Source organism: Anabrus simplex, chromosome 9, assembly GCF_040414725.1.
Source record: "Anabrus simplex isolate iqAnaSimp1 chromosome 9, ASM4041472v1, whole genome shotgun sequence".
Lineage (NCBI taxonomy): Eukaryota > Metazoa > Arthropoda > Insecta > Orthoptera > Tettigoniidae > Anabrus > Anabrus simplex.
The window spans coordinates 68,611,290-68,742,932 of record NC_090273.1 but is presented as its reverse complement, the minus strand read 5'-3'; the positions used below and the strand labels follow the sequence as shown (position 1 = coordinate 68,742,932).

Here is a 131,643-nt window from a genome sequence, read left to right as displayed (position 1 = left end):
TCACGAATCGTATTGCCAGGCCTTGTTCTCTAGAAGGAGCTGCCTCATCCAATTGGTGGCGCTCCTGGCAGCTGCCTGTCTGAACTGCGACAATGAAGCCAATAGTTGAAGGGGACAAGAGAAAAACGGCCTTTGTAGACAAGGTCAAGATGGATGTGGAGTCTGATGCAAATTGGTGTTCATGGCAAAAAAGAGATGCCTGCAAGAGAAGATTTTGATCCAGGATAGAAACCATTATTGGTTTCATGATTGACAACCCGTATTCCTTAAATCGGCGCTAGCCGCAGTTATTTAATTTCTCTGGAGTTATTTATTTTTGGGCAAATCAGTTTTCGTACGTCCGTAGATGCAGAGTGGGTTTCGGCTCTTGAATTTCGTCCCTTAAGAGGCCACGGCTCATCCGTGGCCCAAAAGCTCTGTACTCTGACCGGGCAATCGAGCAGAGGAACGGTGGCCACGGCTCTACCGTGGCTCTACGCACAGGGCTGGACTTCACGTCTGGCCCCACCCTCGGCTATCCTGAAAATGGTTTTCCGTGGTTTTCCATTCTCCTGCACTAAGGCAAATGCCGGGATAGTTCGTAGTGTAGGCCACGGCCGCCCACCCCCTCTCCTTCTCTGCACATCTCCTTCACCGTAACAAATCTCCCGGCCTGAGGGACGGCGTAACCGTCTAAGAGGCCCGCCTCCCCCTTCAGGGGAGGAATGAAAACGTTTAGTAATAGTAGTAGTAGATTTCGTATGCCCATGTTGTAATGTAGTTTAATTCTATTATTTCAGTTTAACTAAGGAAGTATTGAGTTCTGAACCTCAAAGGTAAATACATAAAGCTTTTAGTGTGCTGTGAGTCAGAGTTGTGTGTAAGACTGGTCCCTGTGGCCATCCAATCGGCAGATAAACTATACTTGTAATTCATAAATTATTCTGTTGAATCCTTAAATACTGCTAAAATGATAACCTTATTTCGGTGAACATCTTTTCTAGTATGATTCAAAAGCTACATCATGGTTCTAATCCTTGGTTAAAGTTTATTCAAGGTATAATATGACCGTCTTATTTGTGAGATTAGGCCTAAAAAGTTATAACAACATTTCGACGCATTCTTCTCTAATGTAAACGAAACGAAAATTATTGGTGGCCGTGAGGATAGTTTTATGCACGCTATTTTGCCTTGCCTATTATTATGCCTTGTTGCCGGGTTACAACATATTTTTGATGATGATTTGTTTCTTTGCCCTCTCTGTTGTTAAGAAAGATGACTGTCTTCTAATGTTACTGATGGATGGAATGGTTGTCTGATGACCATAAAATCGATTCTGCTAACTTGTCATTTAAATGTGGATCCTATTCGGTGACTTGTTTATGCTAGTCATTCTATTATTTATTGCCAGTTGATTGTGCATGTTCAAGCAGTAAATTGAATTATATTTAACTATATTCCTTCCCTATTTAACCACGGCCTGTTGTGATTCTGAGATTCCGGATACGGTACTCTAACCCATTTTGGAATAATAAGTCATAGTTTAAGTAGTATTGAGGTACCTCACCTTTGGATTATTATTTATTTCTAAAAACATTTCAAGCTACAGATTTTTTTATTTCTACAAATATTATTTTAATTGCCAATATATTAAATTACTCATTTTCTTCATTTACCTTGGTATGATTTTTATTATTATCTGTAATTATGAATACATTTATTAAAACCATTTAAGTTTAATGGTGTGGCTCACCATACGTTCTCCGGTCGTGTTACCACAGTAGAAAGTGGAAACAAAAGCTTATTACGTCGGTGCTGAACTGTTCGGTCCGTTCTTTCCGCAGCGCTCAACAGTGCATTGTTATATTATTGTGTTATTGTTTTCTATTAAAATACGATGTGACTTCTCTTGTTAAAGTGTGAATTTATATTTAATTTATGTTATAATCGGCGTCATGTCAAGTCCTAAGCGGCCCCTTTGATCTTATACCGGTAATCAACTGACAAACTGGGGAAAATATCGTTCTGCGTGTGAACACTTCCCCTCTATCCCCACCTCTCAATCTCGGTTCTCGTCCTGAATCTGGCGGGTAATATAAGGGGCGTTTGTAACGTATATAACATCAAAGGGACGGTTTAGGACTTGAGTTGACCCCGAGTATAGGTAAGGATAGCCTATAGGACTGCACTACGTATTTAAACATTAAAGCGAGTGCTGTCACTTCCACCTCGAAAATAAGTGAGTTGGCGAGCCCAGAATGTTCATGTATTATACATGGAAATACACGCAAATTAAACGGAAATAAAATTTGCTTTCTTAACCTCGCCTTTAATTTCGCTGGTCATAAAAGTAGCTATGGCTTCAATAATGTCATTTGTATATCAGATGAAAGTCCTGAGAAAACTGTATACGTTTCTAAGTGGTGCCGAAATACGTCATCTTTACAGAAAGCTTAATGAACACGCCATTTTCGTTAAGAAATTTTGAAGAAAAAAATATAATAGAAAAAGGTAGACCCACGCCTACTCTTAAAAATTTATTCAAGGGATCGAAAAGAACAACAGTACGATATTTTCATGACTTCTGGTACAAAAATCTGGACTGGTTATGTGGTTGTGCAAAAATGAATAAACTGTACTAGTGGGCACGTATTCTATTTTCCTCAGAAAATAATGCTTGGAATAAAGACGGTGTGGACAATTTAGATAGTTTCAGAGTTTTAAAGAGACGCCATGAGGTGTCTCAAGCACACATCAACGCTGTTGTCGATATGATTCAGTTCGGAAGGTCCAGAACAGAGTTCTGTTTGAGTACAGCTTACAGAAAGAAAATTGACAAGCATAATGAGCTAGTGAAAATAACAGATATATTGTCAGCACTTTAATAGGTACTGAGTGTTTTCTTTCAAAGCAAGGATTACCTTTCAGGGGTCATCGAGAAACTGAAGAATCCGATAAAAGGGGCAATGACAGGGAGTTACTAGCATTAATGTCCGACTCTTTGGCTGAATGGTCAGCGTACTGGCCTTCGGTTCAGAGGGTCCCGGGTTCGTTTCCCGGCCTGGTCGGGGATTTTTACCTTCATTGGCTAATTCCAATGGCCCGGGGGCTGGGTGTTTGTGCTGCCCCCAACATCCCTGCAACTCACACACCACACATAACACTATCCTCCACCACAATAACACGCAGTTACCTACGCATGGCAGATACCGCCCACCCTCACGGGAGGGTCTGCCTTACAAAGGCTGCACTCGGCTAGAAATAGCCACACGAAATTATTATACTAGCATTAATTTCTAAGAAAGATGACGTATTTCGGCACCACTTAGAAACGTATACAGTTTTCTCAGGACTTTCATCTGATATACAAAATGATATGATTGAAGCCATAGCTACTTTTATGACCAGCGGAATTAAAGACGAGCTTAAGAAAGCCAACTTTATTTCCGTTAATTTGGATGAAAGTACGGACGTTTCTAACAGAGCACAACTTTCGACTGTATTTAGATATGTTAGTCCCGAAGGCGAAATTCAAGAGAGATTTTTGAAATTCAGTGATGTAAGCGGTGACCGTTCTGCTGTTTCTCTCTCTGAACATCTCTTTGGAGTGTTACAAGAATTTCAGTATGGTGAAAAGTTAGTAGCAGAAACATTTGATAGCACAGGAGTGAGGGCAGACAGCACAGTGGATTGCAGAAGTTATCAGGGATAAATATGACCAGACTACATTTGTTCTCTGCTATGGTCAACTATAGGCTCAACTCTGTATTATAGCAATCTGTTAACCACATCATGCAAAGTATTTTTTTCAGACCTTGTCGGGACTAGCAGGTTTTATTCGTCATCCTCTAAAAGGGCCGCTGCTGTTGACAAATAAATACAGAGACTTTCTTTGAGTGCGATTTAGAAGAGATTTCTGAGTGAATTAATGAAGAGCGCCTACCCGATGGATATATACTGGAAGGCTCGTTGAAGTTGCGTCCTCTCTATATACAGATCTCCTTGAATTCTTCAGAGAAATGAAAGATAACGCAGACGAATGGGACGGTGGAACGAGAATTCAAGCTCAGGGTTACTGTGTTACCCTGCAAGACTTTGATTTATATTTCCTATTAAATTCATTTGCCGAAGTGCCTCCTCAATCTGATGTTCTGTAACAGATCCTTCACCGAGCTCGATAGCTGCAGTCGCTTAAGTGCGGACAGTATCCAGTATTCGGGAGATAGTAGGTTCGAACCCCACTGTCGGCAGCCCTGAAAATGGTTTTCCGTGGTTTCCCATTTTCACACCAGGCAAATGCTGGGGCTTTACCTTAATTAAGGCCACGGCCGCTTCCTTCCCACTCCTAGCCCTTCCCTGTCCCACCGTCGCCATAAGACCTATCTGTGTCGGTGCGACGTAAAGCAAAAAAAAAAAAAACAAAAAAAAAACAGATCCTTCAGAAGAAAATATGTGATACTGCCTTCTGCATCAAAAGGATCAAGCAATTTAAAGCGTTTTTGCAGACAACCATAAATAATTTTGAAACTAAGTGGTCAATGAAGGGAGGCAAGATTACCCGTAAAAGCGGCAGAGAATTGATTTTATAGGAACTAAGAAAACATCGTATCTCCGATTGTATTTGGAAATAATTGACAACATATCCGTGCAACTATCAGATAGATTTTCTTATATTAACAAGCTGGAGTTCCTTCAGTTAATTAATATTGACCAGTTTAACAACTTCGCGAAGGAGTTCCCGAACAGTGCCTATCAGTCGTTAGTGAAGACCTATGGACGAAATTTTGACTGCATGAAACTTAAAAGTGAACTGTTTCTGCTCTACACGAAGCCGGACCTTGTGAAAAATAATGCATATGACCTCTACCAATATTTGCGCACCAGTAGTCTTAGAAACGCATATCCAGAAGCAACGAAACTGATCGACCTCATTCTCACCATCCCAGCAACTAGTGTTTCCGCTGAAGGAAGCTTCTTGGCCTTAAAAAGGATACACACCTTCCAAAGAAATTCACAAGTTCAGGACAGGCTATATGCACTTTCTTTGATTGCGATTGAGAATACATTTCTGGGTGACTTAAAGAAGAGGCCTAATTTATACGATGCTGTGATAAATATTTTTGATGCCACAACATGCCGTCGTATCGACCTGAAGTACAAATAGGAAATACTGAGATAAACCTTGAAGCTCCGTTAGAAATTAATTTTAAACTTATATGAGTGCATGAGTAGCCTGTCATACGTTTTTCATTATGTGAACTATTTTCAATTACTGCATGCTCGCGACTGCTAGTTTCCATGCCGGGCGAGTTGGCCGTGCGGTTAGGGGTGCTCCACTGTGATCTTTTATCCGGGAGATAGTGGGTTCGAGCCTCACTGTCGGCAGCCCTGAAGATGGTTTTCCATGGTTTCCCATTTTGACACCAGGCAAACGCTTGGGAATGTACCTTAATTAAGGCCACGGCCGATTCTTCTCACTCGTAAGTCTTTCCTATCCCATCGTCACCATGAGACCTATCTCTGTCGGTTCGACGTAAACAAATTGTTGCTAGTTTCTATGATGTTGATGCTCACTAGTGTTCAATATATTATGTGCCGTTTCATCATTTTCAAATGATGTTATCTTATACAAAAGTAATATCAATTATCAAGCTTTTCACTTTTATGAAATGACATCTATACTGCTCATAAAAATGCTGAGGTGCAAGCAGCAATATACACTCAGAAAGATTGTGGTAACACTTTTCGCCACTGCTGTATCTCAATTCCAAGCAAATTATAGGATATTATTTAACCAGAGATGCCATGTCAGGGCAGATCATTAATGATATGTTAATTAATTCATTAGTGAAAATTCAGGACACTGGACTACTACCCAAGACTGTAGTTTGAAATCAACGGGCAAATAATGTTAAAATGAGGAAAATTCTGGGGGTCAGTTCAGACAAACCATATATTGAAATAAATGGTGCAAAAATATACTTCTTTTATGATGCCTCTCGCTTGATTAAATCACTGAGAACCAATCTAAAGAAGTAAAGATGTACACTAGTGTCCAAAGGTTAAGCATAAGTTACAAGTAAGCAGGGCACCAGGAAATAGATCTCAAATCGCACGACATATGCACCTACCAACCTTACGTGTTCGCTCTGTATAGGAAAGGAATGTTCCCTGCTTTGATTAGCGGCGTAACCGCAAGGTAAACACAGCCAGTGCCTGCGCCTCATATTCCCTCAGTCGTGCTTGTCCTGTTATAGTGTGCGAAGTGTAGCCTCGTGGTGAACGTGACAACCTAACGGCACAACGACGCCATTTGGACCCCGTATTGCAGGGTAGAATACTCGGCCACCTGGAAGCAGGCCAGACACAGACCGAAGTCGCCGTATCCTTGAATGTGCCACAAAGTGTCATTTCCAGGCTTTGGAGACGATTTCGAAACACAGGAGATCTTAGTCGTAGGCCAGTACCAGGTCGACCAGGGGTAACCACCCCAAAGCAGGACCGATATCTGGCCTTAACCGCCCTACGAAATCGGAGTGCACCTGCAAGACAATTTTCGGCGGAGTTTGCAGCCGTCTCAGGGGTTGCCGTTTCCCGGCAACCTGTGTCCCGGAGGCTCAGAACAGCAGGGATGTTTGCCACTCACTCCAGCACAGAGACGGGCTCGTTTACTGTGGAGCCGTCAACATCGAAACTGGACCATGAATGAATGGAAGTATGTGCTCTTCACAGATGAATCCCACTTCAGTTTGCAGAATGATTCCCGTCGCACATTAATCTGGAGAGAACCGGGTAGTCGATACAACCACAGGAACATCGTGGAACTGGACCAGTATGGTGGTTGTGGTGGCGTCATGATGTGGGGCGGCATCATGTTTAATGGCCGTACGGACCTGCACATCTTCATGGGTGGTTAATGCTCGGAGATACAGCGATGAGGTACTGAGACCACATGTTCGACTCTTCAGAGGTGCGGTTGGTCCAGACTTCCTCTTAATGGACGATAATGCGTCCGACCGCACCGCGCTGCTCTGGTGGATGAATTTCTGGCTGGGGAAGACATGCATCGCATGGACTGGCCAGTGAGGTCTGCGGATCTGAATCCTATAGAACATGCCTGGGATGCATTGGAGAGGCAAATTGTATCCCGTCAGCCTCCATGAAGGACCCTCCAAGATCTTCGCATTGCCCTTTCGGAGGAATGGGATCGACTGCCACAAGAGCTCTTGGACCATCTGACAGAGATTATGCCACGTCGCTGCGAAGCATGTGTGGCCGTTAGGGGTAACCATACACCCTATTAACAGCATATTTTGTTGTGGAAGACATTGCCAAGTTTTGTTAGTTGTTGTCAACCTTTCTGACACTGTTTTTTGGACAGTTCTGTGACATACAGTATGGTGTGTGATTCAGCTTCCGTTTGTTCAGCAATCCGTCTGACATTCCTATCAGGCAGTATGGCCTCGTTTAGTGATTATGCTTAACTTTTGGACACTAGTGTATGATATCTTAATCTAATAGTTTCATTTCCGTACTGATATTATACACAATTACAATGAAAAGGAGGCTTCCACCTAATCAATACTTAATTATCACTCCATATGCATCTAAATTTAATTATTTAATTAAATAAATTATTGATTAGGTGGAAGCCTCCTTTTCATTGTAACTAGTGTATGATTTCAATGTAGGAAGGGAAATTTGTAGCTGGTTTCATATTGAAGAATTTTATAACAAATATTCAACCATTGTGCATAGACTAGCCTCAAAATTAACAAAACAATGTATTTCACTCCCCCTCTTTTCACCAATGAGAGTGTGTTTAGCTTGTCCGACTTTGAATCATTCTGTTGCTTGTGGCATAAAGGTGCGTGTTCAGTTTAATTCTCTACCACCCTCTGCAGCTATTACAGATTATTTCAATGAAATCTGTGACTTATTATTTGACATCTTCAATTCCTCAAAATGTAGCAGCCCTAAGCAGTGTATAAAATCCCTTTTTCAGTAATTCTAATAATTTAGAAAAATTGCTAGCAATTGAAAAATGTCTTAAGCATGTCATTGTGTTAAACAGAGGTGCTAATAGTAAACTTAATCCAATATGTATTCAAGGTTGGAGAGATAATATCACTGCTCTTAAGCTTTTGTGATCAGAATTGAAGGAACGATTTGATTTTCAATTTCTCTTCACTAGAAGACTGATACAAGATTGTCTGTAAAATGCATTTGCCATTGTCAGGTGTAAAGGGGGCAATAATATCACTCCGTATGCATCTAAATTTTGCAGTGCATTAAGAACTGTTATGATAAATAACTTACATTCCCATCACAAGATAGCAATTGTGCGGCTGATGCTGCATTATTCCTAATCCTAACCAAATACAATTATTTGAAAATGAGTTACACTGTGAATGTAAGATTAAATATTAGTGATAAGAGACCTAATTGTAATGAAGAAAATGAGATCATTGACAGTAATGTGCAAACTACACAGGCAAATTCAGACAATTATGTTATTGGTTGGGCAATCTCAAGACTGTCACACAATGAGTGTAAAAGTGTTTTAATGATACTTGAACTTAATCTCGATGACCCTGAAAACTTCCTCACATTACTGAAAAAATATAAATCAAGTAACATGATTTTCCCCAATGAATGTTCTCACATGTTGTGTTCGAAAATGCAGAATAACGTAAATAAATTGATGTGTGAAAGCACTCAAGGTGTTAAAGACAAGTTAGTGAAGACCTTAATGAATGCATATGTTAGTGTAGAAGGTATGTGTGACAATTGTTATTCCTTGCTGGCCCATAAATACTTTGCAGCCCTCAATAAAGCTTTTGTAAATAAAAACAAATGGTTCCTACACATCTCAGCAGAAAAAGAAAAATGCGAAATTACATAAAGTAACGCATATGTAATTTCACGTTCAAGTGCATTTTGATGTACATAATATCTTTTTCAAAGTAGTCCCCTCCTAATGAAATGCACTTTTTATAGCGTCTCTGCCAGTCCTTTAACGCATGCTGCAGACCATTCTTTGTCAGGTCCTTGAGAATTGCCTCACTTTTCTTGAGCACTACTTCAGAGTTCTCAAATCGAATGCCCCTAAGCTTTGCCTTTAGTGACGGGTATAAAAAAATCATAGGGTTCAAGATCAGGGCTATAAGGTGAATGAGGTACAGAGGTAATGTTGAATCGAACCAGAAACTGCATGACTTGATTTGCGACGTGAGGCCGTGCGTTGTCATGATGAAGTCGCCACCCAGTCCGAGAAAGCTCTGGTCGTTTCTTTGCAATGTGCTTCCTCAGTGTAGCCAATACTGACGTGTAGTAACAGTAGTGTGAGGGGGAACTGCATGCTGGTAAATCATTCCATTACAGTCAGAAAATGTGATCACCATCACTTTCCCTGCAGATGGAACAACTTTCCTTCAGGATCATAATGATGCTTCAGCTTTTTGTAAGTTTCAATTGCTGTGAGGTTTAAACGAAAACAGAATTTGGTTGCGCTGTACTGCTCCTCTCGCGTCACCTCCATTGTCTGGTATGCGAAATGCACGAAAGCGTCTACAAAATAGAGCATTACTACCAACCTACCGATACGAAAGTGCTGCCGCCTACGGACATTATACATAAAAACCCGCTCTTTTCAAATATTTATGTTACAGATATGAATCTATCACGGAAGCTACAGGAAAAAATCAGTCTCAGCCTTTGTTGATCAGCCCTCGTATATATTTATGGTATGTGCATGGTTAATACCAATATAATGGTCCGTTATTGGACATTATAAATTTTCCAGCTAACTCATTCTTGGTTGCCTGCGTTTCACCCACGTGTGCTAAGTTAGGCTCGTCAGTTGGGACTTAGCACACCACCCAAGACGCAAGGCTAGTCATTCAGGACAAAAATTTTAGGTTCCCTATGGGAATCAACATCCACATCATGTGCATGGTTGTCAGTACATATGGTTGCCTGGCTTGTCGTTGTATGCAAATTGTTACAGAAATTTGTAATAATAATAATAATAATAATAATAATAATAATAATAATAATAATAATAATAATAATAATAATTTGCATGACTATCTTTAATTTGTGGAAAATAGCATGTGTACAGTAGGCTAAGATATTTTTGAATGCATGTAGTTGTCACTCTTCATGACATAACGTGTGAAAATTCTAGACTGTAGGCTATCACATGCAAAATCCAGTAGCTGAGATGAAGGTGTGAGAAATGATATGGCGTTTCCCAGTTTCTTCCCAGAGCGTAAACTTTCGTTGCCTGAGTTGGCGTCTGGGTAACATCCTATGTTCTGTATCGACCTCAACTGACTGCATCAACGTTTCCCGGCCCAGTTCAACATACTTAAAACTGTTCACGTCACGTAGGGCTAGTAAGGTACTTCAATCATAGTTTCTCCTTGAAGATGGCGCTCTAGCCATCTGTGTTGTGATTGAGTCTGTCTCTCGCTTCCCGAATGTTAAGTTGGTCTGCTCGTGAAACCAACAATGGGGGGGGGGGTCGAAAATGATGAATAAACTGGGATTTAAAATGTGCTTCTTGATCTTTGAATTGCTCCTATCTTGGATTTACTTACGTCAACGCTCGGCTGTCTGCTGGGAGTCATTATTCAGATTGACGTACCTAAACATATTTCAGATTCCGGATGTGCTTCTCCCAGGTATTTTATTTCACGTGCCATAGTTACAAGAACGGTTCTACGTGATTTCATTTCCGTAGTCTGTTATTACCTGTATTTGCGGGCTCTTAGTTAATTTTGTGTGCACACGCGCGAGAGCGGAGAGTGGTATCTACCTATCTGTTTGTCTGGGTCTGTGTGTTCGTGGGTTTTGAGACCGCGCACTTCTGTTTTCCCGTCGTTTTGAATCATGGTTGAGCGTTGGTAGATTGTATGATTTGACGCTACGGGGTTTAATCCATGTTTGTCCACGTGAGGCAATTTGGATATCCCGGGTAGCGGGTCGACGAAAGTTATGACTGCTACGATTATATATGGATCAGCCTTGCCTGTTTTTGCGGAGATCCAGCATTGTATCTGTGGTGTTCGAACCAAGCTCGTGAGTCCATGACATCCGTCGCCATCCTGCGCGAACGTAGCCTATACGTCGCGTGCCTCGACACGACGACCTACAGTAGTCTGGGTCGATTGTTATGTTGGGTCTCTGTTCTTGTCCGTATGTATGTGTGCGTGCCTGTGCTGTCTGCCTGAGTGCGGTTTATAGTACTCTCCGTATATCGTAATTTTAATTTTTCTTTCTTTATCTTTTCTGGTTTTGTTTTACTTGGCCGGTTTGGGCCTGTGTGATGTGCTATTTTATGTTTCATGGACGTTATCTGCTCCATTGTCGGCGTTTGTGTTTTGTTTTTGTAACTGTGGCAACATCATCTTGAATATTGCTTCTGCTCCTTTGGGAGCCTATGCTTTTGCATTGTTATTGTGACGCGCTAGCATCGAGTTGACGCTCTTTTGGAGCACGGGAATACTAACTTTTGATACGTGTGCGGTTCGTATTTATACGATGATATTATCCCGTGGTTGTTACATTTTCTGATTCCTTTGGTAACGTGTTCTACGTCGGAGAAGGTCTGTTTTCGTATGGGGTCATACTGAATTGAAGTGAGCGACTGTGTGCACTCTCGCCGAGAAATATAGCAACCTACTATGTTATTGAATATCTATTTCATTTTGCCTGCAGTTATGTAAGTAACTATTTAAAGCAGCTTCCCATTTTCTTGTTTCCATTATAATATTGTGTGTTGATAATAAACCCCATTTTTGATCCATTCTTTTCTTGATGGGGGTCACGGGCTCTTGCCTTTCTGTCCTTCTTTCCCCTTTTTGTCTACGCGTGGGTCCAGCTCCGAAGTGTTTAAGTTCGTTCCAGTCCATCCACGACAATTTATGAAGAGAGGTAAGTGAGGTAGGTATTTGTGGTTACCGGTATGTCGTGTATCGTGATGTGTTATTGTAGCGGGTGGGGGTGTGTGAAGCCCTTTAAGTGCCATGACTTTGGAAAAACCTCCCCATTTTCCTTGTGTAGCTCATACATTGCAACTTGTTCTAAAAGTCGGACTTTTTAGTTTAAAGAATATGGGGAAGCTCATTGCGTTATGTAGAAAATTACGAGGAAGTTTCAAACATTCCTCATGGTCTACAAAGATTCTCAAAGCTGCGCAGAAATATCTTTCTCTACCACACCATAGCCTGATTCAGGATGAACCTACGATGGAATTCAAATATTCGTATGACAAATCTACTTCAAGAATAGAAGGGACTCACTGTATTCGCATCTCCAGGTCTTACCTTCCAGTAACTCGTAGAGTGTCGCAATTAGAACACAATGAATCCCATTATTTTCGAATTTGGCCATCTGAGGACAACGGAAATAGCCCTGTGCATTCACCTTGATCCTTCGTCTTTTTTATTTCCAATAGTTCTTCATCCTTTCTTGTGTCCAGATGTTATTACCTTTCCTGTTCTCCTCCTCGAAACCCTTGAAGTTTTGTATCAATCTTCTGAAATTCGTTCTGTATTGTGTTATATATTCTGTTATTCCAATTTCTCAGACACCTTCTCTTACTCCTTTAATCCAATGGTTGCCCTTTCTGCCATCGTATACATGTTTAAACACTCTTTTTGTCAATCTGCCGTTATCCATCCTCATTATGTGGTTGGACATTTTAAGTCTCCTGTTTCTGATCGTGACTGACATGCCTACATCTTCTTCGCCTTTGTATAGATCTTTATTTCCCCTATGTAAAAAAAACTCTCTTCGTCCGTTTCCAATGCCCCATAATTGTCCTCAATATTTTCCTATCCTTTTTCTCTATCTCTTCTATTTCACCAGTATTCTTAGAAAACATGCATTATGTGGCATATAGACCCTTTGGTTTGATTGCAGTATTGTAGTGTTTGATTTTAGTTTTCCTTGAAGGATTCTTCTTATTGTAGGCATCTTTAGTCAGATGGTCGGCTAGTTCCAGTATTCTTTCTCTTGATCTGCTTGCTTCCTTATCGAGTTCATTAATCTGAATACATAGATGCATTGATGAATAAATTAACATGTTTGATCAAGCAACACTCGCCCTAATTCTTCTACAGTGAAAGTATCTGAAAAAGTCCCCATTGTGAATAGTGTCATATCTACTCTTCAGAAGCCAAGACAGAGTGGATCAGGAATTGTGATCGTAAGACTGTCATTATCGCATGCATCTTTAGCGAAATTATAGGTTGCATTTGAATCCCGACCAGGAATAGTATAGTAAAGATGTTTTTAAAAGTTTCTTCGGATTCAGCAAAATTGCCAGGGTTGTATCGCTTGTACGGCAGCATTATAAAATAAATCGTAATGTCAGTTAACACTTCTGAATATAAAATCACCACAAACCTGAAAATTATTTTGTTACCCCCTTTCAAGTGTTTACGATTATTGGAAAAAGAAATTCAAAATTCATACATACCTGCCATCGCATGTTGTTACCGACGCGTGTCCTAGCCAGAGACTATCACCTCGTCATTCTCGTCCAACCCACCTCCATACACTACGTCACGACACCGACGTCCCTTTCTTCAAATAAACAGTTAACTATTAATAACTTAATAAACTATTAAGTATGCAAACTTACCACATACCAGGCAAATGGCGTTAAAAAAGAAAAACTACCCTCGAGCAGCATTGTCACTATCACATCTCCCACCGCGCCTCTGGCAAGTGAGCTATTCCGAGGCTTGACATGCAGTGGGCAGTTCCCAGCCTATTCAATTTGTGTTCATTGTGTGTGTGTGTGTGTGTGTGTGTGTGTGTGTGTGTGTGTGTGTGTGTGTGTGTGTGTGTGTGTGTGTGTGTGTGTGTGTGTGTGTGTGTGCACCTCCTGTTGTGTTCTTAGGGTCTGTGCTCGATTTAATGGTTTTTTCGTCGTACCCATAATGAATTAATAGAGGCGCTCACGACTCCTCCTGTCTTCTAGCCCATAACCACACATCTCTTTATATTACCCACGTTTTGGGAGAGGGACATATGTATTTGGGAATAGATGTAAACACGGCGCGATATATCAAACTAGATCGCAAGGGGTGGGAGTACCACGCGGTGTAGTACATTGGCTTCTAAATATTTTAAGTTTCTTCCTCCGTAAAATTAGTTTAGTAATAGCATAAAACCACGAACCTACTATGCTGGCGTAGCAGGGGGAGAGGTGATACCCCCACGTGGCGCGTCCCAGGTGGCGGATAGGGGGGTCCTAACCGGAATGCCGGCGGACTTGAGGGAAATCAAATACCTCTCGCGGATCAAACACACAACCCCCCTGTGGGTGGGGAACGCAGACGAAGAATACAACCACGGTATCCCCTGCCTGTCGTAAGAGGCGACTAAAAGGGGCCCCAAGGGCTCTCGACTTGGGAGAGTGGGTTGGTGACCATGGGGCCCTTAGCTGAGTCCTGGCATTGCTTCCACTTACTTGTGCCAGGCTCCTCACTTTCATCTGTCCTGTCCGACCTCCCTTGGTCAACTCGTGTTCTTTTCCGACTCCGACGGTATTAGAGCATTCGAGACCTAGGGAATCTTTCATTTTCACGCCCTTCGTGGCCCTTGCCTTTCTTTGTCCGTTACTTCATTTTTCGAAGTGACGGATCACTATTTTTTTCTTCTTTTTCCCTTTGTCTACCCCCTGTGGGTGGGGGACGCAGACGAAGAATACGCCCACGGTACCTCCTGCCTGTCGTAAGAGGCGACTAAAAGGGGCGACCAAAGGGACGATTGAATTAGAACCATGAAACTACTTTTGATTAGTACCATCACGCGGGGAACACCATGGGTTGCCTATACTTGCGAGTAGTACCACTATATTAGGTACGAAATAGGTTTGTGATTAGTAGCAGCAGAGAGTGTGTCACTGTGGGTTTCCAGTACCCGTGAGTCGTACCCTTGTGAGCAACACCACGGGTCTGGGCGTTGCCTGTGATTAGTACCACTATATGAGCGGCACCGTGGGTCTGCGTTGCCTGCGCTTAGTACCCACTATGTGAGGAACACCACGGGATTACCCTCGCCCGTGATTAGTACACCTAGGTGAGGAACACCATCGGTTTGCGTTTCCTATGTGTGGCGCCATTATGTGAGGAACACTGTGAGTCTTCGCTCCTTTTCATTCGTACCCCAACATGACACATACCATGGTTCTACTTGACTAGCGATACGTATCATTCTGAGGGGCCTTTGATCTGGATTTTGGACCCCTTTAGACATGAAGCATCCTCGATTCAGGATTGTGCTTTAGAAGTGGTCCCTTGGTCAGTAATACTATTATTTATGATAGTTTTTTGAGTCGGGTCCACTGATTGTTTTAAATTCATGTCCATCCATTCATTCTTCATGACATTTATATTTTGGTCAGTGGATGATTTTGAACTTTTACTTTGTCATTTCATTTCGTACCATTAGGAGCCGATGACCTCGATGTCAGGCTCCTTTAAACAACAAGAATCATCATCATCAATAGCATAAAAATTCCAAACTAGTGCCGTATCTTCCCTACCCGTACGATTCTGAGCGACCCACACAACGAAGGCTCGTGCCAGTGGGAGTATTCAACATGCAGGAGCTCGTATGCTGGAGCCAGGGTGTAAAGAAAAAGAGCTCCCGCTGATCCAGTACAAGAGGAGAGTCACAGAAACCCACGAGGAACTCTTCGCTCTTTATGGTTATAGTGGTTCCCCGACGACTGTGCAAAGTCTGAATAATTACTTTTGATGAAACACGAAGAGGACATTTTGAAACTGACACTGAGGATTAGGCAATAAAAGGACATTGCTTCGAGGGTAAATTGCAGAACGTTTGTATAATTTCGTCAAGACTTGAGAAAAACGTCTCATTCTTGGTGGAACTTAATGTGGATAGTAAAGAATAAACAAGTTTTAAAGGCGGACTAATTAAGAAAAACACTAAAAATATTAATATAACTCCCATATTGAAATACTCGAGTATAATTTACATCACAGTCCACTCAATCTCCTGCTGTCTACTATGAAGAAATCTCCATAAATCTTTATCACAATATACATCCATCAAACACCGAGGTTGTCCACTTTCCCGGGACACGAAAAGTCATTTCTCCAACTTCCATTAGCTCACGTTATATCCGCTATCTTTATGACAAATCAATTAATCATGGTTAATATTTCCTGTCTCTGTCCTTTGCATGATACTTGCTTGCTAATACCTTACGAAATGAAATACAATATTGAAATACCGCATGTTATGTAGGTACATACATAAATGTGTTACATTACACATGGCGTAATACAGTACAGTCTTTAATGAAACACAACATGGTTTATCACATTTTAGCTCTATATTTCACTCCAGTGGTACATCATATTAGTTATATTACGTTAATGCAACTCTCCATTTACAGGTACAAGTGATTTGTCTTGATTATATTTTCTTTACACAGGAAAAGAAAGGCTAATAAAATGCAACAAATGTGCTTTTAATTAAAGTGTTTTCCATTTCTGCTGGCTATACAACATTTGCATAAAAGTACGTGACAAGAAATTACAGTACAGATTACTGTTCACATAGACACGTATAAATATTCAATGCATGCATCTTACCTTAATCATTCCTAAGCAATAAACACAGACGCCATTTCTTTCAACCATAATGCGTAGGTTTTATAAAGGGTCCTCACACATGAAATAAAACTGCTCAAAATAACTGGCTGGAATGAATACAGAATTAATAGCGTTGTTTCTTTTTGGCTTTTTTGGTTTTTTTCATACAAGACGCATCCAGTCTCTCCTTGTGATATTTAACCAATAGTTGTCGTTGGTCGATAGATGTCGTACAATGAAGGTGGACCTAAGCGTTAGGTTGCTCTGCAGTGCCACGGGTACAATTTTTGAAACATCTTCAAGGTATAAGAATTCTAGGAATTGGGATAATGGATATCCCCGTAAATTGTGTACCATACAGTTCATTAGTCCAATAGGGATCTATTATCCCACTACGTAACTAAGAAGAGTATATAGTCAGAGACTATTACCAACACATTACTTCTGACATATGAACGAGCAACTAAATTAAGCTCATTCTATGTCTCGAAATAAAAAAAAAGGCACATGAAATATACTGGTAACAAGTTCTCAAACTCAGGACTTTAGCATTACAAAAATCACACGTTTCTAAAACTACGTTGGCACTTTACACAGTAAAAGCAGGGAGACACGAGAGAAACCTCCCAGTAGGGTGTATTTGCATGCGATATTGTTATACATCCGGGTGTCTCCTGGGCAACGGACTAGGACTCTTCCTAGACGGCTGATTCTCTCACACCAGAAGTAACAGAGTTATTTCTGACACGATAAATAAATAATAAATACAGTAAAAGCAAAGTAAAGCAAAGTCACCTCCGTACAGGCCATAAAGGCCCTTGGAGGAGTGGAAGGTAAAGGCTTCCACCATTGTTAACCTCGGCACGTGATGGGGTAGAGTGGTTAGCTCTACGCCCGGCCGCCTTTGCCCCCAGGAATTAACCTGGTACTCATTTTTGGTGTAGGCTGAGTGAACCTCAGGGCCATATGCACCTCCGGAAGTGGAAATCTCGTTTCTTAAATTCTACGACTTCCTGACGGGGATTCGAACCCACGTCCTTCCGGGCGAACCGAGCACGCCTTTACCGCCTCGGCCAGGCAGCCCCTCACTTTACACAGTAACAATACTTAAACCCAGACAACATAAAAAGAGCGCCGTACCGACGGATTTATCGGTACCGGTACTTAAAGAACTGCTGTGGGACAGGTTCCGGCACAATGATGTCTAGGAGAACTGTAAAAGTAGTTAGTGGGACGTAAGAAGTATTTATTAATATGTTATTATTATTATTATTATTGTTTTTGTTATTGCCAGCCCCATTTTCTTGGCGTGGCGTGCCTAATACTTACCAGCAGACTCTGGGTTCGATTCCCAGCCAGTTCAGTATCTGGGGGCTGGTTGCAGGTCCACTCAACCTACTTAAGAAAACTGAGGAGTTATTGATGATGAGATAGCGAACCCGGTCTACAAAACAAAGAATACCGGCCGAGAGTGTTCGTCGTGTTGACCACGAGTCACCTTGTAATCCGCAGATCTTAGGGCTATGCAGTGGTCGATTGGTAGGCGAGGGCCCATAATAGCTGCAAATTTGTATTTATTTATTTATTTATTTATTTATTTATTTATTTATTTATTTATTTATTTATTTATTTATTTATTTATTATTCGTTTCTATTTACTTATTATTTACATATTTTATTTATTTATTTATTTATTTATTTATTTATTTATTTATTTATTTATTTATTTATTTATTTATTTATTTATTTATTTATTTATTTATTTATTTATTTATTTATTTATAACTTTTAAGTTTCATTATCTATTTTTATTACCATTGTCTCGTTGAGGAATACAGCATTCACACCAGGAGGCTGTCTACTTTGATCGTGGGAGAACTGTGATTACAGCCGCGACGTCCATTGGACCCCCAGCCGGCAGCATTTCAATTGCAGCGGAACGCCTGCTTTCGTCCCACAGACCCTCAAAAGCCATTAACGGCGTGTGACTGAGCTTCTAACATCAAGCTGTTGCCACTTGACGGCGCATGTTCCAGCATTTCCTCTCAAAATGCTCCACAACAGACTTCGGCACTTTTACTTTGTGGAACAGTAGCCGATAGAAATTTGGCAACAACGCTTGTTTATTTCAGAAGCCCAGCTGCACCACTTTGAGGGTATGTCCTTATTTCAAAGACGTTCCGCTCACTTTGATGCCGGCTCGGGTTTCAATGATCGTAGCGACTATATATTGAGACTGCAGATTATCCATCCGAGACACTGGTTCTCGTGTTGGTCGGAATGCAGCCACAGTGATGGGAGTATGAAATCGGCGAGACGGGGGACGAACTAACCAATGTGAAGGACCCTGACAGCCTCATCGCACTTCCGAACGCGAGGGTACGCATCTTGTGGACGTAGCTATTATGGGTCGTACAGCTACTTCACAAACACTCTACCTACTACGAGTCCTACAGCTACTTCACAAACACTTTACCTACTACGAGTCCTACAGCTACTTCACAAACACTCTACCTACTACGAGTCCTACAGCTACTTCACAAACACTCTACCTACTACGAGTCCTACAGTTACATAACATACAGGTATTTACAAAGTTAAGTGAGACCGCTCTCACACTCCGACATAGTCTTCAGCATCGAGGTTTTTCTAATTTCAAGGCACTCGTCTCCAGCTAAAATTTACCTTGGAGGTGATCATAAGTATGAGAAGAAAATAAAGTAAAGAAGAGATGGAATTTTATTATTAACAAAAACAAATGTTGGGTCATCAGGAGAAGAAATAAAACGAAGATGCAACCTCAGGTGGCATTGAAAAAAAAAAACTGTTGAAGGATCAACATATTTTTAAGAATCCTAAATTAAGGCTGGCAGACTGATGAATATTTCCGAGAACAATGTATAGATACGAGTCGTGGACACTAAGAAAGAAGGAGATATAAAGATCGATTCAACAGAAGTGTTTGCTGAAGAAGGATGTTAAAACTTCCATGGACAGATCAACGCCCGGTAACTCCATCTTAAAAGAACTTAAAATTGAGAGGAGGATCTCAGGCCAGATTTGACTCCGTCAGCAAAACTACCTTGAGCATGTAATGAGGAGAGGACTAGAAAATATGAAGTTGATCATTCAGGGAGAAACTCAAGGATGGAGGCTACGAGGAAGAGTCCCAACCTGGACATTGGAAGAACAATGCATGATCTAATAGCGCAAGTCAGTGTCAATGAATCCTGGAGAAAAATTATGTAGGATATCACAACGACAACCACAGAAACAGAGATAGCAGAGAGGGTTAGGAGATGTTCAAGCATAAGACTGGCGAGAGCACAGACAAATTTATGTTGTGATTATTGGGATTTGATTATTTGGACTCGGAAGACGGCGATGAATTGTGTATGTAAAGTATTTATTCAATTGTTTGTTTTGGTTTCTCCTCTGTATGTAAATTTTGGAATTGTTTAATTTGCTTGAAGTCGATATGATTTTGAAATTATTTGATTGTCATTGTAATTCTGGTGCATCCTGTACCACACGCGCCACATCGGCGTGGGAGATTTCCGGTTTCGTAAAGTTGCATCAATTTCGTAATTTCTAGAGGCTTCCTAAATGTTCTTTGTCAGCACTATTTTTTCTGCGCTCCTATTGGAGAAAATAAAAGGAAATGTGATTGGTAGGTGAAGGAAAACATCGTACGCTCATTGGCCGTGGTAAGATTTCATAATTTCCGGGGAGAAGCGTTGTCGCTGGAGCCTTGCTCTGCGAGGGCGTCTTTTCTGTTTGACCACTGAAGGGAGCGGTCACCTTCCAAGGTACGGGTCTTCTTGGCCCCACCATCCGGTAAGCACCGATTATTTTCTTTTTTAACTTTTCAGGTATTCAGTTTCAGATGTAGTGTTTCATTTAATTTATCTTGCCGGAGCGTACCCGTGTTTCCTTCTGCTTCCAAATGTTATCATTATGACTTAGCCGTTTCGGTAAGTCACCTCACTTTGTTCAGAGATAGTTCCCGTTTGTTGTTTTGTAAATTAAATGTTATACGCCTTTCGAAGTAATCTTTATAAGTAATTTTTTTTTCTCGGGACTATCTCATTCATTCCGCTTCATCGTGGATTATTCATCTTTAGGTCGGGTACCCTTTCTCAGAAGTGTTTTTGAGAGGGCTACCCACCGAAGATGCTCTGCTCCATGATTATACGTAAATATTTTTCTCCTTAGATGTATCTTTTCACTTTAGTTTAACGTTACCTTCCTTTTTTATTTCAAACTGTTTTGGGTTTTTTAAGGTAACGCCACGACAGTGGAACGTCATGTGTGATGTTCCGGTGTAAAAGAAATTTAATAACTAAATGCTACCCTCATGTAAACTGTAAATTGTAATCGTTGTTGAAATTATGCCGTCAGAATTTTAATGATATATTGGCTATTGTTTTATATATGAAATTGAATCTAAATTGTTAAGTAAAGTTTAGGATTACATTGACTTCGCTTCTTCAGTATTACCAATACCTTCCACCGCCTGGATATGGTTCCCAGACGCTTCCCGGTTATCCTTTCTTAATAGTCATGTTGGTTAAACTGTTTGTTTATTTCCTGTGATTAATGTGCTTGCAAATTTAGTTTCGTACATGTTGACATGCCTAGTGTACAGTACTTTTAGTGAAAGCATTACGGTAGCAAACATTTTCTCTTCATTAAACCTATTAATTGTAACCTTACCCTTTGGAGAGGTTGCAGTATGAAGTTGATCATTCAGGGAGAAACTCAAGGATGGAGGCTACGAGGAAGAGTCCCAACCTGGACATTGGAAGAACAATGCATGATCTAATAGCGCAAGTCAGTGTCAATGAATCCTGGAGAAAAATTATGTAGGATATCACAACGACAACCACAGAAACAGAGATAGCAGAGAGGGTTAGGAGATGTTCAAGCATAAGACTGGCGAGAGCACAGACAAATTTAAATTGAAACAAACAGTAAAGGAATAGGGCAGATATTTAAATAAATTACACCAACATCATAAATAAGTTCTTGGAAGTAAGACAAGATATCCTAACCTTAATTTGAATATTGGGTGGTCAAGCTGGATGCAGGAAATGTAGCAACACGATAAACACAGTAATAAAGAACGTAAGAAAGGATTAATTGCAAAGTAAATGCAGGAAGCCAGAAGAAGACATAGTTAAAGATAATACGGAACCGAAATTAGAAGACAATTCTAGAGAAGGTCGAAGATGTTAGAGAGAATACGAGACAATAATGAGACAAAGGATCGGGAGGGAATTTTGAAACTACTGCAAGGAGATACAGAAAAACTGTACAAACGGAAAGTCGTTGTGGAAGCATTGTAGAAAATGAAAATAATGTTGAAGACAATGAGCCTACTGTATTTTAAGAGACTTAATTTAAATTATTGCAGCCGTACTCACCCAGGATATTCAGACAAGGAAAGCTAGAGAACAGAGAGCCTTGAGAAGAATAAAACCCCAATGCTGAAGGCTATGGCATCATGTAACACTGCGAATAGTGATTTAGGGGTGGCGAAATAAGACTCAAGGGTTTCCTGAGAGATTTTTGCTTGGAAAACTATTCTTTAACAATCCGATCAATGGTGATATTAAACTTTATTATTATTATTATTATTATTATTATTATTATTATTATTATTATTATTATTATTATTATTATTATTTTGAACGTCAATCGCTCTGAAATTTTTCAAATACCAACAGTATGTCGATAATATACTACCCCTTAAAACAGGATGCTATAGATGGAGTAAAAATTCGAATAAATTGAGAACTACAACATCTTAGTAACTGCTTAATTTAAAGTTTGTTATTAATCCCAAATAAAATAAAATAAAATATAAACATTGTTTTTATAGGTTTTAAAAGCAAGCAGCTACATACACTCTAGCGATGTGACACGGTCAGCATAATTTTAAACAGTAATTTAGTACCCAACTCGAATACCGTGAATAGCTGAGGAATTATTACGAATAAGACCTGCATTAGACTCAACAAGAAATAGGTTTACACAATAATGTTCATAAATGTTTGTACACAAACCAGCGGAACGAGTCTTACTTAGGAATGATTCCATCGATTTACTGAAAATGAATGAAATTAACTAGTGGATTTACAGTAATTACTTTATAGAAGTGTTCATTATGTACCATACTAAATAGACGGTTTATTATTATTATTATTATTATTATTATTATTATTATTATTATTATTCTAGCTGCTTTACGTCGCGCCAACACAGATAGGTCTTATGGCGACGATGGGACAGGGAAGGGCTGGGAGTGGAAAGGAAGCGGCCGTGGACTTAATTTACAGCCCCAGCATTCGCCTGGTGTGAAAATGGGAAACCACGGAAAACCATTTTCAGGGTTTCCGACAGTGGGGTTCGAACCTACTATCTCCCGAATACTGGATACTGGCCGCACTTAAGCGAATGCAGCTATCGAGCTCGGTATTATTATTATCATTATATAATTATTATCATCTATTACTGTACATGTATTCGTATGCCGCAGTCTTCTATTGTAAATTCGTTACGCGTAAAGGAGTGCCTTGTGTCTTAAACTCGCCACAAATAATAGCATAATTTCCCTATCTATGGAACTAGATTCCTATATAACTATTTAATTATCCATACGTTTATTGAATGGAGAAAAGTAAGATGACAGAAAACTCGACAATTTTGATGTGGGTGAATGTGGAAAGGAATTGGATGAAGGAGAAGAACTCCGTTAACATTCGAAGAATTTAAGACCGCAATGAAAGCGTTAAGAATAGAAAATCACTACGTGAATATGGGATTAAATTACAGTTATTAAAATATGGTGGAGTAAGAACTGAAGAAGCCACTTATGACCTAATAATTGAAGAAAAGAGAAAGGAGGAGATGCCCCAATCTTCAGAAACGAGACAAGGGAGTTTGTGGAAATTACCTACAGTTCGCTTCATACAGTGCAACATACAAAGTATTTTGAAGACATTACTTTCACGACTGGAGTTGTGGATGGATAGCACAGTATATCAAGGAAGTACCGAGCAGGGACATGAAACGAGATGTTTATACTACAAGCAGTGGAGCAATTTTACGAAAATGACAAACAGGTTTATCAGCTATATCTTCATTTTAAACAGTAAAATGACAATCACGACATACGACAACTATATGAGATTATGAAAGATTTTGGAATCCCAAAGGCATCGTTAGGGCTGACAGAAGAGATTAAGAAACCTCTGCTTGTAAAGTCGGAATAGAATAAGTTGTGTCAGATAGGTTTATAATGAAGAAGGCGCTAAGACGAGGAGATATAATCTCTACGCTATTTTTAAACTTAATGTTGTAAAAACGTATTTCACCAAGTGCCCATCAACCAAGAGGGAACAGTACTTAACAGACAAATGCACGTGGAGCATCAGAAGGCATTTGAAGAGACACCAGATTAGAAAACAAGGAACAGGATCTAGAGCTGGGACTAAATGTAAATATTATAATTACACGAAGTAGAAATATACTGAAGATAAAAGAGGAAATGCTCTAAGGCTGAATGGAAAGGAATACCAACGAGTTGAACTTTACAAATACTTAGGACCAGATAACGAAACATCAGTAGATATGCAGAAAGAATAGCAAGTGGAAACCGATCCTATTACGTCTTGCAAAACACGTATAAATCTAGAAAGGTCAGGAGCGACAACACTATTACTGTAAAATATGATGGGTGATGACCGCAGAGATGGTGGGAAAGAAGGATCTCGAGGAATATATTGGGAGTAGTGCGAGGTGAAAGTGACTAGAGAATGAGGATTATTATATGTAGAAATTTAATCAGCGGAAGATAAGTTCAGATGAGTTTGTATTGAGAATGGTTGATACTTGAACAGTCACGACGATCTTTACTGGCTAGCTGGACAGGAGAAAGAGAAGAGGTGGCCCATGGAAGAAGACCTGCAAAATTTTAACATTAGACTTCTGGAGAAAGAAAGGTGAAGATCAAGAAGTATAGGGACAGAAGACTAAGGAGGCGGTGCTCTGCATGGAATATAAAGTGTATGTATCAGCCTATCTATCTATGTACCTGTCTACATATCTACCTACCTGCGTACCCATTCACATGTCTATCTATTAATCTATATATCTATCTATCCAGATGTCGAGATATCTACCTATCTACGTATCTATTTATCCATCCATTAATCTATCTACATATCTATCAAGTTGTCTGTCTAGGTATCTACATAACTAAATATCCACGTATCTATCTATCTATCTATATATCTATCTATCTATCTATCTACATACATATCTATCTACTCATTTATCTCTCTATCAATCTACATACATATCTATCTATCTACCTACCTACATATCTATCTACTCATTTATTTATCTATCTATCTATCTATCTATCTATCTATCTATCTATCTAACAATAAGTGAGTGTGATGTAGCTGTAATACCCGTAACAGCCTCGCCTACAAGATGTGTATCCTCCCGTTCAGTTGTGCCTTAGCTGTCGGGATTTCTTCACGTCGGTCAGTTCGTCCAACCTCGACTCACGGATTCCACATTCACACCACTGTGGCCGTATTCCATCCAACATGGGAACCAGTATCTCGGATGGTTAATAATCCACAGTCTCGAAACGCCACAGTTTTCCTGCGATCAAAGGTGATAACCCTCTGGTGTGGCTGCTGTATTCCTCGACGAGATTCTTCCCTACTTTCGAATCCATGTCAAGATCAGTGTCCACCCCCCCCCCCCCCGCCCCCTAGTTTATAAAGCATGTAATTGCACTGAAACTACCCCGTGTAGAGGGGGGGTTCATTATCCCCTGCCTGTCGTAAGAGGCGAATAAAACGGATAAGCTCTGATTGTCTCCACTATGGAGCACTGTACTTCCTGATAAAACAATAATCACCAGCACAATCTGGAAGCTATACTGAACTATGGCGGCAGTGATACTAGAAAGAACCATTGGGTTCTGGTTTCTCTTTTAGCAGTAACATTTCATTAATAACAGTTCCTATATTTGTATGGGCACAAAGTCATAGTCAGAGGTTTAAACATGGTTTAGCATAAAGCTAAAGGGTGCCACCGATTCCTACCTATTCTAAGACATTCAACTATACGTGAAGTATGCTTTGGCATTTCTACAACTAGCAGGTGGTAGTGGTTACATAACCGGGGGGTTTTCAAACAATGAAGCATTAAATGATTCAGTTTTCACTGTTCCTCCTGTTTGTAGTATTATTTCATGTGTGCAGTTGGACCTCTCTCGTAAACAAAATGCTAGTTACTCGTTATGAAGAAAAGTCTGCGCTTATCGTCTAGAATTGATGAAGGTAGCTCACTGGATCACGTTAGACATTAAAGAAACAGTTGTTACTTCAAAAAGTGTTCAAATCATCGTACCTTTATGCAAAGTTCAGTAATTTCGAACCATTATCTGAGGAAATTTAGAAAAATAGCCTTTCCAAACCTTCTTTCATCATTTTGGTAGCAATTTTCCATATTCAGTACCAAATAAATCTCCATAGTCTTGTTGAGATAAGATTCTCGCCAGGATCAACACTTCTTCATTCTAAGACACAAATAAAATAAGCCAAAATAAGATAAATTTATTAAAGAGAAAACCAATATTAACATTAATGCAATAATAAGAACATAGGTATAGAGTATGAAAAACTAACTAAACATACTGGGTCTACAGTCCCTGTAAATTTGTGTTATGTCTGTGATATTAATAATTGATTTATGAATTACTGTTCAGTTACTCTAACAATAATGAGGTATGTACTCTGGAGAGGTATTTCTAGTTGACGCCTATCAGCGACCTGCGCGCCTGTGAGGATGGAGTGCTACCTAAGATGATTTCTAAAGTTGAAGGCGGCACATACAGGTTTTCCTCTAGCCCAGGGCATCTCAAACGCCCAAAATATCACGCGTGCAAACTGAGGCGCAGAGTTCGTGGGCGCAGTGCATCGGTCCCACTCGGTTCGGCTCGGACCAACGCTTCGTCTCTGGGCTACTCGGCTAAGCTCGGCTCAACTCGGGTCAGATTTTGAGTGCTACGGAGTAAGTGAGGAAGAGGGAAACAGGCGGAGCGAGCGAGACAGGCGTGGGAAAAAAGAGAGACTGCGCTATTGCTCCAAATCTGGTCAACCAAGCGAAGTCGTCTTTTGCACCGTGCACAGTGCGTGCAAAACCTGAGAGGCCCTGCCTAGCCAGAGGAGTTAAGCAACGGATATCGAAATGCCCAACCCGACCGAAAATCGAATCAAGTTCGCATTCGACCAAAGACCAGCAGCCTAAACAGCTAGTCATGGACGTTGACCATTAATTACTTTGGTCTAGACACGTCGAAGTAACCTTTCATTTAAAAATGATATTACCGGCATTTTGTTGGAGTAAAATGCAAGAAAGTTCAATATGACGTCATTTCTGAACCTTGCGCACCGTTCCAAATTGTAGGATATTGTAACACAGTTAATAGAATGTTGTTTTTCTGTGCAAACAGTTCATTTTCCCCCAGTATTTTATACTCTGAATTAGCTGATTTCCCAGTGGCATTATTGCTTTTTAATGATGTCCGGTCATTGCTAGTGACTACATATCAACAATTGATAAGCAGAATGAAAACTATTTGTGTCACGAAAAACAAGATGATTCAACTATTATTATAAGATTAAAATGTATGGAAGCACTATGAGGGTAGAGCCCTGATGAACCTCGGTCTAACAAGCGACCGCAGCTTGCAGATCACGAGGTGGCGGCTGGTCATCACCACGACATATTTTGAAGTTATTCTTGGCTTTCACGACCGGGGCCGCTATCTTGCCGTCAAATTGTTCTCACCTACGCTGAGTGGAGCCTGAACCGGATAAAAATACTTGACCTGCCGGGAATTGGCCTTTCTGTCAAATAGCAGACTCGCTAGCTTCAGAACCACAAATGCCTCACAAGTGGCTCCTTTTCTCCACACTTCTAGAAAGGAACTAGTTCATGAGATTTAGTTCAGTTCATTACCTTTATATGTTCCTGGTGATGCTCGCTAGTTAACTGCTGTCTTCGGAGAATCGGCTTCAGTCCTCGGTGGTATGTGGTTGGAGTATATCGGATGTGAATCTGGAAGGAACTTCACCACCTCGAGAGTGCCTACAATACGAATACGAATACGCTTTATGATCACCATTACGGTAGTCACTTAACTCTTCAATACCTGTTAACATCGTAAAGTCACTCTTGGTCTGAAACATTTTGCTTCGGAATTTCCAGTAAGATTACTCCCGTAAGTGTTTGGTTCAATGTCATTCATTGCTCGTAGTTAGGGGCGAAATTCTCTGGTCGTCAAGTTTTCTCATCTTGAACTCCCCCAGTCCGTAGACTCCGATCATTTCTCTTCTCGTGGGCTATTTCCATAAGTACATCTCTACATTAAACACATGAGAAAACACATGTATAGTTTCCTCTGTGACCACAAATGGTGTACTTTCAGGGTTTCCCGAAGTAGGTGCATCAGTGATGTGACCAAGTTTCCCTTGCTTCCACTTACTTGTGCCAGGCTTCGCACATTAACACTTCCTACATGATATCTCTTTGTCAATATGTTTTCCCTCATAACCTCAACAAAATTACGTTCTTCCAGATCCTAGTAGTTTTTCATTTTAACACCGTTCGTGAAACTTCTCTTTCGTTATCCCATACCTTCATCTAAAGGTTTGTTTTCTCTTCTGAATCGAATTAGGAGATGTCTCTTACAGTTCACTTCTTCATCTCTTTTCAAAACGCTTCCACTGCTACCACTCAAATATTGCAGTTTTAATAAACGCGAATGACTGTATTTTTGCCAATAACTTTCACGAGAAGTATGGATACAGCCAATATATGACATATTTTTTCAAGTAGGAATATTGAGTTTGAAGTTGGATTAGAGATAGTTAGGAATGAGTCAATATCACGCTGATCTTCTGCTCCCTTCGTTTAAGGTCTTCTTCTTTTCCTTTGATTTTTTCCGTTGCAAGAGAGTTCACTTGTATCATCCACGTGTCCTTATGTTCTCCACGCTACCCATATTAAGACTAAATAACGTACTCGTTAACTGCTAATATGACACGTAGTATGAACATTCCTCGATGCTTCTCATTCGTCCTCGGTGTCCTTTGGAAATCCTATAAGGATCTCAATGTGTTACACACCGTCTGTTGGAAGCCTTCTTTTCATATGTGGTTCAATTCAGAGTGAGATCCTGAAACGCCGTTGCACGATGTTCTGAGAGTCAGGTGATCTACACACCACATTTCTGACTTTACGTTTCTGGTGAATTCACGTTCGTCATAATGTATTCCCGCTGAGAATTTCATAATGAGTTAATGAACACATCCCGATCTGAAGAGTGGTTACCAAACAGAGAGTTTAGCAGTACACCGCACCACTTCTTGTCGTAGTCTCAGAACACTGCACCAGGCTGAAGTGAATAAACGTCAACCATCTGTAAAAAAAAAAAAAAAAAAAAAAAAAAAAAAAAAAAATTCAATACCTTCCGACAGGATTGATACAGAGATACAGAGATGAAAAAGCAAAGCAAAGTCATCTCCGTATAAACCATGAAGGCCCTGGGAATGGTGGAAGGTAAAGGCTTCCACTATTCGTAACCTCGGCACTTGATGAGATAGAGTGGTTAGCTCTACGCCCGGCCGCCTTTGCCCCCAGGAATTAACCTGGTACTCATTTTTGGTGTAGACTGAGTGAACCTCAGGGCCATATGCACCTCCGGAAGTGGAAATCTCATTTCTTAATTTTTACGACTTCCCGACGGGGATTCGAACCCACGTCCTTCCGGGCGAACCAAATACGCCTTTACCGCCTCGGCCAGGCATCCCCTACAGAGATGAACATGGTTGATTATTTTTGATCAGAATTATATAAAGTAAAAACTCCAAAATATGCATGAAAAGATGTACCATAAAATGCTCAAAACTGCACTAACAAATGCACTAAAAAAGAGTCTATAAGCTCTCTGTCGTGCAGAATAGAGCAAGAATAAAACATTAGTAACAGGTGGTGGTAGGCCCTAATATGGTCTGAGGTGCAGTGTTAAGAAATTCATATCACTGAAACCATGAAATCTAAGTTCAGAATATTTGCGAGTTTTTGGTGATTCACGAAGGTATAAACATTTTTTATTATTGTTTTAAGAGGAAGAACAACTGGGCAAACTAACACTAATCAGAGGGTAAACAATTGAAGGGATCCGATACTTACAATATCGGACAAAGAATGACAAGGTACACGAAGGACATGGAAATTAGAGGAGGACGCACAGTAAGTGCAAGCAATGACAATACCCACCTAAGGGCCCCGTGGTTACCAACACACGCTCCTAATTTTTCCTTTTAGTCACCCCTACCCACAGGGTAGTACTAGGTGGTAATGAAGCCACCTTGTTCGTTACTTGGTCAGCTGATTCACTCCCTACTATGCCATGTGGCTAAGAAGCCATGCGTAGGTGACTCTAGTGCCACTACTACACAATCTGTCAAGGAGGTTGTGGATCGGTTGCACTAATGGGTACTGGGCAACACGGCAAATACCTCAAATATTCGGCACCTTCGAGATATCGACGTCGTTCACTTGTGAAAACCTCAGAGCTTCTATAAAGGCGAATACGTTCACTGTATGCAGGCTGCAGGTAGTGAAATATTCACACTCCATCATCCGACATTTTCGCCAATCTTCGACCCGTCCGTACCACGTTTGAAATCTGGTGAGTGGTGGTGGTGATTATTATTTTAAGAGGAAGTACAACTAGGCAACCATCCTCTATATAACACTAATCAGAGAGAGAAAATGGAAGGGATCCGGCACTTCGAAAAATGAAGGTATCGGCCAAAGGAAGAGAAGAGCCGCGAAGGGCATAAAAGTGAAAGATTCCTTAGCCCTCGCAAACCTAATAGCGTCGGGGTATGAAAATAACAAGAGTTGACCAAGGGATGTCGGATAGAATAGATGAAAGTGAGAAGCCTGGCACAAGTAAGTGGAAGCAATGCCAGGACTCAGCTGAGGGCCCCACGGTCGCCAACCCACGCTCCAAAGTTCAGAGCCCCTGAGGCCCCTTTTAGTCGCCTCTTACGACAGGTAGGGGATGCCTGGGTGTTATTCTACCGCCCCCACCCACAGGGGGATGGAATCTGGTGAACGAAACTCGGGATGTGGATCCGGCAGAGGGAGGTTCAACCACTTGCAGGCAGTGTAATACTGTAGACTATATATAAGAGGTGCTGGTGGTACGGTTACGTGAACGCTACTGATCCACGAAATATCACTGTAATATTTGTCACATATGAAAGGTAATCATTGATTTACTCAAATAAAGTCTAAAATCCCAGGTAGATTAAGAAATAATGGAAATATTTAATTTTACAGAATACATACTTTACTGCCTTACAGCTATATACAATTTTTTCTGCGTCGCAGGGCTTCCGTGTTTTGTTTGTGTGTAACACAACACTTTCGTGTGTCATGTCTTTGCGCACGGTAATGCTTTGGTGTCGTGTCACTTCAACTGCCAATTGTCTAATAGTGCTGTTCCTTTAATAAAGTAATATATCTATTGGTCCAGGGATCATGCTATTTTCCGGTTGCTTCGGCACGAGATTTAGGTCTTGTAATTTCCTTATTACATGGTGATTTTTGTCGTCAAAAAAAGCGATAACATCCTTAATGTTGTTCACCTCCATTTTGCTTTTTGAACTGTCCGCGCTAGACAAATGCACAAAGATAATAAGAATTCACAGACATGGCACTCCCATTCATCGGTGCCAGCCCTGGACCTCAAGAAACAAACAAAAGACGGCGCGAGCAGCGGAATGCAACATGATGGACTCCTGTTTACAGCTCATAAGTACGTATCCATATTTCTTGCTAGTAACGTCGGTATTTCTTAATCTACCTCGGATTCGAGACTTTATTTGAGTAAATCAATGATTACCTTTCACATGTGACAAATATTACAGTGATATTTCGTGGATCAGTAGCGTTCATGTAACCGGTGGTACTTCCAACACTTCAGAAAATGAAGGTATGGGGCAAAGAAAGACGAGGACCGCGAAAAGATTTCAGATAAATCACTTCAAAATTATTGGACTGTAACTTAATTATTCGAAGATGCTAAAGGACAATATGAGGGTATGATGCGCAAAGGTATCACCCAAATATCACTATAAAATTTGTCACAAATGGAACATAATAATTGCTTTTACACATATCAAGTGAAAAATCCCTGGCAAATTAAGAAATACCGTCGTTATTTGAGAAATATGAAAACATACTTAAGGCTTGTAGACAGGACTGGTTTTTGTCGTACTACGCTGCTGGTGCCGTCTTTTGTTACTTTCTTCAGGTCCAGGGCTTAGCGATGGGCATTCCGAATGAAAACTATCGAATTATTCGATAGTCTCAAACTACCGTTTCATTCGATTGTTTTCAACAACATTCGATGTTTCATTCGGTCTATATGATACTGAATTCTCCTGCTGTAGTTACTCCCACTTCGCTCAAAACGATAGTACGTAAGTCGAATGTTACGGAAACGATAGGAACCAATGCAATAGTATTACGGTCTAGGAGAGCAACTATCGCGCGCGTATTTTAAACATTATCCAATGATGGTCCGTAAATATTATTCCCTCCATTACATGGGCAAAAAAAAGCAGTCCAGCAGAATTCTGGAAGAAACACAAATCTGCCATGGAACTCTTATACACATTGTCACAGAATTATTTCACAATTCCTGCAACATCTGTTCCAGCAGAAAGAATATTTTCGAAAGCTGGGCAGATGAGTGAAAGAAGAAACAGGCTGAAAGCAAAACATTTAGATCTTTTAATATTCCTGAACAAAAATTTTTGATTATAGGAAGACAGTGGTAGCCTAAGTGTCTGATTAATTATACTGCAAGTTTGATATGTTGTTTTCGTTATCCTAACCTGTTCTATGTGCACAGAATGAAAACATTTGATCTAGCTACTTTATGTACTTTTTACCACGACATATTATTAGTGACTGCACATATAAATGCTTATTGCTCTATTACATGTATGTTTCATTTAGTTCGCGGTTTGGTTGTATTTTTTCATGTTAAAATGCAATTTTTAAAATATAATGTAAGTATCTGAAAATCTATGACAGCATTGAAGAGAGCTATGTTTAACGGCTGTTTGCACATGTATATTGTTTGACATGATACCAGTTAAATAAATAAAAATGTATTTTACTGTACTTCCTCCTACGAAGAGAGATTGCCTAACCTAAAACTGACCAAGTGCACCATTAAATATTTCATATTAAAATAAGTAGGCCTACGTGGTCCCAGTGTCCATAATGTTAATAATGAGTATTCAATAAATTGTTCCTAATGATTAGCACAGATCTTGTGGGAGCCGAAATTGCAAGGATCAGAGTAAATTTAAGTCCGTACACTGTAACAAGCGTGCATATTGCAGTAATTAGTAACTACCGTAACGAATGTCAGCAATTCGGAAACCGAATGAAAACTATCGAATAAAAACATTCGGTTGTGCTCCTGGACTATCGTTTAACAATCGATAGCAGGAAACATTCGATATGCCCATCACTACCAGGGCTAGCACCGTGGAATGGGAGTGCTATGTCTGTAGATTCTCATTATCTTTGGCCAGTACAAACAGCAAAATGGAGGTCAAAAGAAAAATAGCATGATCCCTGGACCAATAAATATTTTTATTTCTGTTCGAACGAAAGTCACTAGTCCGCTGAATTTTTCTTATGTACATTGGCCATATCATTTTGTCGCCTATTAAATATTGCATATCGCGATACAATTCATGAAATGATGTCATTGACAAGTGAAGAATGAAACGAAAGCAAAGAACTTCAGTGAACACAGATATCACACACGAAATTGTTCAAAGTGTAAGACAAAAGACATACGTGTGTCACTGTGAGCGCAACACCAAATGTACTTGCAAAGTAGTAAAGTACGTGTTAATATTCTCCAAAAAACATATATTTCTTAATTTGCCAGGGATTTTTCACTTGATATGTGTAAAAGTAATTATTATGTTCCATTTGTGACAAATTTTATAGTGATATTTAGGTGATACCAATGCGCACTATACCCCAATATGAAATGGAAATAAGATTTGCCAGAAAACCTACAGACTCGATTAAATCAGGTTGTGTTTACGAAATTGGAAAGAGAATTATAAACTAGCACCTACCGTATTCTATTTGTTGGAACGATGAACTGTGAAAATATACCGTTTTCACTTTTCATGTATATAACGTACTAAAGAAACCACACTCATGTTATGAATGGTAAACATGTAACCAAATACAGCAATAAAGTTCTTTATAACCGTGCAATAACTTTAAAAGAACAAGAAAATAACATCTAGTAAGCAATGTTGTTGCCAACTACCCTACAAATTCCACTCAGTTTATTCTTTGCTAAATAGGCGTATATTCAAAGACCTGTGGCGAGCGGCCATGATTGTGTCCATCAAAACATGTCCAATGAAACGTCTCGCGGCATCACTGATATGCTACGATATTCTAAGAGAACAAAATTAAAACTTTATCGACTACTTGAAAAATAAATATTAAACTAACTAGATGGCTCTACAATAAATATCGCTTCGCGACAACGTATAAGAGTAAGAAATACCTTGGTAGATGAGTTGAACATCACACCTTAACTCTACAGAGGAGTTCATATTGCTTGCCCTGAACGGCCTGATCAGTTTTATTTCCGATGCCAGGTGAGTAATTTTGTTAAACGGGACAGATCGCTAATCGAATTCTGTCCAATTCAACTCAAAATATCGTGTTATGTAGCTCCGTGCGCCATATTCGGTATTAGGATACTGCTTCCTCCCTCTCAGTTAAATGGGCATTACCATAGTAATTAACATACCTATTGTTGGTTTATTATATCTCTCTAAACCATGGGTGTAAATTGAGCATTTTGATTGGGGGCCATGGCTCCTTTTGAGAGCAATTTGCGACCACAAAATTATGATAATTTCTTTTAATATTCCATGTTACTCCCTTTAATGTGCCTTTCTTGGTGAGACCTATGTCTTCTGGTATGGGCTAGAACCAATTTGTTACTTCCATTGATCTGCCTCAGTCTTATCCTTGGCTTTGACAATATGAAATTGACTGAGGTATGATTGGTACCTCTAACGCCATTCCGTATGGAGCCAGTCCCTGCTATGAATGGTGTGAAAATGTTGCTCTCATGTTCGTTTGATGCATGCATTTCAGTGGGCTTGGCGGACTTATACGTAATAGCAACTTCTGCCTCAGTGAGGAAACCAACGGGGAACGACCTCACTCGTCATTTCTCTAGTACGACTCTTCAGGAATGCATAGGCCATCTGAACAGCTAATGGTGGATCTTTTGTGGATCCACAGTGATGCATAGGCTATCTGTAACAGCTAATGGTGGAGCTTTTGTGGATCCAACCAGCCTTCGGACAGAGGACTGAATATACACACACATCCCTTAATAACCAAATATCTGTAAAGTAAAAAACATTCACACAGAATTACAAGGTAGACCTAATTTCAAATGTTTAAATGCAGATTGAACGTGATGTGGCATTCACCAAGGAGCCCCGTGGTCACTATTCCATGCCTTTGGCATCCCCATTCAATCGCGTCTTACTCCTGGCAGAGGATACCGAAAATATAACACATCACACCCAGGAGCAATGGGAATGTTCTTCCTCTGCTTCGCTTACCCTCCACAGCCAAGTCCATTATTCTTGTAGCTCTCGGTCCCTCTGCATTCGTCTCACGTGACTTCATCCAGAAACAATCAGTGTTCCCACTATTTGCACGGACAATTACTTTCGTAACTCTCATATCTGTCACTTCCAGCCTTTTATTATTATTATTATTATTATTATTATTATTATTATTATTATTATTATTATTATTATTATTATTATTATTATTTCCTATTTATTGGACTCTGCACTCAATGGTATTTTGACCCTTTTTTACGACTGGATGTCCTTCCCGACGGCAAGCACATGTGGAGGCAAGTTCTCCGTACTGTGTTAGTCTGTGTTAGTTGGTAGTCTGGTACATTGCAAATAGACTAAGATAAGTGCATTAAGAAGAATATAAGTACCCAGTCCCCGAGCCAGATGAATGAACCATCCCACGATCCTCTGAAGGCCAGCACGCTGACCATTCAGTTACTTCCTGCTTACAAACTTTGTATGAGTCAACATGGCTTTCACTCCCGTACAACGAAGTCGCGCTGAATTCAAAGCCATGTAGGGACAGTCAATTTCATTTTCCCTCGCACATGCGACTTGCCTGGATCTGTGAACAGGACATAGCGTGTATAATCACGTTATTTTTCTGATTTATAAATGTAGAACAAGACCTGAGTTTGATATAAATCTAGAAATTCTACCCACCGGGCAGTTCACCACAATCACAGGACTCATATGAGCAGGGCAGCAGTAAATGAGAGGGCACCACTACTGAGATACTGTCATCAATTTTGTAATTTTCTTGATGACTACTTCCATAATGACTAAGCCGATACTTTTTTTTTTTTTTTTTTTTTTTTTTTTGCTAGTTGCTTAACGTCGCACCGACACAGATAGGTCTTATGGCGACGATGGGACAGGGAAGGGCTAGGAGTGGGAAGGAAGCGGCCGTGGCCTTAATTAAGGTACAGCCCCAGCATTTGCCTGGTGTGAAAATGGGAAACCAAGGAAAACCATCTTCAGGGCAAGCTGATACGTCTCACAATAGACTACGCATTTGCAGACGTTACGTTTTCAAAAACTGTGAGGGGAAACTTGGAGAGTGCTACAGGTGAGATTCTAGCTGAGATGAAGGTGTAAGAAATAACATGGTGTTTCCAGATGGTTCCCAGAAGGAAAAATTTCGTTGACCGAGTTGGCTTCTGGGTGACATCATATGTTCTGCATCGACCTCAACTGAACAAAGATTTTCCGTCCCAGTTTAATAGACTTAGGCCCGGCTTCATCAAGGAGGCTTAAATATACTCTAACTCTGGCTTTATTAACTTCGGGTTAATATTTTAACTCGTTCTTGTCACCGAGCTATTTCGGCAAAAGGTTAGCTAACACCGAGTTAAACCTCGCTGGAAACAGCTACCTTACCAATCAAGAAGGCTGTGACTGAGAATTAGATGTCAGGAACAGACTTCTTGTGCGATTCTCTTGATTCTTTTCTGCGAGGTACCGTATTTTGTTTTCTTCCACGGTTCCGTAGTAGCTTGAATTGTTGTTTCGTAATAGGCCTGAGGGCAGTGATAAAAAAAAAAAAAGGAAGAGGTTCAGAAGAGAAACTGAAGCACAAATAGAACATTACTCATGGAGTTAGTCACTAAATATCAAATCATTATAGAATGCAAGAAGGCTGATAGTGCGAGATTAGAAAAAAGAGAGCCACACGGAAAGAAAGTACAGGGTAATTTAATAGCATTGCCCACTGGACAGTGTGAACTAGCAAACAACTTAAAACACTTCTACAAAATATTACTGATATAGCTGCAAACACTTTAGAGACCATTCTGCTGACGGTAGCTTTTGATACCCCAACTTTATATCAAATCAAATCAAATCAAAATCAAAATCAAAATCAAAATCAAAATCAAAATCAAAATCAAAATCAAAATCAAAATCAAAATCAAAATCAAAATCAAAATCAAAATCAAATCAAATCAAATCAAATATCAAATCAAATCAAATCAAATATCAAATCAAATCAAATATCAAATCAAATATCAAATCAAATCAAATCAAATCAAAATCAAATCAAAATCAAATCAAATCAAAATCAAATCAAATCAAAATCAAATCAAATCAAATCAAGTCAAGTCAAGTCAAGTCAAGTCAAGTCAAGTCAAGTCAAGTCAAGTCAAATCAAATCAAATCAAATCAAATCAAATCAAATCAATCAATCAATCAATGTCCGCCTACGTAGCGTACGGTTAGTGTTATTAGTTGCCGTCCTCACGGGCCCGGGTTCGATTCCCGGTACTGCCAAAAAAATTTAGAAAGGGAGGAGGGCTGGCATGTAGCTCACCTCTATTGGGGGTGTGTCTGAAAAGAGCTGCACCACCTCGGGATGAGGACACGGGTTTACTTATTCAGTCAATCAAACAATTACTCACTATTGATCTGCATTTAGGGCAGTCGCGCAGGTGGCAGATTCCCATCTGTTGCTTTCCTAGTCTTTTCTGAAATGATTAGCGAGACATTGGAAATGTATTGAACATCTCCCTTGGTAAGTTATTACAATCCCTAAATCCCTTTCCTATGAACGAATATTTGGCCCAATTTGTCCTCTTGAATTCCAACTTTATCTTCATATTGTGACCTTCTTGCTTTTAAAGACACCACTCATACGTATTCCTCTACTAATGTCAGTCCTCGCCATCTCTCCACTGAAAGCTCGGAACATACCACTTACAATTCATTAATCGAGCAGCTCGCCCCCTTTCTCCCAAGACTTCCCAGCCCAAAGTTTGCAACATTTTTGTAACGCTACTCTTTCGTCGGAAATCACGCCGAACAAATCGAGCTGCTTTTCTTTGGATTTATTTTTCAGTTCTTGAATCAAGTAATCCTGGTGAGAGTGCCATACACTGCAACCATACTCTAATTGAGGTCTTACCAGAGACGTATATTCCCTCTCCTTTACATCCATACTACAACCCTAAACACCCTCAAAACCATGTGCAGAAATCTGTACTCTTTATTTACAATCACATTTATGTGACTACCTCAATGAAGATATTTCCTTATATTAACTCCTAGGTACTTACAATGATCCCCCAAAACAACTTTCACCCCATCAAGGCAGTGATTAAAACTGATGTAACTTATTTATTACTCTATACAGAATAACATCATATGATAAAAGCCTTGTCTCTGAATATACTTCTGTACTCATATCATTTATATATAAGAAAATATAAAGGTCCAATAATACTTTCTTGAGGAGTCCCTTTTAATTATTACACGGTCAGATAAAGATTCGCCTATTCTAATTTTCTGAGTTCTATTTTCTAGAAATATAGCCACCAATTCAGTCACTCTTTTGTCTAGTCCAGTTGCACTCATTTTTGTCAGTAGCCTCCCACGACCTACCCTGTCAAGTGCCTTAGATAGGTTAATCGCGATGCAATCCATTTGACCTCCTTAATCCAGGAAATCTGCTATATCTTACTGGAAACCTACAAATTGAGCTTCGGTGGAATAACCTTTCCTAAACCCGAACTGCCTTCTATTGAACCAGTTATGAATTTCGCAAACAAGTCTAACATAATCAGAAATAATACTTTCCCAAAGCTTCTATGCTACGCATGTCAAACTGACTGGCCTGTAATTTTCAGCTTTATGTCTATCACCCTATATACACATATGGGCTACTATAGCAACTCTCCATTCATTTGGTAAATGAAATGAAATGAAATGGCATATGGCTTTTAGTGCCTGGTGTGCCCAAGAACAAGTTCAGCTAGCTAGATGCAGGTCTTTTAATTCGACGTCCGTAGTATTTATCGATACGACCACTAATAACACGAATATTTGAGAATTAAATTGTAGGTCTTCCCTAAACTAATATTTCACTCAGCGTGAATAAAATGATTTATAACATAGATTGTAGTGGCTCATTCGCCGACTATGCATACCAATTTTCATTGAAATAGGACCACTAATAACGTAAATATTTAAGAATTAAATGTTTGGCCTTCCCTAAACTATCATTTCACTCAGTGTGAATAAAATTATTTATAGCCTAGATTGTAGAGACTTATTTTCCGACTTTTTATACCAATTTTCATTAAGATAGGACCACTAATAACATAAATATTTGCAAATTAAATTTTAGGCCTTCCCCTAAACTACCATTTCTATCAGCGTGAATAAAATTATTTATATCTTAGATTGTAGCAACTTATTCCCCAACTTTTCATACCGATTTTCATGAAATTCTCTTCAGCCGTTTTCTAGTGATGCGTGTACATACGTACATACAGATAGACAGACAGAAATTACGGAAAAGTAAAAAGTGCATTTCCTTGTTACTGTGGACAGATACGAGTTTTGTCTGTACATTGCTCATGGTATTTCTGTATCGGTAAAGTCCACAGTAACAAGGAAATGCACTTTTTACTTTTCCGTAATTTCTGTCTGTCTGTCTGTCTGTCTGTATGTATGTATGTATGTATGTATGTATGTATGTATGTATGTATGTATGTATGTATGTATGTATGTATGTATGTATGTGCACGCATCACGAGAAAATGGATGAAGAGAATTCAATGAAAATCGGTAAGTAAATTCGGGGGATGAGCCACTACAATCTAGGCTATAAATAATTTTATTCACGCTCAGTGAAATGGTAGTTTAGGGGAAGGCCTAAAATTTAATTATCAAATATTTATATTATTAGTAGTCATATCGAAAATACTTCATAACTAAAGTTATATAGAATTAAATTTCCGATCTTATGCATTTTTACCGTACCGGCTATGATAACACAGATATTCATGAATTTGTATTTTTGTAGCCAAGTCCACATGAACGCCGAGCCACGAGAAAATGGGTTAACAGAATTTAATGAAAAGCGGTATGCAGAGTCGGGCAATAAGAAACTACAGTCTAAACTATAAACAATTTTATTCACCCTGGATGAAATTGTAGTTTAGGGAAAGGCGCCTAAAATTTAATTTTTAAATACCTATGTTATTGGTCCTATCGAAAAGTAGCCTACTGCATAACAAAAGTTATAGAGAATACAATTTCCCATCATTTATGTTTTATTCAGGTTTACCGTACCGACTAGGATAAGAGAGGTATTTCAGAGTCGGAAGAAAACTAAATGTCAAGGTCTACAATATCGAAAGCGCACAACATTGATCAACAATAATATTACACTGACCATTGTTTGTTGTGATGGTCCTTGTCTCTTAACTCAACTCCAATTAGTGATGGCAAAACTTTTCAAAATATCGATATATCGGGTTTTTCGATACATCGGTGTTAAAATATCGATGTCATTGAAATATCGGTCTTCAAAATATCAATATATCGCCGATATATCGGTTTTTAAAATATTAGTGCTATTATCCTTTATTGTAAGTCTAGTTTTACATTTAACACAATGATTAAAGGATTCGTTAGATTTAATACGTCTTGACACAGATCAGAAAACAAGCTTAAAACAATGACCAAGTAACATGACTTTTTCACTACAATGACACATTATTAAAAACGTTTACAGCCGAAATATGTTATGATACATAGAAAAACAGTATATAGGCCAAGAGGCGTCCAGTAACGAGCTAATAACTTACACCGGTAAACCATATGAAAAAAAAAAAACCTACACACGTATAATTTGTGTAGGAAGTACATCTGATGATTATCAGAGCTCTATAAAGTAATAAAACATTTTCTTCCCAACTTCATCCTCAGCACTGCAATTCCATTTGTTCGTGAAAATAAAAAAAACATGATGATGATCTCTTAGGTCAATTTCCAGTATCTCTTGGGTAAGTCATTTAGAAAAAGCAGCTTGGATAACATTTTGCCATTTAATCGGTTTCTCTTCCGTGATGGTATTACCGGCCTTTGAAAACAGTCTGCTCAAGTATTGCCTAGCTAACGTGTAAAGCTATGCATATAAGGTATGTACGATGAATAAGTTGTGATATTATCGCTGTGTTTACTGAAGCGAATTGACAAATGAAAATTCAATTTTCGTAACTGTAGCATGCAAATATTGAAAGGGTCTGAAAAAGAACCAAATCGTAGCCAAAAGTATTAAATTAGACATAAATATCGATATATTGGGCACAAAATATCGATATCGACAATATATCGGACCTCATAATATCGATATATCGATATTTCCATCTCAAAATATCGATATTTCCGATATATCGATATTCGTTTGACATCTCTAACTCCAATAGTGGGGATTACTGCTGCGTACCGAGTATAACAGCCTGGCAGAATACTGGCGGGAAATAGGTGGGGAATTATAAAACTTTCCTCTTTAGCATGCCATTGCTCTGGTTCATACATTTTCTGATAATGCTGGTATGTGACACACTGGTTCATCATATTATTCCAGCTATTCGATCCCTACTCTGACGCGCTGTTTTGAATGAGCAGTATGCACACTTAGGCCTAAGACTGAGGCTCACTTAGTAGTAGTACGACCCGGTCTAGAATTACAATTTAGGCCTATTCCAAATTATATCACCTCAATTCACTAAATAACTCAAAATTAAACTCTGAAAAGAGCCGTTTCTCAAGAAAAACTTTTCCTCTTCACTTTTATTAAATTCTACATTCATTTTATTCCAAATTATCAGAGAAGAGGGGGTTTCTCCTCTGGCTTGGAGGAAAAATTTGTCTCCAAGTCAAACAGATTTTTCCGCCGCCAGTGTAGTGAATTGACATTTTCCGACCCATCGGGTACTTCTAGGAAACAGATTAGTAAAAGGGCATAGTTTTTGCCCTGGGACTCTCCACTATTCAACAGCCCCCCCCCCCCACTCCCCCCCACAAAAGAAGACGAAGAGTGTTCACGGATCACGGCAGTCCTCTCTGTCCAATTCTGGGACATTGGAGTGTTAGATCGGCAGCATAGTACTGTTCGTTAAAAGTGAGGAAATGCGTGGTTTTTCATGTGATTAAGTATTTCATATGAAAGCATTGCTTCGAATTGCGCCTTTCCTACTGACGTCATTGTAATGACCTATGTTCATTTCAGTTGGGAAAAATACTAAGACAGGCTTTCTGAGGATGTAAAAAGGCAGGTGGAGAGTGAGTGTCTGCCATTATAATGAAAACTCCCCAATCTGATTGTGATTTATGGTAGGCAAGCGGGCCTACCATTACAATGAAAACTCCCTAACCCAGTCTTTATATGAGAAAAGACGTTTGGTGACTTCCCCGTCGTTTTTCTAGGGTAATGTTAAGAGCTATGCAATTTAATACAATCTTACTCACAACGTGTACACTACCTAATCTAGAATTCTGTACACAATGTAGAATTCCGTAGCGAAGCACGGGTACATCAGCTAGTTATATATATAATGGGTATTAACCATTACTTACCAATTTAAAGGTACAAACCTGTTTTCATATTCCTCAACAATTCCTTTAAACTCATCCTAGAGTCTGTTTACATTTTTAATTACCGTTTTTCACCGATCATAGTTACTTTTCTTAAACTCCTCCATGCCTGTTTTATGAGCCATGTGCTACCGTCTAATAGTCCTAATTTTAAGACCTTCCTTTCTATCACATTTATTTTTAACTACGACAAAAGCAGCTTCATGATCACTAATACCATCTATTAAACGGTGAGCCTTGTCCAGGTACCGTACTGTACGTTGAACATTTAAATTTGGACTGCTTTTTTTATTTTTATTTTTTAACTAGTGGTTTGACGTCGTACTAACACATCGAAGGATTTCGGCGGCGGAAGAATGGGAAAGTATAGGGCATGGCTTTAATAAAAGGTACAGCCCCAGAATTTGCGTGGTATGGAAATGAGATCAACCATGAAATGAATATCTACATATCATAGGCCTGTGTAAATTCAGCGAAGTAAAGACGTAATGCATCCCAGTATTAACAACGACCAAAGAAATTCCGTCGGCATCACTTCACTCTCATCTTGGGCATAGTAAGTGTTCGGATTGAAGCTACTTGGATTAGTAGTGGTTCGAGTGGAAGTGGGATTGGAAATTTTGAAAATATCCATTTTTCTGAGTTACACGAAAATCAGCTCCATGAGCTTGAAAGATCTCTCTCATCATTATACCTAAAGTACGTAACAAAAACGTATCTTTTCTTTTAGAAAATCAAATCATTAATGTGTATTCTGTTGAGAACATATGTTTCTGACGCATAATTTAGATTTAGTAAAGTTTATTAAGAATTATCGCATCTTTGTGCTTGCTACTCTACTAACTTGATACTCTCTATTCTTGTTCATCACCATCTGTATATCTGACTCACTGCCAAGCACTATTACAACCTTTACTACTTCCCCAAGTATTTAGCGTCGGCGAATGAGGGAAATGCTCCATCAACTGAGGATTCGTAATATGAAATTGAAAGTTTCTTTCCAGTGATAGTGTTAGTGATATTTGAGGAGAGATGGTGGTGATTATTGTTTTAAGAGGAAGTACAACTAGGCAACCATCCTCTATATAACACTAATCAGAGGGAAAAATGGAAGGGATCCGATACTTCGAAAAATGAAGATATCGGCCAAAGGAAGACAAGAGCCACGAAGGACGTGAAAGTGAAAGACTCCCTAGCCCTCGCAAACCTAATAGCGTCGGGGTCGGAAAAGAACAAGAGTTGACCAAGGGAGGTCGGATAGGACAGATGAAAGTGAGAAGCCTGACACAAGTAAGTGGAAGCAATGCTAGGACTCAGCTGAGGGCCCCGTGGTCGCCAACCCACGCTCCAAAGTTCAGAGCCCCGGGGCCCCTTTTAGTCGCCTCTTACGACAGGTAGGGGATACCGTGGGTGTTTGAGGAGAGAAGCACAAATTTCTTAGACAGTAAAAGTACCGCTGGTACCGCTCATGGAGAAAAAAAATGAATACCAGATTGAAATGTAATCGTAGAATTTGTTAGAAGGGGTGGGACGGGTGTTCCTGAGTGAACAAACACTAATACAAAGGTTTAATAAGCTCTGTAGAAGACCTGGAGAAATTGCTGAATGGTATGGACCAAATCTTGGGTAAGGAATATAAGATGAAAATAAATAAGTCCAATATAAAAGTATTGGAGTGCCGTCGAACGAGGTAAGGCGATGCAGGAAATATTAGATTAGGAAATGAAGTCTTCATGGAAGTAGATGATTATTGTTAAGTGGATAAGAAAATAACTGACGATGGCAGAAGTAAGGCGTACATATAATGCAGACTAGCACAAACAAAGAAGGCATTTCTTAAGAAAATAAATTTGCTCACTTCGAACATTAATATAGGAATTGGAAAGATGTTTTTGAAGACTTTCGTCTGGAGCGTGGCATTGTATGGAAGTGAAACATGGGCGATAACTATCTCAGAAAGAATGAGAATAGAAGCTTTTGAAATATGATGTTACAGAAGAATGCTGAAGGTGAGATGGATAGATCGAATAACGAATGAAGAGATACTGAATCGAATTGGTGAGAGGAGTCGATTTGGCTAAATTTGACCAGAAGAAGAAATAGAATGATATAACACATCTGGAGACATCCAGGACTTGTTCAGTTGGTTTCTGAGGTGGTGGTGGTGGTGATTATTGTTTTAAGAAGAAGTACAACTAGACAACCATCCTCTATATAACACTAATCAGAGAGAACAAAGTAAAGAAGAACCATCCAGTTTCTGCTTTTTCCTGATCTGTTTCCTCCAATCATTTGAATGGCTAGAAAATTATTAATTTTGAGGAAAAATGGAAGGGATCCGACACTTCGAAAAATGAAGGTATCGGCTATAGGAAGAAAGGGCCACGAAGGGCGTGAAAATGAAAGGCTCCCTAGGTCTCGAGTGTTCTAATACCGTCGGGGTCGGAAAAGAAAAGGACTGACCAATGAAGGTCGAATAGAATAGATTAAAGTGAGGAGCGTGGCACAAGTAAGTGAAAGCAATGCCAGGGCTCAGCTAAGGGCTCGTGGTCGCCAACCCACGCTCCAAAGTTCAGAGCACCTGGGGCCCCTTATAGTTGCCTCTTACGACAGGCAGTGGGATACCGTGGGTGTTATTCTACCACCCCATCCACAGGGGGGGGGGGGAGTATGGGTGATAAGAACGGTAGGGGTAGACCAAGGTATGAATATGACAAGCAGATTAGTGCAGATGTAGGATCCAGCAGTTACGTAGAAATGAAGAATAAGTTCAACGTCGAACCGGTACAAATGAAGATATCACCAGAGCAAAGAAAGAAGTTAGGAAGGAAGGAAGGAAGGAAGGAAGGAAGGAAGGAAGGAAGGAAGGAAGAGAAAAAGAAGGTACCGTACGTAGTAAAGTGAAAGTGTGAAAGTGGAAGAGTTAATGTCATGCAATCACGCTTACTGTTTTAGAGCCTGCTTCTCTTACAGAAAAGCACCTCTACGACCTAGCGGTAAGTTCAGCCAGTCTCCTCTAAGGTCACTCAGTAAGAACATAGTCACAGGAACACACTGAGTGGTCTTCTCTCCTTAGGTAACAACGACATAAGAGTGCGTAAATTTTCATTCACCAATCCTCAACTTGCATTAAAAGAAGGCGGTAGATTCGACTGCCAAACCGCCAGGATTGCACAGCCTAACTGAGAACTAATATCCCTAGTACCGGGCAAACATCAAGAGAACTGTTCGACTCGTTGGCCAAATAGTCAGCGTACTGGCCTTCGCTTCAGAGGGTCCCAGGTTTGAATTCCGTCCGGGTCGGGGATTTTAACCTCCTTTGGTTAATTCCAGTGGCTCGGGGGCTGGGTGTTTGTGCTGTCCCCAACATACCTGCAACTCTCACACCACACAAAGCACTATCCTCCACTACAACAACACGCAGTTACCTACACATGGCAGATGCCGCCCACCCTCATTGAAGGGTCTGCCTTACAAGGGCTGCACCCGGCTAGAAATAGCCACACGAAATAATAATAATAATAATTATTATTATTATCATCAAGAGAACTAGGAAGTAGATGGTGATTATGGCTTTAAGAGGAAATACAACCTCTATTAGCACTAATCAGAGGGGAAAATCGGAAGGGATCCGACACTTCGAAAAATGAAGATACCGGCCAAAGAAAGACAAGGGCCACGAAGGGCGTGAAAATGATCCACTCCCTAGGCCTCGATACCTAATAGGACTCAGCAAAGGGCCCCATCGTCGCCAACACACGCACGCAAGTTAAGAGCTTCTGGGACCCCTTTTAGTCGCCTCTTACGACAGGCAAGGCATACCGTAGGTGTTATTCTACCCCCCATCCACACTCGGGTATTAGGTGGTAATGAGCCCACCTCTATCGTAACTTGGTCAGCTAATTCATTCCCTAATATTCCATGTTGTTAAGAAGCCATGCACCAATGGATGTTGTCTAAAACGACAAGTACCTCAAATAGTCGGCACCCTCAAGAAACAGACGTCGTTCGCGAACTTGTGCAAACCGCAGACCTTCCCTAATGGCGAAGAAATCCACGGAATATAGGCTGCAGGTAGTAAAATCTTCACACTGCAAAACAATTGCAATGCCTATAAACCTTTAAACCACTGAGTTGTCTTCAAAAATCATTGAAAATGGGAGGAACTGTAAATGTTAATGAGTAATTTACGTAAGGCTTTCAAAAGAAGACGAATTCCTGGAATTAAGAAAAACCACTTCAAAATTATTTAACCGTAACTTAATTATTCGAAGATGCTAAGGGACAATATGAAATGAAAATAAGATATTCTTAGTAAACTTAAGACATGATTAGGATCATGTTGTGTACATACAAAATTGGAAAGAGAATAGCACCTACCGCAAGGAATAGCATTTTCTTTGTTGGAAGGATGAATTATGAAAACATAGGTACACTTTTCGTTTTTCATGTACATATATAATGTACCATAGAAACCACACTCATGTTATTAATGGTAAATGCATACGGTAATCAAATGTAGCAATAAAGATATTTAGAACAGTAATAACCTTAAAAGAATAAGAAAATAACATCTACAGTAGTAAACAATGCTACTGCCAACTTTCCAACAAATTGCACCCTGTTTATTCTTTGATAAATAGGTGTATATTCAGAGATCTGTGGCGAGTGGCCATGATTACGTCTGTCAAAACATGTCCTATGATGCCTCGCGGTATCACTGATATGCTACGATATTCTGACAACACAAAATTAAAACTTTATCGACTACTTGAAAAATAAAACTCTGACTAACTAGATAGATGGCATTACATTAATTGTTGCTTCTCAACTTCGGATAAAAGTAAGAAATTACCTTGGTAGACGAGTTGAACATCACACATCACCTGCACAGGGCAGTTCATATTGCTTGCTCTGAACTGCGTGATCAGTTTTATGACTGATACCAGATTAGTCTTTGAGTTAAACGGAACAGATCGCTAATCGAAGTCTGCGAAACTTAACTCAAAATGCGACGTTGTGTAGCTCTGCACGTCTGTGCGCCATATTCAGTATTATGATATTGTTTCTTCCCTACCAGTAAAATGGCCATTACCATAGCAATGAACATACGTACTGTTGATTTGTTATTGTTCTGTACAACACTTGTTGATCGTCAGTAGGCTATGCAGATTGATAAACACACGTTTCGTTATAGACTGACACACATTACAGCTTTCATTCAGCAAAGTCCCTGCGAAAGAAGATAGCTCTGCGGTCCCTCGCCTAGAAAGCTTTGGCCATGGGCTCCCTTTGGCGGTACAGCTGGGTGATCTTGACCAAGTAAGCTCGGGCAGGGTATATTGATCATGAGGAGTCTGATGTAAGTGACATTCAGCGAGAAGCCCCGTGGTCACTTTCCTATGTACTGGCGTCCCCATTCAATCGCCTCTTACTACTAGCGGGGGATACCGTGAATACAGTCTACCAACCCCCAGTCACAATGGGAATGTACTTCCTCAGCTTCGCCCACCCTCAACAGGCAAGTCTATTGCTCTTGCAGCTACCCTTTCCCCTCCATTCGCATCACATGACTTCATTCAGAGAGCTCTCGTGTAATAAATGCTCCCACTGTTTGCACGGACACTTACTCTCGTAACTCTTATATGTCTCATATCCAGCCTTAAAATCTTCTTCTTCTCCTTCTTATTCTTCCCTAATTATTGTTGTCTGCACATAATGTGGATATGGCCCTATTGTACGAGCGGATACCCTTCCCGAAGTCAACCGTATGTGGAGAAAAGCTCTCCGTATTGGGTTGTTAGGCTGGTGCGTTGTAAATAGACTATGATGTGCATTGAGACGAATTGTCAGTGCCCAGTCCCCGAGCCAGGTGAATTAACCATCCCACGGTCCTCTGAAGGCCATCACGCCAAGGAGATGTACGTGCGTCACTTCCTGCTTACGAACAGCATGACCTGACTGGACCTGACTTTCACTCCTGTTTTAAGAGGAAGTACAACTAGGCAACCATCCTCTATGCAACACTAATCTGAGAGAAAAATGGAAGGGAAACGACACTTCGGAAAATGAAGATATCGGCCAAAGGAAGACAAGGGCCACGAAGGTTTCCTACGCCTCGATACCTAATGCCTCGGCGTCGGAAAAGAACAAGAGTTGACCAAGGGAGGTCGGATATGATGGATGAAAGTGAGGAGCCTGGCACAAGTAAATGGAAGCAATGGCAGCGGTCAGCTAAGGCTCCCGTGGTCACCAACCCACGCTCCCAAGTTAAGAGTCCCTGGGGCCCCTTTTAGTCGCCTCTTACAACAGGCTGGGGATACCGTTTGGTGTTATTCTACCGCCCTCACCAACAAGTGGATATGTACTGCGACCGAGTTTCACCCTCTCCCTTTCTCCTATAATATATCACGTCATTGATATCATCTGATTAACTCCTCTGTTCAAGTTGTCGTCTCGCTACGAAGAATCATCTCACTTCATACCCGACCCCGAACAGCAACAGACATACATGCAAATAAACACTAGCGTACACAGACCGCAGGATGTGCTACCGAAGTCGCCGACAGTCAGTTACCCACTGAGAAGCTAACACTGAGTCTTTCTTCACTGCCAATTTGAATGAGTGATGCGGCAACTGCTCTATCGCCATCGGAGAGCGGGTGGTGGACTTCCCAGGCTGACTATTCCCGCTGTCTGTAATACGAGTAAAATGCGATATATCCCCACCAAATACAAGGACGGAAAATTAAATCCCAGCACCAAGAAAAAGTTGTGCTAAATAAACGAAATTCGGAAGGCGTGTTTCCACATCTGAAATATGTGCGCTAGTCGGCGAAGAGTGGTGCTAGTAGTGCCACAATTATTAAATACGCGCTGTGCACTTCGTGAGTGTTATTCATCGTCCGGTGTTGGGGTCAAACTTGCCTTGAAGGAAACGAAGAAGGTTGTATCAGCAGCGTACGGACTTTGAACGAGGCTCTGTAATGGGGCTACGAGAAGGTGGCTGTTCCTTCCGTGATATTGCAAAAAGACTTGGCAGGGATGTACCGCTACAGTATTTGCTTTACGTCTCACAGACACAGGTAGGTCTTATGGCAACGATGGGACAGGAAAGACCTAGGAGTGGGAAGGAAGCGGCCGTGGACTTAATTAAGGTACAGCCCCAGCATTTGACTGGTGTGAAAATGGGAAACTACGGAAAACCATCTCCAGGGCTGCCGACAGTGGGGTTCAAACCCACTATTTCCCAGATGTAAGCTCATAGTTGCGCGACCCTAACCGCACGCCCAACTCACCCGGTCAAAGTTGGTCAAAGACATTTTACATTTTTCAAAAAACTGTTAGTAAGCCTGTAATACCTTTGAAGGAATCGTAAACTCCTCTTTTACAAAATCGACATAATCCTGCAGAACACTACGGTATCTCTAATCGAGATTCAATGGAACATAATTAACCTAATTCGGTGGGAACACACTCAATGAACATCAGCTGTGCGCAGTGATCCCCCTGTGGATAGGGGGCGTAAAACAACACCCACATATCCCCACTTGTGCCATCCTCCTCACTTTCATCTATACTATCCGACCTCACTTGGTCACCTCTTGTTCACCCCGACAGTATTACGTGTGGAGGCCTCGGGAGTCTTTCATTTTCACGCCCTTCGTGGCCTTTGTGTTTCTTTACCGATGCCCTTATTTTTCGAAGTGCCGGACCCCTTCAATATTTTCCCTCTGGCTAGTGTTATTAGTGGATGGTTGCCCAGTTGTACTTCCTCGTAAAACAATAATCACCACCACCATTTTTTTGGATCGAAGTGCACAATTACAAAGATGTGACCAATTTAAATCCATTTAAGGAAGTGGCCGATTTCGCATTTTCTGTGCTCACTCTTCCTCATTCCAATGCCGAAATTGAAAGTCTTCGGCAAGAGTAATTTTATTTATTTATTTATTTATTTATTTATTTATTTATTTATTTATTTATTTATTTATTTATTTATTTATTTATTTATTTATTTATTTATTTATTTGTTTATTTATTTATTTATTTATTTTTACATTTGCTTTACGTCGCATCGACACAGGTCTTATGGCGACGATGGTATAAGAAAGTTGGAAGGAAGCGGCCGTGGCCTTAAATAAGGTACAGTCTGGTGTGGAAATGGGAAACCACGGTAAACCATCTTCAGGGCTGCCGATAGTGGGGTTCGAACGGACTATCTCCCAGATGAAAGCTCACAGCTGCGCCCCTCTAACCGGCCAGCCAAGTCTCCCGGTGGATCTAATACAACAAGCTTAGAAATAGAACGATAAATGGCATGGCTAAAGCAATATTAAACACCCGAGCTGGACTGAAAAGGGCGGGGAAGAATTTGCTACAATTACGATTTGCCTAAGGAGGTAAGAGACAACGGTTCTTTAAAATACTGTGCACCAGGTCCACCTGATTTAGAAAGTCCGTCTAATGTATACCTGGTGCAGCATCTGCCATTGCTGAAAATTGGTTGACAATGAAGAAGAGCAGTTTTTTCTCCTTTGACGTACCTAGGGAAGAAAGGTGTTGTGTGCATGTGTATGAACTGCGTCACTAATTTAAGCCATTACATTATCAAATGTTTAATAAAATTGTTTTATTAAATACATTTTAACCGGGCGAGTTGGCCGTGCGGTTAGGAGCGCGTGGCTGTGAGCTCGCATCCGGGAGATAGTGAGTTCGAACCCCACTGCCGGCAGCCCTGAAGATGGTTTCCGTGGTTTCCCATTTTCACACCAGGAAAATGCTGGGGCTGTACCTTAATTAAGGCCACGGCCGCTTCCTTCCCATTCCTAGGCCTTTCCTGTCCCATCGTCGCCATAAGACCTAACTGTGTCGGTGTGACGTAAAACAAATAGCAAGAAAAGTACATTATATGGTGTAATATCGTCCTAATGCCATCATTGTATTATCAACCTCCTGTGGGTGGGGGACGCAGACGAAGAATACACCCACTGTATCGCTTATCTGTCGTAAGAGGCGACTAAAAGGGGCGACCAAGCGATGATCAAATTAGAACCATGAGACTACTTGTTATTAGTACCATCACGCAGGGAACACCGTGGATCGCTTTTACTTGCGCATAGTACCACTATGTTAGGTACAAAATAAGTTTGTGATTAGTAGCGACAGTGTGTGGCTCAGGATGCATTTTACAGTACCTGTGATTCTTACCACTATATGAGCAACACCATGGGATGAGCGACACCATAGTTCTGTCTTGCCTATGATTAGTACCCACTTATGTGAGGAACACCACGGGATAGTGCGAGTCCCTGTGGTTAGTCCACTTTAGCGAGGAACACCATAGGTTCGCGTTGCCTGTAAATGGCGCCGTAATGTGCGGAACACCATAGGTCTGTGTTACATGTGCGCAATACATTATCTGTGAGTAGTGCCATAATGTGTGGAATACCGCGAGTCTACGCTACTTTTGATTAGTACCGCAGCATGACAAATAGCATGATTCTACTTTCCTAGCGAAAAGTGCCATTATGAGGAGCCGATGACCTGAATTTTGGACCAGTTTCGACTACAAGCAACATCGATTCAGTATTGTGCTTTAGAAGCAGTCCCTTGGTCAGTAATACTGTTGTTTAAGGCTAGTTTCTGGGAATGTGGGGCACTGCGGGACGGATCCACTGATTGTTTTAACTTCATATCCATCCATTCTTCTTCGTCCTCACGTTTCGAATTCTGGTCAGTGGAGGATTATGGATTTTTAAATTGTCATAACATTTCGTACCATTAGGGGCCGATGACCTAGATGTTAGGCTCCTTTAAACAACAAGCATCATCATCATCATCATTGCATTATCGGATTGATTTCGCATTGGTTTAAGAGGGTGGAGCCCGCCAGCAAGCGGTAATCAGTTATGCACTATAGATAGAGCCCTGTACGGATCCGGATCCGCGGATATCCGCGAAGTTTGTGCCTTGGCGGATACAAACGGTATGGCTGTGCGGATAATTTCTAAATAATGATGCTTATTGATTCATTTTCAGTCAGGTATACTCTTATTTTTGCTTGTGAGTAGGCGACCCTTGACAATGGTGATATTATAAAGAGGCGCGCAGCTGTGAACTTGCATTCGGGAGATAGTGGGTTCGAACCCCACTGTCGGCAGCCCTGAAAATGGTTTTCCGTGGCTTCCCATTTTCACACCAGACAAATGGTGGGAATGTACCTTAATTAAAGCCACGGCCGCTTCGTTCCCACTCCTAGGCCTTTCCCATCACATCGTCCCCGTAACACCTATCTGTGTCGAAGTGACGTAAAACAAACTGTAAACAAGATTAAAAGTCCGCCTCTGTGGTGTAGTGGTTAGTGTGATTGGCTGCCACCCTCGGAGGGCCGGGTTCGATTCCCGGCTCTGCCACGAAATTTGAAAAGTGGTACGAGGGCTGCAACGGGGTCCACTCAGCCTCGGGAGGTCAACTGACTAGAGGTGGGTTCGATTCCCACCTCAGCCATCCTGCAAAAGGTTTCCGTGGTTTCCCACTTCTCCTCCAAGAAAATGCCGGGATGGTACCTAACTTAAGGCCACGGCCGCTTCCTTCCCTCTTCCTTGTCTATCCCTTCCAATCTTCCCATCCCCCACAAGGCCCCTGTTCAGCATAGCAGGTGAGGCCACCTGGGCGAGGTACTGGTTATCCTCCCCAGTTGTATCCCCCGGCCCAGGGTCTGAAGCTCCAGGACACTGCCCTTGAGGCGGTAGAGGTGGGATCCCTCGCTGAGTCCGAGGGAAAAGCCAACCCTGGAGGGTAAATCGATTAAGAAAGAAAGAAAAAAAGACATCTAAAGAGCGTTGAGATCATAAAGCCGTAAATATGACCCAAGTCTGACTGGCTCCGGCCCTCAGTTAATGGAAGGAAGGAACAAAGTTTGATAGGCCGGTAATGGCTGTAGGGGTTCTGGTGCCAGGTGTCAGGCCTATTGTATTATGTTAACAGATCTATCAGTTTCAATACCTTGGGTGTGATAAAATATATTGTAGTTAAATTTTTACAGTATCTGCGGATAACAATTCGCGGATGCGGATAAAGGAAGTGCGGATGCGGAGGGCTCTAACTACAGATAGTCCTCTTCCTTCATATCGGGTCAGAGAGGAGGTGAGATAAACTTACACGGCATGTATTTACGGCCGGCTACCATTCCTGATGCCAACCTCAGCTGACGAGCTAAAGAAGATGAAGTATATGAAATGGCGTATGGCTTTTTGTGCCGGAAGTGTCCGAGGACATGTTCGGCTCGCCATGTGCAGGTCTTTTGATTTGACTCCCGTAGGCGACCTGCGCGTCGTGATGAGGATGAAGACGACACATACACCCAGCCCCCGAGCCAGGGAAATTAACCAATTATGGTTAAAATTACCGACCCTGCCGAGAATCGAACCCGAGGCCTCCGTGACCAAAGGCCACCATTTAGCCATGGAGCTGGACAGAAGATGAAGTGAATTGTGACGAATGAAAGTGAGTAAAGAGTTGGAAGGAATCGGCCGTGGCCTATGAATAGGAACTGTCCCGGGATTTGCCTCGAAGTGAACACGGGAAACCACAAAAATCAACTCGTCGCCCGAATGCAGGTATGGCTCCATAGCAGTGGGCCACTCCTCTCGGTAAGCACGACACTATATTATTTTTTCCAGAGTTGGATGATGATGCTGATGATTATGCTTGTTGTTTAAAGGTGCCTAACATCTACGTACAGGTAACGAAGACCTAGGTATTTCTCACATAATGACACCGCCCGTACGCAACGCAAACCCATCGTGTTCCTCACATAGTGGTACTAATCACAGGGCTCGTACTATCCCGTGGTGTTCCTTACATAGTGGGTACTAATCACAGGGCTCGTACTATCCCGTGGTGTTCCTTACATAGTGGTACTAATCACAGGGCTCGTACTATCCCGTGGTGTTCCTTACATAGTGGTACTAATCACAGGGCTCGTACTATCCCGTGTAGTGGTACTAATCACAGGGCTCGTACTATCCCGTGGTGTTCCTTACATAGTGGGTACTAATCACAGGGCTCGTACTATCCCGTGGTGTTCCTTACATAGTGGTACTAATCACAGGGCTCGTACTATCCCGTGGTGTTCCTCACATAGTGGGTACTAATCACATGGCTCGTACTATCCCGTGGTGTTCCTTACATAGTGGGTACTAATCACAGGGCTCGTACTATCCCGCGGTGTTCCTTACATAGTGGTACTAATCACAGGGCTCGTACTATCCCGTGGTGTTCCTTACATAGTGGTACTAATTACAGGGCTCGTACTATCCCGTGGTGTTCCTCACATAGTGGTACTAATCACAGGGCTCGTACTATCCCGTGGTGTTCCTTACATAGTGGTACTAATCACAGGGCTCGTACTATCCCGTGGTGTTCCTTACATAGTGGTACTAATCACAGGGCTCGTACTATCCCGTGGTGTTCCTTACATAGTGGTACTAATCACAGGGCTCGTACTATCCCATGGTGTTCCTTACATAGTGGTACTAATCACAGCGCCCGTACTATCCCGTGTAGTGGTACTAATCACAGGGCTCGTACTATCCCGTGGTGTTCCTTACATAGTGGTACTAATCACAGGGCTCGTACTATCCCGTGGCGTTCCTTACATAGTGGTACTAATCACAGGGCTCGTACTATCCCGTGGTGTTCCTTACATAGTGGTACTAATCACAGCGCCCGTACTATCCCGTGTAGTGGTACTAATCACAGGGCTCGTACTATCCCGTGGTGTTCCTCACATAGTGGTACTAATCACAGCGCCCGTACTATCCCGTGTAGTGGTACTAATCACAGGGCTCGTACTATCCCGTGGTGTTCCTTACATAGTGGTACTAATCACAGGGCTCGTACTATCCCGTGGTGTTCCTTACATAGTGGTACTAATCACAGGGCTCGTACTATCCCGTGGTGTTCCTTACATAGTGGTACTAATCACAGGGCTCGTACTATCCCGTGGTGTTCCTTACATAGTGGTACTAATTACAGGGCTCGTACTATCCCGTGGTGTTCCTTACATAGTGGTACTAATCACAGGGCTCGTACTATCCCGTGGTGTTCCTTACATAGTGGTACTAATTACAGGGCTCGTACTATCCCGTGGTGTTCCTTACATAGTGGTACTAATCACAGGGCTCGTACTATCCCGTGGTGTTCCTTACATAGTGGTACTAATCACAGGGCTCGTACTATCCCGTGGTGTTCCTTACATAGTGGTACTAATCACAGGGCTCGTACTATCCCGTGGTGTTCCTTACATAGTGGTACTAATCGCAGGGCTCGTACTATCCCGTGGTGTTCCTTACATAGTGGTACTAATCACAGCGCCCGTACTATCCCGTGTAGTGGTACTAATCACAGGGCTCGTACTATCCCGTGGTGTTCCTCACATAGTGGTACTAATCACAGGGCTCGTACTATCCCGTGGTGTTCCTCACATAGTGGTACTAATCACAGGGCTCGTACTATCCCGTGGTGTTCCTTACATAGTGGTACTAATCACAGGGCTCGTACTATCCCGTGGTGTTCCTTACATAGTGGTACTAATCACAGCGCCCGTACTATCCCGTGTAGTGGTACTAATCACAGGGCTCGTACTATCCCGTGGTGTTCCTCACATAGTGGTACTAATCACAGCGCCCGTACTATCCCGTGTAGTGGTACTAATCACAGGGCTCGTACTATCCCGTGGTGTTCCTTACATAGTGGTACTAATCACAGGGCTCGTACTATCCCGTGGTGTTCCTTACATAGTGGTACTAATCACAGGGCTCGTACTATCCCGTGGTGTTCCTTACATAGTGGTACTAATCACAGGGCTCGTACTATCCCGTGGTGTTCCTTACATAGTGGTACTAATTACAGGGCTCGTACTATCCCGTGGTGTTCTTCACATAGTGGGTACTAATCACAGGGCTCGTACTATCCCGTGGTGTTCCTCACATAGTGGGTACTAATCACAGGGCTCGTACTATCCCGTGGTGTTCCTTACATAGTGGTACTAATTACAGGGCTCGTACTATCCCGTGGTGTTCCTTACATAGTGGTACTAATTACAGGGCTCGTACTATCCCGTGGTGTTCCTCACATAGTGGGTACTAATCATAAGGCTCGTACTATCCCGTGGTGTTCCTCACATAGTGGGTACTAATTACAGGGCTCGTACTATCCCGTGGTGTTCCTTACATAGTGGTACTAATCACAGCGCCCGTACTATCCCGTGTAGTGGTACTAATGACAGGGCTCGTACTATCCCGTGGTGTTCCTTACATAGTGGTACTAATCACAAGTCTCGTACTATCTCGTGGTGTTCCTCACATAGTGGTACTAATCACAGGGCTCGTACTATCCCGTCGTGTTCCTCACATAGTGGTACTAATCGCAGGGCTCGTACTATCCCGTCGTGTTCCTCACATAGGGGTACTAATCACAGGGCTCGTACTATCCCGTGGTGTTCCTCACATGGTGGCTACTATTCACAGGCAACGCAGACACATGGCGTCGATCATATAGTGGTACTAATCACAGGGCTCGTACTATCCCGTGGTGTTCCTCAAAACGTAGACCCGTGATGTCCACCACCAGATGATGAAACACCCCAGCCAAACGTGGACATAGAGGAGCTGCCGCCAAAGTTGCGGATACTTTACACGGGTACTGCAAACCCATAGTGATCCACCCACTGACCCATGGTATTCCTCACATAATGGTACTATTCGCAAGAATAGTCGACTCATGGTGTTCCTCACGTGATGATAATAATCACAGTTAATCTCATGGTTAAAAATTCAGCGTCCCTTGTCGCCCCTTTGAGTCGCTTCTTACGACAGGTAGGTGATACCGTGGGCGAATTCTCCGTCTGTGTCCCCCACCCACAGGGGGTCGCAGAGTTGGAAACTGACAGTTCTTCATTTTTAACTTGGACTTTGCATAGCACTTTGTCCAATTAGCACTTACGAAAAAATTACTTCCACGTTTTTATGAGTGTTTTACGTTTTAGCAACTGATCCACAGAGATAATTTACATTACTTCTACATTCGTACAAATGTCCACAAATAATCGTCACATTTCAAGAGTAAAAGCACTCAAAAACAGGGATACAAGGTTCTACCCTCCACTTCATGTGATCTTCCATGGAGGCTTTCTACAGACAGACGCACTCGTGACCGGACCGCACTTAAGGGTAAGAAATACATTACTGCAAAGGGGTGTTACTGTTCTGGATCGAAGAGAATGTACTGGAAAGACCTACTTGAAAGTGAAGGAAGTTCTCAGATGTTTTCGATAGATATTTTTAGATATGACTAGAGGCGTATTTGACACTTATCCAGGCAGAGGCGCATCTAGGATTCCCTAAAGGGAGGGGCTCACTAAAAAAAAAAAGACCACACTACAAAGCAAAAGCGAGTAATTGGAACATTTTTCTTCCGTAGTGATAAAATTTCCTTTTTTTTTTTTTTTTTTTTGCGTCGCTTCGACACAGATAGGTCTTATCGCGACGTTGGGATAGGAAGGGCCTAGGAGTGGGAAGGAAGCGGCCGTGACCTTTATTAAGGTACAGCCCCAGCATTTGCCTGGTGTGAAAATGGGAAACCACGGAAAACCATCTTCAGGGCTGCCGACAGTGGGCTCCAACCCACTATCTCCCGAATACAGTACAGTAAAAGCTACTTAAAGTAATTTATTGATATTTTTTTTTTGCTAGGGGCTTTACGTCGCACCGACACAGATAGGTCTTATGGCGACGATTTATTGATATTTATTTCACCACAAAATTCCATTAAATAGTGTGTAAAGTACATCACCTTTGTACAGTTACGTATTAGCAGTTCATATCAATCAACATTTGACCAGTTAGAAATATCTAGACTCCGTGTTTTTGACTTAAGAGATCTTCAAAATTTATAGTCCTTTCCTTATGGATGTTCGCTAATGCAAGGCCATTAAGCCGGCTCTTTCCGATTGTATTTGTAGGTTTTTAGCTTACGTACGGCCAACAAATTTCTCTCTGTAGAGGCTGTCATGACGGACAGGGTGCCAAATATTTATAGCAATAGTCTAATGTTGGGAAAGAAGTATTCATTACATAGAGCTAACTATACTCAACCTTCCTATTACAGCGTTAATGTAAGACAATGCAGCCGTTTCAAAACCAGTGATGAATTCACTTTTTCTCAAAACCGCGCCTGAGGCATCAGCTTTACTTAACGTCTCACTTTCTGGATCTTCTTCTATTTGTTCAAGAAGCCTTATATTTAGACTAATATTAGTTACTGAAATACAGTGAAGGTATAATGTCTTTCTTACCAATGATTAGGACAAATCTGATTCGTATAATATTGGTAATATTATGTCGTCGCAAATATGTACCTTTGAAGAACCAGGGATATTTTGGTACATTGTTCTGTATATTATAAAAGTGTGCTCCTTTTTTGACCGACTTATTCCATTGCTCATTCCAGATTTCCCTAATGCGGTCGTTCTGCAATTCTATTAGGTAATAATAAAGTCACAATGGGGTATTGGAATATTGAAATGTTCCCCGTAGCCATTTGCCCCTTCCTTAGCAAGTGTATCTGCTTGTGTATTTCCTGATATACCCGAATGACCTGGAAACCATTTGAATAATATTGTTAGATAAATCATAACACAATGTTTGAATATTTTGAATATACCAGTTCTCTGCATTTGCATTATTCACTAGGGCGTTTAAGCAACTTAGTAAATCTGAAACCATTACAGCTTTTTGTATTTCATTTTGTTAAATAGTAGTGGTTGCCTTATGCCAATTATTTCTGCCACATATATTGCCATATACTGTATATTGTCTTGGGAGGGGGGTTGGTTATACTGTGAAAAAACATTTTAAGCTCAGACTAGAAAAGCAACTGGAATTGATAATATTTCGGGGGATATACTAAAGACAATGGGTTGGGATATAGTACCATATTTGAATTACTTATTTGGTTATTGTTTTCGTGAAGGAGCTAGACCAAATTAATGGAGAGTTTCTATAGTAGCCCCTATGTATAAAGGAAAGGGTGATAGACATAAGGCTGAAAATTACAGGCCAGTCAGTTTGACATGCATTGAATGTAAGCTTTAGGAAGGCATTATTTCTGATTATATTAGACATATTTGCGAAATTATTAACTGGTTCGATAGAAGGCAGTTCGGGTTTAGGAAAGGTTATTCCACTGAAGCTCAACTTGTAAGATTCCAGCAAGATATAGCAGATATCTTGGATTCAGGAGGCCAAATGGACTGTATCGTGATTGACCTGTCTAGGGCATATGATAGGCTGGATCATGGGAGACTACTGGCAAAAATGAATGCAATTGGTCTAGACAAAAGAGTGACTGAAAGGGGGGCTATATTTCTAGAAAATAGCTCTAGGCGAAGCTTTATCTGACTCTGTAATAATTAAGATGGGAATTTTTCAAGGCTGTATTATTGGCTATATATTGAACCCTTTGGTCCACTCTGAAGGATACCTACCTTCCTTACCTATCAGCAATTTTCATGAGATCTGTCTCTTGGGTCGTATCGGGTTCTTCGTCACTTGCTGAGGTAAAGGTACGATTCAGTAATCCTAATCTATCTACTCAAATGAAAGGTCTTATTCATAAAATATCTGTATTTTATTTTGGAAAAATTTACTGAAGAAACTAATAATTTGTAATCCATGTATAATTCGGACTCTTATCTTGTCCACTCTACCACAATCATTTTTACACTTAGGGGCCGAACTCTGGTTTGAGCCTTTGACTTAACTGCCTGATAGGCATCCTTACTAGAAACCATTGTCTCAATTATTAAATAAAGAAAGGAAAGTCTGGAAATCCTTAAATTCGGCTTCCATGTGAGACTACCCGTACCATCATAATGATTCTTGATGGTCCAGCCCTCGTAACACGAACTCTGGACTCTGGGTATAATTAAGGCAGTCCAATCGGTGTGTGCCACACAGTGGTTATACGGCATGGACCCTTAATTGAATCGATGTGACCTGCGACTATGTCATGGAGCGACCTCTAAACTTCTGAGTTACTTTAAAGTCACTGTGGATGATGACCGCAAGGAAAATGATGCTACAGTGGCATATGTCCCTAATCTAAGTCCCTGAGGTTGATGACCCCATGACCATCCAAGTTTCTAAGCTGAAGGCTAAACACAATTAAGTTACATCGGTTGATGACAAAAGTTTCCACTTTACTAACCCCAGCACATTTACTGCTCAATCAATCAAAGTCAAATAATGCAACAACAACAACAACGTTCAAAATACCTTGTGGCAGTAAATCCATTACCTTCGGATATGTCCCCTTAACCGCTACGTTAGCATTTAAATATTCCCAGAAAAATAAACTAAGATTTCCAGAATACGGTTCCACTAAATTTAATAATTAAATAAATTTAAAATGATTTAATGAAATCTTAATGAACAACAAATTCTATCTCCACGGAAGAATGGTTTCCAAGTCCCTACTCAACGTTTGACGCAGTCATGTTCAACATTTTTAATGTTTATCATCTATCATTATTTTGTAGCTAGAAAAAATTTACATTATTCATTTCCAGTATTAAATCTTGTTTCATGACATCACACTTTAAATCTAATCTAATACAAGCCATTATTAATACTTGGATAACCCTAATAATCTAGTACAAACCAAAAGTAACTCGCCGTATAATGTAAGCCGATTATGATGCCATATCTTGTCATAACATATCATAAAGTTTGTGCACCCTCACAAACAAAATAATCATCACTACCACCACCTTATATTTTGGACAACACTGAAATTGGCTAACCTCGCTCATTATACTCTAACTTTAGGGTTTCAAATATACATTACGATCTCAATTAAACAAATTCACAGTGTCTAATAACCTACACGTTATTCCCGGATGAAAATTTCAACTAGATCCCGTAGTTATTTATCTCCGTTGCCAAGAATGCAATTTTATTTTTAACACGTAGCACGCGCCCATCCCAGTTACCTTCGAGCGGTGAACTCCGATGAGCGGACGGCACTGGACACAAACCACCCTCGCTGTCAGTTTCGACATGAAACATATGTCTGTCGTCATGCATGACTGGCTTCAAAGATTGAACTCCTTTGACTTCGCAAAATAGAACAAAATACGATATTCTGACCAAACCAATATGCACATAGATTTCCTTTAAATGTCCCACAATCATTGTACACGTCGCAAATTAATACCGGCGCGGATTCTCGTACTCTACTTTCCATCCCAAACATTATAAAATCTTCCTCGGGTTCCCACGAGTCCCGGCATCATCTACAGGCTTCCATCACCTGATTCACAAATCCTATCTCAACTCACACGACAAAACTAACCTCTGTTCTCAAACTCAACGACTCTCACTGACAAAACAACTGGAATAAAAAATTCCTTACTAGAATCCACGACGCCTAATAACGCTCAATACTTTAATAATGAACATCTTCGCATAAAATGATATCGTATTTTCACGAAAATGACTGACAAATTTACTGTTATTATTGTCACTCAGACACGGTTTGAACGGACATAGAACACGTTACACTTCGTGACAAAATTCACCGATCTGCATTACTCAACACTACACACAGCGCTTCTATCCGATTGAAAATGGGTAACCACGGATCCCTTTGCACAAATTCCATAAAAATCCCAACTGAAAATTTTACGTCGAATAAACATCTTACTTTGACATCACAAAATATAAGCAATAAATACACGAAAAATGACGATCTACTTTGGAAGTGATATCACTTCGAAACCCTCATAAATAACTGTTTACACCATTACACGGCACTCGCAATACTTTAAAAATTTATCCAAGCAGAAAATAAAACAGGACCAGTAATAACATAATTATTTGATAATTAACATTAGGCTTTCCCCTAAACTACCATTTCACCCAGTGTGAATAAAATTATATCCTAGATTTTAGTGGCTCATTTCCCGAAAATACATAAAGTGATCTTGAGCCATTTATTCGTGAGTCCGTACACGCACAGAAATAAAACAGATGGCCCTTTTCGTCATATTCCGATATTCACAAAAAATGTGGGTGACCAACTGCGTCATAAATACCCACTTCAAATACATATAAGTCTGACATCATGAAACAAGACATAGTAGGCGGTAAGATGGCGTGTCACCTACCTTAGGTCAACGTCCGCGTTCATCTTTGGGGCTCACCAGCGACCCTCTGTCATTTATTTAGCCATTTTTACATTTCTGGCTGTACAGATCATTTTTCCTTTCTGTTCCTGGTAATAAAACATAAAAAAGATATGCCCTTCACTTGTCGTTTTTGTTAATCACACTCGACGGATTGTATTTATTTCCCGCACACGAATTACTTTCCTTGCCACACACAAATTTATAAATATCACTTCGGTATCTTGACCGTCCTTTTTATACAATTGCTTATGTTCAAAGAAAAACTATCTTCACATGGAGTCAAGACCCCAGCCACATCGGCAAAAATCTGTTGGTTGGACTTAGTCTACTTTTGTCGATCGATTTACAGAACAGTTCAACCCTCTGTCTTCAGCCTCACGATACAAAATGCAGGGGTTTCAACATGGCGTCCTTTCTATATTTATAGACACTACCCCCTCTCTCCAGGCATTTTCCCTTTGCCGCCAAGAAACTTCGCATAACTTTTTCGACTTAAATGAACTGTATTTAAAAGAGTTTTTGATGTAACCACATACTTGCTATATTGCTAGCGGTAGTGTACCTGGACATTTAAAATTTATACTTATTAAATTAACTGGTTAAATGACCTCATTTGACAGGCCGCCTCCGTAGCGTAACGGTTAGTGTTATTAGCTGCCGTCCTCGGAGTCCCGGGTTCGATTCCCGGTACTGCCAGAAATTTAAAACTGGCAGGAGGGCTGGTATGTGGTTGCAATGGTACATGCAGCTCACCTCCAGTGGAGGTATGCCTAAAAAGAGCTGAGGACACGAGTTTACTTTACTTTATTTGATAGGCACTATTTCAATCAATCAATACTGATCTGCATTTAGGGCAGTCGCCCAAGTGGCAGATTCCCCATCTGTTGCTTTCCTAGCCTTTTCCTAAATGATTTCAAAGAAATTGGAAATTTATTGAACATCTCCCTTGGTAAGTTATTCCAATCCCTAACTCCCCTTCCTATAAATGAATATTTGCCCCAGTTTGTCCTCTTAAATTCCAACTTTATCTTCATATTGTGATCTTTCCTACTTTTATAAACGCCACTCAATCTTATTCGTCTACTAATGTCATTCTCCGCTGACAGCTCGGAACATACCACTTAGTCGAGCAGCTCTTCTTCTTTCTCTCAATTCTTCCCAACCCAAACTTAGCAACATTTTTGTAACGCTACTCTTTTGTCAGAAATCACCCAGAACAAATCGAGCTACTTTTCTTTGGATTTTTTCCAGTTCTTGAATCAGGTAATCCTGGTGAGGGTCCCATACACTGGAACCATACTCTAGTTGGGGTCGACTTAGCGTGTGTAAGCTAGACACGCGCGTCCATCTGAAATAATCCACAGAAATGGCTTAGCAGTCTCAAATCCGTCTTACTAAAAACCAATTGTCTTATAGATAAATACAGGACCTTCATTATATTGCGTTCATCACTAATTCTTGCATTTAATTATATTTATTCAGCATAAACTTTCTTCTGTATCCTTCCACATTCGACACGTGCGGATGACGTCACATCTCAGAGCGTGGAACGGAAAGTAGCTACCTCCTTGCCACGTGTCACTCCCGTGATATCAAGAAATGTTCAAGATCCTCATCACAATTGACATGGGGCCTCATGTAGTAACTTAATACTTAAAATTCTTGGGGCACAAAGGTCATGGGTTAAATATATATAAATGATATGAGTAAAGAAGTGGAATCAGAGATTAGGTTTCTGCGAATGATGTTATTCTGTACAGAGTAATAAATAAGTTACAAGATTGTGAACAACTGCAAATTTATTTATTTATTTATTTATTTATTATTTTGCTATTTGCTTTACGTCACACCGACACAGATACGAACGTATGTCTTGTGGCGACGATGGGATAGGAAAGGCCTAGGAAGTGGAAGGAACCGGCCGTGGCCTTAATTAAGGTACAGCCCCGGCATTTGCCTGGTATGAAAATGGGAAACCAAGGAAAACCATCTTCAGTGGTGCCGACAGTGGGGCTCGAACCCACTATCTCCCGATTACTGGATACTGGCCGCACTTAAGCGACTGCAGCTATCGAGCTCGGTAACTGCAAAATGACCTCGATAATGTAGTGAGATGGGCGTAGGCAATGGTATGATAAAGGGGTTAACAGACAGGTTGTGAGTTTGACAAATAGGAAAAGTTCTCTCAGTTTTAATTATTGCGTTGATGAGGTGAAAGTTCCTTTTGGGGACCATTATAAGAATCTAGGTATTAATATAAGGAATGATCTTCACTGAGGAAATAACATAAATTTAATTGTAAATAAAGGGTACAGATCTCTGCACATGGTTATGAGGGTATTTAGGGGTTGTAGTAAGGATGGAAAGGAGAGGGCAAACCCAAACAGAGTATGGTTCCTGAGTATGGAACCCTCACCAGGATTACTTGATTCAAGAACTGAAAAAAATCCAAAGAAAAGCAGCTCGATTTGTTCTGGGTGATTTCCGACAAAAGAGTAGCGTTATTACAAAAATGTCCGCTTCCGTAGTGTAACGGTTTGTGTTGTTAGCTGCCATCCTCGGGGGCCCGGGTTCGATTCCTGGCACTTCCAGAAATTTAAGATTAGCCGGAGGGCTAGTATGTGGTTTAAATGGCACATGCAGCTCACGTCCAATGGTGGTGTGCCTGAAAAAACCTGCACCACCTCGGGATGAGGACATGAGTTTACATTACAAACATGTTGCAAAGTTTTGGCTGAGAAGACTTGGGAGAAAGGAGACGAGCTGCCTGACTAAGCGGTATGTTCCGAGCTGTCAATGGAGAGATGGCGTGAAATGACATCAGTACAATAGATGAATAAGTTTGAGTGGCGTTTTTAAAAGTAGGATAGATCACAATATGAAGATAAAGTTGGAATTCAAGAAGACAAATTGGGGCAAATATTCGTTTATAGGAAAGGGAGTTAGGGATTAGAATAACTTACCAAGGGAGATGTTCATTAAATATCCCATTTCTTTGAAATAATTTAAGAAAAGGCTAGGAAAACAACAGATAGGGAATCTGCCACCTGGGCGACTGTCCTAAATGCAGATCAGGATTGATTGATTGATTGATTGATTGATTGATTGATTGATTGATTGATTGATTGATTGATTGATTGATTGATTGATTGATTGATTGATTGATTGATTGATTGATTGATTGATTGATTGATTGATTGATTGATTGATTGATTGATTGATAGAAGAATCAGTTTAGCACCATAAATATATCACCGTTGCCTACGTTGCCATGATAAAAACACGTCATTTTTCACAGCACCAATCAGCGCCTACTTCATACTCCCACTCTGGAAAATGACATACACATTTCTTATCTGTGATTCAGTCACAGGAAGCACGAACATATGATTATCGTCACGGTCACTCTTTGGTCGCGGGCTGGAAGTATCATAGGCCAGTATGGAAATACGTCCAGTTGATATGATGACAATGTCGGGTAGTTTTTTTTCTCGGAAGATTCGGGACATTAGGAGTGGGAAAAATAATATTAACCGTTATAAATTTAAAGTTTTAATGATGCATAGGGAAAATTTGTTAACAATTTTTGCAATAAATTAACAAACTGAATGTGATTACGCTATCGTGTCTGCGAGAAACCAGTTATTTACAGTACTTAATATAGGTTTAAAAGTGTTCATCATACAATCTAATATCATACAAGTACAACATACAACAGGGGCTGGTACTCAACGTGGAGTTTCATTACAGTAACAATCTTAACCTTAGTTATGCACACCGGGCGAATTGGCCGTGCGCTTAGGGGCGCGCGGCTGCGAGCTTGCATCCGGGAGATAGTGGGTTCGAATCCCACTGTCGCCAGCCCTGAAGATGGTTTTCCGTGGTTTCCCATTTTCTAGGCCTTTCCTATCCCTAGACCTATGTTTGTCGGTGCAACGTAAAGCCACTAGCAAAAAAAATAGTTATGTACAGTTAGTTATAGGCCTACACCTAAGTACAATGAAGATTGAAGAAAATGGAACTGAGAAACTGAGGCATATAGTAGTTATAGTTCCTTCGCTAGCAACAAATAAGAAATAAATACAAAGATTCCTCCCATATACAGGGTTATTCAGCAGTTTTCACTTTCAGTAATGGTACCAAAAGGCTAATAATCGGACTTGCAGTACGGTACTGTTTCATGGCGTTAATATTTTCTGAGGTCATGGTACTGACTTTGCTTTTTTTTAACGGGACTACACTAGGCCTATTCACACAAACATTACAAATTCAGTACCGTGATTATTTTGAAAATCGGACAAGTAGGCTACCGTACTTCTTGAAAAAATATGATGTATTCAAACATGCTTCATTTGCTAGCTGAGGACTGCCCTGCTCGATTAGCGCTATGTATAAAACATAAGGTAGCTTTTGACATACAGATTTGCTAAATAGGCATTCTCTCTAGTGCGCTCAGTATAATAAAGTGCAGTACCGGCGAAATGGGCGGGGGGGGGCTTTATAGGAATTATTTAAAAAAAGCAATTTATATAAGCCCTGTTGTTTTATCAGATAATTCTTTTCTTTATTTTCTTTAATCATTACCGAAATTATTAGCGGAAATACGCACAAAATGTCCTTCGTCCCGACTAACCGATTCGTATAGCGCCACAGCAAATAGTAGAGATTTTGCCTGTGCTACGAAGAAGGCTACCAGGGCTATATTGTTCTTGCTAAGGTCGTAGACAATGAGGTATGATTCACTTTTGCCCTAATTCCCAATCGCCGTTACTTTTAAAGAGTATGATTTAACACCTTTAATAACGCCGTAGTAAGTGGTAAGTGGTATATGAAAAAAGGATATAGCAGATAACATAGCGGCAGCCCTGTGAAAGTGATCCAAGTACAAGTACACAACTGAGAAACGATATTTTGTCACAGATACTTCCGTGACAGCGCAGCGTATCTCATATATCAGTGACAAAGTAGCAGGCTGTGATTTATCCACCCTCTCTCTATACATTACCATTTTGATTTTATATAATAAAACTCTACTTTAATTACGATGGTGCTACTGCCACCCCTCCCATGTAGCGGTAATTGCGTAATTCTATGCCCTATTGAGCTTCGTTCCGACTCAGTAAACTAACATGGAAGACTGCACATTTTATTTGGGTACGGTATGTTCTTTATTATTACATTCAATTAAAAGAAATTAAGAATGTAGTGGAATTGGCATAGTTATTTAGAGGATTTCACTCCTATTGTATTGGCAACGCTGCTTCTTACCATGCGGCCTGCACCGGTAGTGGTGGGCGAAACTCTCGTTCGAGATACTCGAGACTGACGTCACCACTCTCGATGCATCTTCGAGATATACGTAGAGATGGGCATAACTCTCGTTTGAGATACTCGAGCCTGACGTCACTTTCTCGATGCGTCTCGAGGCACGCTCCAATTGAACCTCAGCGAGGACAAAAGTATGGTCTTGTACATTACAAGTTACTAGTGTGGGTTCTTGTAATGTATGGAGTTGTACATTTCTGTTCCACAAAAGATTGATAGTCTCTTGTATATTACCAATGAATTGTTACAAGTTTTACAAGTGACGACATACCAATAAACATACTACGTCATAGCATGAATCAGCTGTTTATCTTCGTATTCCATTCGTTGAATTAGATTATGCTTGCCTCATTTATCGTAATATCGTATTTTACTGTAACTTATGCAGCAAAGATTGAAAGAACTAATATTCCTGTGAATTTTTTAATGCTACGATGTTATTTTTTTGTTTATTTCTTTGGTGATAGGAAATTACTCCGTTATTATCACCCATTCTGTTCTTCCGCGATCCTCGCGTATGTTCTACGAGAGTCTAACATACCTACCTTGGTCTGTCATTAGGAATCAGATGTCGCTAATAACGATATTCGGCCTCCAAACTTAATTGTTACGAAATTGCAAACTCTGCATGAATTGTTAAAATGATGTCAAGAGAAACAAAGTTATTCATTTTGAAGGAAATAGAAGGTAGGAAAGATATTCGTTTCGGTGGATTCAGCGAGAGTCTGAAAAAACAAGACAAAATAAATGGTTGGATGGAAATATTTGACTTGGGAAAAGCTCATGGAGCTTTTGAGGGGAAAAGTTGGACGTATGTAAGATATATTTTGCTCATTAATGATTCCAGGAATGTCCTTCTTGGAATATGTTTTTTTCAGTATTTTCAGGCCAACAAACAATTTGAGGAAATTTTATATCATTTATTGCAGCTACCACAGACCGAAGATTTTGCCATCCCAAGTATATCTGCAGTACCATGGTACTGACCACCATTTCCTAGCCAATGTAATGTTGTTAGTAAATGTTGTTTAGCAGAGAGAGATTTATTTCTGTTCGTAGGATATTTTAAGCTATGGCCAATATCTATCAAAAGTTCTTCTACTATATTGTGCTTAACCTAAAACGTTCATTGTATTCAAATACAGTGTTAAACTGGAAGTTTATTCTTTCCCTGTACAGACGATAGTTTTCATTTTCATCACCATCACTATCACTACTGCTAGACCACATATTTATCAAAATGTATCCAAAATAAGCGTATTTAAATAGCACTAGTACATTTATATATTATTGTCCTTTCACTGGTAGAGAATTCTTCTCAATTTGCTAGTAAGTTACAAGTACTAGTACTTTTGTGGAACACGCCTATAAAAATTCACTAGTAATTTGTAAGTATGGAGTAGTAAAGTACAACTGTAGAAAATTCTTTTGTGGAACAGAAACTCTGGTATTTGTACAAGTTACTAGAGAATTTACTTGTAATGTACAAGACCATACTTTTGTGGAACAGGCCCCGATCGCTAATAGAAGTAATTGTAACGTTACTGAATATACAAAATAACCAATATATAATAAAATCTCTTCTACTTGAACACATGCAATATAAACCAATCATAATGTAAACAAACCTGATTACCTCGTGGCCATGTCATCAGATCAGTTAGCTTTGTATCTGTATTGCACTGAAAATAGTACTCATAATAATGTTATTTGTGTTACGTCCGTCCTAAATGCTAGTTCTTGACAGACGCCTGGGTGTGGGAATTATGTCCCGCAGGAGTTCATTAACGTGCTGGAAGCCAACGACATGGAATTGTTACCTTTAAAACAGTAGGTACACTGACAGAACATATTGAACACACTGGGATAAAAATGTACGTGTTTCGACAGAGGGTTATCGCTCTACTCTGTGTTTTGTATTGTACGTTTTGGTTATTACATATTACAGGCTTTGCTTCTCTCGGTTTTGGGTTGTACGTTTTGGTTATTGAATATTGCTGGCCTTTTCTCTGTTGTCAAGGTATTTTAACAGAAATAAGTTTGTTTGCGGTAATAAAACCGAATAAATCATCATTTAATTACCGGTTCTACTCTAAAACGAGCCACCGGAGACCACGGGTACCTTATACCAATATACACAGAAGGTTTCCCTGAACAATTTCCGAAAATTTGTCGATGGAGTTCGGCTTCATCCTGTATATGTGCCTTCAGGTCTGATAATATTGTGGCTGGTCTTGAATGATCCTTTTCAAGGAAACGATCTATTTGTTACCATACTTACATAAAAGTATCGATAGTCCAGAAGGAGACTTAACCCGAGAACGAGTCCCTCTTCGGATACATGCCCACATATAGCAGTATATGCCATTACCGGTATATTTTACTTTCTGTTCAAATTATTACACAACTCGATGCGTCGTAAAAGACATCGCTTCAATAAAATGTTAAAAATATATCACACTCTTCATTACTATTTATTTCACATACCCAGTCCCCGAACCATAGGAACTAATCAATAAAGGATAAAATATGTTTCCTAGCCGAAAATCGAACCCAGAGACCCTTGGACAAAACGCCAGTACGCTAACCATTTCGCCACGGAAGCGGACAGTGGTTACGTAAAATGCAGGAATACAGGTAGGTAAGTTGACCGCGAGTAGATTATAAAGTAGTTGGCATATCGTCATTAGTTGTTATAATGATGTTATTTGCTTTACGTCCCACTAACTAGGTACTTATTAAGGTTTTCGGAGACGTCATTAGTTGATCAACAGGCGAAGTAGGCTATAGTCGAGGGATAACATACCGCATGCGCATGATGTCCCGATTTAAACTTTGAGATAGGATTACGAGTCATGGACTGCATCAGTTGTATCACGCGACCCATCACTACTGCACCGCCAGCACAACAACTTGTACAACTGTCAGTCAAGGCTGGTGGAGACTTCGAGCTAGGTTCGAGTTGCGGTATCAGAAACGTTAAAACTCTAAAATGTCTAGAGCGGCTCGAGCCTTTTTGGCCCGAGGATATACAGTAATTAAAGGTGAGTAGCCTAGTGCAACTATTGACACAAAGAACCACGTAAACTGACATGACCAGTATATCGGAAGCCGACATTTTCAAGAACTCATTGTTATATGATGCATTTTTTTCAGACATGAACGCACAATCTAAATGGCAAACAAGTCTTCAGTATACAAAAATGAATCTCATACCTTTAACTAAAGTATTAATTCCGCAGTTAACGATTGGAATCGCTAGGCTGCTTCTTAAGTATATAACAGCTAAGGTATGTAAATTTTTATTGATTTCTATTTGTTTCAAATTATATGTAATTGGTGCTGTTACTTTCTTTCAGTATGTGTAGCTTTTATCATTGGAGATTTTCCAATGTTTTACCTCAGATGCACTTGCACGTCGTGGTGAAAATTAGGGAATAACCGCATGCGCCAGCGCTACTGGTCATGCGTGACGTCATTGAGGATGCATGCATAGTGAATTTTAGTAGAGAAATGTTTATGTTGGCTAAGCTGCATCGAGGCTCTCGGGAAGCCAATGGCAAGCCGTTCAAGGCCAAGGCCAACTGAAAGTTCAATTCGTCATTCTCTTTGCGGCAGCCGATGCGTACGGAAGCGAAAAGTAACTTTTAGAGTTTGACTATTGATAGTTAATACTTTTTAATGGTTAACCCTTGCGTTTTCGCCTCCTCCATACTTTGTGTTTTATTATCAGATCTGTGACTGGGTACACCGCTATTACGCGAAGCCCATCAAATTATCAAGACAAGACAAAACAATAAATTCGTCAGTCACACCGGAACTAAATATAGCGTACCGTAAATAAAATAATCCGTGAGCAACTTACTGTTGATCGTGTAAGGTTATAACGTGACTTAAATAGGCCTAACCTACATTTTGACGAGAAACTTTCGCAAATTTGATTATATTCCTCCATGACTAGTATATGGTAAAAATTCTTAACATGAGATGATGTATGGTAGTCTATGTTACCTACGATGCATTATAAGCAACTAGTAGATCACCAAAATATTGGTTAGTTTGTTACGGTACTTTTCTAATTCCCTTGCTTTGCTAAAATACGAATAAGGAAATAGGAAAACTTGCTCCATGATTGGTCACTAACCTTCTGAGTGGAGACAGCACCAGTAGGCCTAGAAGATTTTTTTTTTATACGGGGGGGGCCCCGTAGTCCGCTCCCCCGCCGTGACCATCGACTCAATCTACATGGCCTCCGACATGCTATTAATTTCTAAGAAGAAAAGAGATAGCTGGGTAGAGTGGGAAGTGATTCAAGGAGTATCTGCCTGTTTCCATGTCAGACACACTACCAGGCGAGATTGTGTTAGGTATATGGTGTTGGAGTATGGTATTGAAGGGTCAGGGAAAAACCACATAGGCAGAAAGAAGAAAGAGCCTACATGTAAAACCTGACATCTTGTGATAGCACATGCAAGGATGTGGGCTGGAAAAAGACCAGAGGTTGTGTTAGTTAGGAACAGGTAACATGGACAAAATATAAACCCATTCCTCGCCATTCCATCGCCTGGGGATCAGTCCGTCTGGGCACTGCTGTGACTAGCGCTGTCCTTGCCGGCTGCGGAGCCATGCGTCGAGTACCACTAGGGCCTGTCGCACGGCTCCACCTCCTTGGGGTACCTCATACCCAGTCTCCGATCCCGGAGAATGGGGCCGAAGCGGGGGCCTCCTGGAAGGGGGTGGGTCATGGCGCCGGGCCTCCTTCCTCTCTGCCCGCGCCATGGCCCTGTAGACTGGGCAACTGTGGTGGGAGGCCGGGTGGACCCCCGCACAATTAGCACACACCGGCGCTTCTTTAAGTGTTGCGCAGCCCGTGTAGTGGTGATCACCACCACAGCGGTTGCACCTCACTTGGAGTCCACAGCTAACCTGACAGTGGCCCCACCTCAGACAGCGGAAACACTGCAAGAGCTGCTGAGGGGGACGTCTTACTCTCACCTGACTGCCGATACCCGCTGAGGTCCTCTCCTGGTTGGTTCCTCGGTCGGCTGCTGTCCTGGGAGCAGTCCTGGGTTGCGGCTGTTCGGTCCTTTCCTGATGGGCCAGCGTCGCCTTCTGCTTCCTGGTGCGGCATCGTCTTCTTCTTCTTCTTCCCTGGGGATGCTTCTCGGCTGGGGAGGAGGCCTCGTCCTGGTGGCCCTCCTCCCATCCTGGTGACCCTGGGGTGGCTGGTGGTTCCTCTGCTTTGCCATCTGCTTCTTCCTCCTGGCTGGCGGCGGCGGCGTCGGTCGGTGCTAACACTCGACTGCGTTCCCTGTCCTGAGGGGCACACATCGAGGTCTGCAGCTCGACAGACATGCAGGCAGGCTGGCCCTGAGCAGCAGCCTCGGAATGCCAGGGGGCGTCCTTCTCCACTGCTGTGCCGCTCTCCACCATCACGGGCGCTCTCCTGATTTGTGCTCGGGTAACAGGCCCTTCCTGGTAGGCCTGCGTCTGCGACCACTTCGCCTTGGTAGGTGGTCGATGATCCTGTTTGGCGGCCTTGTTGGTCTGCGTGTACTTCGTAAAGCACAGCGGTCCAACAGGGGTCGCGCCATCGCTGCGCTTGGAAGCACCGCCGTCGTCCTCCTCGGTCCTCGGCTCCGTCTGGGTGGCTGCATCCTCCTGGCTGCTGCCCCAGGCATCCAGCTTCTTCCTGAGTCCTGGTAGCCGGGCGACCTGGTACAGTTGGGACACCAGCTCCGCGTAGACCTCGAAGTGGCGTGCGTCCTTAGGGCGGATGATGACCGCCCAGCAAGGGATCACCTCGCCGATGATCTCGGTGATCTTCTCCCCCAAGAACTCAGCGATCACACTGAGGAGATCGATTATGTCGCTCGTTCCCCGGTAGGTGTTCTCCCCCCACTGGTTGTACACCACCATCGACGGGCGTCGAAAATCGGTGGCGTCCAACAACTTGAGCACCGCTCGTAGTTTCGCCACCGCTCCCTTGTGGTTGTAGTCGGACAGTCTCGCTGGAACTGATAGCTTCTCCATCCTGGTCCTCCTGTAAGAAATCCTGAAACAGAAGAAGGAGCGAGCACTGAGAAGTGCTACAGCTCAGACAATGCTCCTTCGAAGATGTACTAATAAGTACAAGTGCCTGGCTGATACTTGAAAAGTACAGAGCGCCTGGCAAGGAGAGAGAAATCGGAGCGAGAGGCACGTACGTCCTTCTGCCTAGAAGAAATACCACAGTCTAATATATACAGTCGCGAAGCTCTGATGGTATTTTTCATCCGAGGCGACTACAGCGCTCCACGTGGCGAGGTAGAGGCAACTTGCTAGCAGACAACAGGGAACGAATTACTACTACAGCCTAAAATGGTCATAACTGCTGAACCATTCATGCAAATAATGTCCTGACAAGGTTATTGTAATCCTTATGAAATAGTGGAGAAAGTCAAACAATTTATTTCGATGAGGAGTTCGAGGATAATATCGAAATATTTATTTAATATTTTTCTTTACCGCGGACTGACCGACCGACATCGAACCTGCCAAGTTGGGTTAAGAAGGCCAGCGCTCTACCATGGTCGGTCACTTGCTTTCTTGGCTTACGCTGCCTAAACTGTCAACGATAGACCCCAAGTGTAAGTGTACGAATTGTAGAGCATAGAAACCTCTACAAGAAAGTCTGTGATGGTATATACCTATTTCGAATCGGTTGCCCTCTAAAAGCAATTTTATGTTATAGTCCGCGGTAAAGAAAAATAACTCCTTAAGATTAAATAAATATTTCGATATTATCCTCGAACTCCTCATGACCATTTTAGACTGTAGTGGTAATTCATTCCCTATTGTCTGTTAGGAAGTTGCCTCTACCTCGCCGTTTGGAGCGCGGTAGTCGCCTCGGGTGAAAAATATCATCAGAGCTTCGCGACTGTATATATTAAGACTGTGACTATACTGTTTATAACATAATTGGTTATGGTATTTTTTACTGGTACGGTATCCTACAGTGTTCAGTGTGTTATATTTCGTGTTTCAACAGGTTAGGAAAACTTTAATGTTGTATTGCATACACTTCTAACACTACAATGTATTTACATTTTTATCTTTTAATTTTTTTTTTTTTTTTACAATTGTCTTTATGTTGCACCGGCACAGATAGGTGTTATGGCGACGAAGGGAATAGGAAAGCCCTAGGAGTGGAAAGGAAGCAGTCGTGGCCTTAATTAAGGTACAGCCCCAGCATTTGCCTAGTGTGAAAATGGGAAACCACAGAAAACCATCTTTAGGGCTACCAACAGTGGGGTTCGTACCAACTATCTCTCGGGTGCTAGATTTAACACAAGAACAGATAGGTCTTCTGGCGGTGATGAGATAGGAAAGGGTTGGGAGTGGGAAGGAAGCAACTGAGGCCTTGAGGTGGTGGTGATTATTACTTTAAGCCGCACCGAGCTCGATAGCTGAAGTCGCTTAAGTGCGGTCAGTATCCAGTATTCGGGAGATAGTAGGTTCGAAGCCCACTGTCGGCAGCCCTGAAAATGGTTAAATTGCACAGCGTAGATGGAGCGCGCTGTTGCGAAATCGACTCGTGAAGATCACGCTCGAGTGTGACTCAAACAGGGCGTCACAGTTCCACATTTTTCGCTTTTAATTTTGTAATTTTAAGTTCATTCATTCATAAATTAATATTTGTAGGATGGTAAAATAAATACAACATACGTTAATCACTGTCGTTGCTCTCAGACATTGGACGGACACCTTCTATCATTTCTGCAAAGCCTGATGTTACCGCTTTGGATGAACCGGGTTCGGGAGATGAACTTGAGGACGATCCGGACGGTGAAGAAAGTCGTATAAAAACTTTTCATCGTCGACATCGTCCTGTAATTCGTCTGCTTTCCACAAGTGTCTCATTTTTCTTTACTTCGTTCACATAATTTGTCGAATTGTCTTATGTTTTTATGGCATAAAAATGTTAGTTCAGCATTTGGAACAAAACCATGTTCATTACTCGCGTGGACTAAGGCAAATCACGGTCCTCGGCTTTTCGGTGGCGTAAGTCCCGAACTCACCCCTTTAATGGCGGCCTGCCGTGCACTTTTCACTGTCGTATCCTTCCATTCTTTTGTCACTGTCTGCCCAATATTTACCCACGATTCATCTGTGTAAATTATAGCTTCATTTTGTGCCCTCATACGTTTTATCTCCTGAGATATCTGTGCCGCCAATTAATAATTTCTTCGGTTTCAATGAATATTACCCCGTCTTATATAACGGAAGCCTACATCATGTAAGAAGCAATACAACGTAGTTTTGGAAAATCGTGGCAAAGAATCTTCTCCATTTACCCGACTCAAAATCACGTTCAATGTCGGTGGTGAGTGAACCACCCGACGCACTCCACTTCGCACAATTTCATCATATTTAATTTTCCTTGCATTTTTCTGCCGTCCTTATCTTTTTTTGCTTTTCTTGCGGGAGTTCGCAAAGGACCATGTGTGTGTTCCTTCCTTATAGCATAGATTGTTCTTTCGGAACAACCTGTAGCTTTAGCTATTTAACTGACTGCGCTGCTCATATTCATAGCCTTTAAAAATAATCCAGGACACTCATTATAATATTGCGTTCTATTCCCTTGAGTTTACCTACGGAACGTTTCTTTTTAATTTGACGATCCATTGTACATCCTTCTGCACTTTTTCTTCGAACTAAGAACCCCCCGCATGAGCACGAGCATAAACTGACAACTACACAGACTACACAAACGCAACAAACACAATCCACTTGTCCTCACGAACTATACATTTATCACTGATCTTGTCCGGCTCCATAGCTAAATGGTTAGCGTGCTGGCCTTTGGTCCAGAGGGCCACTGGTTCGATTCCCGGCCGGGTCGGGGATTTTAACCTTCATTGGTTAATTCCAGTCACAATTCCATCACAGGTAGGGCCCCATTCTTATAGACGCGCAGGTCGCCTATGCGGCGTCAACTCGAAAGACCTGCACTCGGCCTCTTCGGAGGCCACACACCATTAAATATTATATATCACTGATCTTTTCTTTTTTTTGCTTTACGTCGCACCGACACAGATATGTCTTACGGCGACGATGGGATAGGAAAGGCCTAGGAATTGGAAGGAAGCGGCCGTGGCCTTAATTAAGGTACAGCCCCGGCATTTGCCTGGTGTGAAAATGGGAAACCACGGAAAACCATTTTCAGGGCTGCCGACAGTGGGGCTCGAACCCACTATCTCCCGATTACTGGATACTGGCCGCACTTAAGCGACTGCAGCTATCGAGCTCGGTGATCTTTATTTAATTAATCTTATAATACTGATTAAATGAACACCACTGCACACGGCTGTCAGTATATTTAAAAGCTCAGCCAGCCCAGTCACTCGTGAAACGTAAACAAACGAGACGTTCTCCCTGCCATAAATTAAGAGATAACGAGATAAGGACTTGAGATATGATTTTAAAATAACTTCCATATCCGAAGACCGTTTGATTTGCTTTAACCACGCCATGATCCTTCTTCACTTTTTCTTAGAAATTAGATCCCCACGCACGAGCACGAACTCACGAACCACACAAACGAAATACTCATTCCCTCAAGAATTGTACATATGTCACTGATATGTATTTAATCACTATTATACATACTACTGACGAAATGAGCACTGAACTGCATGCGACTATCTGAAAATATTAATAGCGCATGTTTGGGAGATCACTACCGGAACTTCAGCCAGCCAGACAGTCAGCCAGCCGAGTCACGCGCGAAACCAAAATTCAAGGAGATATTCTTCCTGTCACAAATTAAGAACTAAACAAGATAAGAACTTCGGGATTGTTTTAATAATAACTTCCATATCTGAAGACCATTTGCCTCGCTTGGACCCCCCCATGCAAATTCAATAGGAAAGACGCTGGCCAGCGACTGACTTTTTCGTGCCTGCACATAAAATTCCCTGAACATGACTGAAAATAAACGCATATACTGCATTTTGTTATCATTTAAATTTAAAAATAAACTTATCTACACCGAGCTGAAATGTTTCTTTACCAGCAGTGAAAAAATCAGGAAAGTAATGAATATAAAATAGGAGTTATGACATGATAAGTTCTATGCAATGAAGATTTTCCATTTGGCGAAACTTTCCATTATATTACCATTTCACACTAATTTTTTTTTTACATTTTTTTTTGTTACCGGCATCAAATGCGCCTTGAAATTCTGTACATACCGATATTAACCCAGTTTAATCGATAACATTCTGATTTACGGATATTTGGCAAACCCGCTGCATTAGAGTAGGACAGCGCTACCCGCAAAACATGGGAGAAGGAAAGAGACGGAATTATCCCATTACTGCTGTACTGCAATTTAAGGTTGGAACGCTCTATAGGCCTTGAGTGCTCTAATACCGTAGCGGTCAGAAAATAACAAGAGTTGACCGAGGGAGGGCGAATAGGATAGATGAATTTGAGGTGCCTGGCACAAGTAAGTGGAAGCAATGCCAGGACTCAGGTAAGGGCCCCATGGTCGCCAACCCACGTTCCCTAGTTAAGAGCCCCTGGGGCCTCTTTTTGTTGCTTCTTGCGACAGGCAGGGGATACCGTGGGTGTCATTCTACCATCCGCACCCACAGGGGCCCTGAGGCCTTGATTAAGGTACAGCCCCAGCATTTGCCTGGTATGAAAATTGGAAACCATAGAAAACCATCTTCAGGACTGGCGACAGTGGGGTTCGAACCCACTATCTCCTGAACGCAAGAACAGATGCGCGACCCTAACCACATGGCCAACTCAATCAGGGTTTGTTCCTTTCCAACACTGTATACATAACAATATACTGAACACACTTCCCTACGATCGTGTGATTCTCCTCTCAATTGATGGTAACAATAAGGTGTTGCAAGGATCTTTTCCTCCTCTAAATGCATATTGTATCGCCAGAACCCAACCTTTCAGAACTATCATATTTGTATTACCATGCTCCTAGGGAATGCATATTTATTACAGTTTTACTAACTTGATCGTTCTGAATTGTTTACCACACCAAAGAACTTTGTTCTTGATTAAAATAGAGTAAACTGTTGTGATCAGTGCAATGACTCATTCTTCACTGGCTGTTCATGTTGGAAATTAAAAGCCTCGGATGATGACTACTTTGTGAAACATAAACTTGTACCTCCTTATTAAGAAAAAGATGCCTTCCCAAAAAACAGACTTACCATTGTTCTCCTATGCACAAGGTAGTAGCTAATATTGCACAGTGTGAACTAGATGGCATATGGAACTTTCAGTGGCTGAATGGTCAGCTATTAATAACTGGCCTTCAGTTCACAGGATTCTGGATTCGATTTTAACTTCATCTGGTTAATTTCTCTAGCTCAGGTTTGGGTGGTTGTGTTCATCATAATACACATGTTCATTTACATACAACATATTATGGTACAAACCACCACAGAAACGCAATGCATCCCACCACATAAGTTTGATGTCAAAAAAGTCGCCTGGCCATAAATCTGGGCTGAATCCATACAAAGTCCTGACCCTAGGTAACTGGGAAAAGGTCAGGAAGAAATAATTTTCTTAACCTCAAGGTGGGATGGGTCCCTTGCATAGGCACCCATATGACAGTTTGTAGTGGGGGGGCGCTAGACCTGGGAGCCTGCAGTATTTTTAATATTTTGGAAGATGAATAACACCCACGGTATCCCCTGCCTGTTTGTGGGGGGCGGTACTACCACTTCTACAGGAAGAAGTAATTTTCTTAACCTCAAGGTGGGATGGGTCCCTTGCATAGGCGCCCATATGACAGTTTGTAGTGGGGGGGAGGGGCTGTAGTATTTTAAATATTTTGGAAGATGAATAACACCCACAGTATCCCCTGCCTGTTGGTGGGGGGCAGTACTACCACTTCTACGTAATACTGACTTTTAAATCATTTTCTTGAAAGAAAAACACCTGAGAGCTGGGGAGGGGGGCAAGCAGCCCCCCCTTACTCCCGGACATGGGTGCCTATGGTCCCTTGTGCAGTATTGAAGTTAGGCTTGGCATATTCCAATGTCTCTACCATCAGTGTTCCTGCCAATCTGGTACCACTGTAGTTTTTTAGTAAACTATTATTGAACTTCAAGCATTGCTGCCTTCACATAACAAATATTAACTATTGTCAGTTGCTGGGTTCTGCAGCCATGCTAGAGGGGTTATACCAACTCATGCAGATAGAGAGGGGCAGTCTACCTGCATGTGTCAGCTTGACTATGCTCAGTTTGGGAGTCGTCATGTTGGAATGTGGTCAGGCATACAACGTATTATTTATGTAACATTCGAGTCTTAAATTTAAATTATACATAGAAAATTATTAAATAATGAATATTAAAATATGAATTGAAATAAATCTTTTGAAACCTGGAAAATAATTAAATTTAGAATAAGGAAAAAAACATCAAAACACAAAATCAGGTGTAACCAACGACACCTAAAGGTCAAGGATGTGGAAAGCGGTAGGAACCCTATGAGGCGAGGAAATGTAAACTTTTGTGATGAAACTTCAAGTAAAAAATAATTTAGTTTAGCACCTATTTATTATAAAACATCACAAACAGAAAGGGAAATAAAGAAAACTTACATAAACCTGAAAACATAAATGGATTTTACTTTATGCTAGTCTTAATGAAATCCACTGTGCAGAGTAGCTTGATATAAAGAAAAGATACCGGTACTTGATTTATTACAAGTTGAAACTGTGAATCGACCACCTTCACTAAAGAAAAATGCAGGTCATAGAACAACCATTTAAAATTAGTTAAAACAGAATTATCGAGGTCAAGCTTAGTGAGCAATTTAATATTGAGGTATGGAAACTATTATAAAAGCTTACCTCTTGCAAAAGTGAGGATGGATGTAAACCACTACTCTCCTGCACAGTACCCCACTGATAACAATCTCTGCTTCTTTAAACTTCTCTCACATTGCCTTAACCAGATCCCACACATACCCACCTATTAGCACTATTTCTGCTTGCTTTAAAGTACTCGTCCATGTTGCAACAAAACTTGCATGCCACTTTTGTGTTGCACTGTTGACACACAGCACACAAGTTTGCCTTTTTCTTGTTGCGCAACATGAACACTTGTGCGTCCAAAGAAATGTTGCTCTGGGTGTTTACACCACGCTACTTATGTGGCGCAAATTTTCTCGCATGCAACTTTCCTAGTCAGCTATTCTAGCGGATGTAAATGTTGATAGTAGCAAGCATGTCTTCTGGTGAGGTGTTATCGGTGGCTTGCTTATCATTGATTTTATTATGGCGACGAAGAGAAAGACGAGAAAGAGCAAAATGGAAATGTTGGATGAGAGATTGGATTTTAGGTCATGAACATTGTGGAGTTGTTAATAACTTGCTACAGGAATTGTACATGGAAGACCAAGTCTTCTACAAGAATTTCCTGCAAATATCAGCGACTGATTTTGAATATTTTCTGAGAAGAGTAGCATTGATACGAAAGAAAGTCACGCTAATGAGAAAATCAGTGTCATCAACAGTTGTGTTGACATTGAGATATTTAGCAACAGGTAAGTCGATTTTTGGATTTTTTGCAGTTCTTGAATCAAGTAATCCTGGTGAGGGTGCCATACACTGGAACCATACTCTAGTTGGGGTCTTACCAGAGACTTATATGCCCTCTCATTTACATCCTATAACTGGACAAACACCTCAACTTTCCACAACACCATCACCACTATTACAGAAATAGAACTCACCATTAAGAGAATTCCTTCTGACCTTCATAATGAAGTGAGATACAAAATTAAGAAAAGACTACCCGAATAAATCAACAGTCTCAATAAGAATAACAAAAATATCATTAACAAAGAACCACTTAAAGAACTCTAAGAAAAGATTAAGGACAACAATTTACTCATAACAAAAGCAGACAAAGGTAATACTACAGTCATTATGGATAGGAACGAATGCATAACCAAAACTCAACAGTTCTTTCCAAACAACAATTTTCAAATAATCCAAAAAGACTCTGCCACCGAAATTCAGAAAAAACTAAAAACATTATTCAAAAACACCCATTTTCTCCTTAATAACCAGGAAATTTCAAAATTAACATTCATGAATCCCAGATTACCGACAGCCAATTCATACCCTAGAATCCATAAGAATGACGTCCCCATTAGGTCCATTATAAATTTTAGACCAAGTCCAATGTACAAAGTTTTACAGTCTATACAAAAATCCACAAACCTACTATGCTGTCATAGCAGGGGGATAGGTGATACTCCCAGGTGGTGGATAGAGGGCTCCTAACTGGCTTGCCGGCAGACTTGACCAAAATAAAATATCTCTCACGGACCAAACACACAACTCCCTGTGGGTGGGGACGCAGACGAAGAATACATCCATGGTATCCTCTGCCTGTCGTAAGAGGCAACTAAAAGGGGTGACTAAGGGATGCTGAATTTTGAACCATGAGATTACCTGTAAGTACCATCACGCGAGGAACACCATGAGTCAACTTTTCTTGCGATTAGTATGTGAGGAATACCGTGGATCACTGTGAGTTTACAGTAGCCGTGTATGGTGTCCGCCACTATGACGGTGGCTCCCCTCTGTCCACGTTTGGCTGGAACACACCAAGCAAGTAAAAAGACGCTGTAATCGCTGGGGTGTTTCAGCATCTGGTTGTGGACATTATGGATCTGCGTTTCAAGGAACACCACGGGTCTGTACGTTACCTGTGATTAGTACCACTATACGTGCAACACCGTGGGTCTGCTTCATCTGTGATCAGTACCCACTATGTGAGGAACACCACGAGTTAGTACAGGTCCCTGTGATTAGTACCACTATGTGAGGAGCACCATGGGTATGCGTTGACTATGAGTGGCGCCATTATGTGAGAAACACTATAGGTCTGTGTTACCTGCGCATAGTACCACAATGTGAGGAACACCGTGAGTCTACGTTAGTTGTGATTAGTACCGTTACTTGAGAAATACCATGGTTCTGCTTTACTAGTGATAAGTACCATTGTGAGGGGCCGTTGACCTAGATTATGGACCCCTTTAGACAACAAGCATCATTGATTCAGGATTGTGCTTTGGAAGCAGCCCCTTGGACAGTATATACCATTGTTTTAAATTAGTTTCTAGGAAGGTGGGGCATTGTGGGTCGGATTCATCATCATCATCATCCAAAAATTCCAAACATTATGTATTTTTCAGTCACGAAGACAGTTGATAATACAACAGAGATTTGCAAAATCACTGAAGACCTAAAAATTGAACATTATCATTCTTTAGCATCCTACAACATTATCAATATATACCCCAATATTCCCATACAGAAGGTAATAGATCTAATAGAAACTAATCTGAAAAACAAAACAGTTTGAGCATCTTAGAAATAGAGGAATTCATAAATCTACTAAAGTTTGATCTCATTAACAATTATTTTAGATTTCACAATACCATTTACAAACAACATGGGCTTCCTATGGGGTCAGCAGCCTCAGGAATCTTAGCCAAAATTTATCTAGACCATCTTGAATATTTAAAAATTAACAAAATCAAAAATATTTTCTTTTGATGCAGATTTTTTGATGATATTTTTGTTATAATAGACGGAGTATTCACTGATGGCAATAATATCTTAAACCAAATTAACAAATTGTACCAACACATAAAGTTTACAATAGAGACAGAAACAAATCACATATCAAACCGCCAGGCTGAGTGGTGCAGATGATTGAGACACTGGCCTTCTGACCCCAACTTGGCAGTTTCGATCCTAGCTCAGTCCTGTGATATTTGAAGGTGCTCAAATACGTCAGTCTCATGTTGGTAGATTTACTGGCACATTAAAAAGAACTCCTGTGGGACAAAATTCCAGCACCTCGGCATCTCAAAAAACTGTAAAAGTAGTTGGTGGGACGTAAAGCTAATAACATTATTCTTAATACATTAAATTATTTAGATGTATCCGTAACTAGACATGAAGACCACTATTCGTATAAAATATACAGAAAGCCCTTCCAAACATCAAACACAACAAAACAAGACTACTCATCCAAACACTAGAAAAAAGCAGCTTACCATAGTATGATAGATAGAACCTTCAATCCCTTCCACTGAAGATTTAAGTAAAGAATTAAACATAATTCATGAAATAGCCAAATATGATGGATACAGTAGAGAAACAATATATAACATGATCCAAAAAATTAAGCATCAACCAAAATCTAAATTAATTAAAGAAGACAAATCCAAGAAACATTATGAAATTTTCACTTTTAATAATGCTAGTGTCCACCACATAACTAACATAGGCCCTATTTAAAAGACATAATCACCGGGCGAGTTGGCCGTGCGCATAGAGGCGCGCGGCTGTGAGCTTGCATCCGGGAGATCGTGGGTTCGAGCCCCACTGTCGGCATCCCATCCCATCGTCGCCACAAGACCTATCTGTGTCGGTGCGACATAAAGCAACTAGCAAAATAAAAGGACATAATCTAAGAAGAGTTTTAAAACTTCCCGTAACAACTCGACCCTTTTTACACAACAATAAATCCATGAACAAAAACTATAAATACAACTCTGGGGAAAATATGGGACAACAAGTGTTGGGGTAAAAGCTGGACATCATCATAGCTCCTTACGACTAAATTATCTGTAAGCTTGATTAGCAGCAATAGATTATTTTGAGTTCACTGAATGGCAGGCGATGACTAAATGACCAAAAATAACCATGTTATGAGCAGCAAAAGTAATGAAAAACTAAAACTTATTTTCAGCATTTAAAAAATTTAGAAATATTTGTAATTTTAGAAAAAACTGTTGTAGATACAATTAATTACTTTTAATCCAATTTTAAAGAGAGCATTGCAGAAATTGCCTCTAAAGCCATGTATTTAGGCTATAGGATCAATATTAAGCAAGAAATTCTTTGTTTCTAATTCGGGGCAATTGTAGGACATTTTTTGAGCTAATTCCAGAACATTCATAGGTTAAAGTCAGGTTTTGTTTTGGTGAAATTTGAAGTGGCAAGAAAGCAGAAAACCAATGAATGCAGGTATGCATGTGCTGTGTTTAAATATTCAGGCCAGATGAAGATGATGTGACATTAATTAGAAACTGCCTCGACCTAAATTTGTGTGTATTGGGGATCATATCCACTATGAATTTACAGAGGCCATAGATGTAATGGAGAAAAAATAGGTAAATGGATTACTTTGACATATTTTAGACTATAATAGTAGCCTATTCTTTCTGTCCAACTTATATTTTATTACGTGCCCTTTCACATCAATGATGTGCAGTGAGTGAAGTATTTAACCGAAATTTGAGAAGGATTTGATATCAATGTTGGCGTATATTTTAATTGAGTAAAATGTATGGACAGTGGTTATTATTTATCCCAGGTTTTCTGTATTTTTGTAGTAAGTAAAACTTATTTTATTGTTGCTTCAAGTATCAGGTAATTTTTAACAGTAAAAGTCTGTTTAATTACCAAAGTAGTGCAATATTATGCCAAAAAAGTTGTTTTTAAAAACTCAGTCACATAATATGAATAAGCTCTGTTCCTCTTTTGCCCCTTGTCTGTCCCAACATTGCCCCAAACCAAGGGGTAATTGTGGGACTCAGTTTTTGTGGAATTGCTAAACAGTTATAAGATTTTAATACAATTTCTTCCTGGAAATGAACATTGGGTCCCAAACTACAATAATTTAACATCGTGCCAAATTTCCAGTTTGAGATTTAGTGCCCTAGAATTTGAAAGTTTTCATTTCTGTCCCACAGTTACCCTAGCTGACCCTATACAGAATGGTGGGATTTCAGCAGGACATATCAGATCAGTTGGATTCAGGAGGTCAGTTAGATTGCATAGCCATAGATCTTTCCAAAGCCTTTGATAGAGTGGAACATGGAATATTATTAAAGAAATTGGAGGGAATAGGATTGGACATAAGGGTTACACATTGGATAAAAGCATTTCTAAATTCAAGGGTTCAGAAAGTCAAAGTAGGAAATAATGTATCGCAGGAAGAGAAAGTTTGGAAGGGAATTGCACAGGGTAGTATAATCGGTCCGTTACTTTTCTTAATATACGCAAATGATTTAGGGAACAATATAACATCAAAAATAAGATTGTATGCAGATGACATAATTGTTTATAGAGAAATAAACAACATTGAGGATTGTTCAGAATTACAAAAGGACCTTGAAAGTATCCAACAATGGGTTGAAGAAAATAATATGAAGGTTAATGGAGGCAAATCAACTGTTACAACTTTTACAAACAGGAGCTTTAAAACTGAATTTGAATATACTTTGGATGAGGTAGTTATCCCAAAAGATGGCAAGTGCAAATACTTAGGTGTGAGATTTGAAAGTAATTTGCACTGGAAGGGTCATATTGATGACATTGTTGGGAAAGCATACAGATCATTACATGTCATAATGAGGCTACTTAAAGGATGCAACAAAGAATTAAAAGAAAAAAGTTACTTGAGTATGGTTCGTCCATTATTGGAATATGCAAACAGTGTTTGGGATCCTCACCAAGAATACCTAATAAAAGAAATAGATAGTGTGCAGAGGAAAGCAGCAAGATTTGTAACAGGGGATTTCAGGAGAAAGAGTAGTGTATCAGAAATGTTAAAGAAACTTGGGTGGGAAACTTTAAGTAAGAGAAGGGAGAAAACTAGACTTACAGGATTATATAGAGCCTATACAGGAGAAGAAGCATGGAGAGATATCCGTGAGAGGCTTCAGTTGGAAAATAATTATATCGGCAGGACTGATCACAAATATAAAATTAGAAGGAATTTTAGCAGAAGCGATTGGGGTAAATTTTCATTCATTGGGAAGGGTATGAAGGAGTGGAACAGTTTACCAGGGGTAGTGTTTGATCCTTTTCCAAAATCTGTACAGATATTCAAGAAGAGAATAAACAGCAACAGAGAAAATAAATGAAGTGTTAGAGGGCATTCGACCGGTGCAGGTTATTGTAAATAAATAAAAAAAATGTGTGTGAATAAATTAATTCCATCCCCTGGTCTAAGGAGTTTGGACAGCCAAAGTAGGGGACTGCCTGTAGGGGTGAAGTACAGTGGGGACTTCGAGGGCCCTGGGACCGCTACGGTAGCTGTGAAGGCCCTTCAGGAACTCTGAAAAGTGGTGGCAAAAGGGGCTCTGGTTAAGACGCAGCAGGTCGTTATGCTACTTAGGATCCAGAATGGGTAAAAAAAAATAGTTAATAAATAAATGCAATGTAAATATTAATGTAATACCAGTTTTATAGTATCATTTGAAGCAATTCCACATACTGTATATCAGTTGACTATATTTGTAAGTAGTACAGGAGATATTAGAATTAGAATTTTGTAAACAATATAAATTTATTAAGGATGAGCTGGGTGTTTAATAGAAAACATTGTTAGCGTAAATTGTATAATATTGTATTATAGGAAAAATTTTCTTCTCTTGTTAATTTAATATTTAGTGCTTGACAATAATGTATTTTAGTGTACCATTTGCCACCGAGGTAGACACCTCATTTGCAAATAAAGAGATTTTGATTTTTGATTTTGAATGTATCAACTGTGAAGCAAGAGACGGGAATTTGCCTATTTTATTCCTTTGTTCAGAAACGTAGGCTTTCGGTATATAAATCATTTTGGGGTCTTTTAAGCTAGATTTCATTGATTTTATTGGGACTATAAATGCCTATTTCAGGGTTTTGTGTCTATTTTGAGTATATTTGCCTATTTGATGCCTTTTAATCTATTTTAAAGAAGCCGATTTCCTTCCAGTAACTGATGTGCTCGACAGAATTATCTCCTCACTTCTCAAGATTTGTTTACCCCATGAACAAAAATGGGAATTCTCGGAAGTCACCAGAAATAGTTCTTCGGAAATTTCCGTTAGGAGAAACAAGGAACAATTTGGCAACGTCGAATTACATTGCACAACCCATATCCCTTATACCTCCTTCTCAATGTGAACTGTTGTACGCGTACGCTTTATCTTCAGAATGTGTTGTGATTTATTGTGAAGAAGAAGAAGTGTGTCTGTGGCAATGCCCAAAGAAAAATCACCGGGCGAGTTGGCTGTGCATTTAAGGCCGCGCAGCTGTGAGCGTGGATCCAGGAGATAGTGGGTTCGAGCCCCACTGTCGGCAGCCCTGACGATGGTTTTCCATGGTTTCCCATTTTCACACCAGGCAAATGCAGGGGCTGTACCTTAATTAATGCCACGGTCACTTCTTTCCCACTCCTAGGCCTTTCCCATCCCATTGTCACCATAAGACCTATCTGTGTCGGCGTGACGCAAAAGAAAATTGTAATTGCAAAGAAAAATCAAAGTCCTACTGGCTGAAGCAGTGGATTACAGGTGATCCCAATTTCACAATGGATGAAAGGGTAGTGTTCTGCCAAGCTTGCTGAAAGGAGGTAAGTTTGTTTGTTCCTTTTATCCTTTTTTTTGTGACTGAACTACGATCGCATTTCATTGTAGCGATTATAGGCCTATTAAATTACGTATTGTGGAAAGTTGTTTTGTTGCAATGCTGTATTAGTCATGAACTTTCAATAATTTATATTGCTAAAATTTAAATAATAATTTAATTACTGAAGTAGGAGTTAGAACGTTGGTGGTCTCGTATCACAGAGTGGATGAAAATTAAAAATCGGTATTTTGAATGATTCATTTCCTGTGAAAATAGAGATTTACAACTGAAATATTTTCTTTCTCTTCTTTCTTTCTTTCTTTTTTTCCTTTCTTAATCTGTTTACCCTCCAGGGTAGGTTTTTCCCTCGGACTCAGCGATGGATCCCACCTCTACTGTCTCAAGAACAGTGTCCTGGAGCATGATACTTTGGGTGGAAGGATACAACTGGGGAGGGGGAGTAGTACCTCGCCCATACAGCCTCACCTTCTATGCTGAACAGGGACCTTGCGAAGGCATGGGAAGATTGGAAGGGACAGGCAAAGAAGAGGGAAGAAATAACTCTAGACATGAAAGCTTAATACCGGTATTTTTAGTTTGTCATCATAAAATGTTATCATCAGCATTAGAATTGTACGTAAACTTAAAATAAGTGATGTTTTAATATTGATGTATTTGCTGTTTTGCTACTTAATGTTCTTCAGCAACTGAAGATAATCTCTTGTGAGATCAGAACTGATACTTTAATAATGTACTTTTAATGTAAATACATACACTAATAATTTAATTAGGTATTGATTAGGTGGAAAATCCCAATCTATAATTGTGACTTGTTACACTATCAATAGGGACATGAAAATAACTCATGGTATCATACATAATCGATAGAAACTTGATATACACATTAAATGAAGGATCGATGTTTTGTCTATAGATATGTCTTACTACATTTATAATAGTTCAGGAGCTGTTTGCTAGAAGTGTACAATGTACGTCACTCTGCGACAGAGAGCGTTGGAGAGTCAGTGTACAGCACTTCACGTTGAGCGGTTAAAGCATTAGCCACCTGTCTTCCACAACTCCCCTTCCTTCTCCTCTCTTACCCTTGCTCTTGCCTACCAACTGTACCCTATACCTACATTGATTGGGGAAGACCTAGCTTTATACCTGTCATCCGTTAAAAGCCTTATTATCTCCTTCAGACTTATATCCCTTCTCTCTCACAGCTGTGAGCTTGCATTCGGGAGATAATAGGTTTGAACCCCACTGTCGGCAACCCTAAAGACGGTTGTCCATGATTTCCCATTTTCACACCAGGCAATTGTCCGACTCATTGGCTGAATGGTCAGCGTACTGGCCTTCTGTTCAGAGGGTCCCGGGTTCGATTCCCGGCCGGGTCGGGGATTTTAACCTCCATTGGTTAATTCCAATGGCCCGGGGGCTGGGTGTCTGTGCTGTCCCCAACATCCCTGCAACTCACACACCACACATAACACTATCCTCCACCACAATAACACGCAGTTACCTACACATGGCAGATGCCGCCCACCCTCATCGGAGGGTCTGCCTTACAAGGGCTGCACCCGGCTAGAAATAGCCACACGAAATTATTATACCAGGCAATTGCTGGGGCTGTACCTTAATAAAGGCCACGGCCGCTTCCTTCCCACTCCCAGCTCTTTCCAATCCCATCATCACCATGAGATCTGTGTGTGTCAGTGTGACATTAAGCAACATGTAAAAAAAAAAAAAAATTATCTCTTCTCTCATTCTCCTTGATTCTTATGCACAACTACAGTCCCTACACCTGGCTCCCTCAGCTGTTCTTTTATCTTCTTCACATGGTATATTCTGGACACAGTGGCCCATAGTAAACCCATCACCTGCACGATTTTGAGGTGGAGTAGCCAATATGTATGGCAACAACAATCTGCCCGCTTTCATATGCTCCAAGACCTCGTGTCTTACTTGCGCTGTGCTAACCTGTTACTCACATGGTCAGTATGAGGTCATATGACATCTCAGTCATTACTAAACTATTGCATTCACCGGGCTGACCATTGTGTCATTGTGCCAAAACAGCAGTTTTCTCTGATTCATTTGCTCTTCAGTGTTGAAGCAAGCATAGGCAAAGTTTCACTTGCCAATAAACATAATAAGCAGCTGGAAAATATTTGAATAGCCTATATCTACACTAACTTTACCGTGACACAGACGTTTCAAAACATATCATTTTGCATTGATATTAATTCAAGCTGTGAATCCAGCTTTTTTGAATATAATAGGGCAAGGCCTCCTTTGGAGATGCAGAAAAACTGTCCTTTCCATTGAAAATGGAGCTTGCATTTAGGTATTGATTTCGTAAGCTCGGAGTTTGCCATGACAGCTTTCCATCCGGAACTGCAGCACTGTTTACCACTGGTTACAGTTGTATAGGGAAGGGAAATGCTCCAATGTTGAGCTTTCCCATTTGTTCTGGTGAACACCAAGTGGCTTTCCTGATATTCTTTTTCTGAAACCATGTATTCTTCACCACCATTGAGTTACCCATGGCAGAATCAATCAGCCTCTGTCCATTATCATTTTTGACACATCATGCAAGCTTTCCTTCCCAACTGTTTCCCTATAGTCTTCTTCTTTACCCACCTTCGTATTGAAATCTCCAAGTATAATTTTTACATCTTGTCTTGGGATGCATTCCATTTCATGTTCCAGTTGTCCATAGAACGTATCTTTCTCTTCATCCTCAGCGTCTTCTGTAGGTGCAAGGGTAATAAATGGGCCTTCACCCTTACAGTACCTATTCTTTCATTTACAAGCTTAAAATTCAAAACTGCTGACGTACATCTGCCATCCACCTCTAGCTCCTCCACTGTGCAGAATTGTATATTTGCCACTTCTAAAAACACCATTTCCTTTCGACCTGACTTCTTGAATTGCTCCTATTCCAAAATTGTACTTACCCATTTCTTGTTTCAGATTGTTTAGTGCTCCTGGTTTATTCAAGGTTTGAACATTCGGAGTTGCTATATGCATATCATATTTCCATTTCCTTGCATGAGTTATTTACCATTATCACCAGTCCGGCTATTCCTGTCTTTGAGTTTCATAATGATTTTTTTTTTCCAGTATGGGGTTGTTAGCCAGCCTGGAATCAGCATTGCCAACCATACAGTTTGAACTGTAGATTTACAGTTTTCAGTCCTGTATGCGGTGTATAGTTCGAATGTTATATACAGTTCTGGGAAAGTTTTAAAACATTTTTTTATTATTGGAAATTTTAAGATTTTTATGCAAAATGTTCTTTTGCTCCTGTTTGAACATACTTCATTTCCTGGACATGTTTGAGGTGGCCTTCATTTCTCTAGGGAACTCCCAAGTTTTGAATTTTGTGGTTCACCTCTGAGCTGGTTTCAGATTATCCAATGATGCGTCTATATAAACTGACTTTCAGTCTCACTCTGCTGCTGGGATTACCCTACTTCAGACTTTATAATTGTATTATGTTCACAGTCACACTGTTGAATCAGCTCACACCGAACTCTGTCAAGCATTTCTTAATCAGCCGTTAAAAAATGTGAAGGATGGTGTAACATCAAACGGGTAACAGTGCAGCATCTAGTTATAAATATTATGGATAATACTACTTTGTCATTCCTATGAGTTATCTTGTGATGTACTTAAAAATTATTCTGCATGACAGTGCATTGCTTCAGTTTCATGTTGGTGAGCTTTCCCTGTATTAATTACACAACCCAGCATTTTAAACATTTTTCCTTGCGGCAAGAGGTGTGATAGGTCATCTTAACTAATTTTTTTGGGTCGCTGAACACGAATCCGTTGTCCATTCCTATGTACCACGTCATGTTTTCTCGCAATAGGTATATATCAAAATAAGAATATTGCATATAAGAAGTAAACTTGCCGACAAAAGTCCGGCTCCATGGCTAAATGGCTAGCGTGTTGGCCTTTGGTCACAGGGGTCCCGGGTTCGATTCCCGGCAGGGTCGGGAATTTTAACCTTAATTGGTTAATTTCGCTGACACGGGATCTGGGTGGTGTGTCGTCTTCATCATCATTTCATCCTCATCACGACGCGAAAGTCGCCTACGGGTGTCAAATCAAAAGACCTGTATCTGGCGAGCCGAACTTGTCCTCGGACACTCCCGGCACTAAAAGCCATACGCCATTTCATTTCACCGACAAAAGTTAACTATTTCGGAAATATTTATAATTTTTTTATATTATTTACATTTTAAATAGGTGAATATTGCCTTGAATTATTATATACAATGAATAATTATTCAGTATAAAATTACAATGAAATATTTAGCATTTATTGTGTAACGGTTCAAATCCCGTTACAAGATGATATCTGTATTTTTATTATTGTATGATTTTATCTGTATTTTATTATTATTATTATTATTATTATTATTATTATTATTATTATTATTATTATTATTATTATTATTATTATTATTATTATTATTATTATTATTATTATTATGTCAGTATTATTATTATGTTATCTGTGATATTGTACTATTATTGTAATTATCCGTTTTATTCAATTTTGCAATTGCCTGTTGCTTGCAAGATTGCACTTAGATGTATACATATATACGTATGTGTAGATTATCATTAAACACCTGTACAGTGAGAATTGTTGTATATATCAGAGATCGGATGTGACGTTGGTGCATTGTGCAATATTGTTGGCGATTCTGCCAAGTCATCGCCACTCCATGGCTACGTCATCGTATTTATTTAGATATGCGCGCACCGAGTCGATCGCCGCGGGGCTATTTCACCACTGTGTGTAATATCTGTCGCGTAGGTGGGAGTATGTCATTGTTATTTCTGGAGATTACGTAGTTGTGTCAACCAACGTCTATATAAGGTGGATGCACATTGTAGCGTCAGTCATTACTTATACGGATGCAGTACAGTGAAGTAGTCTACTAGATCAAGAGGCCTTGGTTGGTCAGCCAGCCAGTGTGAACGAGAGATGGTGAAGACTCAGTGAGCCATTATTGGTCATTGAGAGAGTGAGACCAAATGGTTGGTCCGTCACTTAGTGGAAGACGCGGACACAAGGCTTACCAAGGAGTCAGAGAGGGCAACCCTGGACCTGCCAAGAGGTCATACCATATTGACTTACAAAGAAGTCAGATGATATGGAGAAGAAGCAGTCGCAAGGATGTATCACCACGTTAGGCGTGACACATCTACAGTAAACACCAGAGCAATGGATTACGTCGTAATTACACTAAAAGTGTTGAAGGTACAGTCAAGTGAATCAGTGAGGGAAATATTTCGTATAAATTGTTAAATGTCCGGTCAAGAAGAATTCAAATTCATGCCTAGTTTCTTTTAGTTGCAATGTCATAATTTCACATTCTCATCTGTTTTATCGCAACAAGACTCACTATTTTTTGATATATTATTTAAAGAATATATATTGTTCTATCAAACGAATTCATAGTTTCATTTCATTGACAGTAAAATATCTTAACCTCAAAATTAATGGGGAAACCGAACGCCAATCTCCTTTTCCCAGAACTTATATGGTATGTTGTCAAAAGTAAGCTTATTACCCCACACCCTAGAGATGGTCAAGAGTCTCATTCTATTATTGCTGTACTGAGTGACAGCTGGCGCCCTTCAAATAACGTATGTGTAAGTAAGCAGGTAACAAGTAAGTGTGAGTACAAGGTTCGACGAGTGTGTATTTTATTTAATGAATGTTAATTTTCATAATTTCCATTTTAAATGCAGATATTCAGATTTTTCAAGTTAAAATTCAGATTAATATGTTTGTAAAGTTAGTCAGCGATTCAGGAACATGTTCTCAATTGTAATGAACAGTCCTAGATGTCCCCTTGGAATGAATGCTTGGCTGCCCAGCATCTGACTGCATCATGTTTGTCTTCTCTTTTCAAACACTAACAGTAGCCGGCCGTCAATGTACATCCCACCTCCCCTGGTATCTTGATATCCTGATGGAACCTCTCTTCCATCTCCTCACTAACAGCCCCAGGATTTTCTGCAAATTCATTGAGATGAAAATGAAGGAAGTGCAGTTTCAGACTCATTCTACACCCCAACTCTTTCATGTGCTCCAACATTTTTCAGTATTGTTTCATACTGTTCATCCTTTACATTTCCTGTACACTTCATCATGGCATTCCTCATTGAAATCCATGCAGCAAGTTCCATAGCATTCGTTGTCTGTTGCAAGTTTCCATCTTTCAGAAGCTTTCTAATTTGTGGTGCGTTAAAAATGCCTTCCTTGACCTTTGCATCTGATAAATGTGGAGAATTGCTTGCAATGTACTTGAAACGGGCTGGGCTACATTAGTCCAAGCCTTAAAAAACCTCTTCACGATTTCCAGTTTGATGGGTAGTGGTGGCAGTATAACTTTTTGTGAGTAAATTAGGACAGCATTCATAGCATATTTTTACACCAAGTGTCAAAACTTGTCTCTTGGGCCAGGAATGTGTAGACCAGTATTTGTCCCTAGCTCTGCTGTCCCATTCACATAAATAACAAGGGAATGTAGTGAAGCTTGCTTGTTGTACTGATAGAATACCACACACCTTCAAGTCACTACATACATCACCTGTATATGATTTTGTCTAAAACAGTTTACATTGTGATATAATTTTCAGTGAAACAGAATGTACCACAGGAATCGAAGCTAGAATGTTTCCATTATGAAGTAGTACAGCTTTTAAGCTCGTTAGAGGAATCCACAAACTTGTCTCCATTCTTCCAGATTTTAATCCCTCCGTAGCTGTTCTATCAATCCTGGAATGTCACAGCAGTAGGTCACATCATCTTCCTTCTTCAAATACTTCCTAAACTCCTTATCTCTATGTCTATACCAAGAAAAGGTAGTTCCAGGCACAAGAAGATTTTTTTCATTCAGTCATGACTCTTAGCAGTTCACTTTTTCCCTTCGTGAGACCAAGGTTTCATATCAGATCACTCAACTCTGACTGTTTAAACAATTGTGGACTTACTACATCTGTGGCTGGTGTAAAGTCCATATCGACTTGCTCGTCATCGGAATATGAGGAACCCTCTGAGTCAGATAAACTGGTATGAGGTGAAGGTATTTTAATTTCCAGTCCATGAGAAACAAGTCTCATCGCCAACTTGAAATTCTGGTAGACAATACCATCCTTGTTTCTCGTATTGATTCCTGCGCTACTTTACACAGACAAAAGTAACAGTCACTGCTATGGTCCTGGGGCTCACGCCAAATGATCCTTATCCCAAATGGAAAGGCCTTACATTTCCCAATGCTCTACTGTCATAGGTTTACAAGGCACATTTTTACATATTATGTGGGGAGCCCTCGACTTGTCCAAGTCTCCTAATTTTACCTTAAAATATGCACAACACAAACGTTTCACCAATGCAGTTATTGGCCTACTCTGTCCCTTCATAGTATAACACCCACACATGCAACAGAATGAGTCTAGCTTATTCACACATCTTCTTGTAATTCCTAACACACTTGCCATTTTCACAACACAATGTAAAAAGGTCAGACTTGTGCCATACTCACGACTCAACTGGCTGTCACAGGACTTCATCGGATTGCTGCTACCATGAGCTAAAAATAGACTATTATCAGACGAATTCAATGGAGAGGGCAAAGGCAGTGAAGGATGTTTGGACTGACAAACACACACGCAACAGTAACAAAGCCTACCGCTGCCACACTAACAACAGCCGGTTTGCTCTTATCACAAAGCCTCGGTGACATCTTCAGACAGTAAGTGGCAATTAACACGAAAACTGGATGTGTTACAAAAGGAGCAATGATATTTTTGGTATCAGGAGACCTTATTTAGTTGAAATCACTTATCAGATGGTTTGCCGCAAAAATCATGCTGGGTTGTGTTATGTTAATAAATTATGTTAACAAATAAAGATGGTGTGGTTTTTTTAATGCTATTTGTTCGTGGCGTCGACCTCTGTAGATCTCTTGCCACTACTTGCACCATATGATAGGAACCTGCATGTAAGTGGAATTGCGGAAGTGTAGAGTGTTGAATGTGAGGAAAGGAATGTTAAGGATGACACAAACACCCAGTCCACAGGCCAGGGATATTAATCATTTACAATTAAAAACCCCTGACCCGGCCGGAAATCGAGCCCGGGGCCGCTGGGTGACAGGCGCACGCATTGCCCCCTACACCGCGGGGCCGGGAAAGATGGTGTTTACTTCTGATTCCAAAAGTGAAGCAGGTCCTTTGACACCCAAACAAATAAAACTTTCTGTTAGAACACCCAGAAGGAAACATAAGTACAGGCAGTCGTGGGAGAGTATAGAAGAGTATAACAAAGGGTTGCGTCCTGATCCAACATGAGAGGATAGGGCAAAGTGTAAGGTTTGTAACATGATATTTGTCTCGGAATTAAGTAATATTAAAATACACAACAAAAGCGAAAAGCACATTAAAAGCATGCAAGATTTACCCGTCAAAGAAATTTCAGGCTGTTTTCAACAAAGAAACTAACGTAGTGAGTGTTCAGAAATTAGCACACAGTGCAGAAATAAAACTCTTAGGGTTTGTCATGGAACACAATATACCGTATACCATTTAGAACAATGGACCGTTTACAGCGTACTAAAACAGGCATTTCCTATTCCTATTTGATATAATTACTGTTTGCTATTATTGCATGCATTCTATGAATTTTAGTGTCTTTGGATGATGATCAGCACTGTACGGTTTAATGTTAAAAATTATGGTTTATTTATAATTTCTGTATGGTTTTTCAATTTTTGGAGATTGACAACACTGCCTGGAGTACCAGGGTATCCCTCTTAGTCTGACCTATTACCATTGACCTGTCCAGCTTGGGAGGCCCTGCCAGAAGCTCACGCTTCCGCCGGCATAGCTCTTAAGATCATTTAGGTATGCAAGCTCCCATATCGCGACAAGATGAAGATACCAGCGTGAGAGCTAACAGCACTGCTACTTTCAAGAAACATTCCATTGCTTGCAGTCACTGCTGTTCCTCACTATTGCAAGTTTCATATGGTGTACATCTAAATGCGATTGAGAGTATTAGTTTGTATTTTTTTAATAATAATCAGGTTCCTCCAAACAACACCTAGTGTTAATGTAACATTAAAACACAAGTATCCATTAAAAGAAAAACATCCTATTCCCAAACCAACAATAAGCCAGCTAGGCAAAAATGGAAAGTGGAACTGAATAATGACATATGTAACATATTATTTATGTATATTTGACGTGTTTGAAAATGACAATCTCACAAGTTGTCATAATCAAATCATCGTGATTTTGGTAAATACTTTTTCGCTGAAGAAGAGGATTATGTTTTCTCTGAACATGTACAAAAAATATGTATTGAACAGCTTATTGTGTATGGTATTGAAAAGGCAGATTATATTATCTCCTGTTTTTCAGTGTAGTGAGATGGTCAAATTTATAGATTGTGTTTGAAGATGTTGTTTTCTACATTGTGTATTATATTTGTTAGGCTTTTAGGAAATCAAAAGTAATATATGCTGAGTGGCCAAAAGTCGTGGGGAAAACACTAACTGTGATCTTAATAACGAGTTGCTCCTTCACGCAAATGGCAGCAATATGGAGAGACATCGACTCTACAATGTGTTGGAATCATTCTGGAGGGATCTGGACCCATGCATCTTGCACTCCTACCCACAGTTAGTCTTGTGTAGTCGGTACAGTGTTCGTGGAGCATACACCAGCATTGACAGCATCCCATAAATGCTCGATTGGATTAAGATCAGGAGATCTGGAGGGCTAATCCATGGTTGTAACTTCACTGGAGTGCTCCTCCAACCACCTGCGTGCCACCACCGAGCAGTGACATGGTACATTGTCCTGTTGAAACATGGCATCTCTATCAGGGTACTTTAGGGCTGGGAAGGGATGCAGATGGTCTGAAAGAATGTCCACATAAGGTGTACCTGTCACGCTTCCTGTAACCTGAGAATGGGGCCTAATTGACCATGAGAACGCCTCCCAGACCAGAACTGAGCCACCTCCTGCCTCCTTGTTGACACGCAGGATCCATAGCTTCATGGGGCATACGCCGCACTCTCACGCGCCCATCAGTTCAATACAACTGGAACCAGGATTCATCAGATCATACCACATGCTGCCACTGTTCCATGGTCCATTGCTCATATTCGCGGGCCCATGCACATCATTGAACTCTGTGTCATGGTGTCAGCAAAGGGACACGAGTTGGTTGTCGGATGGTGAAGACTATGAGGTGCAGTTGCCTCCTTACTGTCCAGGTAGAAATGGGTTCCCGACTCCCAACATTCAACTGGACAGTGATTGATTCACAGTGGCCCATCGAGTTCCCAGTATGGTTCTGCTGAGGTGATGTGATGTCCATTCATTAAACATCTGTGCTCTTCCCATGTGGTGGTTTACATGGGTGGTAACATTCTCTCTGCGATATTGAAGATCCACCCTCAATATGGGAAACATGGGAAACCTGAATTTGCGCGTAATTTCTGCAATGCTGTGACCCATGTGCCATGCACCGATGAACATCCCACATTCAAAGTCGGTTAACTCGTGACGTGTTGCCAACTTCACGACACTGGTGTCTGTGACAGACTGCTCAGCTACGCCACAGCTAGCCACAACATCAAGGGTCATGCACATCACATTTTCTAAGGGGACACCCCTTCCCATGACTTTTGGCCACTCAGAGTATATAGTTATCAACCCCTATGCCACTGATTGTCACCAAGGTTTTTGATGCAAAAGAGTGATGGATGAATGAACGAACACTGATCTCCATTGTCCCATCTCTTGTAGTTTATGTGAAGGAGCAGTGAATGTCCATGGCTTTATTTTCTGTACTAGGAAATTCTAATGACGTTTGTGTATTTCTTATGTCCAGGGTTTTAACTCTGTTGGTGACCCCCACGGTCTCGTCAGCTTCTTCAAGGCTGATAGTGAAGAAGATTCAGAAGAATACAAGAAACTGGTGGGGTTACTGCGGACGGCCATTGCTATGGTACCACTAACAGAGATTAAGGAATTATGTGCTGGTTTGGATATATCTAGCACCAGTTTTGTAATATTCTTACAGATTTTCAGTGGACCAGAAGTAGAGGTATGTTTTAATGAGTTTAAATTAACCCTGTCTAACTTGAAAAAATAATATTCCTGCTACAGTATACTGTTCTGCAAAGTCTTGCTGGTTAGGTGTTTATTTAGCAAGTTTTCCAACTGTATAACACAAAAGAATCATGAATGCGCTCTTCCCGCACAGTGGCAGGGTCCGCTTGCTGGCATATCTGTCTCCATTTAAACCAATTGAACAGATTGTCTGGAGCGACGTTCACATATACCGTGTCCTCTTTGATGCGATCCGTTCACTGTTTTTCTCGGTTGACCATGCAGTTGCTGGCCTTCAGGCTTCAAACGCATGGCTGTCCTTGTTATGAATGACGTATCCATACCATCTAAGAGTACCTTCCCACAGTTTCTCTACAACTGAATGGGTGCTCGCAAAAACGGGCTAACCAACAAATTTGGAAAAAATGAGTTATGTGCTGCCATCAATTGCGGAAGGTTCAAAGTATCTTCTGTGAGTTGGGCTAACATGAGGCAATCCTGTGTGATGAGATACAACACTTTTAATTTTATGCCATTTTATTTAGTCCAATTTTGTTATTGCAAAATCAGGCTAACAGACGTTTACGGAGGAGGCCGTAAAGGTGGCGTTGCTTTATATGTAGGTTAGCAAACCTTATCCCCATGTATACTAGTGGTTGTGGGTGTTTCTTTTGTTTTTGTGCCAGATGAATGGAAGGATTTAGTAAAAAGAGCTAGAGTAAGAAATCCATTTCAAGTAGTAAAAATGACAAGTGATAAGTTTGTGAGCACTCAACTTTGGCTAGAAAAATTAACCAAGAGAATGGTATCTGTAAATAAGCAAAGAGTACTAATTAGTAAAGTTTCAGGCATACTATTTATGTACCATTTAAGTATTTTTAAAATATGGTATTGTTGAGGAATATGATTGTGTTGACCTTTACAAAAGGAAGAGTAATGGTGGTCGGCCATCACTTGCAGTACAGTGTTACAAAGCCAATAACGCCAGCAAAGCTTAAGGACTTGCTTGAGCTACTTGAATGTCCCTGCAATAGATCACCAGTATTACACAGAACTGACAGCTGGAAATGGCCAAGAGGTGACTGAGAAATCATTTTCCAATGCATTAGAATATGACCCATATGACTGATGATTGTCCCATGAGGGAAAGTTATGTCATATTTCAAAATAAGTCTGAAGCATCTTTATGTCTAAAAAAACCCACGGCACTTATGCCCTTGGAAGGGCTCTGGCCTTCCCAGCGACCGCTACTCAGCCCAAAGGCCTGCAGATTACGAGGGGTCATGTTGTCAACATGACGCATCCTCTCGGCCGTTATTCAGGGTTTTTGAGACCGAGGCCGCCATCTCACAGTCAGATAGCTCCTCAAATCTAATCACGTAGGCTGAGTGGACCTCGAATCAGCCCTCAGGTCGAGAAAAAAATTCCTTACCTGGCCGGAAATCGAACCCGGGGCCTCCAGGCGAGAGGCAGGCACGCTACCCCTACACCACAGGGGCCGGCATCTTTATGTCTAGTTTACTGTATAAAACACCTTTTTGTATTGTATGATCATAAAATAAAGTTTGGTTATGAATCTAAGGTAAACTATTAACTATAGCTAGGTCAACGCAGAAGTAAATTTTCTTCCATTCCTATTTTTCCAAGCACTTTTCGTTTTTAATACAGTTCCTATATATGGTACTGATAATTTAAAGGTACTACATCAATATAAAATAATGAAACAAATATTTTTATGGTATAATTTTTGTTTTTTGACATTTGCAAAAGTTGATTTATCTCTGTTCTGACAAAATGTTGGTTAGCCCATTTTTGCGAGCACCCATTCAATTGGCATGACTCGCAACTGTCATAGGAAGTCATCGTTCTTTGTGTGGTCGAATCGCATTAGTCCAAGGTTCCACCAGAACATTCCCATTTCCAAAGCATGTAAAACCTGCTCATGCTTTGGCTGGCCAGCACTCTGATCAATAGAGAGTGACTGGGTGCACTCTCTATCATTTTGTATACCTGTGACTTGGGGCATCCGGATTCAGGCATCTGAAAGTCTGTCATCATTGCTGCGATGAGGAAGTCAAGGTATTTGAATTGCTCCACAACACAAATTTAGGAAAGCTACCGATCACTAAATGAAACTCAAATATTGATTAGCCACAGCATCTTTAGTGACTAAGGCCTACGGTTCATATTGTAGGTTAGGGGTTCTCCACTTAATCAGTACTTGTATAGTGTTAATTATACTGTATGTATTTACATTTAAAAGTACATTATGACTGCAGGACTAGTTTTGATCCTCTGTTGAAATCATCTTCAGTTACTAAATGTATCATGAACATAAATATGTCAAGATAGCAATATGTATTAAATTTAAAATATTACACTATTTAAGATATATGTAAAAATACTTTGTCCGCTTGCAACTTATCTCTTAATTGAATTATTTTTTCTGGTTTTAGGTCGTACAGAGTTAGTGAGTAGATGACGTTGCTTGCATTAAAGATGCGTGAGTGGAATTCAGCAAAAAGAATATGCAGTAAGACTTAATTTATATAAAATCAAATTTTGGCAAATTGCCTACTGCAGTACCAAAATTGGAAGCTACAGGTCTACCCCTTGTCAAATCGTCAGCAGTTATTGAAGACATTTAAATGTGTCTGCATTCATCGCACAGAAATTAGCTGTGGCAGCTAGCGACAAGCTGTACAAAGTGATCCGTTCAAATCCTAATTTTGAATTTGTCAAGCATATAAAAGACGTATTGTGTGGTGAAAATGCAAAAGACATACAATTTGATCTCACTTTGTCCCGAATGTTTTCATTTAAGCATGCACCTGTCATTTATTGCGACGTAGAAATATAATTTTCTGTGTTTAAGAATGTGCTGACAATCAAGGCAATTTGGAGAACTTAGTTGTACGTACAGGGTTTCAAAAGAAGCTGAAAATGTAACTATGTTGAACTGAATTTTGATAGTGCATATTTTCCAGTTTATTGTGCATGTTTTGCCATACGATAGTGCATGAATGCATGCATATTTTAAGATGTGATAGTGCATGGAAATCCAGGCTCTATTGATAACATATATCCACGAACCTACTATGCTGGCATAGCAGGGGGAGAGGTGATACTCCCACATGGCGCGTCCCAGGTGGTGGATAGGGGGGTCCTGACCGGCTTGCTGGCGGACTTGAGGGAAATAAAATACCTCTCGCAGACCAAACACACAACCCCATGTAGGTGAGGGACGCAGACGAAGAATACACCCACGGTATCCCCTGCCTGTCGTAAGAGGCAACTAAAAGGGGCGACCAACGGATGATTGTATTAGAACTATGCAACTACTTGTGATTAGTACCACCACGCAGGGAACACCCTGGGTCGCTTATACTTGCGCATAGTACCAATATGTTAGGTACAAAATAGGTTTGTGATTAGTAGCAATAGAGTGCGTTGCTGGCTTTTACAATACCTGTGATTAGTATAACTTTAGGAGCGACACCATGGGTGGGTGACACCATGGTTCTGGCTTGCCATATGAGGAACACCACGGGATAGTGCGGGTCCCTGTGGTTAGTACACATATGTGACGAACACCATAGGTTTTCGTTGCCTGTAAATTACCTTTGTGTCGTACCATAATGTGTGGAATACCGCTAGTCTACACTACTTTTGATTAGTACTGCAATATGATAAATACCATGGTTCTACTTTTGTAGCGATAAGTACCGTTACAAGGGGCCGATGGCTTGGATTTTGGACTCCTTTTGACTACAAGCATCATCGATTCGGTATTATGCTATAGAAGCAGTCCCTTGGTCAGTAATACTATTGTTTTACGTCATTCTCTGTGAATGTGAGGCATTGCGGGCCGGATCCACCGATTGTTTTAAATTCATATCCATCCATTCATTCTTCGTCCTCATGTTTTGAAATCTGATCAGTGGAGGATTTTGGACGTTTACTTTTCATTCCATTTCATCTCATTTCATACCATGTTAGTCCCCTTGAAACAACAAGCATCATCATCATCATTAATAACATATAACAAGGTGTACAGTAACGACTAATGTGACATCACTGATGATACACTTTCTATTACAACACACTCTGTTTACATAAATCCACAGCCGCAGCATCTTTGGCGACCGAGGCCTACGCTAACAACTAATGTGACGTCACTTCCATCACATATTTTGTCACGTTCCACAAATTTTCCGATGACCTCCAGCCATAAGACATATCCATGTGAAAAAATGATAAATTAAAATATTTTAAATGGCTCCTAACTAATTTTTTGCAGAGAGAACACCACATAATGATGTCAAATTACACTGCTGACAGTTTTCAACACAATTGGAGGAATTTATATGAAAAAGATTCAGTCGGATGTTGTTCTTAATTTGTTTCTGCCAGGAAATTTTTCTCAACATAACACACTCGTATGGAGCATTTTAAAACTGAGGCACAGGTAGGCATCACACTTGACTCAGTGAGTTTTGGTTCTATTTTTGAATGGCCTGGCACCTACTGACCAATCACAAAAGAAACAATAGAAGTACACTCCGTGAGACCCCACACATCATTGTATTGTTACTCTGAATGCACCTGCAAATAGTGAGCCATCTGGTGATAAATAAGTGTGTTCATTTTATCAATACGGCAATGGCCAAGTGTTTTCCAATTTCAAACTGTCATTGTTAGAACAAATTAAATTTATTCCTATGTAAGGAATGATATATTTATCCATATTTTCTATACTTCACAATTACAATTACAAATTGTAGGACATGTTTCAGTCATTCTTTTGACCTTTCTTAGATACAGATGCATAGGGCTTACACACAATAAAATTCATTCAGATGACATTAAAATTAACCCTTCTGAGTGGGAGCATTTAAAAATCTAGCCTTCACTGGATGCGGGAGGAGCTTTTACTGGGCATTTAAAGGCTGGCATACCTGTGCACCAAACTGTTTTATGATACCATACTTGTTCATTTCCAACCAATTTTGATTATATTGGAAATAGCTTTTTGATCCACTGCATATAATGTGTTTAGTCTCATTGTCATTGAAGTGAGGTAATTTGCATTTGGATTGAAATTTTTCTAAAAATATGAATCATATAAGGGGCATGGTGGTACAATTTTTCGAGAAGTAAGGCCTAACATTTAGTTTTTGTACTATTCACATCAACATGAAGAGGGCTAAGGTAACATACATCTCATTTTCGTTGACCGGAATCAATTCCCTCACCCTAGATCGAAATGGAAATAACATTCCTTGGGTCTTTATGCACCGCTAAGTGTAGTGATAGCCAACGGCCGTAGCCGTGTTGAAACACCAAATCCCGTGAGATCTCTGAAGTTAAGCAACATTGGGCGTGGTCAGGAGTTGGATGGGTTGCCGCGCGCTGTTGGGGGGGGGGGGGGTGTAAGGGAAAGGAACTGGCCACCCTACCGCATGTAAACTCTGGCTCAGGAACACCTTTGCAGAGGTTCGGACCTGCCTTTGGGCAGAATAACCCTTACCCAAGTGTAGCGATTTGTTTCTGTTACACTCATCTGGACGAATTCAGGTGAAAAAGAAAAAGTTTACTAGTTGCACATCATTGAGAACTAAACATTGGGGTGAAAAGGCCTTATAAAATGTTTATTTCTTATGTAATTATCCATATCATCCCAGAAAAAGCTATACTAAGCACTACCACATCTAGCATGAATAGTGTCAGATACAACAGTCTCTTCTGTATCATTTCAGCCTCATCTCGGTCTAAAGTCGGCAATATCAACATCACTGTCATCAGAATCATCGCTAAAATTATAACTACTATCCTCATAATAACTAAAACATTCATTTAACATGCCCTTGTATAGCATCGCTATACAAATTTACTGTTGCCAGTGCGGGAAAAGTACACGAGCGAATAGTCGATGAAATTTACACATCGATAACGAGGTGAAAAATCGTTAAAATGAATCGATAGTTGTATGAAATGAAAGAATGAAGAATGACTGTGAAGAGACCTCAGACATAGTTCGAAGGAAGCTCACAAGATGGAACGACAATGCAGATGTGGTGCAATGCGTGTCAGACACATCACTCCACAGCAACAGACAACCATTGCATGACGTGCGCTACACATCACTCCACACTGTCGGGTTAAAAGAAACATCATGTTACAGGTCAATAAATTATGTCTTTTAAATACAATTCTTAGAAGAATATACTTAGCCTCCATGGCTCAGGTGGCAGTGTGTCGGCCTCTCACCGCTGGGTTCCGTGTTTCAAATCCCAGCCGCTCCATGTGAGATTTGTGCTGGACAAAACGGAGGCGGGACAGGTTTTTCTCCGGGTACTCCAGTTTTCCCTGTCATCTCTCATTCCAGCAACACTCTCCACTATCATTTCATTTCATTTGTCAGTCATTAATCATTGCCCCAAAGGAGTGTGACAGGCTTCGGCAGCCGGCACAGTACCTATTCTCACTGCAAGATGGGGGCTTCATTCATTCCATTCCAGACCTGGTCGCTGACTGGAAGACTGGTTGTAGGTTTTCATTCATTCATCTTAGAAGAATATACCGTATAATACCGAATACCACCCGCCACTGAATAAGACCTGTACCCTAAATTTGAGACGGCAAAGTATGGAAAAAAATAAAAAAATCAAATAACTTACATACCTATTTAATTTTCTTCAAATATACCACAAATATAAATTCAAATAGCGTACAATTAATAAAATCATAAATAAAATCAGTCCAATACTCAGATAATTCACAATTCACATTCGTTCTCATATCATTAACACACTAACCCCTACATTGTTTTTAATATCATTTAATTTAATTGGTATTTTTAGTAGTTTTTAAGTGAATCAATGTACCTGCAAATTAACTTGTTTAAAATCTTAGCAATTCTCCTAAGCTACAATAACAGCTGAGGATGTTCCTAAATAGGGAACGAAACATGTACTGTTGACAAATAAATTTGCCAAAAGGCAAAAAAAATACCAAACGGTGGAAGTATTTTAAATATTGTAAAACTTAGTAATTCACAATTCACCGTCGCCATCTGAAGTTTCACCATAGAAACTTTCATCGCTGGCATATTTCCACAAAAAGTCGTCCTCGCTACCGTCCACTGAATTTGAAATTCCACATTTCTTAAAGCTTTTGGACACTAGATCGTTGGGAGTGCACCACCCATCCGGTTGGTGTTAATGTGTGATCACCATCAGACTTCCATTCGGTGTGCAACTGTTTCATTGCAGTTTTGAAAGGCCGGTTCACGCACACATCCAACAGCTGTAGAATAGAAGTGAGTCCTCCGGGAATTTTTGCAAGATCGGTTTTCCTTTCCTGATCATATCTTTTACAGCGTCAGTTTTATGTCTTCGGTAACTCTCCAACACAAACATGTTTTGTTTTTGTAACAAAGCTCCCAGGTGACGTTGACAAACGCACTTTACCCAGTCCTCAACTGACGCACTGTTCATCCAGCTGGACTCGTGTTCTAACAATAACACCGGACAACAAGTTTCCTTTTGAAAGTGTTTTCCTTTTCAGAACCACATATGGAGGGAGTTTGGTTCCATCCGCTAATATGCACAACATTATCATGCATTGTTGCTTTTCGTTACCACCTGTTCTGAAGGTTACACTTTTAGAACCCTTCATATCCACTGTATTTTCCAACGGCATTTCAAAATAGACAGGTGTCTGATCAGCAATCCCAGTTTGTGACAGCAAATAAGAATTTTGCTTCCTCAAATGGATAATGTGACACTGAATACTACCAGTACTACAGAACAATTACACACGAACAGAAAAATGCAGCTTCACAAGCCAAACTATTATTAACAACAGGCAAGGCCTGCAAATTTAAGGCATACACCAAAAGAGAAGTTACGTAACAAATAATGAATGAAAAATTAAGAATTAGGAGGATCAAATTTCAACTCTACCAACTGCGGTGTTACAGAAAATAAAATTATAAAAAAAATAATTATTATTAACACATTAGATGGTATAATATATATATATTTCATTGCACATAAATAAAAGATTTAACACAGTGCAAAATCGTTGTTATTGAATTTAATGTGAGGTGGCCTTGAAAGCAGCATAATGCGCATATGAGATAGAATTAAAACCCAACCTTAGAAGAAGCAGAAAAACAAGAATGATCCCATTACGAGAAATCAGCCAACACAGGACATCACACAATAAATAAAGGTACAATTAGAGATCACATTACAAGAATAGGAAAATATTGTTTGAATGAAATATACCAATAATAATAAGGTATCACCAAAATATACAAGTAGAAATTGAACACAAACAAGAATTCCAACTAAATAATAAGTATATAATGACCTTTATACCCGTAAGCCCATATGCCGCGATTCCAAATTACCACATTAATAATATACAGTAACTACTTTCACATGACACGGTTTCGCAATATATTTTTTAACAAATTTAATTTATTAGTCCATGTTAGGAAATTTTTGGGTGCTGAGGATAATGCTTATACAATTAACGCAGAAAATCGTTGCCAAAAAGTCTCTATTTTGCACACACATGACCTAACTGAATTCCGAAACAAAATGAAGAAAATAATTGAATAACAATGATAAGAGATTAAGGCATGACCTTAATTTTCAGTTAGGTTATCCCGGAGTATCCCACTGCATTCCGCTGACTAGCAAAGATGTCTTCTTGAACACACGCCAGCGCACCTCCATCTTGGACCAAAGTCACAGAGCACGTCTCCGGCGAGAAAGAAGCTCGCACTCAAGAAACAAGTTGAGCGCATGCGCACCAGTATTGATTTCCATATTGAACGAATAGTGTACGACTCAGCTATGATGCAATAATTGCAGAGCACACATTTAGATAATTTGAACGGTAGATCACACCAATTAAACAGGCACACCAAACAATGGACGATTAAAGGGGAATGAAATCCCAGTACACAAGTGGTTGGCCGAATGGTCAGCATCCTGGCCTTCGGTTCAGAGGGCCCTGGGTTCAATTCCCGGCTGGAACCTTCGTTGGTTAATTCCATTGGCCCGGGGGCTGGGTGTCTGTGCTGTCTCCAACATCCCTGCAACTCGCATACCACACATAACACTATCTTCCACCACAATAACACGCAGTTACCTACACATGGCAGATGCCGCCCACCCTCATCAGAGGGTCTGCCTTACAAGGGCTGCACTCGGCTAGAAATAGCCACACGAAATAAAAAATAAAAATGTTCCAATAAATACAGTGTCACTTATTCACGTTGCAAACTGCACTATGATACCACAATAATTATAAATTTTATCATTCTGAAATGAAGTCTACAACTTCTAAATTACAAACCATGTTGTTTCCTTGACTGCACTTCTGTTCTGTATTTTGATTTTATGTATCTGGCAACCCTGTTCTCTGTGAAAACTTATAGCCTCAACTTATGATTTTATGATAATATTCAGTGATAATATTCAAACAGGATATGGCGTCTGCAATGATTTCAGTTTCCTTGTTATCTTTGTTGCAGGAAATCATCTCTAAGATAGAAGATATTCCTGGGGTTAAGGAGATACATGAGTTTCTAGAATCAAAAGGAATTAAGGTAAACTTACGTTTCTTGGCAGTGTTCATCATCTGGTTAGCGACCGGACTGTTCTAGCCATGAGCTCATCGTCACTTTCTTGTTTGTGTGCTGCAAAATAAATCTTAAAGCTTCCAAACTTTCGTATTTACCGAACACACAATTATTTTCCTCAATTGGTGATAGCAACTTCTCCCACTGCTTCTCCCACACATTAATGGGATCACAAGTGCAAACTGTGTTACATATGTGGATTTGGGCCTGTTTTATGGGTGAGTGCCCTTTCTGAAACCAACCCAGGATTATTTGATTCAAGAACTGTAAAAATAATCCAAAGAGAAGCAGCTCGATTTGCTCTAGATGATTTCCAACAAAAGAGTGGCATTACAAAGATCTTGCAAAGTTTGGGCTGAGAAGACTTGAGAGAAAGGAGACGAGCTGCTCGACTAAGAGGTATGTCCTGAGCTGTCAGTGGAGAGATGGCGTGGAATGACATTAGTAGACATAAGTTTGAGTGGTGTCTTTAAAAGTAGGAAAGATCACCATATGAAGCTAAAGTTGGAATTCAAGAGGACAAATTAAGGCTAGTATTAATTTACAGGAAGGGGAGTTAGGGATTCGAATAACTTACCAAGGGAGATGTTCAATAAATTTCCAATTTCTTTGAAATGATTTAAGAAAAGTGTAGGAAAACAACAGGTAGGGAATCTGCTGCCTGGGCAACTTCCCTAAATGGAGATCAGTAGTGATTGGTTGACCCTATGTGGAGGAATGTCAAGAAAAACGCCAATTATCTCAGCGCCAAATGTCCAGATCGATGTTCGTGTTTTTCAGGTTTTAGGTGATGATGGTATGGTACAAAATGTTATGGAAGAATCTGAGGAAGTGGACAGTGATGACGACAACATGATTAAAAGTGTACTGGAAACAGAAGTGTTGCTGCTGAAGTCTTTACTTGTTTTGAAACCACCTTATAATGAATGGAATGACAGGACTTAATGCAATCCTGTGCAGATTCTTACTGTCAAGTGCCTGCATGTGCTGGCTGCTGTAGAAGAGTATCACCCTAAAAGCACTCTTATCTTTTATGGATGTGTGTAAATAAAAAATGTTGTTTTAGCATGTTATCTTTTTTGTAGTGCAGGTTGAAGAGTTCTTTTTAATGTTTCATTGTATTCAGAAATACATTTGTGTTCAGTTATTTGAAACTTTATATTTATTAATCTTACGACAGCCATCCTTGGAATACATCAACACCATCTTTAATTGTGACCTAAGACAAATATGTCTTGTTACTTCATAGAACTGTCCTATAGGTCCATTTTTACTCAGACTAACAAAAATGTAAATTAATAATTTTAAACTCCAGAAATTACTTGCAATTATCTGAAGAAAAAAAGATATGATAAAATTCCTTAAGAACATCTCATTCCAACTTCAGATTTCAAAAATATCCCTGTGCTCCTGTGCTCCTGGCTGCTTCCCTTAGTGCCCTGAACTGTACCTCCCTGCAAATCATTCTGCCATGTGCACAACTGAGACCTTAGGTTAAATGAAGTAAATGGATGCCTGGCTATATCAGCAAACTACGAATAATTTTTTCTGAATTATTGTATACCACAACCGAGTATAAAAGATCTGGCTATGTCTGCTAATGTTTTGTCTGTGGCAACATTGCTGTTGTCCAAAATAATTATAGAAGTGTGGCTGGAAATGAAATGACAAATTTATTGAAGAAAGCACAAAAAAAGGAAATTATTAATTAGTCTTTTTCTGTTTTAATTGCTATTATGCATAAGAAATTATTCTGTTTCAATTAATAGGTGAAATGAAATGGCGTATGGCTTTTAATGCTGGGAGTGTCCAAGGACAAGTTCGGGTCGCTAGGTGCAGGTCTTTTGAATTGACGTCCATAGGCGACCTGCGCATCATGAGGATGAAATGATGATGCAGACAACACATACACCCAGCCCCTGTGCCAGTGGAATTAACCAATTGTGGGTAAAATTCCCGACCCTGCCGGGAATCGAACCCAGGACCCCTGTGACCAAAAGCCAGCACGCTAACCATTTAGCCATGGAGCCGGACAATTAATAGGTTATATGCAGTGATGAGAAAAGTACAAAATAAAAGTAATTGAGCTCAATTACAGTTTAGGAGAAAAAAATGACTCGATTACAATTCCTTCACAGAACGCAAGTCTTCAGGGAACCACTGACCTTTTTGTCACATGGGGATGGAATTATACCATTGTTCGCAAGGAAAAGTACATAACTCAATTTTGTGGTTTTTTTTAGCATAGATACATTAAGTGGCTATCATCACTAGGTGAGACTAGTTAGACTTTCAAAATGATTGCTCCCAAGCAATATTTGCATGTCACTTTTGAGTTTTCATTTTTTTCAGTATAAATTCAAAATATTTATTCAAATAGGGGAATGGAAATGCCTTAACCCCATTGCCATCACATGTTTATTCCAGCTCCATTCTCAACTATGTAACCCCTGTGGGTGGGGATGATAGAATAATGTCAATGGTATCCCCTGTCTGTCGTAAGAGGAGGCGACTAAAAAGGGACCAGGGCCTCTCAACTTGAGAGTGTAGGTTGGTGACCACGGTTCCCCTAGCTGAGTCTGGTGTTGCTTCCACTAACTTGTGTCAGGTTCCTCACTCCTACCTTTCCTGTCTGACTTCCCTTGGTCAAGTCTTGATCTTTCCCGACCCCAATGGTATTAGATTTGCGAGGCCCGGGGAGTCTTTCATTTTCACGCTCTTTGTGAGCCCTTTGCCGATACCTCTCATTTTTTGAAGTATCGGACCTCTTCCATTTTCCTTCTGATGAATGCTAGTAGAGGACAGTTACCAAGTTGTTCTTCCTCTTAAAACAATAATCACCACCAGCACTTAATTTTATGTAGCAAGGACGGGAGCTGGCAACCTTCTCGACCATTTGGCTTGTGTAATTTCACTCAATAGAGATTTGTGTAATATGAAAATATTGTTTATATAAATGGTTTTTTTTTTTTTTTCTTTTTTTTTTTTCCTTGAGAACTGGCCAAACTAAGGACCATGCCAATACCACTTCACTTCCTTCTTATCATCCCTTCTTCCTTCCTCTTTCTCCACAGTGCCTTCATTCTTTCAGAATGTTGCACTCTTCTCTTTTCAGTCTATCTTCCCCCTCTGTGCTCTTTCTTTTCTTCAACAAGAACTTTTATGTTGGAAAGTCTTTTCCTGAATTGGTCTCTATCACGACATTCTTCATCTGCAATTCCTAACCTCTTGAGTTCTTCCTTCATCTGCTTGGCATATCCCCCATGGCTCTTCATGTAGTATATTTTATTAAAAATTTGTTTATTTAACCTTGCTGGATCCATTCTGACCAGGTGTCCATAGAATCGCAGCCGTTTTTTCCTTATTGTTGTTTCCAGGTCTTCTGTTATTTTGTATATCTCCTTATTTGATCGTAATCTGTAGTTTCCCTCTACCACCCTTCGGCCATAAATCCTCCTTAACCCCTCCGCATCGCAGCCATTTAAAGAGCTTCCTATCCCGCGGCCGGATGAGATTTCAACTACGCGCGACTGAAATACATTGATTCACTTCAAGCGTTACTACAAGTGTAAGAGTAGCCCAATATTCACGAAATTTGGAATTCCTTATGATAGAACTATGTACATGCAGATAATTACATAATTGTTTCACATTTCCTTAGTAATTTAGTTTCATGTGATAGAGTTCGAAGCACTCTTCAAGACAGAGACCGAAGTCACACTCCTGGCAGCAGTACACCAACGTCTTCTTTTCGCCATGTTTTGAACACACGATACAACGTCTCTGAGGTTTGGATTTCTCACTCTTGGGTGCTAATTTCCTGTAAAACCTCTTTTCTGCAACCTTGGAACTGTATTATCTGATGCGCGCCGGCTTTGAATATTTCGTTCCCCGCCCGAGCGAGCGTATTATCTAAACAAACCTTCCATCAGCTGAACCCGATAAGATATCTGCTCAATGTTTGTCCCTGTGATTTGTCTGAATATTATTAGAGAATTCAGGAATCAGAAAACTTCTCTTTGACCTGTATAATTATCCATAGCCTCCCACACGAAATTTCCAAGTACTGGTTCCTCCTCATCGTCACTCTCATCATTTACCACTGCATCCGCTACAGCCACATTATCTATTTCATCACTGCTGCTAATACTGTCACTACTACTTCCGACTAAACTTTCATCTGAATTATACAATATTCAAGCACGTTATTGTCAGTCAAACCACAGCCGGCACTAGCCATTGAGCGCAGCGCATCACACGGACTGATGAAGCTGCAGCGAGACCAAAAGCAGCAGGAATAAACTGAACGAGGAGAATAACATTTATGACGAAAGAAACAACTCGATACATATTTGAGATAAAAGGTCGAGACATCGTCTTTCAAATGAGATATATACCATGAACAACTGGCTCTCGTACCATAAGACAGGAAGCAGCACTAACTCATGCCTACACAGTGCGCTCGTGGAGAGTTACAAAAATACTACAAGCTGAGAAATAAAGACAAATATAATAAATAAACTTCACTCTTAATGTAAAATTAGAGCAAAGAACATCACGCGAAAAGACAAACTTCTCAGAATATCATTTCTTTATTTTATTCTGTGGGAAAGAATGAAGCAAACAGACTTTAAAAAAAACAGAGATTAGTGCTCAGACTTACTTGACAAATATTTATCCTTGCAAAAACAACTTCATTTTAACAATTTTCAATTCTTATTTACAACACTGGTAAACCCAAAAATGTCTTCTTGGAAACAAAACAATTTGCATATCCATACCTCGAAAACTCTTCGCACTATAGCCGTAAATGTGAAACCATGTATGGGTCTATACGGAAGAAAAGAGGGTCTATACCACGTATAGAGGTCGGCACTGAGGGGTTAATATTCTCCTTTCAATCTTTAGTAGTTTTTCCAGGTTTGTTAGTGTTGCTGTTTCCACCCCATACAGAATCACTTGTTTTACCACAGCGTCATAATGTCTTAGTTTGGCATTAATGGAAAGATTATTTTTGTTGTAAATGGCTTTGGTGGCAGTGTTTAACCTTTCCAACTGAAGTCTCCTATTTCCCATGGCCTCTTTATCCATCCTGTTGCTGCTGATAATCTCTCCCAGGTATTTAAACTGCTTTGTGACCTTAACTTTGCCATATTTCATCTTCATTGTTCTCTTCACATAATTCCTAGCCGTGCTCATCATCTCTGTTTTTGTGAAGGAGATTTTTAAACCTGTTTTCTCGGCTATCTCCTGTAGTTCATTTATCTGTCTTATTGCTTCCTGTTCTGTCTCAGCAAAGAGTGCAAATCATCAGCAAATGCCAAACACTTGGGTTTGACATGTTTATTTTTACTACCTGAGTCATTATGTTTCCACAGTGTTTTCATGACCTTATCTAGAACCACGTTGAAGAGTGTTGGGGATAAGTTGTCACCCTGTCTCATACCTGTTTTTATCTGGAAGGGTTTGCTGATCTCTCCTGGAAATTTCACTTTGGATATGGTGTTTGTTAGTGTTAACCTAAGTAAGTTGAGTGTTTTTGATCGATGCCATATTCTCTCAAAATTTCCATCAATGTGTCTCTATCTATTGAACTGTATGCTTTTTGAAAGTCAACGAAAGAGATCAAGATGTTCTTTGGTCACGCATTGTAATATTTGATTATCATTTTTAGACTCAAGATATGATCCTAACAAGAGCGCCCTCTGCTGGAGCCACCCTGATACTCTCCCAACTTGTGGTCAATTTGCGGTGTCAGTCTGTTCAATAGGAGTTGAGAAAAAATCTTATACGTGACAGATAAAAGCGATATTCCTCAGTAGTTATTGACATCTGTTTTTGGTCCCTTTTTATGTAGCGGGTGTATTAATGCCACTAGCCAGTCTTCTGGTATTTTTTTATCTCTCCAAATATTCCGGAACAGTTCTGTCGCTTCAGTCATAAAGGCATCATTGGCTATCTTCCTCAGTTCTGCTATTACTCCATCTTCACCAGATGCTTTGTTGTTCTTTAGGGAGTTTATTAATTCCCTTACTTCTTCCTTGTCTGGTGGTTTGGAATCTGGGTTCTGGATTGTGTCCTTCTCAATCTCCAATTTTTCCCGTGGCGATTCACGGTTATGGAGGTCTTCAAAGTACTTTGCATGGATCTCACAGTTATCTTTATTGTTCAGGCAAAAGTTCTGTCCGTTTTCTTGAAATGCAGGCTCGGTGCTATATAGCCTTTGATTCTATTTGTAAAGGCCCTATGGAATAATCTAGTATTGTTTTTCTTGAAGTTTTCATCCATTTCTGTGACTTCTGCTCTAAGGTGTTCTCTTCTGACTCTTCTCCTTATTTCTCGTGATTTTTCCAAATTTGTCACAGTCATTCTCATTCCATGATTTCCATGCCTCAAATCTTTCTTTGATTGCATTTTCGCATTCTGCATTCCACCATGCATGCTTGCTTCGACGTTTCATAGATGCTAATTCAACTGCTGGCTCCTGCAGATATTTTATCACTTCATTCCAGTTTTTTGGCACCTGTAGCTTTTTCCTGTATTCTTCCCTCTTTTCTTGGATGAGTAATTCACGGTCAATTTTTGACACACTATTGCCACAGGTATGTGTTTTTCGTCCGGGTGTGAAATTCATCTTAATCTGTGATAAGTAATGGTCTGATGTTACATTTACCGCTTTTCTAACTTTGACGTTATGAATTTCCTTGTAATTGTTCTTGGATATTGCTACATGGTCCAGTTGAAATTCGCCTAGCAAGGGGTTTGATGATACGTTTTCTTTTTGTTGGGGCGTGCTTTGAAATGGGTTGACATGAGTTTCAAGTTGTTCATGTTGCATAAATTGATCAGTCTTTCTCCGTTTTTATTCATCCTGTTGTGTGCCGGATATTGTCCAACTATTTCAGTGTACTTCTTTTCCTGCCCCACTTGTGCATTGAAGTCCCCCAGGAGAATTTTGATGTTACTTTTTGGAATCTTGAGTATTTCATCCCCCAGTTTGTCCCAAAACTCTTCAACCATATCGGGATTCTTTTTATTATTCTCATTTATTGGTGCATGAGCATTTATCAGCGTGTATTTCTTATTTGCTGATTTGACTGTCATGTGCGATAGTCTTGAGTTTACACTCTTGAAGTCGACTATAGTGTTTAGAAACTTTTTGTTTACTACAAAAGCTGTTCCCAGTTGCGGGATTTTTTCATGATCTTTTCTCCGGCTTTTCCTTTGAAGATTCTGAACCCATCCGATTCAAAATGTTCTTCATCCATGTACCGCGTTACCTGGAGGGCCAGTATCGAGATGTCGAGTTAATGTAGCTCCGCTGTTAACTGTTTCAGTTTTCCAACCTGAATAAGGGAGTTGATGTTGAATGTCCCAAAATAGTATTTTCTCTTATTCTTGAATTTAGCAAAGTTCTTGTGGTGCTCCGATTCACTCACGAGCTTCAAAATGTCAGGCACCCTGGAATCTGAAAGCCTGATTTTGTCTTCAGGGTAATTTAATTCGTAAGAAGCTTGTTCCATGATATTAATGTTCATTTTAGGGGTTGGACATAGTTCAACATTGTACAACTAAGGTTGTTAGCCTTAGAGGGCCTCATGATGTTTTCTGACGAAAGGCAGGCATTTCCTCCTACCTTAAATAGGTATGGTTTTCCCGCCAATACTTGGGTGGCTAACTGCAGTGGTTACCCACTGGACGATGGGGTCGCCACGTCCCTACGCCTTGATTTTTTCTTTATCATTAATACAGTACCGTACATTGAAATTATATATTTTTCTTTTCATTGATTAATTAAAATACATAAATAACAGCAGAAAATATCCACAACAATTTAAAAAACAGCAAGAAATTGCATTAAACTACCAAATAGGCTACAGAAGCTAAAATAGGCACACAAAAAAAAGGCAAAATAATAACTGGCCCTACATATGGAAACATGTTTGTCTCTACGTGACACTTTGATATATGCACCCAGATAAAAATGGTATTTTACCTAACTTCCGGGCTCTATTAATCACAAACGCCTATACAGTAGATATAATCTACTTCGTTCCTAAAGAACCACTACCATGTAAAGACAAAATGTAAAATTTACACCACAAGGAAAAGGTATATAAACATTTTTGTTCTGTTTGTTGTAAATCTTATCAACACAGACAGGCCTTATGGCAGTGATGGAATAGAACAGGCCTATAGTTCATTCCACATTAAAAAAAAGTGTCACACTTAGGACAACAAGGTTGCCACATCGGAGAGCTCTGCTCAACAGCATGATGGGAAAATGCCGGCACATATATTGGTGAAATTCTGCATTTAATTTCAAGATAAGATGAGGAAGAAACTATGCTGAAATTTTTTTTATGAAAACAAGGGTACAGGGGATTTAGAGGGGGATCATTTTGGTTTTAACAGCAGCATTGGTAAAGTACAGCATGTACAAAACCTCACTATTGAAATTCAAGGCAAATTGGATGAGAAAATAAACAGATAATTTTAAAGGGTCAGGAGGTTGCGGATGCAATTAATTGCATTTAATAAATTTGTCCAGACAACACAGGGTAATACTGTGCCGTCGTACCAACCCATGCAAGGATTCGTAAAAATTAAGTGCGCTTGGGAAAAGAGTGGTAAAAATAAAATGTGCTTAAGAAACAACAGCTAAATTACAAAACCAAGCACAGATAAAAATCATAGCAAATTTCTGTGTCAGTACAAGTCATGCCGTGATGTATCGCTGCACACCACAGCATCAAAATCTTAAGTAACAATTGCTGCACAGTACAAGAATATTAAAACACATACACCAATAAATAGTTCCACTCCTCTTCAACAGTGATAAACTGGCGGTGATTCACAGCGTAACAGATTGCATGGTACATGTGCCAGTGCGACTCAGGAGGGAAATGAAAGAAGGCAAGAAAGCTGCGGCTGTTCCCACCATTGTGCTTCCTCCCTGCAAATGTATTTATGAAATAGAGTATGTTAAGTAATTATTTTAATAACTCATGGGAAAAAAATGCCTGATCCGTTTTCTCTCTTTCACAATAAAATATAAAGTACATTATAATATTCCTTTGTTATGAGGAATTACGGTTGTCTAAGAGGGGTGTGTTCACTTCTTGTAGGTCTATAAGAGCAATACTATTTTCTTAACATGGAATGATCTATAGGAATGGCAGCGAAGTGACCATAGCCTTAATTAAGGTACAGTCCCAGCAGTTGCTTGGTGTGAAAATGGGGAAACTATGGGAATTATCTTCAGGCTGCTGACAGTGGGGTTCAAGATCACCATCCTCTGAATTCAGGCTCACAGCTACCTGACCCAATCATGTAGCCAACTTCCTCAGTTAAATATACTACAAATGATAAATTACATATTTTTTTAAATATCCGTGTTGACATACATCAAATTATCAAATGAGAACGTCTGCCCTATTCAACACAATTTGAATTACACTTTTCAATTAAGTTATACATTGTTTTACAATAGGAATACATGTTTCATCCCATTGTGGAGACATATTCAGCTCCTTAACCCATTTCAGGCCAATAATTACGCAAAATACATGTTTTTTGTTACTATCCATTCATTTAAGGGTAATTTATTGCAAATAAATAGAGCCTCCGTTGCTCAGATGGCAGCGCGTCGGCCTCTCACCGCTGGATACCGTGGTTCAAATCCCGGTCACTCCATGTGTGATTTGTGCTGGACAAAGCAGAGGCGGAACAGGTTTTTCTCCGGGTACTCCAGTTTTCCCCGTCATCTTTCATTCCAGCAACACTCTCCATTCTCATTTCATAGCATCTATCACTCATTAATATATAAATCACTTTGGGAGTGGCGACCCCATCGTAATAACAGCCTATATCTGATTCATTCATTACATCCCTGACCCGGTCAAAGACTGGAAAACAGGTTGTAGGTTTTCGTTTTCATTATTACAAATAAAAAGGAATTTTGGTAATAACTGAGAGAATGTAGTATTTACTGCATGGGTATTTGTCGACCCCAACATTCAATTTGATGTTTACCGGCATAACTACGCATTCAATATCACTTTCATTGAACTGAGACATACCTTCTTCGATAATTTGTCACTATTCAGGAAGAATAATAAAAGTGATATGTCAGAATTTAATTCTAGCCAGAATTAATTCCAAAACTCTGTCTTCCAGTAACCTCAAAACAGGATTTATACAGCACTTCCCACAGCCTACATGCTTGGGATCATTTCTTGAAAATATCTATATCCATTCTGGAATGTTTCTGTTGTATTACTGAGTGAACATTAATGTGGAAAAATGGTATTATATGAGAGAAATAAAATCCAAGCATTATGGGTCATAAATAACCCATTGGCCTAGAATGGGTAAATACAAGACTCAAATTTACAAAAATACAACAAGCACATTTAAATACTTAAAAATAATGTTATATTGCACATGTAAATCCTATTAAAAAATTGTTCAAAGTTTCTGTGTTATTGTCCAGCAGTTGTTAAATAAGGAAATGAGGTAGCCTGCCTGATGGCCATGATCATGAAGGCATTGAAGTCTAAACAGTCTGACACCGTTGTTAGCCGGATCGAGTCCCATTGGTCAAAAAATAATTCACCATCAGAATGTTGGCCGGCAGGATTGGGGAGGTGGTGGTATACAATTTCTAATCACTAAATTATGTAACAAAAGCCTGGATGAAATTCCAAACCTCTCCACAGTGCTCACATGAAGTGAGGGCATATGACGCTGTTGTTGGGGATTTGTCCATCACATGGGGTCGTTAGGTCTTGAGCAGACCCCTTGGTGCTATTAGACAGGAGTAGGCTATGTGCCAGCACCAGCTTTCACCTCCTCCCTTCTTACTATCATATATCACTCCATTCATTCATTTCATCTCATTAACTCTTCTGATGAAGTTGACATCAGGAAGGGAATCCGGTCATAAAAACCCGCTACGACAGATTCGTCTCACCTTCATTTTTAAGCGACTCCATAGAGAAATAGGACAAGGGTTGGACAAACAAACAGTTGCTAATAAGGTAAGTAGTTTCAATAAACACCAGTATTTGTAATCTGTGTAACACTTTGTCACATCACTTGTTTGAGAAAGTTAATTGATTTATCTATACTAATATATAAAGAGAGACGTGAGTTTGTGGCTATGTAACAGGTAATTCCAGAAACTTCTTTTACCATTTGAAAGATAATATCATTCTGGGTAACATAGGCTATGAATCATCTCAGGAAATCAAAGGGTTCCTGCAAAAACCATGATTTAAGGAAAATATGGCAGCAATTATAAATTTTGAAGTATGTATATTTGTCTATCTTTGTTCTTTCACATAAAAACTACTTGGCTGATGGAGCTCAAATTTGGAAAGCTTATAAGTTAGCTGATACCTTTGCTTGACACACAGGTTGCTTACTGTCATGCTATCCTTTAAGTGGGTTATGTAGCAAAATAAAATGTGAAGCAAGTCTGAATATGCCGCCTAATGGTTAGAGCTATTGAACAATGGAGCACACCAAGTGTATCTGAAATTCACTTCCCAAAAAAAGGTGTATATGCATTTTCTTCATATCTCTTATTATTAAAAGTCAAATAATAATACTAGATTATAAATTCCACCTGTTCAATACATAAGAGTTTTTTATTTAAATTTAAGAAATAGTTCTTAACATATTAGATATAGGGACATGTTTCACCCATAATGAGAGCATCATCAGCCTAAAAATCTCATACCAGAAAGAAAGATAGATCAGGATCCTGATTGTTCTTATACGTAGTTTTTAACGAAGGTCTAAAATTATTATTATTTATCGATACGGCCACCTGTGGGCCACGTTTACACAATCTTCCTCCTGTCACGCAGACTGATACCCTTCTCTTTACACTCTCGCCAAAGATTCTTGAGTCTTTGACTTCTTCTTGCTCGTTCTTCCACCGAGATGTTCCGTGGCTTTGCATGTTGCTATTCAGACGCACCCCTCAATCCCGCAACCTTCTTCCTAAATGATGTCGTTTCTTTTATATCCTCCTCCTTGATACCTATTTCTGCCAAATCATTGTGCACCTGTGTAAGCCATCCCAGTTGTTTTTTCCACCTTTCCTGCAGAAGAAGTATCCTGTTGGCCAATCTCTCAGGGTTCATTCTTTTGATATGTCCATAAAACGTCAGTCTCCTTTTTCTCATCACAGTCGTGATTCTTTCTACTCTCTTGTAGAGCTCCAAATTCAATCTTAACCGGAATGTGTTTGGGTCACTCGTCAACTTTCTAGGGCCTAAGATTTTTCGCAAGAATCTTCTTTCTCTTTTTTCAAGGAGTGGGTCAGCCATCCTCAACAAGGTTTCTGCTCCATAAAGGCACTCTGTTCTAACCACTGTGCAGTAATGTTTTAACTTGGCCTGAATTGAAAGAGACTTGGACTTATAGGTGTCATGACATAGTCTGAATGCCAACTCCATCCTTCTCACCCTCTCCTTTAATCCCTCCTTTTCATCTCCACTGGGGGTGAGTATTTCTCCCAGGTATTTAAATTTTTCCACACGCTGGATATCCCCATACAATGTAACAAGTCTGTCCGTGTCGCCTTTTTTTATAGAATCCATGAATGCTGTTTTTTCGAAGGAGATTCTTAATCCTGTTTTGACTGCAACATTTTGTAGTTCTTCGACTTGTTTCTTGGCTGTTTGACGGTTGTCTGTAATAAGAACGACATCGTCTGCGAATGCAAGGCAATCCAACATCATCGCATTTTTTCCACAACCTATCTTTACCCCATTCTTCATTCCATTTTCAGTCATTCTCAGCCTCCATTCCCTAATAATTTTTTCTAAAATGCAATTAAAAAGTAGTGGAGAAAGGCTGTCTCCTTGCCTCAAACCCGTTTTTATCTCAAATGGATTTGAGAGTTCGCCCATAAATTCGACTTGAGAAAAGGTGTTTGTAAGAGATTGCTGAATTATGGCCAGAGATTTCTCATCCACTCCAAACTCCTGCAGAACGTTCATGAGCACTCCACGATCTATGGAATCATATGCCTTTTTGAAATCAACGAAGGTTATGATTGTCCTCTTCTGATTTTTCATTGATCTTATTTTTATAAGTGATTTTAGAATATAAATCTGCTCAGCACATGAACGCCCTTTCCTGAACCCTGCCTGGTATTCACCAATTTGTTTATCTAGATGTGTTTCAAGCCTCTGCTGCAATGCTTTGGATAGAATTTTGTATGCTATAGGAAGAAGAGAGTTACCTCTGTAGTTGTTGACGTTAGTTTGGTCCCCTTTTTTGTGTAAAGGATGAATGAGTGCATTTTTCCAATCACTTGGTATTTCTTCTTTTTCCCAAATAAAAGCAAATAATTCCTCTAGTTTTTCCACTATATTTTCACCTGCAAATTTGAATAACTCTGCAGTAATTGAATCTTTCCTAGGAGCTTTGTTGTTTTTTAGTTGCTTAATGATGTCCCTAATTTCTTCCTTATTTGGTGGTAATGAATACTTCAACTTGAATTGAGGCTCTCCAAACAGCAATCCATCTTCAGGGGGTTCACAATTCAGAAGATTCTGGAAATAGTTGGCCAGATACTCGCAATTCTTCTTGTCACCAATAATGAGTATCCCTTGTTCACTTTTAAAACATAGATTACCAGGGGAGAATTTTTTGATTTCATTTTTAAACCTTCTATAGAACTCTCTTGTGTTGTTTCTCTTGAAATCTTCTTCTATGTTGTGCAGCTGTTCTTTCTCGTACTTTCTTTTCATATTCCGAAGAATTTTTGCTGTGTGTTTCCGTTGTTCCTTGAAGTCTTCGAAATTCTTGTGATTAGCACATCATTTATTCCACGCTTTAGACTTTTCCTGTAAGGCTACTTCACAATCGTCATTCCACCACGGATGTTTCTTCTTTTTGGCGATCATTATAGTCTTTTCAGCTGCTTCTTGTATCCTCCTTGCCATTTCGTCCCAATTCGAAGATTCCAAGACCTCAAGCTCTCGTTTATAGTTCTCAACAATCTCTTGGTTTATCTTGAGTTCATCAGTTCGATATTTCTTGTTTTTGGGTGAAGGTCTCTTGAAGGACTTTGGAATAAATCTTATCTTAACTCTAACAAGGTAGTGGTCAGAATCTATGTTTGCACCTTTTTGCACTTTAACGTTCAAAACCTCTGCAGGGTTCGATGTGGCTACATGGTCTATTTGGAACTCCCCTAACATGGGATTTGGTGAATGCCATGTCATTAATTTCTTCCTTTCTTTCTTGAATTGGGTGGACATTAACTTGAGGTTGAATGCTTCACACACTTCAATAAGCCTTTCCCCATTTCTGTTGGTTCTTATATGCCCAGGATAACTGCCAACTATGTTTCTGTATTTTCTTTCCTTGCCAACTTGAGCATTAAAATCACCCATTAATATTTTAATCATATGTTCCGAAGTTTCCAACAACTCTTTTTCCAGGAGAGACCAGAATTCTTCAACTTTATCTGGATTTTTCTTGTTGTCCTCATTAATAGGTGCATGCACATTGAAGATAGCATATGATTTGTTTCCATTCTTCAAGGTTAAGATGGAAAGCCTAGGGGAAGGTAATTGAAAATCAATTATTGCATCTATAATTGAATTGTGAACAAAAAATGCTGTTCCTAGAATTGAAGGTGATTTTCTTTTATTACCCATTTTATATTCCCTGATCGCTGGTTGACCCTTTATTATCTTGTACTTGCCCATCATGATACTTCATTTGATGGGAATCTTGTTTCTTGTACAGCGAGTAACTTGATCTGATATCTCTCCAGTTCTTTGATAAGTTCCATCTGTTTACCGACTCTTAGGAGGGTATTGACATTCATTGTACCAAAGAAGTGTTTTTTCTTGGTCCTGATCTTGCGGGGTGAGGGATCCTCCGACTGATCCCAACATGATGGTGCAGGGCCCCCAGAATCCAATGCCCTGTTTAGACCAGACTCTAACTGGCCCCGGATTTTACTGGCTGGGGTAGTTTCCGATGTGCGTTGTACCATCATGGTAGATTGTGTGAATCATTTCACATGAGGGTGGAACCCGTAGGTCCCACAAAAATTAGAACCAGATTGGTAAGACCTGGAGCATGCTTAAACAGCCGACCCTGACCTGAATGCAGACGCTGACCACAACACCGCCTGCTGCGGGATCAGACATGAGTGGATTTACATTTCAAAAATAGTTCTTCCACCTTCTTCACCGTTGGGATCCAAATTCCTCATTCGCTGCTGAAGCTGTTGACTATCTTCGTGAATGCTTTTTATTACTATCCCAAAAAGCAAGGATGCCTCTTCCGCCAGTTCCGCCATACCAATGATCTTCATCTCTGCCTTCACTGCCGTTGAGGTCTTCACCCGTAACCCTGAGCTGGGACCCTTACCAGATGATATATAAGAGGATACTGTTTTAGGTACAAATGTGTATAAAATGTCTAGCAAGTATAATATAGTAGTTATAAGTACTCTTATGACAAAATCTTATAATCAGTCCTCTTTGTATATCTTTACAAATGTCTGTTTTTTAAATGTGATAACAAGTAGTTAGTTAAAAGTTTTAAAAAATACATCAATTGCTGCATTGAAATGAAATCTGGTAAATATAGTGCCTTATTCTGGAGATGCCATAAAGGAGCTTATAATAGCTTAATATTTAGGATAAAAGTCACTCTTATTCATGAACTGGAAAAAATCCAAAGAAAAGCAGCTCAATTTGTTCTGGATGATTTCCGACAAAAGAGTAGTGTTGCAAAAAATGTTGCAAAGTTTGGGCTGGGAAGACTTGGGTGAAAGAAGCTGAGCTGCTCAACTAAGTGGTATGTATATAGTTGGTCTGTTATTGGACATTATAAATGTTCCCATTTGAGATCTGTCTCCTCCACTTCTGATTTCACTATGTCTCCCCAGCATTTCCTTCCCCTTGGTCTTTTTGCTTGGACAGTAAGGTCAAAGTACTTTCTGGCAGGTCTCTTGCTCTTCATTGTAATAATGTGCCCATTGGTAATAGGGACCTCAATGCCCTCTGCTTTCCTGTTTTCAATTCATTCCTGATTTTGTTCTTTTGAGTAGTTTGATTCGTAGTTCTAATGAATCTTATTTCTGTTGCCTGAATTCTGCTGCAGTCATTGTTTAGTAGAGTACATGTCTCTAAACCATATGTGATGAGGTCAGAAGCAACCCTGCTACCATATGTAAAAGTAGACAGTACTACCTGCAATTCTCTGGCCGAGGGTCAGGCGGCCAGTACCAAACCTGGCATACTAAGGGCAGAGGAGTTCTTCCTTAGGAGGCCTGATTAAGCCTTTGTGTAGAAAATGACACATAAATTCATCAAAGTGCTGCTGCCTTGTAGATGTGGCAGGGGACTGCCAATGGCTAAGGGAGATTACCTTGACAGAAAACCTGTAGTGTTAGACTTAGCAAGCCAACTGCACTGAGGTAAATGAATGTTATTCATGAGGTATATTTTTGGGCTTATGCTGTGTAATTAATAATAAAAACACACTCAACGCGTTTCGAAAGGAACCTTGCCTTTCTTCATCAGGAGACACAGAGAAAATGAAACGATGCATAGCAGGTTGCTAGGAGAAAGCAACAAGGAACTTGAAATGGTGCCCTAAGATGTAAACGGGATGCCATTTTAGCCCCAGATACAGACAACAAATGGCAACAGTAAAGCATTACTCTCTAATGGTACTGATAATAGGTAGCCATGATTCACTGAGGTTGTAGCCCGTATCGCGGTTGAAATTATCTGGGTGTTTACGTATTTCAATCGCCTCCCTGATAATTCTTGGGCGATATTGCTTTATACAGGCAAGAACATCCACTTCTTGGAACAAAACATCATGACCAGGTGTTAAGGCATGATAAGTAACAGCTGAGAGTAATGCTTTACTGTTGCCACTCGTCTCTATCTGGGGCTAAAATGGCGTCCCGTTTACATCTTAGGGCACCATTTCAAGTTCCTTGTTGCTTTCTCCTAGCAACCGGTTATGCATCATTTCATTTTCTCTGTGTCTTCTGATGAAGAAAGGCAAGGTTCCTTTCGAAATGCGTTGAGTGTGTTTTTATCATTAATTACACGGCATAAGCCCAAAAATATACCTCATGAATAGTTACACGGGCCATGAAAGTCTAAATGATAATAAATGAATGTTGCGTTCAAAATTAATACAAGCCTCAGATATAAAAGTGTTAAAATTACCAGACTGTGAGATAATGCACTAATATAATGAAATAAAATATAAAACAGGTCATTTTTGCTCGGTTGCAGCCTTCCTGATTCTTAACATTATCCAGGTTGTTATGACAAATTTTAGCGATAGGTCTTGGAAACATACTGCTCTTTAGGGGACCATTTTGCTTGATATCTATATGCAGGCCAGTTATCCCACATATATTAAAAACATACTAATCATCATCATCATCATCATCTGCAGTTGCCAGCTGTTGGCCGGGTCTGCTTATAAAAATATTAATGTTAATCATAAATAATTTTTCCTTACAATTTGTACTTATGCAGACATAATAAAAACCGCTTTATTGCATTAATATTGCTCTCATGCTGGTTTTCTGTCCAATGGTAGATCCTTTAAGACTTAGAGAAAACCACAGAGACAGTCTTTCTGAGGATGTAAAAAGGCAGGTGGAGAGTGAGTGTCTGCCATTATAATGAAAACTCACCAACTCAATTGTGACTGCAGTAGGCAAGGGGGCCTGCCATCATAACGAAACTGCCCAACTCAATAGTGACTGGCGGTAGGCAAGAGAGCCTTCCATTACAATGAAAATTCCCTAACCTAGTCTTCACATGAGAAATTACGTATAGCAACTTCTCCGTTGTATTTTTGGGTTAACGGTAAGAGCCATCCTATCACTTGGTTTTTCTACCTCTATTTTCTTTTCTGACTTCAACATTTCTTACTCTGTTTCTACTTGTCTTCCCCACCATACTCCTCAGGAACTCCATCTCACTGGCCTGAATTTTACTCTCATCTCTTGCTGTCATTGTCCAGGCCTCTGATGCATACATCAATATAGGGGAACAGTACATCTTGTACATTATCTCTTTACATTTCATAGGAACTTCTCTGTTCCACACCAGGTTCCTTACATTCTGGTAGAACGTATTTCCCGCTTGTACCCTTCTTATGATCTCCTTATCCAACCTTGCACCTTGCATTATTTCACTTCCCAAATATTTGAAGCATTCAACAACAAGGTTTTGTCTCCTGATTCTAATAATTCCTTTTCCTTCTCTTGTCATCACCACCTGCTTAGCTCTTCTCCACAATGATATTCATACCATATTTCTCAATATTGTAATTTAAAGCCTGTGGTTGGATTTGCACTTCTGTACTGTTGACTACCAAAATCACTATGTCATCTGCAAACAATTATATTTTCATACCTGCTCTGCATGTTGCTTTTATTTTCTTTAGAATTTCATCCTTCTTGCTTCCAAATTTGGCCAACTGTGGACCGCGTGAAACTTAATGCTTTCTGGAAAGTCTTCTTCTTTCCTCTTCCCAGAACTACTTCATTCGTTCACTCCTTATTTTTCTTTGCTCCTCAGATATTACAAATTTGGGCCTGTTCTTCTGCTGCTCTTCATGGAATTTGTGGTCATCTACTCGAGTTCTGAACTTCTTTCTGTTGAGGATCAATTCTGGTGTTATTTTAATTTCTTCTGCATCCTTCTTAACCTCCTCCACACATTTCATCATCCTCCTCAATCCAATTATATATTTAAATATTCTTTTAGTCAGGCGGTTGTCATTCATTCTGGCGAGTTGTCCATAAAATTTCAGTCTTGGTTTTTGCATTGTGTCCGTGATCTTTTTGGAATACTTGTAGAGATCCTCATTTCTCCTTTTCCTCCATATCCCATCTGTCGTTTCCTTTACTTCTTCTCGATTTCTTTCAGTTCCCCTTTTTTAATTAAGATAAGGCATTCTGAACCATACAGACCTCTGGTTTTACAACAACATTGTAGTGTTGAGTGTTTCATCCATATAAGTTAATTTTCATATTTTATATATTTGTTATTGCTAGTATTGGTTCTATGTTAATTAATACCCCTAAAAATATTGTACAATGTGTAGGCAGACATTATGTTTCAAGTACATTTTTATTTTAAATCCTTCCAAATAATGTTTTCAGGCTGTCTATATAGGTGATAATGTGCAGCTAGTTAGAAACAAGTGTCAAAGCAAAACCCAAGTAAAATTATGTTACTAGGTGGCTGGTGACCTCAGCAGTTTTGCATCTCTTCGTTCATACCTATATTGGTAGGGTTAACAGTTATTTTGCAACCATTTCATAAGACGGTTGTCTGTGCACATTTGTTTTGGCGGTGGCCATTTTATAAAGGCAACTGTTTTGCCCAGCACTAGTGTCACTACTTCAGTACTTATTAAAGCTCGGGACACATATGGCATGTTCTTTCAAAAGCTCATTATTGTTATCAGTGGCAGCTGTTGGTGTCTGATGCTGGTTGTTGCACCAACATTTTCATATAAGAAGCTTGCAGAAATAACAAGAAATTCTATTATTGTTACATAATGAACTGTGTTCCTATTAAAACTGAAATATATTCAGCAATTAAAACACAGGAAAGGAGAGGCTAATTGAATTGCTTCATGCAGAAAGGGCCTTGGTCCAAAATAGTAATTTTTCAGGAAAATATAATAATAATGTTATTTGCTTTACATCCCACTAACTACTTTAACGGTTTTCGGAGACACCAAGGTGCTGGAATTTAGTTCTGCAGGAGTTCATTTCCTTGTCAGTAAATCTACCGACGCGAGGCTGACGTATTTGAGCACCTTCAAATACCACCGGACTGAGCCAGGATTGAACCTGCCAAGTTAGGGACGGAAGGCTAGCGCCTCAACTGTCCGAGACACTCATTCCGGCTTTCGGGAAATTATAAAAATTATATTTTGGAATAATATATCACCTGAATCGCATTTAGAACATGTGCATTAGGTAGGTTATAGCTTAGTTATAGATTATGTAAGTATATGCCATTGTTCAACTACGTCATTTTCCATTTAGGGGATGTAAAATTCACTGGACTGAGGCCCCTTCTGCACACATCACAAATTTTTATAGGCAAACAGTGAAAATGTTACAGAAAATGTCAAGGTTAACACAATCATGAATTTTAAAATTTTAAATATGTTTTGTAGTTAAATGAAACTTGGGAGAAATTTCAGAGGGAATTAAAACAGCCTTTGCCTATATCACAAATGGAAAGTGTAGAAGAAAAATGGACCAAACTTAAAAACACATTCTTTGTAAGCTGTGCAGAGAAGTTTTGTGGCAGAACTTTGCCGAGAGTGAAGGAAAAGGGGACACCTTGGTGGAATGAAAAGGCGAAAGAGGTTGTTAAACAAAAGGAGAAAGCGTGGCAAGAATGGGATAGAGATAGGAAAGAAGAAAGTAAGATTAAGTATTGGAAAATTAAAAGTAAGTGCAAAAAAGTGGTTAAGGTGGGGAAAAGAAAAAATGTTGGGAGAGATTCATACTAGAGTTAGAAAAGGGTGTAAATGGTGGGAAAGGGATATTGTATGGATTGATAAATAAGAGAAAAGAAAAAAAATGTACAAAGAAAGTGAAGAAAGAGAATGGAAATGTAATAACAGATAGAGAGGAGATAAAAAATAGGTGAAAAGATTACTGTGATAAACTTCTGAATGTGAGAATTGATGCAGAGGAGAGTGTAGTGATAAATGAGGATGCTCCAGAAATAGAGAGTGATATTGCAGTGATGCCTTTGCTGGCAGGACCTAGTGTTTACAGTGCACTATGTCTTCTGGTATAGGCTAGAGCAATTTTGTTACTTTCATAGATCTGCCTCTGTCTTATACTTGGCTTTGACAATATGAAAGTGACTGAGGTATGAGCGATGCTAGTAATGCCAATCCTTATGCAGCCAGTCCCTGCTATGAATGGTGTGAAAATGTTGCTCATAGGGTCGGTTGGTGTATGCATTTCTGTGGGCTTGGCAGACTGATATGTAATAGCAACTTTGGCTCGGTGAGGAAAGCAACGGGAAACTACCTCACTCCTCATTTCCCTAGTACGCCTCTTCAGTGATGCCTAGGCCATCTATGACAGCTGATGGCAGAGCTGTTGGGGATCCCACCAGCGGAATCGCTGACGGACTGAACATACATACATATTGCAGTGGCAGAGGTGGAAATCGTTGTTAAACAAATGAAAACAGGAAAAGCAGCAGGGATGGATGAAATTTGTGTGGAAATGATAAAGGCAGCAGGACCCACTCCACCCCACATACCCTCTCAATTGAGTAGCTCCCCTGTGGATCAGTGGTGCAGTGTCCATCTCCAGATCCCAAGATCGTGGGTTCAAACTCGGCAGGCGTCACCCGATTTTCGAAAGGGGGAAAAATATCCATGTACAAAGTCACCATGTAAAACATCTCTGATCACACATTTGGCGTTTACATGTCAAGAATTAATTAGAACTCTACCACCGATTGCCCTACAGAGATCCTGTGTACTCTGCCATCTGGTGGAGTAAAACGGAAGGTTGAAATTGACATGCAGGTAGCCTAAACAGTATCAAATTGCAGTGCCTGCACACGGTAACACCACAGATTATTATTACTTAATCAGTTTACGGTCCAAGGGTGCTTTTTCCCTCTGACTCGGCAAGGGATCACACCTCTGCCGCCTCTAGGGCAGTGTACTGGAGCATGAGACTTTGGTAAACAGGAGGATGCAGGGTCTCTACCTGATAGTTGGGCGAGTTGTCGCACAACAATTCGGATGGATCGAGGATAAAACTGGGGAGGAGGACCAGTACCTCGCCCAGGCCGCCTCACCTGCTATGTTGAACAGGGGTCTTGTGGGGGTGCGGGGGTGGGAAGATTGGAAGGGATAGACAA

General features: G+C 40.2%; 1 protein-coding gene across 1 annotated transcript; it reads left to right on the top strand.

The window, feature by feature from the left end:
• The first annotated feature begins 71,297 nt into the window (after positions 1-71,297).
• Positions 71,298-110,843, top strand: LOC136881311 (uncharacterized). The gene is made up of 4 exons (XM_067154120.2): positions 71,298-71,458; positions 71,571-71,704; positions 99,815-100,030; positions 109,589-110,843. The coding sequence occupies exons 1-4, from the start codon at positions 71,407-71,409 to the stop codon at positions 109,718-109,720; spliced, it is 534 nt and encodes a 177-aa protein (XP_067010221.2). The 5' UTR covers positions 71,298-71,406; the 3' UTR covers positions 109,721-110,843.
• Positions 110,844-131,643: the final 20,800 nt, after the last annotated feature.

Excerpts from the sequence above, each read along its gene's own strand:
- LOC136881311 (XM_067154120.2), top strand. The coding sequence starts at position 71,407 with ATGTCTAGAGCGGCTCGAGCCTTTTTGGCCCGAGGATATACAGTAATT. Across the intron at positions 71,705-99,814 it reads TTAAGTATATAACAGCTAAG|GGTTTTAACTCTGTTGGTGA; the intron begins GTATGTAAATTT and ends TCTTATGTCCAG. Across the intron at positions 100,031-109,588 it reads TCAGTGGACCAGAAGTAGAG|GAAATCATCTCTAAGATAGA; the intron begins GTATGTTTTAAT and ends TCTTTGTTGCAG.